This window comes from Petromyzon marinus, chromosome 2 (genome assembly GCF_048934315.1).
Source record: "Petromyzon marinus isolate PM22_M1 ecotype Great Lakes invasive population chromosome 2, UKy_Petmar_22M1.pri1.0, whole genome shotgun sequence".
Taxonomy (NCBI): domain Eukaryota; kingdom Metazoa; phylum Chordata; class Hyperoartia; order Petromyzontiformes; family Petromyzontidae; genus Petromyzon; species Petromyzon marinus.
This window is the reverse complement of record NC_133668.1, coordinates 5,924,491-6,057,740: the sequence shown is the minus strand read 5'-3', so window position 1 is coordinate 6,057,740 and position 133,250 is coordinate 5,924,491. Positions and strand designations below refer to the sequence as shown.

At 44.8% G+C, this 133,250-nt stretch overlaps 2 protein-coding genes across 8 annotated transcripts; both read right to left on the bottom strand.

The window, feature by feature from the left end:
• Positions 1-17,364: 17,364 nt before the first annotated feature.
• Positions 17,365-77,861, bottom strand: LOC116948895 (sodium channel protein type 2 subunit alpha). Of its 4 annotated transcripts, none has more exons than XM_032966144.2 (27): positions 77,595-77,860; positions 71,701-72,926; positions 63,597-63,715; positions 61,311-61,391; positions 60,228-60,356; positions 59,396-59,487; positions 59,059-59,259; positions 56,901-56,958; positions 54,496-54,637; positions 53,183-53,395; positions 51,779-52,027; positions 49,854-50,135; positions 48,892-49,003; positions 45,434-45,672; positions 43,396-43,569; positions 40,971-41,330; positions 37,562-37,957; positions 36,341-36,488; positions 35,098-35,252; positions 34,549-34,722; positions 32,255-32,377; positions 31,193-31,462; positions 28,786-28,842; positions 27,024-27,162; positions 26,472-26,572; positions 25,713-25,983; positions 17,365-23,809 (listed from the first exon to the last, which is right to left on the bottom strand). In XM_032966144.2, the coding sequence occupies exons 2-27, from the start codon at positions 71,968-71,970 to the stop codon at positions 22,626-22,628; spliced, it is 5,739 nt and encodes a 1,912-aa protein (XP_032822035.2). In that variant the 5' UTR covers positions 71,971-72,926; positions 77,595-77,860; the 3' UTR covers positions 17,365-22,625. The 4 variants fall into 4 exon arrangements, with proteins under 4 accessions (XP_032822035.2, XP_032822016.2, XP_032822024.2 ...); XM_032966125.2 differs by having other exon boundaries at positions 77,605-77,860; XM_032966133.2 differs by lacking the exon at positions 77,595-77,860 and adding an exon at positions 77,448-77,572.
• A 14,517-nt stretch (positions 77,862-92,378) lies between these two features.
• LOC116948914 (uncharacterized) lies at positions 92,379-132,974 on the bottom strand. Of its 4 annotated transcripts, none has more exons than XM_032966182.2 (18): positions 132,587-132,974; positions 124,585-124,662; positions 122,341-122,477; positions 120,921-120,983; positions 120,295-120,382; positions 116,023-116,158; positions 114,064-114,438; positions 113,025-113,336; positions 111,859-111,993; positions 110,027-110,156; positions 109,219-109,347; positions 106,689-106,942; positions 105,636-105,786; positions 105,002-105,204; positions 102,544-102,696; positions 101,615-101,672; positions 98,400-98,509; positions 92,379-96,465 (listed from the first exon to the last, which is right to left on the bottom strand). In XM_032966182.2, the coding sequence occupies exons 2-18, from the start codon at positions 124,659-124,661 to the stop codon at positions 96,367-96,369; spliced, it is 2,610 nt and encodes an 869-aa protein (XP_032822073.2). In that variant the 5' UTR covers position 124,662; positions 132,587-132,974; the 3' UTR covers positions 92,379-96,366. The 4 variants fall into 4 exon arrangements, with proteins under 4 accessions (XP_032822073.2, XP_032822090.2, XP_032822080.2 ...); XM_032966199.2 differs by having other exon boundaries at positions 116,023-116,155; positions 132,587-132,972; XM_032966189.2 differs by lacking the exon at positions 132,587-132,974 and adding an exon at positions 130,450-132,553.
• Positions 132,975-133,250: the final 276 nt, after the last annotated feature.

The following is a 133,250-nucleotide window of genomic DNA, read 5'->3' as shown; positions in this document are numbered from 1 at the left end:
TTCTTAAGCTTACAATGCATTTGTCGAATCACGTAAGAATGCGGGGTTTTTTTCGATTCAGAAAGGTGTATAATGGGTTCGTATGATCCCCTGCAGCTGCTCGTGGCTCTGACATTCATTACATTGTAATAGAGGTAAGGTGTGAACCGTTACACCTCTGGAATTTGATGCATTGCCATTGTGGGTAACAACTAGGCTGACACAGGGGGCAATTTAATACACATGGGACAATTGACTATTATAGTACCAAGAAAATGTGAAGATTAAAATAAAAATGTGTTTCGCGCCGGTTAACAATTTGTTTTTAAAACAGCTTTCGAGTCGAGGTATGTAATTTGAACATGGATGATACATTTTTTTTTTAAAACCCAGCTTTTCCAAAATGCCGTGGTCATGTTAAATTTCATGCAGCAATATACGCAGAAACCATTGTCATTCATCTCGGAAAAAAAATTGCTTTACAATATGCAGTGAATTACAATTCAATTATATATCAATTATGTAAAAAGGCGTCTTTTAAAAAAAAGTTGATATAGTTAATAAAATCCAGGTGGTCACGCACCAAGACAACATTTAGCGAGGAAGGCATTGGACGTGAACAGTGGCTGTGAGGTGGCCATGAGATTTCAGAGCCAACGCCTCGTATACGTGATGGGTTTTCTCTCGGTGCTCTGGTTTCCACACGAAGCCAAACGCTCATGCATTGAATTGGCTAAAAATCCCAATGCAGGACTCCCAGAAAATGTGCTTCGAGTCTCAAGCTTTCCTGGGTAAATAATTGGCAATGATAAAGAATATTTCTGCAGTGCCTTTTATAAAAAAAATGCAGTTCACTTCATGGAATACACACACATTGGACATATATGAGAACATACATTATTTGCATGTGTTTACAAATACATGTACTATATCAAATACAGTGAGCACAAGCAGTTTGGTTGCACACGTGTTCTCATATGAGCATAGCCAGTAGCTAAGAGCATACTCCTGATTCGTGCTGAGCTGCCACCAGACTTTGTGAGGTATCTATGTTGAACTTGCTTCGCACCGTACGCAGCCAACCGTGCTAATCGGAGGCGCTGGGGAAGGACAACAAACTAAACACAAAAAGCAGTTCTAAAGAAATGAGTTTTAAAATCTAGATGATTTAAAAGTGCATAGCTCCAGTTGCTTCCTAATATCGGAAGAGCGTTCCAGACGGTCGCAAAAGCCTATCTGAGAGCGCGCGAGATAAAGTAACCATCTTTGTTCGATGGCAAAGCCAGAATCTGCCGCGAGGACGACCGGAGATCGGTGGTGATGGTTTTATGCTCCTTGACGAGATCAGCAAGGTATCGTGCTTCATTTGTGGCAATACCGTTGTGTGTAACGAGTGCGACCTTGTAAATTCATTCGGCAACCGGAAGCCAATGCAGCTCGGCGAGCACTGGACGGGCACGGTCGGATCTTGCAGTAGCCGTCACGGCTCGTGCCAAAGAATGTTGTACACACCTGCAGCTTGGTGATGGCTTCTGCCAGACGTTCCGTAGAGAAGTGAGTTGCAATGATCGAGCCGCGTCGATACTATGCAACACGCCGCCGTGTTTGGCTACGTCACGCCTCGAAAGTGGTCGAATGTGTCGTACAGCCCTGATGTGAAAATGGCAGAACGTGAATGTGCGAACTGCAGGCCCTGTGATAACGGCAAGCAATTGTGACCTGGTCATGTCAGTGACAATGACTCGCCCTACCGACTGATCACACGAGTACTAGTCTGCCATCAATTGCTCGCCACTGTCACAGGACACGTGGACACTGGGGTGTGTATATGGCAAGTGGGTTTTTGCGCATGCGGTGAGAATACCGATACATTCATAAGCAGATGTTTCTGCAAACACATTGACATCTTTCTGGCAACAATGTCACCGTAAAAAAAAAAGAATAATCATCACGTAACCCGCGGACACATGTGTTCATTGATGGGTTTTCTTGAGCCGCTTATTCGGTTGTGTGGCGTGGCTAAAATGGTCCCCGGGTGCAAGGGATGAAATTGTCCCCTCGGTTAGATTTGCCCCCCCCCCCTAAATCTGTGCCCCGTCGTCCGGGCCCCCCTCCAGCCTGCGCCATCGCACCACCGCCTGCACGCTCGACGAGCTCTCCCATCGTTCACTGGTGCCGAATTCCCCCCTCGGCGGTGTCCTCCCAACGTGACTTGTGTCAGCTGGGCCAGCTCCTCTTGAAAACCACCACGAGGGGGCACACGCGGCACAGACCGACCTCCGACGACACCACCATCCGCCCCTCGCTCAGCTCTTCTTCTTCTTATTGTCCTTCCCCCGCACCTCCAATTGGCACGGTTGGCTACGCACGGCACCGAAGCCCTGACATGAGAACGGAATCTGCAAAATAGTTCTGGCATATGACACAAGTGCAGTAGACGCTGGATTTAAGCACACCTCATTAAAGCACATCTCTGACATGAGCAACACGTGTTTACATTGCACCGGTGGGGGAGTTTCAAAGGGCAACTTCTTGTGCAAGCACACTTCTTCAGATACAAACGCACTTGGCCTCGCTCCCAATAAGTGCGCTTACGTGCAGACTCTTGCTGTGTATCACTTGTCTAGAGCGGACATTGGTGATCGCTTTGCTTTCTTTTCGCTAGTCCCTTCACGTGGCGTGCGTTTGGGCAGCTCCAGTGCCGGGATTAAGCTAGTGCGTGGCCTGCAACATTTACGACTATAATGAGCCTATACAGCCAGATAATACGACAAATCGCTAACCTTAAACGCCCAGTCGCTCATCAAAGTTGAAGGCAGTATGTAGTACTATAGTAATAGAGCAAGTGCAGAATCACTGAACCGGAATTGATAGCTTGAACGCATATGAGCGCGGGGCCCTTGAAAGTGCGGGGCCCGTATCCACAAATGTAGCCACTTTTGCTGCAAGGATAATCCGGCACTGGGGAGTTCACCACTGGTGCGGTATTACGGAAGCTCAGAGTGGGTACCACATGCCCCGGACATATCTTCTCACCCTGAAGCACGCGGTAGACGGCCCCTTAAGTCAGTACACTGCTGGATGAGGGCCTCTGCTGCAACATGCGGGTTGCGGGGGAATATTTGACCATACTTCACCACGCTGGTCAGCGTGGGTTGGTGAAGGCGAGAGCATGGAAGCTCAGGAAAAAAACAAAAGGATGTTGTTGATGCACTGGCTTAAAGTCATCATTATCAGCAGCAGCAGCAGCCTAGGTCGCGACCTATCATTTGTGGCCAGGTCGCATCCTGAAAAAGAGCTATAGAGCTCAGTGCGCCTTACCTGGTCAAATACAATTTAAAAAATCCAATGCCGGATGAAACCCTGCCCAAGTCACTGGCGTCTCGACTTCCAACCCTGCGCTAGAACTTAAACGTTACACGCTTACGTGTGTGTGAGTCTATATGTTGAAATTATTTCGCACCCTACGCAGCCAACCGTGCTCATCGGAGGTGCGGGGGAAGGACAACACAAGGACATTGGCGGTACAGTTCACGTGCGGTGCATAGAGAGCCAGAACTAAACAAATACCCAACAAGAATGCGCAGTCAGCGTGTCCGCTCGCAACCATAATATTGACCAATGCGATTATTTTCTGTTTGTGTTTGTAAGTGCATACAACATTTGGTTTAATGCAGAAAAACTATACATATATGTTAGGCTCTCTCTCTCTCTCTTGCTTTCAACCACTTTGGTGCATAGTTATCGGGTTACAAACACCACAACTGCATGCGTTTATGGCTAAAATCCCTGTACGCTGCAGTTTGCCCAGCTAATGTGTCACACCGGAGGATATGTGCACTAAACGCAGCCTCCCCTTCCCCCCGAGCGCTAATTCACCATTTCCACCCGGTACCACGGGGTGTGCCCTCCGCTGCCGTCTTATCAATCACTGTTTTGATGATACGGCGTGGGAGGGAGATGTGGGATTGTGTGTGGCGACGAGAGGAAGGAGGGAAGCTACAGTGAAGGTTAAACTCTCGATCATACATGGGCAGATTATCCCGATTGCGCACTGTATGTGTATCTATTTTGAACGTCTTTCGCACCGTACGTAGCCAACCGTGTTAATCGGAGGTGCGGGGGAAGGACAACAAACTAGACACAAGAAATGTTTCGTAGAAATTTGTTTTCAATCTATATGGTTTAAAAGTGCATAGCTCCAGTCGCTTCCTAATATCAGAACGAAGAGCGTTCCAGATGCAGTGGCCATGTTTTTTCGATGGCGAGCCAAAAGCATCTCCGATCATGAACACCTAACCAGTGAACTCAAACACGTACACCAAGCCCTCAAGGCGAATGGATATTCAGACTACACAATCCGCAAAGCCATCACCCCAACCGTGAGGAAGGAGCCATCTGAGGATCCAATAAAAACCATCACCCTGCCATACATAGCAGGGGTCACCAAAAAGATCTCCAATATCATGAACAAACACAAGATGCAGGTCCGATTTAACACAGTACATAAAATTCGTGATCTGATCCCATATGTGAAGGACAAAATTCCTGACATGCAATATCCCGGCGTCTACAAACTAAGCTGTAGCTGCGACAGCAGTTACATTGGAGAAACTAAGCGACATGTCTCGGACCGTGTTCGTGAACATAAGGCAGATTTGAAACACAGTAGGACCAATACTTTGCCAAGGCTGATCATTATTTTAATGCAGCTAGCTCACAAGAATTTGATTTCTCTAAGACGATGGTACTTTGCAAGCCTACTGGCTATCAACAAAGATTCGTTCATGAAGCCATCCAAATATACAGACACAGACAATTTCAACCGAGAAGAAGGTTATAGACTCAACAATCATTGGAAAGATGTTATCAACCACTTTGGGTCATGACTTGACTTGTGTTTTCTTGTCAATCAACCTCCACCGTCAGCAGTGTGGTGTGTGGAGCGGGGTGCAGTGACTTCCTAGCGGCCCTTTGCTGCATTGGCATTGCTGCTGCATTGACATTGTTGCTGCATTGACATTGCTGCTGCATTGGCATTGTTCCTGCATTGACATTGCTGCCCTGCCCATGCTGCTGGTGCTGCTACGCCCATCTCCAAACCTTTATAAACAGTTTGCCTTTAAAGGTTAACTCCTTTTCCTGATGACGACCGCTTGTGTTGCGATCGAAACGTCGTGATATTTGTATTCACTTTATTATTGTTTTCTATCTATCTGACTTTACCGATATAACCAAAGAATATAGCATTAACTGTGCTTTCAAAAAATATATGTGGGCACTCTAGTTAAACATTTATCTGCTCCTCACTCGTCGTCGGTCAGTGATTCTGTGCTCAAATGTCTGAAAACACCAACCGATTTTACTTTATATGAAGCAATACACATAATTTCACAGCCTACATCATGACTTGCATTGTAGGGAGGTCAACAATACATACATTTGTATAGCCTCATTTACATTTTCGGTATTATGTGTTTCCGTTTTGTCCAGGTCGCCCCTCTGCCCTATTACCCTGGGTAGATAATCAAGAGTCAAACTGTGATTGAGACCGCAGCGGGTGTCACGGTGAATGGCAGCCACCGTGAATTACACAGATGTATGTCTGCTCAATTATTTACTTGACATAACTATTGTGGAAGAAACCTTGCTTCGCCAATTTCTTAGTTAGCATGACATGGAATTCTCTTGCCGCATACGCGGTGGAGGTGTCTTGGGAGCACCCAACCACAGAAATGGATGTGAGGGTTCGGCAAAAGTGCGAATTGAGAGTCGCAATGTTGTGAGTTTAAATCACAGTCTGGGTCTTGAGCCCTTTAGTTTGTCCTTGCAAAAGGGGCAATGTGTCACGAGTCTCAATGGGTTTACAGTTATTCATCTCCTGGTAGAATAAAGGACACGGATTATAGGGTGACCGAAAAGATGACATCGCGTGTACAAGGGGCTGAAATGAGGTTTCTCCGCAGGGTTGCCGGGCTCACTGTCTGTGATCGGGTGAGGAGCTCGGTAATTCGGGAGAGCCTCAGAGTCCAGCCGCTGCTCTTCCGGATCGAGAGGAAGCAGTTGAGTTGTTTCGGGCACCTGGTGAGGATGCCCACCGGTAGACACCCCCTGGAACTCTACCGGGAAGCAACGTCCCACTTGGCGAAGACCCCGGGGCCGGCCCAGGACACACTGGTGGGAATATGGCGCTCAGCTGGCCTTGGAACACCTGGGAATTCCCCAGGAAGAGCTAGAGTCAGTGTATAATAGTGTATAGTGTATAGTAATGTAGAGCTAGAGTTTGTCGCCAGAGAAGGGGAGGTCTGGACCGCCCTACTGAACACGCTGCCGCTCAGACTATCATCAGGACTATAGCGCCAATACTGATTTGTAACAGTGGGTGCCGGGGTGGCGAGATGTTAACTCCCTCGCCTGTATATTTGGAGTTTGAATGTTCTCCTCGTGGTCGCATGGATTTTTACTGGTAAAATCTTTTTTTAATAATATATATCTTAATAACTGACCCCTGCCATAAGAATGTGAAATTTCCACCATATGTTTTTAAACAAATGGTGTTATGAATGTCACCTTCACGATTAAAGGAAAATATTAATATATGAAAAGTTAAGCGTTTGATGTTTCGTGCACTTTTTGTCCATGTTTATTTCTTTATTTATACCAATTAGTCTACGTAATGTTGCTGCAATATTTGCGATACCTAAGCTGCACATTATGCGCGCAAAAATTGCTGAAAATTCAGGCAATTCGTTTTCAGCAGCAAAGTGATTAAATGCAGTACGGTGGCTTGACTTTTGTTTTATTTTTTTCATTAGACCACATATCATCATTGTCACATGAACATGTGCACATTCAGCAAGTACAGCATTCGTGAACCCGGGATAAGTGCAGTTAAAGGAAGACTAACTTCTCACCATAATTACTGCCCCGTAGCCTGTAGCGTGACTTCGTATTAAAGAGGACATACATAAACTCAGGGAGGGGCACGGCACAGTCAATGCTAAACAAACTTGAAACGAATGTAAAACTCCAAACAGCCTGAGTAATCATATCATCTATAATAATAGAGGTTGTTTTGGGTTAACACTCTTAATAATTAGTCCATCTATTTTCAGCGACGCTACTCAGTCAGGACATTTGGTAGGCTGCCTGACTGGTGGCGCCCCGAGATGGTGAAGACACAGACGACGACGAGAAGGATGGTGAAGACGACGAGAAGAATGACGACAAAGACTTCAGCAGCACGACGAGGATCCCACTCCAACAACAGCCCCGAGGTCCCCTACAGGGGTCCCTCTTACATTGTCAGCGTGGCATCGCTCCGCCCCCGGCCACGCCCCCTTTCTGGAACCTACTAGCGGGTTCCCGGTGTGCCCCTTCTGTGACCTTTCCCCTAGATCCCCGTCTGGTGTATCACGTGGCCTGCTGACGTCAGGGCTGCCGTACGCCGCAGATCCCCTTCCGTGCCAGAAGCGCTATGCTACACGATGCCACTACACAGGTCACCATACATCGCTGGGAATTACCTGTAGGCAAACAGTAACAGGTACTGCAATTTTATTGCAAGCAAACGACAGGAGGTACAAGAACAACGTGCGTGCATAATGTGCGTTGATTGCCATATGAATAACCCAACCGGCAATGGATGTTAATTGTAATTTATATGCATTCATTAACCCCCCCCCTCGCACGTGAAGGGCTCACAAGTGACGTCATCACATCTATCTCTCTATTTAAGGAATTAATTAGGAGGATTTCTCCACAAATCTGGCTGACGCCTGATGAAGCTAGTTGTAATTACTGGCGAAACGTCGTTGCTCTCCAACCACCGGTTAGTGCTGTAATAGTGACAAATTGGCATGTTCTGTTTACGTGACAAACCTTACTAATTGGCTGTGTCGGGTGGTGGCGGGTTTAACGACACATTTATATTTATTCAATCTAACCCCCAAGAAAACCCGATATTATGGATATTGGTCACGAAAGCTTGCTACGTGTTAAACTGATGGAGTGGTAGCCAAAGGGGGTTGTTGCATATCTTGTGATACGTTCATCGTGACGGTGGAGCGATGAGGTCAGCTCAATGGGAAGAGCTGGATAGATTGTTGCATCACGAGACCGTGATGGGATGGCGACAACAGTGGATATATATCATGGATGATGATGATGATATGTAATTGGGCGGAATGGCTACGCAGTGCTTAGGGCACTGCTGCTTATGAAGGCGGCGCTGAGTTAAATTCCTGGCCAAACAGAGCAGCGCGGTGAAGGATGGTCAAACAACCTGCATGGCTGGACGGCGTGTGGAGGCCTTCACAAAGGGCTGCAAATTAATCGATTGTGAACATTTAAATAGGTCATGCATGTTTTCTTACGAAATAGAACGTTAATAACAATGGGCTCTCTCACCTGGTTAAATAGCAAATCAAAAATAGCCATGTCCCCTTGCCTCGTGGTGTTCATAAGCATTCCGTACTTACTTAATTCCCCCTTAACTCTTAAGCTTCACAAACCTTGTACGAGCATTACAAACACAAGACACTCTCACGGAAACTCTAAGCGAACTTATCCTCCTCCCAATGATGGCGAAGATGTGTCTTAACACCATACTTCACAGTCACTTCCGATTATACTGCAATGGCATACTTTGTATGGGTTATACAGTGCCCTTGGGTTGTGCCCATCTCAAACCTATATAACCTTTGGCTGCGGCGCCTGCTATGTTTTTTCGCCTGAAGACGATTGCTTGTGTTGCGATCGAAACGTCGTGATTTGATTTGATTTTATTATTTTTCTATCTACGTGACTTTACCGACAGACCCAAAGAGTATGAATTCCTGCAGTCACGAAAGCTTTAAGTCAAGATTTAGAAGTGTAATAACTTGTATTAATGTGTCCCCTTGTCCTCTTCACGATGCTATTAATTGTTAGGATTAAGAGTCACAATTTCGTTCAACAATTAACCATTCCCCGGATTCTAAGATATGCATTTTTCATTCTATTCAAAATAAAAACTTGTAAGTACGTTTAATAATCTGGTGATTATCTGGTAGGTGTGGGTGCCAGCAGATTTTTTTTATATATGGAAACTTTATTGACACCAGCCACACATTTTGGGTGCATTTTACTTTCTAGAGCATCTTATCATCTGGAGAGTACAGAATTCTGCATGCAACGAGTTCGTCCCTGAACGCCAAAGGAGTCGCTATCATATACAAAAGTGTTGTAAATACGCAATCGTTTTTTTATGGAATCGAGACAAATCACCGAAGGGTGAATCATTCTACCCATGTCGACAATGCATAATGTATTAAATATCAGGTGTTTTATTTATTTATCATATATTGACGTCAAGGTTATAAATGGTTCAGGTAATTTGTCCCGGGAAAGGTCGCATACGGCAGGAGTGAATAATGAAGTACGTATTAATTATGGTGTGGGCATAATTGTACATTGTGGAGTGTGTCCAACGCTGGTACTCTTTATAATACTGGGAGGAACCCCTCGAATATGCAACACCTCCCCCCACTGCCCTCCCTCCCACATAATTGGGTTCCCGGAATTTCATGTGACCTAATAACTAGGTGGCATTTTTATTGTTACGACGGTAATGTATTCCGCGAAAATGTGTACGGTCCATTTTATTAGGCTGAGTGGACTTAGAAGATGTCTAGGACCGGTTCAAATATTCACCACTGATGTTGGCCATTAGTAGCCAATCCCCCGCTCGTCGAACGCACTTTAAAACAAAACCTTACTTTTCATTGGCAAAACCAAATTGTCACTCGATGGCACTATGCCAATTCCTTACCAAGCTACTCACTGCAAACATGTTGCCCGTGACAACTGCCGGTGGCATGCATCTGTAGTGTCATAACGCTGGCTGCTGACGGAAAAGTGGTACTGACAGCAAAGGGTGGTACACACGTCAGCAGAGGGGATATATACGGGGGTGAGGAGATCTAAGCAGAATCTCAGGATGGGCTCTATCTGGATGCCCGGGAGCCTACTAGTAGGTTCCAGAAAGGGGGCGAGGCCACGCCGGGAGGATAAAAGGGGGCCCGGGGCGAGAGCTCGTGGCCGTTGCTGGAAGTGGATCCCCTCGCTGTGTCACTGTGCGTCACCTTCATCACCGCCGTCTCGACCACCCTTAGACACCGCTATCTAGACAGCCTGCCAACTTTACTGGGACGGTAGTGCCATCAAAAGAGACGGATGTGTGACTACTGTGTAAGCAAATAGGGCGTCTGTAGTCCTCTGACGTGTAGAATAAAGAAGGCGCCTTAAGAACCCTGTCTCCGAGTGAATCACTACACATGTACAGGCCTTCGTCAATCCACTGCGGGATGAGGACTTCACTGTCCACAAAAGTGACATCGCCTTCAGTGAGCTGCAATACGAGCTACTCTTTCTGTGACTGGTGTTCGACACAAATAAGTTCAGCATACATACGTATGTTTAACTTCTCTCGCACCGTACGTAGCCAACCGTACTAATCGGAGGTGAGCGGGGGAAAGACAACAAATTACACACATATGGCACATACATACCAATGGCAGTTACCATCTGAACCTTAAATTAATACCAATCATGTGCGTTGTGTGAGCGTGGCTGGTTGTGGTTGATGCAACATGCCGACCTTACACGTGCTTACTAATCCTAGGAACAAATTTGAATCGGTCATTCCCCTTGTGTAATGTATTCCCTTTCCGACCCTGCCATTCACAACTCTTCATAGAACGTGGTGAGGTATGGTCCTGCTCACAATCCCCGTGGCCCTACTCAACAACACGTCGATTACGCACCTCTGCTTAGCACGGTTGGCTAGGTATGGTGCGAAAGACGTTCAACATACATACAACACATGGCCATGGGGAATTGTGAGTAACGATTATCTGAACCGGTCCGGGGCCTATCCTAGGTCGACTCAGCCTCCAATGAGTACCCGGTGTGGTTTGTAAAACTCGCCACCAGGGAGACAAAGGCGGCCGGGAGTGGTGCTGGCCACCCACCCCCTTAATGTGCCGTGCCGGCCTTCATATATGCTCGCAAACGATACTTGCCCCAAAAAAAGTTTATTGAGGCTATACAGGGGATCTTTGTCTTTGTCTCTCTCCCTATTCTCGACTCGTCGCTCGGGTGAGTCCAACGGCAATGCCTGAAACCCAAGCAGCCGGTGGGAGTCGTTGGCTCTCAGTGTCGACTGTCGCTCCTCCTGTGTTTAAATCACTTTGCAGATAAGCGATGACACAACTCGCTCGCCCCTGTAATCTATCCGCAGGCAGTTACTACCTCCATTTTGATAATTAGACCAATTATAAACCATTTCCTCTCTGGAAAGAGACCAGACACAGCAGCTCTGCAACTGTATTGATCAATGTCTTTCTGCTCGCAAACGATTGAGAGTGGCAGGCATGATGCTCCCATTGAAAGACATAACGAATACAAATGATTACACTTTTTGTCGTCAAACTATGATGAGTGTAATCATTGCACCCCCGCTCTCAATTCAATGAATTCTCACAATTTTTTTTTAAATCATCAGCCACGGTCAATCCACTGCTGGATGAAGTCCCTCCTCTCCCAAAGCTGCCACCGCCGCCTCCCACGATCCTGCATCCAGTTTCCTGAACATAAACTGATTTCCATCTCCCGTCACTTGTGAATGTAGTCACCCCTCGTGGTTGGAAGTGCCACGTGAACCCACGAAATACAATACGAATACTGTACCGTATAGAGTTTTCATTCAAAATCAATGCATGCATCGTGAACGTGGGGGACGTGTTAATTAATCCGTGCATCATTTGTTTTAAAATCCATTAATGGTGAATGGTATTGCCATTATATTATGTTACATGTTAGTATTTTTTAACTAAGGTTGAGTTGGTGGGTGGGTGTCAGTGAGTTAATGAGTGCACGGTAGTGTGCCTTTGCACGAATGAGTTAATGTTTATCAGTGAGTGGATGTCAAAACTAATTAGTGTCATCGTGTTATTGTTCACGAATGAGTAACTGATTGTTAATAAATGAGTAAGTGAGCAGACATCTCTTTCATGAATGGAAATGTAAAGACATGCCACAGTAGTGCGATCGTGGCCATGGAACCCACGCTACGGACCGTATGGTAAACCACTGTGGTCTGTGCTCATTCAACGGAGGAGAAACAGCAAAACCACGCGAACTCTCTCTCTCCTTAAGCCCTCTCGTTCGTGACCAGAAGCAGACCTCGACATTGTCATTTAGCTCCTGAACGCATTGCCAAACGCAATGAAAAGTAACATTTCTGTTGGCATGAATATTATTGTATTCTTGGGTCTTTTGGTTAAGTCACGTAGATAGGTTCAAAGAAAATAACAAAAAAATAACAAAAAACTACGACGTTTCGATCGCAACGCAAGCAATCGTCATCAGCAGAAAAACATAGCGGGAGAGCTGCTGAGGCAGGATGTTTTATAGGTTTGCAATGGCTGTGTTAGTGAGACATTTAACGTGTTAATGTAAAGACATTCAACCTGTTAATGTAAAACCAGAGTCGAAAATAACTACAGTACTAACATCGGAAGGTAAGATGGAAACATCACAGCCAGTTATGACTTAAACTGGTTAATAACGTTCTTCCAATTATTGCTCAGTTTGTACCCATCTTCTCGGTTGAAATTGTATCTGTGTCTATACAGTATATATGGATGGCTTCATGAACGAATCTTTGTTGATAGCCAGTGGGCTTGCAAAGTACCTTCATCTTAGAGAAATGTATTTCGTGTGAGCACACCGCATTAAAATAATGATCAGCCACGGCTGAGGTATTGGTCCTACCGTGTTTCAGATCTGCCTTATGTTCACGAACACGGTCCGAGACATGTCGCTTAGATTATCCAATGTAACTACTGCCGCAGACACAGCTTATTTTGTAGACGCTGGGTTATTGCATGTCAGGGATCACATCCTTCACAGATGGGATCGATCACGAATTTTATGTACTGTGTTAAATCGAACCTGGATTTTGTGTTTGCTCATGATTTTGGAGATCTCTACACCATAGAGTTCTATGTGTTTCCGGCCATCATCACCTAGCCAATGAACTGGAACACGTACACCAAGCTCTCAAGATGAATGGATATTCAGACCACACAATCCGTAAAACTATCACACCAACCGTTAGGAAACAACCATCTGAGGACCCAATCAAAACCATCACCTTCCCACACATAGCAGGGGTCACTAAAAAGATGTTAACTACCTCGCTATGTATACAGAAGGTCGTGGGTTCGATCTCTCCACATTTAGAATCAACATGCGTTTAGAGTATTTGGCGGCTATAAATTTCCAAATGATACGCCACTTCATTCAGCTATTATTTGTGTTAGCCTGGTCGCTTCGGAAAAATAATTGTAAGATATAAAAGCGCGAGGAGGGGAGTTGAAGAGAAGGGTCAGGATGTCGGTGTGCGAGGTGACCCCGTGTCGTGGATGCGTCCAAACATACGACCAGCTCACGGCCACGAACGCTACTGCTGTTATTTTATTATTATTATTTCATCATCATCTCGTCTGGTACACTCGAAGTTATAATAAGGGTTTCCATTGACGACAGTGCCGACTTACTGTTCACGACGACGGCCACGCGCACACAAAAAAGCAATTGCTTCACTGTAAAAGCCACCATTACTGGGGCCGTTGGCTGCCATTTATTCGATTTTTTTCTACAATAATCTGATTATGACTGTCATTGGATGGGATAATATTACGTGGAGTTTATTTTGAAGCATTTATCTAATACAATACTGTACGGAGAACATTTTATCCTGTTCACGAATAGGATACGTGGTGTGTAGGGAAATGCAGTGGTGTACATTATACACAACATTTTTGTATCCATTTTTGCCTATCGAGTAGCCAGTGTGGTGAAGTATGGTCAAACAACCCTCATGACTGGACACGAAACAACTTGCATACAGTAATACGTCTCAACTAAACAAGAACGATGCCTAAGGGAGAGGGGGAAAAAAACGTGCAGTTTAAAGAGCTTATGAGCCATTACTGACACTACATGTGTCACGTGATTTATAGGAAATTGCTGATAACATGAAACACGTTTTTAAAGTGCAACAAAAAGTTTTTGTTTTATTCCATATAGAATTATTCATGCACAATAGCATCGATCCAACATCTAGTAAAGATGCATCACTGAAAGCGGGGGGGGGGGGGAGGTAAAAGTGCTCCTGGTCCTTTGTTAATGCAGAACAAGACAGTTAAAAGGTGCCTGGCCAGTATAGAGATGGGGGGGGGTAAAATATCCTTGAATAACTCGTTCGATTGTTCCTCTGAACCTCCGTAAGGACCTGATGCCCTCTGCTCACTTGCCACAAAACCTAAAACGATCCGAATCGTAAAGTTTCTGTGTCACTGTCTGACAAACACAAACCACCAATGTTGGGCAAAAAAACAACTAAACGGACACGGAAAGACCTCCCCAAGTGGCAATGTGGGTAGCTAAGTAAATACATAGATATTTTTTTTGTACTTACGGAAGCATTGGCATCGACGCACTGGTACGTATTAATAATAACTTTGTAAACGCGACAATCTTGTCTGGTGGTGGGGGGTTCATAACAAGAGTGTTGGCATAAAATGATTTCGTGACCTCGCCCCCCAAAAAATATATAATCGCTCTTCACATTGCAATCAAACACAGATCCACACATTTTAAATAATGTACATTTCCAACCACATCAAGGATGTCAATCAAAAATGTTTAAGCCAGAAAAGTAAATAATTTCAAGAATAAATATATTCTTCCAATTAAATTGACGAAGGAAGCTTGTCGGCAAAACAAACCGGGCATCTCAAACACGCACGCGTACCCAGGTAAGTAATTTGAGGTTGTGCATGTCGTATTAGAGGTTTTTATTTTATACTTGAGTTGTGGTCTTTCCAACCAGTCATGCCAATTGTGCTGTTAGTGTGCGTGTGTGTTGAACTTCTTTCACACCGCACGTAACCAACCGTGCTAATCAGAGGTGCGGAGCGCGGCAACAAACTGAATTGTGTCCTGTCATGAGACTTGCCATCCCAGCACTGTTGCAGACAGCAGTTTATACCCCATTTGTTAGATGACCTGTGGAAGAAATAATATGTGCAGTTGCTTCTAAAATTCATTGGGGGGGGTGGGGGGGGGGTGCACTTTCACACATGTTCCGTATGGCAATCAAAGCCATGCTCTGTCGTTTTTTTTAAGTGAGTTTAAACAATCGTCAGAAAAAAAAAGTTATTTCATATACATACAGTAATGAGTTTTCTTGTGGGCTGTCATTGGTGAACGGGCTGATAACATCATCTCTTGGATATCCGAAACTCAGATTTGAACCCATAATCTCGGCAGTTGCGGGCTGCCGTCTCCGTGCCCTCATCCCTGAGCCACCCGGTGATGACAAAACGATGGATTTCTGTGCAAAATTCGATTTTCATCAGGCGGCTCACTGCCACCCTACTTTACGCACCGTCAGGATGCTGGATGTCCTGGCAAGCACACCGCTAACCAGTAGAGCGTGGTGCAAAGATTGTAGTCCTGTGATTTTTTTTGGGGGGGGGGGATATTGGAGAATCCTCAGCACATCATCAGCTGTGTTCGCTTACAATTATAGAAACAGCTCAGGCAGTGCTTTTGTATTTGTTTTCTTCAACACATACACAGCACATGACATGTTGATGCATTTTACCAAAATGCTTTTAGTTGGGAAATTACTTGATTGTTAACCCGTTGTGTAAACAACCCGCACAAAAATATATATTTTTTAAACAGGTGGCCGTTTAGTAATTAAATACTGCATATTACAAATCACCTGGGAATGTGTCAATGATCTCTTCAGGTCTCGGTCGGAATCCTGGATGGTTGCCGGTATCATAAGCAGCTGCGGAACTACTTTGTCAGCCGAGGACAGTACAGCAAAATGCCCAGACACGCTATGCTCCCTGCTTTCACCAACCCGCACTGACCAGCGTGGTGAAGTATGATGAAATAACCCCCAAATCCAGCACCGCATGGGGAGGCCCTCATCCAGCAGTTAACGGTTGCCAGTCTGAATTTCTGCACATCCTTATTTAATGCCAACTTCATTCACCACTAAATGACAGTGAGTACCATGGCACCATCCTTAGTGGACAAGTTTGATATAAATTTTGATTTAAAGCTTTCGTGACTGCAAGGATTCATCTTCTTTGTTTATTTCGGTAAAGTCACATAGAATGAGAATAAAACAATAAAATAATAAAATAAAATAACACAATAAAATTCTCACGACGTTTCGGCCACAACACAAGCAGCCTTCTTCATGTGAAAGAACAGAACTGTCGGGACGACAGAGCTTCAAATTGATATCATTGATATCAACTGATATCAACTGATATCAATGATATCATTCATCAAATACATTCAACCATTTGGCCTTGCAGCTCAACACAGACGCACACGGTGTGGTTTACTTGCGGTCAGCCAGTGGAAGCTCTTCATAAAATCAACAGGCAATGTCATCTTCTTACAGCAACAACTCGCTTACATGATTAAAAGATAATGGTGCAGCCCTGATATTTCTTGTTCACACCACTCCTGGCGAAAGTAGCTGCACGAGTGGGACCTCTATAGAGAGCCACTGTCGAGGCAATTTGTTCCTTCTCTTCCACAGAGATCTTGGAACAATTGGAAGTGCCAACAATTTTCTCTGTCACACTTGATCTGTCGATTGACTTTGGTCTACTCATTTGGTCCTGGGTGGACAGGTGGAGAAGATTGAAGGATATACGTTCTTCAATGTTTCAACTGCCATGCCAGGGCATGAAATCGAACCAATGACCTCTGAATTGCAAGTACAGCGTGATAACCATTACACCATGGCAACATTCCAAGATAATGTAAATTGATGAGAAATTCAGCTGCCAAATTCACCACGAGGCATCTGCTGGGCTTAAGTGAACGGATTAACACTGCTTCACCGTACATATTCTAAGACAAGCACTAGGCATGTAAGAATGTATCCATTCATTGATTAAAATGTATCATTAACGTTCCAGATACGTGCGTCAAATTGCACGTGTGGGAATCGATTATATACAATTCCTGTAAATTATACGCAAATTTTATTTCAATGTTCAATTTTGGATTATGGAGCAAACAAAACTGTGCAAATGAGACAGAAATAAATAGGAATACAAACGAGATGACAATAATAAAACGCAAATTCCACCCCATGAATTAAATGACCCAAACTTCTGAAAAAGACTCAAATAGGCTAGGGGGATGGGGGGAGAGAATTGCATTTGCCTGGGCAAACAATCTTTATGGAAGACATTTGAAGAAAATAACCGTCAGAATGCAAGCAAGTAAAAACCATTTTCAAATGAAGTGCAATTTTATTCAACAAAAACGCACCATTCTGACAGAAGATAATATGGCGGTAATAATAATAGTGTAACATTCTATGCAGTGCTTGCAACACAGTACGCAATACAATGTGTTAACACATCCAAAGCATTACCATCCAACAGACTTGTCATTAGATGGCGTTGCTGCATGCTTCGCATTAAATGTGTTTGACAACCATTAGGGGCATTAATGATTTAAGTGAATTTTAAATGCACATAAAAAGCCCATATCACACATGACCTTTGTCTGCACGAAAACAACATGGAAGGTGGCTTGTAATGTAAATAAATTAATTTATTCCAGCGTTCAAGAACAGTATTGTCCCATGCCAGCCTGTAGAATTGCTAACTGCCATTTTTATCTCGCTACATATTCGAGGATGCCAACATTCTCAGCGCGCAAATTCCACATTTTGTGGATAAATCCGATGAACCTTTTTTTCCCTCAAATTGGTTTACCAGTGTAGTTTTAAACCCGGGTTTTTTGGAACAAAATAACATGACAAAAGGTATATCGTATCTGCGAAGTATTGTCAAAAATGAACGTGAACTGAAAATCACATTACAGGGTTGTAATGATGCATCGACTTGAGAATCGAGTTCTAAAGCTATGAATGCCTGCATCGAATCGCGTGTGTAAATATCAATATTTCACGACTGCACTAGCGTGTGTGTGTGTGGTATGTAATTGGATTCCCGTGACCTCTGCAGCTGCTACACTCACCATAACGTTAAACTCAAATGTGATTTTTAAATTCAATCACAACCCTGAACCATGACAATTCTCAAGACTGTTTAGTAGGAGGCTGCTGCCAAGTGTATGTAGTAGGGGGTGTTGTTGCGGTCATGCCAAATGATTAATTTGCAATAAAAGAAAGTTGCATTGTGATGGGTTTTTTTTAGCTATGTGAGGAAACCAGAGAACCTAGAGGAAAAGCATACAGAACAGGGGAGGAACAAATTTTGATTTAAAGCTTTCGTGACTGCAGAGATTCACATTATCGGTTCTTTCGGTAAAGTCACGTAGAAGGGAAACAATAAAATAATAAAAAGATAAAACAATAAAATTGTATTTTGTATTTTTATTATTTTACCGAAAGAACCAAGAATATGAACAGGGAAAAGAACATACAAACTCGACGCAAAAAGGGACCCGAGTCAGAGATTGAACCCAGGCCCTTTTTGCTGCGAGGTGTCAGTGTTACCACTGCGCCACCCTGCTGCATGTGTTACACAGTGTGGAGTGGGAGTGTAGCGGTTAGCGCGCTGCGCAATGAACCCCGCGACCCAGTTTCGTAACCAACTCACGGCCAACACCAGTGATGAATAGCTGAACTGGTACTGGGCCTCCGCTAGGTCGACTCGACCTCCAATGAGTACCTGGTGCGGTGTGTAAACATCGCCACTGGGGAGACAAAGGTGGTCGGGCATGATGCTGGCCACCTACCCCTTCGTGTACCGTGCCGGTCTTCATAGATGCTTGCTGACAACACTTGCCCCAACAGTCTCTTAAGTTTATACGGAGGATCTTTGTATTTGTCTGTGTTTATTGTACGTAAATACATGTACAAACATTCAGTGCTATGAACATGTGGCACGTAAATGCACAGATATGAAGGATCATCAGGAAAAGTAGTTGCAAATTCCCTGTGCCAGGTGTTTGTGGATTGTAGGGTTACTGTGAATAAGCTGACGATATAAGTACTCATTAATTATGTATCTCTCTTGGCCTGTGTCTCTAGTGAAACCAGGAGCACGCAGCTCCACCTCAAACTGCTGGAGTCCAGCCACTGACCCCAATTAATTATATGCCAGGAGCTGTCATGCAATGGCACTTTAAGCACATTATTTTTTGGAAAATGAGGCCAAACATTTTTGTTGTTTCAGATTTATCCAAAAGTAAAACGTCATGAAAAACGTCACGTTGCATCACATCAGTGATTTTTCTCACCAAAAGTGGTTGCCACGGTGTAACTTTTGTCAGCATGAAGACACGTTAAATTATTAAATTATTAACGTGTCGAAAACAATCTCAATCGGAAACATCCCTTCCACAGATATCTATCCATCACTGCAAGCATCTTACCCGCACCAATCGGGTACACAGAGGGGATTTGTATTTATTCATTTATTTGAAACACTGTGCCCTGCGTTGCAACTTTTGGCATACGGGAGGAAGCTGAAGTATCGGACAAAAACTCACGCATACAAAGGGATACAACTAACATATCCACACTGTTTAAGAACCGAATGCTGTACTGCCATCATTTGGCGACCTCGCAACGCAAGCTTACAACACCTGATCATTTGCTGGTAGCCTCCCATCCAATGACTAATCAGGCTCAACGGTGCTTAGCTTGTGTAACACACTGTTCTCACACAGGACATGGAAGCATTTTACATCGAGTAGGCAGAGAAGGCAACGACAACAGGCATTTACATGAAAATAAAACAATTATTTTCCACTAACTTGGTTGTTTATATTACCAAATTATGTCAAGTATGCTATTTGGCTATATTAACCACTAGCAATAAATAAGTGGTGTCACCAAAGGAGAGAACAGGTTTTTTGTAAAGTCACTGCGTTCAGTGTGAGTTATCTACTCTGTATTAAGACTTGAGAAACTATATTGGCTACTTACGTATCGAAAGAAGTTCAACATACATACATACAAATATACCCCACAAGATCCATCAGGCCATTGTATAACTGCATCACTCATCTAAGATCTGTTGCACAGGGTGGCTGAGTTTAACACGTAGGCTTTCGCGACCAATATTATGCATAATAAAGGTTTTTGGGTTAGATCGCGTTATTTATAAGTGCGTCGCAACCCTTCACCACCCGACATGGCCAGAAATTAGAAGTGGCGGAGAGGGGGAGTTATTGTATTTATATAATAGATATAATCTACATATGATTGGGTATAGTGTTTGGGTTCAGTTATTAAATAATACACATTACTATTACTAATCTACAACTGATTTCTGATCACAACAATTAACTGACTACTAATCTATTATATAATTACAATAACCCCCCTCTCCGCCTCTGATTGGGTTAAATGATGACGTCACCGTGCTGCTCTATTTAAGACCGGGAGCAAGTGGAGGGCTTCACCATTCTGGCGAATTGCCCGATGATGCTGGATGTACTTACCAGCGAAACGTCGTACTCAAAAATTGTAAATGTTGTGGATTCACTCTTCAACACACCGATGGGCTAAAATAGTAAACTATTTGTCTTTTGTCAACGTGACACTTTTTTTTTACTGATTGGCCGTGTAGGGTGGCTTAGTTGTGTAGTGTTGTGTTCGCTTTCAATGCCCTGGTTAAGGTAACAAGCAAAAGAGACATACAAAAACAAGTAAATAGCTAAAAAGCTTAAGACAATTTGTTAAAAAAACACAATTGGCTAGAGATGTGAAACAACAATATAATTGATTTAATTCCCTGTATATAATTTAAATCTGTTCAATATTTTTGGAGCCTCGATAGCACCGTGTTCAGCATCACACCCATGTTACTTGCGAATGACGCTCTCCTGGTCTCTTGAGCTCTCACCTGGTTAAATAACCATGAACTCGCCTAATAGACAGTGCCGTATTGTTTGGTTGCAAGAAAAAAAAACTCCACAAAAAACATTTACCGCAGGTTTGTGAAGCAGCGATCCAAAGTACAAACTATGAAGATAACCACCGCCTGATGGAATGCAGCAAAGTTGGCAGTCGCGCTAAGACTCAATAGCCTGGCTCTTTGGTTTTGACTTTGGCAAGCAACAACAGAAAATGCAGACGTTGTGAAACGGGCACCCCATCAGCCCATGGGGCCACTCCCGTGCACGCTCAAATGCGATGATTGCAGCAAAACGGTCCTCGCAATTTTTTCCGGAACGTAAAATGTGGAATACATTTAAAAACATAGGCACTCAAAGAGAGTAGATACAGATCCGAGTACAAAAAAAAAATCCCAGAATCCAAATAATTATTTAAGGACATTCAGATATATATTTTTGTAAAAAAAAGAGGAGACCTTTATATATTCCTATAGAAAGAAAAAAATATTCCAACAGTCATGTGTCGTGGAACTCCGTTAGACAATGCCGAGCCACACTGACGCGACCGTCGGATGGATAACAACATCAAAACGTGTAAAGTTACAGTCTTGTCTCTCACCACCCCATTCAGCCATAGGACGTGAACCCATTCGGCCTCGTGATGAAAATCTTCGCTCGTGAAGCCAACGTAGAGCTCTTCTGGTGAATTACAGTGCGAGAGCCGTTTTATCATTCGGCAAAATAAAATATCTGGCTGCGTGCTGCTCTTCTTCATACGCTAAAGAATGTTCGGCATCTGTGCTGCAAAAGGCTTGGTCATGCAACAACAGTCGCGTTGCTCCTTTATGAGTTCCATTCACTTTGATGCAAAAAAAAAGTTATCATATCACTTAAAGCAAACAGCAATAGAGTTTGGGAAGGGTTATCAGACTGTCGTTAACCAAGCAGACACATAGCAGCTCCAGTTTAGCGACACATTTTCCCAAATATTAATGATAAATGTTTTATCCGCTTTACGGCGCTGTATATTGTGTTTAGGAACTTAGAAAATTACCGAAGGAACCTTTTTCGTGTGTTATTTATTGTATACTGTTTATAGCTTATATACAAATAACATGCATAACACACCTTTGAAAAGTATGCCCTTTGCATATATATACCATGCATATTTACTGGAAGTATGCAATTTGTCTTGACATGCCATGCTCATGGCTGTGCTTTTATCTGAATTATGTAACTGGATACACAAGTGCATCAAATAAATATTTCACTGGTTAATGTATTATTTGGCAAGTGTCTATTATTTGGGAATTACCAAACAGAATATGAATTTAAGTTAGACACTTTTAGAGGTGAAGGATTTCAGGAAAGGTTTCATACACGTAAAAAAAAAACGTCTCCGGTAATATTTAGATAATTTTAAAAGTTTCTCGCAATTGGACGATATTTACTTTGTAATCTTCTCTGCAATGCCGCTAATGTTTATTTTGAGCTTTGTAATAATATGGTCGATTTGCTTCTCGTTTGCTGTATCCCCAGTTAATATTTACTTAAAACCTTTAAAGCAAACGTGTCATTCAATCACACTTCGTCATTGAGAGCCCTTTTCTGAGGTCCCACTAACGGAACAAGGAGACCCAGCCTCAACGAGTGACGCAAAAAAGAAAATCCCTTCACGAAAGTTTCCCACCATTGTCGGCACAATTCACATCCGCACATACAATGTTATCTCCTGACGAGAAAGAAGGCAGTGTAACGATAATCTTCACCTTCTCGTTGCCCGTATTGCCGACGTAATCTTGCGGGGCGTTGATGATTGGGGCGACGGCGGCGGCGCCGGCGGCGGCGGGCACCATCATCCCGTCGGAACCCCTGGCCCTGGCCAAGCTGGAACCTCTCTGCAGCGTGGGCGAGGGCTTTCTGTTGGTGAGCCGGTTCCTGAACGCGCGCTGGATCTTGATGGCCGCCAGCTCCTCCTGCCAGCGCCTCAGCGTGCTCGTGATGGGTGTGAGCGTGCCGTTACCGGAGCCGCTGTCCATGAAGCGCTCCTCCATCTGCAGGCGCATCGCGTCCATGCCTTCGCCCTCCCCCAGCACGCGCTTGGTGAGAGAAAACAGAACCTCCAGGCAGTGGATGCGGTCACCGGCCACGATGGGCAGGTCGAGGGCGGCGATCGCCAGATGGTTGGGTTTGGGCACGCGTAGCGGATCATCCAGAGAGTCCAGAAAGACAGAGAGATCTTTGTAGGCTATGAACTGCGTCACCGTGGGGTCGAACTTGCCCCACACCTCATAGAAGGCCTCGAAGTCGTCCTCGCTCAGGGGCTCGGTGCTCTCCTGCGTGGCGATGGCGAAGTTCTCGAGGATGACGGCGATGTACATGTTGACGACGATGAGGAAGGAGATGATGATGTAGCTGACGTAGAACGCCACGCCGAAGGAGGTGTTGCCGCAGTTGCTCTCGACTGACGTGCCCGGGTGCTTGAAGGTGCGGTCGCAGTTGAGCGGGAACGTCGGCGCCAGCAGCCCGTCCCAGCCGGCCGACGTCGTGATCTGGAAGAGGCAAAGCATGGCCCCGCCGAACGTCTCGAAGTTGAACATGTCGTTGATGCCGGCCTTGTGCTGCAGGTATCCGAAGTTGGACATGCCGAAGATGGAGAAGATGTACATGACGAGGAAGAGGAGCAGGCCGATGTTGAAGAGCGCCGGCAGCGACATGAGCAGCGCCAGCAGGAGGGTGCGGATCCCCTGTGCGCCGCGGACCAGACGGAGCACGCGCCCAATCCGGGCGAGCCGAACCACGCGGATGAGCGTGGGCTCAAAGAAAAAATTCTTCATGGTCTCGGCAAGCCCCATTCCTGAAAGGGTGACCCCCAACACAAAACACATCGCAGCTGTGTATACGAGATGGCTGGTCGGGAGGCATTCACTCGCTTGCTGTCAGCTTCGGTGTGAAACCGGTCAAAACAAAGGGGGCTGGAGAAGTGAGTTATTAAACGTGTCATGCTTCTAGATAAAAAAAAAACCCGTTTAATTGGTGCACGTTTAAAAAAATAAAGTTCAACAATTTAACCCCCATGTTTACCTTGGGGGGGAGTTGATGGTCTAAGCAGACTTTCAACCAAGATTAAAGAGTACAAACTTCCAGATTCTCATTCAGGTACTGTGCTGTTGCCAGAATTTGTACTCCGTGTTGAAGTGAAATGTTGCTTCATTGGCGCAATTGATACATGATGCAGGGTAAAATATTTTAATCACATTTGATAGTATTATCATCCAAGCCGTTGAGCAGTTTATTCCAACTGAATCACATTGTAGGACTTGTTTTGATTTTGTGCCAAAGCACGACCAATTCAGGTTTCCAACTCCCTTCCTGCCCTCCCCCAAGAAATTAATGGCACCTCATACTTAATTTACATCATCACATTGCTCAGAATGCAAAATGATACGAGGAAAATGTGAACTACTTTCAAAGAGTCGATGAGCAGGGCACATTACAACCACAGTGATTCCTCTTTGGTTCTTTCGGTAAAGTCACGTAGAAAGAAAACAAATTAAATAATGGAAAACGTTTCGATTGCAACACAAGCAATCGTCATCAGGTAGAACTAAATGTGAGAGAGAGACAAAACACAGACACGGAGACGCACGGACAGACACACAAGCAGAGAGACTTTACAAGAACCAAAGAGTAATTCCTGCAGTCAAGAAAGCATCAAATCACAGTGATTTCATTACGGAAACGTTGGGAAGTGGCAGATTACTAAATTGCAAGACGCGTTCTCCACTTGGTGTGGAGTGCATGGTGGTCGGTCGGTACATTTGCACTGACTGGTGATTTACGAGGACGATTAGATTATCCCCAAAGCACAAAAGAGACGATGTCAAACACCCAAGGGCTCTTTGAGCCACGCAAAAAACTCAAGACATTTTACTGCCATTTCTGTTGCATTGGCATGTTAAAGTGATAACAGCAATAATGTATAGCCTTTTTGTCAATACACTGCTGGACGATGGCCTCCCCAAGATGTGTTTGCAGTGCGAGTTATTTTGACATCTTCACAACGCTAGTCAGTGAAGGTCCGGTAAGACGGCGAGTTTGGGTGGGGTGGCCAGGACCGGTGAACAGGAAATTTGCGCTCAGGCTTTGTAGCAGCGATACAGAACTGCATTACAGATAGTGTTACGAAACGGTGACAATTGGAGTCTGCATAACCAAATCGTAATCCATTTCCTAAATTGGAAAACATATAAGAAAACCGTTTTAACCACAATCGAATCAATTGCCTTAAATGTAAAGTGCAGTTGTGACGTGTAAAGGAATGCAACAGATGTTTTTGGGGCCTCTTTATGATTGCTCATCACAATTTACAACTGGATGACGTTCCAAAAAAAAAAACTAACGTGAATAGCTATCAAAAACACTTGATAGCGTGCGAACATTGAGGTCAACCGTTGCCAATTGTGCATCCTTATAATCTTCCAAATTAATTGGTACACGTCGAGCAATTAAAGAGGAAAGGGTATATCATATAAACTGGTTTAATTCACAGCTACTGCTGTGCAAATCAATCCCGTTCTCGTGGTCTACATTTCAGTCTTCACCCAAGGCCGACCAAATCAATTTCTCCATCTGAAGGTTTTTTTTCTTTCTCTTGGCAGTGCATTGCAGCGTCTCACAGCATTAGCGTCCGATTGTCGTAAATAATACATCGTACACGGGAAAAAAAAACACTCAAAAGAGGCCAACCATCTCCTCACCCACAAAGGACATGACGATGACGACAATGTCGAAAATGTTCCACGCAAACTTGAAGTAGTAATGTCGCAGGGCAAAGAGCTTGAGCAGGCACTCGGCGCTGAACATCGCGATGAAGATGATGTTGATGTAGTGGAGGGCGTTCTCCATGTCCTCGCTCTGGCTGTCGGTCTCGATCATCATGACCAGCATATTAAGGCAAATGAGCGCCATGATGGTCACGTCAAAGGCCTGGGTGCCCACCAGGTCGTAGGCAAGATTTTGTAGCTTATTCTGCGCGCCGAATGGACACCACACGAGACGGGAGCATTGATATTTCAGGATTTGTCCCCGCTGTTCTGTTTTTTTTAAATATTATCTCTGTTACAATAAGGTATAGTCCTGGTCAATGACCAGATCGGGTGTCACCAATCCAAGTGTAGTTTGAACCCAATGCTGGCGAATACACTAGAAAATAATAATTTTACTTTCCAATGCTGAAATAACCCAGAGCATGTTGTCATGTTTAAATTATAACCTCTTTTTTGGGAAGAAAAAATAACACAGCTGTCATTACAAATATGTTGACGCATTGAGCGAGTATATCTTTAAAAAATAATAAGTGTATGCAGAAAGGTGTCGTCGATGCATCCTTGCGAGCGACTGAAGTTCAGTAAATACATCTGCATTCAATACCTTTCGCAATACTGGAATGTTACCATAAATGAGCCTCACATTTAGCAGTGGCGCCTACTAATGAAAAGGAGGAGACTGGTACTTACATGCGGCCTAGGCACAGGCTTTTGTGGTTTCTTTGAGCGGAGTTTCTTCATTGCACTGTGGAATTTCCTTTGTTCTTCTGTCAAGAATATATCTTCCCCTCCTATGTAATGCACCAAAACATGTGGCATTCATGTTGTACATTTATCTCCTCTCACTGCAATTGACAAAAATGTGTATCTGCCTACCGTGATGTTAGGCCAATAAATAACATAACAGAAATATGAACTAATGACTTGTGAAAATAAAATACTGTGTCATTATGTAAATAAAGTTGTAAATTGGTCCACTTAAAACTGAAAGTGTGAATGTAATATGGCGGGTTTTAAATAACAAACATGTATTATATGTAATGTTCTCAATTAATGGTGGATTTAATGCTTGGAGTCGTAAATACAGCTTTTCACATTACATTATTTCCAGTAACCATGAACATCCACAAAATCGACCACACGTCTGGTGAGTCTAGCATGCACGCAAAGCAAAACATTAATGTTCAACATATGGAAATGTGAATGTTGATGCTTGTGGAATAAAACAAGATGTGAAGATACCTATCTTTTTCTTTTGCTGGTTGAAGTTATCAATGATGACACCAATGAAAAGGTTGAGGATGAAAAATGCTCCAAAAGTAATGAAGAAGACAAAGAAACCGTAACTGTATTTGTTTTCCTCAAACTTAGGCTGTTCATCGTACTGTGCGGAACGAGACATTGAGATCAAGGTTATGAAATGTTGCACTGACAGTTACCACATATCAACACATATGTAAATTAACCTTATGGTATGGGACCCCGGGGTACCATAAGCCCCGGCTCTCGCATAAACATATTATTATGTAAATAAACACTTTGCTCTTTTTTCACCAATGGGTTTGAAGGATGGTGGCAAGTGTTGTCTTGTTAAACTATGCCTTTAAAACTGAAAACTACTTAAATTTCGATTTAAAGCTTTCGTGACTGCAAGGATTCATCTTCTTTGGTTCTTTCGGTAAAGTCACGTAGAACTGTCGTCCCGACAGTTCTGTTCTTTCACCTGATGAAGGTTACTTGTGTTGTGGCTGAAACGTCGTGAGAATTTTATTGTCTTATTTTATTTTATTATTTTATTCTCATTCTACGTGACTTTACCGTAAGAACCAAAGATGAAAACTACTTTCCTGCAGTAGCTCTATTTAAATACAGTATCGAAAAAATAATTTACACCCCTCTGTCAATCATCGTGTTTCTCAGTGTGGATTTGTGAACACACTTTGTAAACAGTACATAAAATAGTACACGTTTTAAATGCGCTGTTCATATTGTAACAAGCGTTTATACCAATGTTACTCTACAGAATCGTGGGTTATCGCTCCTCTTATCCGCATTGATACAAGCGGTATGTGGGGACTATGGCTTAACCGCAAAAAAAACTATCTGCACAAATGCATACGGACAAGAGAAGTATTATAATCAAACAGGAGAAATTAACGGCGAAACGCATCTCATCAGTTAAATATCTGCAGGTAATAGGATTGTCATCAATTGATCCTGCCTGCAGACATCGGTAGGTGACAAATAATAATGAAGAGCAGTTTCACTGTGTTATTATGCATACCGTTATGACAAATAAAGGACTTAAGTCGTGTAGGCAGTTTGAGCAGCTTTGGATAAGACTTGTTATGATCCTGCCCATACCCGAGCATGGAGTGAGTGCATTCGCTTGTTCAGCTCTTCTGCGCATTCGTCCTCGCTGCGCTTGGACACGACACGACAACAGAACGATCCACGCCGGGTGGGTCGCGGCGTTTACGTGCGCGGTGGGACGGAGTCGCCAAAAATAAATAAATAAATTTGTACTTTGCCTTTCGTTTATTCGGGACCCCGGGGTCCTGTCATAAGGTTCAAATACTGAACTACGGATAAAAACGTTCGCATCGTCAAGGGCTGTTAAGCATCTCCATGAGAAATGTAACGCATGCGTATCAACACGGCCTTTAATATCTCGTGAAATATTTCCCAGGTTGCTGTTCGAATTTGGAAGGAACGTGACGAAGAAGCACAGCCATAACGTCAGGTCTGCCAAAAGTCGTGTGCCGGGTGAGGAAACATTGTCCAGGCCACCGACACGGGCAGACCCAGTGAAATTAAGCCCTGAAATTAACATATACCGTAATTTAAACATACGTAGTTTAAGCATCATCCAGTGATTGGTAAGTGGCTCTGTAGTGAATCGAAATGTATCACGACTGGTCATAGAGGCTGCTTCAGGTGCAAACATTGGGGTCAAAAGTCATTTTATGCACAACAGACACAAGATTTATAGAAAATGACTTATCTTCTTGGTGGCATCAACTGCAGCAGACATGATGTCTATCCACCCCTTGAAAGTAGCCTACGTATGCAAGAGCAAACGCAGAAAGAAACACGCGCACGCATAGGTAAGTTGATCAGTCGCTCCCACGCCACGTACGTGGGGCATTTCTCTTCTGTCAGCGCTGCTGTCAATGTCCTCAGAAGGTTGGGGAAATTGTATCAAGAGAGAATTAACATTTTAAAGGATGAAAAATGAGGCGTTCTTTTTTTTTCTTCTTCCGTACTGTAAGTCGTGCTAATTCACGGGGCTCTCTCTCTACGTGGAGGGAGATTTGAAAAAATGCGAGTAGCATCGAATGTTCCGGATTATCTGAGAAAATTTACTTGATTTCAATACCACCGCCAGAGCGAGACTTAAATAAACAACTGCAGTGGATGTTAGGGTTATGATTTAGTGTAGAGCGATGGAGAGGGGAGTGTGTACATATGCTATCGAACCCTAGGCATGACTGTGGGTGAGGACATTAACACAGAGATGTTTAAGTTGCATGCGTTTCAGCCCCGACCAATGCTAACCCGCCAATGCAGGAACATTGTACGTCGCTTTGCCAATCTCCAACCCCCACCATTAGGCAGACACATTAACAGACGCGAAGCAAACGATAGAAAATGCACGCTATCCACAGCAAACACTCCTCATCCAGGTGCAAACACTCCTCACCCACATGCAAACACTCCTCACCCATGTGCAAACACTCCTCACCCACGTGCAAACACTCCTCACCTACGTGCAAACACTCCTCACCCACGTGCAAACACTCCTCACCCACGTGGAAACACACCTCACCCACGTAAAACCACTCCTCACCCACGTGCAAGCACTCCTCACCCACGTGTAAACACTCTTCACCCACGTGCAAACACTCCTCACCCACGTGCAAACACTCCTCACCCACGTGCAAACACTCCTCATCCACGTGGAAACACTCCTCACCCACGTGCAAACACTCCTCACCCACGTGCAAACACTCCTCATCCACGTGCAACCACTCCTCATCCACGTGCAACCACTCCTCACCCACGTGTAAACACTCCTCACTCACGTGCAAACACTCCTCATTCACGTGCAAACACTCCTCACCCACGTGCAAACACTCCTCACCCACGTGCAAACACTCCTCACCCACGTGCAAACACTCCTCACCCACGTGCAAACACTCCTCACCCACGTGTAAACACTCCTCACTCACGTGCAAACACTCCTCATCCACGTGGAAACACTCCTCACCCACGTGCAAACACTCCTCATCCACGTGGAAACACTCCTCACTCACGTGCAAACGCTCCTCACCCACATGCAAATGCACCCTATGACCCCCCCCCCCCCCCAATCGCTTTGCTATAGCTGGGCATAAACGAGCAATCATGCCTCCCATTGTAAACACATTGATTTGGTGATTGTACTGCATTGGCAGTCGAGCACAAGCACAAATAACAAAACATTTTTCAATAACACTGCATTAAATGTAAAAAAGACATGTAATTAGGTGACATTTGGGACAATGGTCCTGCAAAATACTTAAAGAGAAGCCAGAGCGAGAGAGCGAGAGCGAGTAAGAGCAGGAGAATGCAACTGTCAAGCCCCCAGAGTGTAAAGTGCACTTCATATCTCTTGTCAGCTCTCTGGCCTCGCCATAGCTCAGGAATCGAACTCTACAGTCACCTGGCCATAGGGCATTGCGCAAACCACTGCTGCATCTAATTGGACAATGAGAACGCACACATTCTCACGGGGTGACGTGTGCCATGTGCCAACGACCTCTTAAAAGCGAGCCGCCAATACAAGCCGGCCCACACTGAGCGGTGCAAGCCTGCTTCAAAGTGGGCTGCATGGGGGGGGACACCGCACACGTTGTGGCCCACGCCAGACGTTGGCCCACGACAGACGTTGGGCCACGCCAGACGTTGGCCCACGACAGACGTTGGCCCACGCCAGACTCGCCACAACAGCCGTGCTGCCTCATGGGGGTCAATTAGAAAAGGGAGGCGCGTGGGCAGCTGCATTTATCTGAGGTCAATTTGAGCGCCGAGTGCTGTTTAAAATATAAATATTTGCCGAGGATAGCACAACCTAACCACAGGAATACGTTAACCCCTTGTTTTGTTAAAAAAAAAATAAACAGTGCGATCACTTCCTTCCAGCTGCAAAGGGAGGGTGAGGGGCAGAGGGAGGGAAGGGCAGAGCTCTTTAAGCATTTGGATAAGGGACGACCAAATGCTGGACCGTTCCTGAAACAGCGTGGCACACCTCAGGGTCTGCTTTTCCAATGGTTGTGGAAATGCTGAACAAGGCATGCACGGATAGAAAAAAGTGATCATATATGTACACATGAATGAAGAAACATTTTGTGCATAATGCATCAACTTACAACTTGCAGCAAAGCCAGGTACCCCGTGGCCACGTTGTCGAAATTAACGGGCATGTTAACCCAATCCTGCGAGGCATTCACGTCGCATTCATTCTTGTTTCTGACGACCGAGCTGTTACAAATCTTCATGTCGGTCTTGTTGACGCACTTGTAGAATTTCCCCTTGAAGAGGTCGACGCCCATGATGCTGAAGATGAGCCAGAAGATGAGGCACACGAGGAGGACGTTGACGATGGACGGGAATGCCCCGATCAGCGCGTTCACCACGACCTGGATGCGCGCGCGCCCAGCGGCAACGCCAGGAGGGAAGAGGAGCAAGCCGAGTGGCAGGTGGCAGGTTAGAAGGCTCCATTATCTCTCTCTAGCCCCTCCAGGGAAATGGTTAACTTTTCTCTGCACAATAAACCCCGCCACCCACACCTGGGCCTGCCACGGCAGAATGCGTCAAACAGCGGCGCAGGTGCGGGTGTTAATTGTGGAGCGCACAGCACTCTTTTCGGTCGGCGGTATAAACTTGGGCGATATTTTTTTTTGCGAATGGCTTCGAATGTAAATATTAATGGGAACTTTCATGAGCAAATTTCACCGCTGAGCTGTTAGTTGTTGGCATAAAAATGTCAAGTTATTTTTTTTTCTTTTTTAACCCAGGTGGGAACTCAAGAGATAAGCTCACCAAGAAGCAAAATAAAAGTTGCAACAATGAAACGAAACAATACGAATGCAAAATCAACACAATAGAAATAAAAAATACCATACAAAGCATCAATATTATTTTCCTGTAACAAATGGTGGCTATGATACATTACTTGTAAACACCGTTAAAATTGTATTATTAGGTCAAATGAACATTTGGGTGATTATGACACTAGTATGTAAATAGTACCACCTGGTTTAGCTACAGCACCATTTTCTGCATCTCCAGCAGCACGTGGCATGCATTCATCAGGGAACTGTCAGCACTAACCCAGGTAAAATGTAAAATGTAAGGGACTTTAATACATAAAGATAAAAAATACGCTATCCAGTGATGCAAATCTGACGTTTTGTGCGCACACAGCATACCCTCATGCCCTCAAATCTTGATAAGGCTCTGAGTGGTCTGAGAGCCCGGACGGTCCTCAGAGCTTTGATGGCACTGAGCTGATCGTACTTGAGCAACGTGGCAACGAGCGATGTCACGGACACCTGCGCACGACGGGAAAGTGTGTTCAGACGAGAAGGGACACCACCGACGGGTCGAGTGCCCGTATTCTATGGCTGCGGCAACAATTGCGCGGGCATAAATTGTCCGCAAACATCGGCTCCGCCGCAGAGAAAAAAAATGAATTAGGTCATGGGATGTACATGTCCGGTAAATGCATCCTGCATATTTTCACTCGCTTCCACTGTGCCTTCAGGGTGGCATACCGAGCACAGTGGTGCCTTCACAGCAAGAAGGACCCTCGTTCGAATCCTGACTTGGGTACCTCTCTGTGTAAAGTTTGTATATGTTCTCCCCTTGTTCTGCATGGGTTTTCTCTGGGTTCTCTGGTTTCCTCCCATAGCTAAAGACATGCGATGTAATTGGTGTTGGCCAAACATCCCCAATGCTGTACCATCTTAAGAATATTTGGATTCGGTGTGGATTTCTTGGGTAAATAAGTAATAATTTAACGAAATTGGCAAGCACATTCAAATAGCCATATAGGTACTTAGTGTTTGAAAGAACTCCGTGCAAATACAAAGGAAATCAAGAGAAGAATTACTGTTCCATACACAAATTCAATTTACACACAGGTGAACTGACTGATTTCGCAACGTTCAATTTTCCCTTTTCAGCTCGCCGCATCAGTCGCTGGGTTGCCATTGGGGTAGTCGCAGGATCATCTCAACTTATTTTCGTGAAAATGTCTTGCTTTTATGCCGATACATTGTGTAAGTTATCAATTTTCGACGTGGAATTGTTTCCCTCCTGGCCCCCCTGGGCATCGTGTATGCTCCTTCAACGGAGGACAAAAAGCAAAGCGACGCAAACTCTCTCCTGAAGCCCTCTCACCGCGAGCAGACCCCGGCACTGGCGTCTAACCCCTGAACGTATCGTCGTGCGCGTGAAACAGAATCTCACCTTAATAGTACCGCGTGCTCTCTGTGCAACATCCTGATACAAGTGTGCATTCAGAATATGTACTCTTTGGTTCTTCTGGTAAAGTCACGTAGGTAGAAAATATAATAGATCACGACGTTTCGATCGCCACACAAGCAATCGTCCTCGGGTGGGATACTCTTTTCATTGAATTAGTGTAACAGGAGTGTGCCGAGTGTAAACCTTCTGTATTTTAATGAAATTGATAACTTGTTTTAACTTAAAAAAAACTCATTGTGTGCATCCTGGATGCCCTTATTCCACGTACTTTAAAGGACACGTACATTTGTATCCGTCCGTTGCAAACATTTGAATTGTACAAACCTTTATCAGTCCATTGCTGGATGAAGGCATATTTTGCCAGGGGGGGGGGGGGTTTGTTTGACTATATAATAGAACCTCGGAGATCGAACGCCCCAGAACTCGAACAATTCAGTGATCGAACAAAATTTTCGACCATTTTTTGGCCCCGGACATCGAACAAAAATTCGGAGGTCGAACAACTTGAAAGAACCTGTATGGGCCGAGACGCGTAGCCATGGCGACCGAGACGCGTAGCCATGGCGACCGAGACGCGTAGCCATGGCGACCGAGACGCGTAACCAGGGCGACCGAGACGCGTAGCCGGGGCAACCGAGACAAAGGCGAATGACGCGTAGCTCTCGCCCAGTGCAGACCCGCAAAACACCTTCTACTCAAGCCACCCACTCTCCTTACTACAGGTAAAGTGAAGTTCAATGTTCATTTATTCTATTAATTATAACTGTGTTTCTTGTTTTTTGTACGCTTTTATGTACTGTACTGTATTTTAATATTGTAAAATTTGTGTAAAAATGGGCCATGATAGGAGCATCCTTGGGGTGGGGAACCAATTAATGCTATTGCCATTCATTCTTATGGGGAAAATTGATTCGGTGTTCGAACACGGTTTTGGAACGAATAAAGTTCGATCTCCGAGGTACCACTGTACTTTACTACGCTGGCCAGAGAAAGGCTGGTGAACGGTGGGATGAGGGGAGGGGTCCTGTGAATTCTCGTCACTGACGCTCGCCGCGGCTGAAAATCAAACTCAGGTGGCCGAGTTGATTTGAGCAGCGCGTGACCAACTGCACCACTTTATTTAAGAAATACAGCAATTGGAAAGCTGGTGAGCAGCAAGAAGATAAAAACACAGTGCTAGGAGGGGGGGGCGGGGGGTTGGGGTTGGGGGGCTGGTGGGGATAGCAGCACGTACCCCTACGATTAAGAAGTCGAGCCAGCACCACATGTTGGTGAAGTATTTCTGCAATCCGTACGCCAGCCACTTGAGCAGCATCTCCAGGATGAACACGTAGGTGAACACCTTGTCGGCATATTCGAGCACTATCTTTATCGTCTTCCTCTTATCGATGTAGACGTCTTCAAACGCCTACACGGGTCACAAACACACATGCACAAATATATCGCATATAGCCTTCAACAGACTGTTCTGGCAAGTGTTGTTACCTACGAAGGCTGATACGGCCTAATTCATGTCAAATATTATTTAACCCTTTCCACACAAAGGCCTGCAGACACCAGGAGATAAAGGCTCTGCCAAAAGTGTAAAAATCACAGCCAAAATAGCTACACAAGTCAGGTCACAAATGCTGTACTCTTCAACCAGCTTTCCCCATCTTCCAAATACCACAAGCCACCTAATTCAACACAAGCAGGGGAGAGACCAGCCGAAAGGATTGGTACCCGCATGAACATCAATCGGCATGAATCTTGGAGTGTGCTTCCAACTGGCCTGGATACTCACCAAGACACCGCTGCTTAGCAAGATCATGAAGATGATGAACGTCTCAAACCAGTTATGCTCCACGATGATGAAGCAGGCCTTGCGTAGGGTGGACCAGAACATGCCCACTTCACTCGCCTCGCCAGAGGCACAGCAGGGAGAGCGAGCTACGCACCCTGAGCAGAACAGGCCCGTGGCAAAAAGTCACTCACGTACAAAAAGGAGGGAGGTGACTGAGAGTTCAGGGCACTTAGATCCTGGGTTCTAATTCAGGTTTCAAGTTGAAATTTAGCCTAATTAGTGAGAAACCCCAAAAAATGACGGTGTTTTTTTTGGCACAGTCTTCAGTTCTGACCTCAGCCCTCCGCACCTGAGGATCTGGTTTTAATCATGGGTGGCTGCCTGGATTCAAACCCAGGACCACAGCGATACCACCTCAGTGCTCTGACCCTCAATCCACCAAACCACCTCCCACCAAACCACTTGTATATAATGCTTTGCATTATTTCTTTGCTTTGTATTATATCCATAAAAAAACTCATTTAACAGCTCTTGAGGAGCATTTACAGGTAATAAAACATATAATCGATTTCCATTCATCTCTTATACTTTAATAATAAAATGGTTTGCCTTATTGGCCTTCTGCACTTACACAGCATCATTTATTTAAGCACGCAAACTGTGGAATGGTTTCAACCTTCTGGGTTTCATGAGAAGAGGCAGGCTTGTTGAGGAAATACTTCAATTTTGCCAACCCTACCTATTTTAATGGCAGGCTGCCAAGTTTTAAACCCTTTTCATCATAAACCGATTGCATATTATTTTCTTTTCTCAAGATATTTCTATCGCGGTTTAATTGGCTTTGAAAATCAATAAGCATTAGAAGGGGGTAATAAACTATAAAATATTTTTTTATTTGATTTGAGCTATGAAACCTGGCCACAAATGATAGCCTAATAAAGTGGCTTATCACATGGAAATTTATAGCAGCCATCTTAACGTGGAGGAAAACAACCAGAGTACCCAGAGAAGAATCCACGCGACCATGGGGAGAACATGCAAAACTCAAAATATAGACATCAGGGTGGTGGGGATCGAACCCATGACCTCCTATATACTAGGCGAGGTAGTTAACATCTCGCCACCGCGGCGTCCTAAACATCGGCAAGCCTGCCGCTTGCATCGCTGCAGTTGGAAAAGTTGCTACTGCTGTCATTCCACCACTTCCGGTGTCCCCCAGACCGAAGGGAATCATGATCCTTACACTGTGGGAAGCAATCATCCAGTCTGTCCTTTTCCTTCTCTTGCTGCTGCTGCTGCTGCTGTTCGGATGGCTCCTTCTCAACTTTATCATGATTCCTATCACAGTCCGCAAAGTCAGGCTCTTCGTAATCATACTTCCACTCCTGAATCTGCACGTATGGATAAGACACATATTGTATGATTATTATGGCCCTCTCTGTGGAAGATAATATGCTGATGATGGTGGAAGTGTTTTCCAAGGGTAAACAACATATATTATTTCTTCACGTTCTAACAGCAACAGGAGGAAGTAAAGGAAAAAGCAGATAAGCAGAAAGAAGAGAAGAACAGAAATCCATGCAGAAGTAGTGGAAGATGCAAACCAAGATCAGTAAGAAGAACTGAAAGGTGATGAAGTCGTAACTAAACTATAAAGTAGTTTTTATTTTACCAGGTAACACCCACTGAACTGTATAGCTTTATTTCAGAAGCGACAATGGCCACAAATGATAGCTAACCGAAGTGGCTTATCGTGTGGAAATGTACAGCAGCCAAAGACTCTGAACGCGTGACGTTGATTCTAAATGTGGAGGGAAAAACCGGAGGACCTGGAGGAAAATCCCAGCGACCTCGGGGAGAACATGCAAACTCCTAATATGCAGGCGTCAAGGTTGGGATCGAACCCACAGCCTCCTGCATACCAGGTGAGGCAGTTAACATCTCGCCGTCGTGCACCGACGTCACGGTCCATATTTGCGAAATTTTAAAATTGCAGCACAAACTACTCAACTGGGGTTAACACACGTAGCAACTGCGGTTAACGCATGTAGCAAACCACCGACCGTGGAACTATCCGCAGGCTGCTGTCTTGATCACAAACGCCAAATGTGCTGGATCATTGACGTGAGTAGTACAGAAAGAAGAACATGAAGAAGTGTCAGAAGAAGCAAAAAATAAGATTCCGAAAACTTTATGAAGAACTGCAAGGATAATAAGAAGCTAAAACATTATCCCAGTCCCACACCCGGTTCCTCCCTTCCCCTCCTCTCCCCTGTCCCTTTCATTTTCCCAGTATGTTAGTTATCTTTCGCCTTACCCTTTTCCCCTCCCCATATAAGCTTTACATGTCCCCCGCTAGTGGTCCCCACCTGGGTGAGGCAATGAGCCGAGATTTTTGCCGAACTCGGGCTGCTGTTCGCGGAAACTTTGTTACAGAAGAAGAAGAAGAAGAAGATAGCCGTACCTCAATCATCTCGTGCTCCGTCTCGGGCATGGCCAGCGTCACGTGCTCGGCTGAGCAGCGCACTCTGCAGTTGCCGCCACCGCTGCTATGGGCTGGGCGCATGCACGAGCGTCGGGCCACCGCCACCGTGCAGGGCTTTCCCACGCGCCGTACTGGAGTCGCGCCGGCGCCCGCCCTGCACCCGTTGGCGACGCCGTCCGGGCCGCCGGCGTCCTCCCTCGTCGTCTTGGCCAGCTTGCAGAAGAAGGCGGTGAGCGTGGCCCTCGTGAAGGCTGCGGCCCTCCGGATGCGGTCGATGGCCAGGTGCATGTTGGATGCATCGGGCTCATCCTCCGATGCCGCGAACTTATCCGCGCTGAAGGAGCTCAACAACAGGGCCAGGAAGAGGTTGAGCACCTGAAAGTAATAAAAAATTTACTTAACAATGAGTACATTTTAAGAGTGAAGTTGAACCAATGGCAAGCACACGTTTACACCTGAATGGGAAAAAAAACACCTTTCGCATTATTGTTATGTAACTGTCGTTGTTGCATCACAGGACGTTGAAAGATGGTGACGCATTGGAGTGGCCTTCATATGGTAGTGGATTGACTATGACTGATCATAGTAGCTTTAATATTAGCACAGCACAGCTTAAGTTACAAATGCGTCACAGGCATAATGCTCGGAACAAATATACCGATCGAAGATGAGAATGGCCCAGCAAGTTGCCTTCACCACCTCATCATAGAAGCTGATTTCCAGCGTCAACAGAAAACTGGCACAGCAATGATTGATCTCTCCGCTGCCTATGGCACTGATTGGCGTCATGGCCTGCTTTTGAAGTTGGCCAAAATCACGTGATGCCATTCCACTGTATACCTCATCAGCCAACGTGTAGTGTTCGATTTCACTCGGACAACTTCTGTCTTTCTCCGAACACCGCTTTATTTACAACTCTCAGCATGTCCTCCACAGTCCACAGTATCCTGGTCGCCACGGCTCGCTCGCCGTGCTTCACTCAACTCGCTCGCCACCTTTGTCTCTCCACTCCCCACGATTACTTCGCTTACTCCGCTGCTAACTTCTTCGTCTCCGCTCTCCGCTATCATCGTCACTATGCTCACTCCACTGCTAACTACTTCGTCTCTGTTCACCGCCATCACCGTCACTATGCTCACTCCACTGCTAACTGCTTCGTCTCTGTTCACCGCTATCACCGTCACTATGCTCACTCCACTGCTAACTGCTTCGTCTCTGTTCACCGCTATCACCGTCACTATGCTCACTCCACTGCTAACTGCTTCATATCTGTTCACCGCCATCACCGTCACTATGCTCACTCCACTGCTGGCTGTTCTCGTCTTCAGCTCCGCTATCGCTACGCTCTCTCCACTGCTGGCTATTCTCGTCTTCAGCTCCGCTATTGACTCCAACTTCAATTCCCCCGCTGTTCACTCCAAGCTCCCCAACTTCCACCACCTCCGTCTCCAAGCTCTCCAAACTCCAACTCTCCCACTCCAATTGCCGACCCCCCAATTTATCCCCGCTCTCATTACGCCCCAATTAATTAGTCCGCGTCCCAACGGCACTCCGCGTGACCGTACACCTGTTTCTCCTCCAGACCTTTAGGCGCCACTCTAGCCTTGGCAACAGCTCCAACCAATCACAGCCGTCCACGGCTCTCCCAGCTTAATTGCCTTAACATAACCTTCACTGTATTCGCCTTCACGACAGGCTGACCCAAGATAACCCGTACTGTCTGTGTGATCATGTAATCACGCTGTTTGTACTACGCACCTTCCTACTCCACTACAAACGTACTGTCAGGGTACATCTCGCTGGTAAACACAGTCACAAGATAATTACAAAATTGGTTCAGTACTATCACTGTCACTATTAAACATGTATATTAGTGACCTGGCATGTATATCATCTTGCAAGTTCATACATCCAGATGACATAGCCCTTGTTGCAAAGTGCACAAATCTCGAGAACATTACCACTATTCTAAGAGTTGATCTCATTTTGATGGAGGCATATTTCCGTCACGAGAGACTCCCAACAACATTCTTACAAAACGACCACAAGTGCTTTCCACTTGAACAATCATGCAGCAGATGCCACCCTTGATGTGTCCTTCTGTGGTAGCACAGTACACTGTGACCCCACTCCAATATATCTAGGGATTATAATGGATGGAAGCCAGACCTTCAAGCCCGACGATTTGTGAAAATACCAAATCAACAATAGCGTTGCCGCAGACACTGTAACAGTTCGTGAATCAGCCTCGCAGTAGCGACCTGCGGAGTCCCAGCTGTTGTGCTGTGAGCATGCTGCCCTCTCACTGATCTACTCAATGGCAGGGTCACTGTGCTCAAGCCTGGTCCGGGAACTCGTACACAAAACTGGTACGCCCACAATGAAATAACGCGATGCGCATCACAACCAGAACGCTGTACTGACGAACATTCTGCCACCAAATATCCGCGGAGACATCGTGCAAACTGCAAGGGAGTTTACACGTTTAAATGCTATCGATTACCACACACCCATCATCAACCAAGACCTCAACAGTGTTCCTCGCTGCCAACTCAAGTCCCGATCCACCTTCTGGGATCGTGCAGCAGTCACCATCCTAGAATCTCTCCCATATCTGGAAGAATGCTGGCGAACAGAGTGGACCAATGCGGACGTGCAGCATAAACGCCTCATTCGAGATCCAAACATCATCGCACCTCCTGGCTTTGACATTCCTCCTCATTGACAATGCTGTGACCATCAACCGCATCAGAACACCAACAGTTAGCTGTGCACCACGTCTCCTTCATGAATGGCAAATTAAAGACAAGTCACAGTCGTGTAATTGTAGCCATGCAACCCAAACTATGGACCACGGAGTAAACCACTGTGGTCTGTGCTCCTTAAAAAGAGGAAGAAGAGTGAAACTACAGAAACTCCTCAACCATATTGCCACACCATTAATATAATTCGTTCATCGAATCACCAGGGTCGGGTGGCAGAGGTGTTGGTTTTGAGGTGAGTTATTCCACAACTACAGTAGTTAACACAGCAACACGGACGTGTGACGTTTTTGGGGATGCTGCTGCATTTGCAGTGGTGCACACGCACAAATCACAACAAAAAAATCAGCACATTTGGCAATAACACTGTGGCCTAGAAAGAAAAGATGTACACAGGGTGATGCTTTAGGCAATGGCAATTCTTCATAGCACATTGATGAGCTATGTCAGTCCGTTTATTTCTGGTAAGGCCCATCTAAGCCAAAAAGCAATTTCTCAACGGCAATCCGGGCAAAAGGCTGAGTACGTTACATAGAAGGACCATGGTCTGAAACGTCACCTATTATATATTTTCCCTTTTTAGGCCACGAACACGTAGGTCAGGGCACACAGGTCTGCTCGCTCACCACCAGGTTGCCGATGATGAGCACCGCCATGAAGATGATGATGCAGCGAGGCTTTCCGTCCAGCTGCATGCATATCCACATGTTCTCAATCCATTCTCCGCACAGGATGCGGAAGACGATCATGAAGGAGTGTAAGAAATCGCACATGTGCCACCGCAGTGGCAACATATCATCGGGCAGCATACTCCAATTTTCTTTGGCGTAGCTATTTTTAAAGAGCTGCATGCCCACCACTGCGAAGATGAAAATGATGACCACGAGGATGAACGTCAGGTTGGCAAGGGCTCCCACCGAGTTCCCGATTATCTTAAGCAGCGAGTACATGGTGCCCCAGGACTTGGCCAGTTTAATCACTCGCAGCTGCAACACAAAAACAAATAATTTCTACAATAATAACAACAACAACAATGGCAATGGTTGAAACTGAGTATGGGTGTGTCACAAATCTCCTGTTTAGAGGCTTCAGCCATTGGTGGAAATGCCACATTCCTTTGGTGGGGTTGAGTTTTTCCATAAGGGAAATGTAGTTGACTTTCATGCAAAATGTACATATTTTATCCACCACAAAGAGATAAGACTACGTCTACCCCCCCTGCCCCCCCGAAAAACCCCAGCCAGGAATTGAACTCACAGACATGCAGTCTATTCTATCTCTGAGCCTTCTGCTGACGGCTGAACCACCCAGTCAAATAATCACAACGACATAATACAACAATATCAATAACATAGACTCGACGCAACTGAAATTCAATGTGGACAGAATGGCCATTGCCTACAACGTATCCTATTGCATAACGTTTCCTCTTTTAGGGCAGCACTATTGTCAAATATGTTGAGTTTTTTTGTCATTTGCGGTTGCGTGCAGCCCTGCCAAATGCAGTATCACGATTTTTGTTGCTCAATGACAACAGACATTCAGCATAAGGAGAAGACGGATGATGGGAGATTGATTGAAAAAGTTAATTTCAACCTGTAGACAGGGTCCGCCCAACCAATTCTCGTAAATCAGTTGGGGGGCAGACAATGTTGGGCGTTCTAATGCAGAGAATGCTTTTAGGCGCAGTCACACGAGAGCAGTTATGATAACTTCCATTTGTGGCTTTGCCGCTTGCGATTACAAATCCTTTTGCTGAACAATTTGCAGCACCGAGTACAAAATTCCATCAGTTGACAGAATATTACAGCGAAACACTTACATACATTTTAAGTTGAATCAACGGGTTAATAAATAAGCATTTATTGAAATTTGCGTTTCTTTGTAAAGGAAAAAAACGCACGACGGGTGAATGTTTATACTCATACCGCACTTGCGCAGTAAACCTGAGTTGTAAAAAAAAAGTAGAGTGGAAATCGACATTGAAAACCCAATGCTGACAATGAATAAGGGGACTGGGATGAGCAGACAATGATTGATGTGCATTTCAAGTCCTGTTCGGCCGCTGAACATGATTATGTTTTTGCTTGAGGGCAATATAAAACAAACATTCTAAGTGTTTCCAACCCAATTCTCATCGCTGCATGTCCGTTGGCAGCAATGAACAAGTGGTGGAAATTCCACATTCCCATGTTTAAGAGCGGTCTCTCTGAGGGACAACCACTGGAATCGTCTTAACATGTGGTGCCTCCGTTTTATTTTACCTTGGAGAAATTGTGGGCTGAGTCGATCCCCCTAACCCCGAATATTTACTTTATTTTACCAAGTATATTTCGCTCGCGCTTTCGGCTTCATGTGATGAGATGAAGACATTTCCGTTAATAACGCTGCAGTGAGCAGTGCACCACTCCGTGTAAGATAATGTGAACTACTGCCAAAGTCTATTAAATATATCTCTAATAGCTACACCTGGGGTACACCTTTTAATGCCCTGCAAACATTGTTCATTGCATCGCAATCAATTCAAAATGTATTATATCTCAGAACTTGAATTAACCATCTTCTTTGGTTCTTTCGGTAAAGTAACGTAGAATGAGAATAAAATAATAAAATAACACAATAACATTCTCACAGTATAACACAATAAAATTCTCACAGTGAGAATTTTATTGTGTTATTTTATTATTTTATTCTCATTATACGTGACTTTACCGAAAGAACCAAAGAAGATGAATCCTTGCAGTCACGAAAGCTTTAAATCGAAAATTGAATTAACCAAATAAAGTGATAAACTACATCATCATTTTTATTCAGTCATTGGTCAAATGTCTGAGACCTTCAGTTCAATACAATTGAGAAGCTAGGTTAATCACAGGTGGCTCAAAACCACATTTAAATCAAGGATTTGAAGGTTGCCAGCTCAGATCTCTGACCCCTGAACCAACCTGGCCATTTCATGATCAGGATTTTGCTCTCGTTATTTTGATTACTATTGCCTCAGTGTGACCCGGCTGAATATTCAATAATTGCCACGTGCATATTTTCATTTACCAGCCGGAAGGAGCGCAGCACAGACAGATTATCAAAATCTGGCAACCACATCTCCACCAGGCTGACGGTGACGACAACAGAGTCAAACTGGTTCCATTTCTCCTGGAAGTAATAGTAAGGGTCCATGGCGATAATCTTCAGCACCATCTCTGCTGTGAAAGTCCCTGTGAAGAACTGGTGGTAATTGGAAAAAAGTCACACGCATCAGTAAGGTTTGCCTTCGGACGCTCGCTTTCTAACAACTCATTATTCACCAAAATGCAGTCACAACCACGGTTAATATGATTGCATTTTCAGTTAAGTATTTTACCAGAATTTTATCAAAAGGTAAAGGTACATCGCTGAAACTCCTTGCTCGCGCTCCTGTCGGCGGAAGATCATCCAGAGCTTTAGAGCCCCTCCTGATAGTATTTTGCTTACTCTTTCCCGCTGGCCGGGCATCTTAAAAGAGGTTCAATGGAGTACCCACACTTTAGGCCACCATACACGACCTGCCCATCGGCGAGCTGTTGTGTACCCATTGTATACTCCTGGGTGGATGGAGAGGGAGGATAAAAAAAATGCTCTCACGACCTGTCGTTCGCTAGTCCAGTGAACCAACCGTTGCACCGCAGCAGCATTACTTTTCTAACACTGCCGTATTTTGTGCTTGGATATTTCCCGTCATGTTTCAGGCATCAGAAATATTACGTCTCAAGGGGTCTCATTTGCTTCTAAAAAACGTAGGCTATCGGTGTGTTGATTTTTTTTTTTCCCCAAGTGAAAGGCGAAGAGCATAAAACGGAATTGTCCCGCATTCACTGCAGCAGCGCTTCAACAACCAAGATCAAGCACTAATCAAACCGATCGTAGGGGCTCTACACTCCCCAAATATTAATTGCAAACAGCTTGTTGAAGGCAAAAACCACAAAACCAGGCTACACAAAGGTTTTAGACAATTTCGAGAAGATGTTTCAATTAGTAAACAAACATTTATTTTCTGGAGAACATTTGTTCACAACATTGCTTGCAATGTCACACTTCCAAAATGCACGTGTCCCAGGAGCCCGCAAATGTTATGCCAAACTTGTTTTTTGGTTGAAGTTGAAGCATTAACTGCGTTGCCACCTGCATGACATTCACAAACATGGTCACGTCCTCATTTACAATTTCGATGCATTGTCGCAATTCAGGAACACAATTAAATTCACGAATTGATTGTATATCTTAACAAGGGCGGAAAGGCCGAGAAGGGAATGGGTGTTAAAAGGGGGGGGGGGAGACGGGCTATATAAGGGAGATGATTTGGAGGGTTCGGGGTTGGTTTCCGATGGTGAGTGGAAGTACGGTGCGAGTTCCCTTGGAAATAGAGATCCTGCTTAACCAACTCAAGTATCCTCTGCACACGTATACGTGATAGGTGTACTTTAATTCCGCAGCCACTAGAGGCGCTACAGTGCACCATAGTGTTACCCTCTCGGAGTTTTCTCCCCCTTGCCAAACCTTCTCGGGTTTTTCCCACTGCTAATCCTCCTGGGGCCAATCCGAGCACAGTGTCCTCCACTCAATAATCTGATTGCGTGTCGTACACGGCAGCGCTTCCGTGACCCTTAACCCGCGTTCCCATGACCCTTAACCCGTGGTTGTGTGGCGTTTGTGTGCGAGGATGTCCCGAACATCCTCTACACGTGTATGTATGTTGAAACCGTTTCGCACAGGAAGTAACCAACCGTGCTAATCGGAAGTGCAAATAACATACATAATATACAAGTTGAAAATAATGTACACAATTCGACGCATTTATCGTGAGCTTAGAAAAAGTTATCGCAAATTCCCTAATAAAAAAATCTGTAAATCACAAAAAACCCATCATAATCGAAAAATAAATGCAGGCCAGAAAAGCAGACATTTCGAACCACACACAGAAACATGTGCAATGTATTTCCTCAGTAAATTTGGACAATACAGTTCTTCAGAAACTGTTAATCCTTTTTTTTGCATAATTCACATAGGCTGAATGCTGCTGATTCTTTTTTTTTTACGCAAATCCCCTACTCACGACATTTCCATTCCGGAGCACTTTCTTGAAGTCCTCGCTCATGGAGTCGTGCTCCAGACTCATGAAGACCGTGTTGAGCACGATGCACAGGGTGATGGCGAGGTCCATGAAGGGGTCAGAGGCCACGAGCTTGGCGAGCCGTTTGATGCGAATCCACACGGGACACCACTCCCAGATGAGGGCAGCGTTGGCAAACGCGTGCCAGCACGGAGGGCATTTCTGCTTGGACTCGTGAGCCTCTGCAGCAGTCCAGGGAGTAATATTTTAGTCATTCAGCTTTGCTTTCCACTGCACCTGTTATTATTACGTGCGTATCCCAAGAAAGACTTTAATTTCAATACTCTTTTTTTCAGAATTGGCTTCAGAAATACATTTTTGGGTCTTTAGATTTGGAAGCTAAGCAGGTTGTCAGCCTGGTTAGCGCTTGGATGGGACAAGTGTGCGCCTGGAAATACCAAGTGTTGTAGGCATTGGGCTGCGAGTTAACCAAGAGAGGGCAGTACAGCAATGGAATCTTAAATAAATCTGCGTGGAGCTTTAAGTGTCTTCCATCATAGGCACACATCTTCGTTGGGTGTTCATGTTTCTTCTTATGTCTGGCCAAACATCCCAATGCAAGACCATCTTAAGAGCCTAAAGACTCAATGAGACTCTCCGTAATATGTAAAGGGGATTTAAATATATATATAAAATTGAGTGGTTTCCCCATTCGTAGCGTTATATCAAAGTTGGAGTGGTTCGGAAATACAAAATTAATAATTTAGAAATGTAACAGAATTATTTGATCAGGTCTGAAATCCAAAATCTCTCCAAGCATTGATTTTGTTTGGAGTGCAATTCCCCTGTAAATGGTCGCAATATTGTTGTTGTTACTATAACTCGTTTTATTATGAACGTATCTGTTAATGGTGTAAGTGCCCACGTAATAATTGTATTCTTTTTTTATAATTCACTACATACCCATTTTTTTTGGACCTAATTCGTGTGTTGGCAGGAAAGCAGTTTATGATAATAATTTGTAGAAAGCGATCAAATCTGTGGGTTATTTTTCGACTGATTTCGTTGTTTTCTGACAATGGCAGAAAACAAGTTTCTTCCAACAGGCAGATGTAAGCCGCAGTGTGTACAGTATGATCATGAGACAACAACACCTGGAAAGTCCCCAATCACGTGAGAACATAAGCTCAGCAGAGTTGAGAGCCTGGATAGTGCTTGCATGAGTGACCACCGTGCACCACAGGTTGTTCGAGGCTATGGGGCTATGTGTTTGGGGCTGCAGAGAGCAATGCAGAAAAATCCATTGTTGTTCTGTACGCTGCCACGTCTCTGCTCCCCCACCTTTACCGACCTGAACTAACAAGTGTGGTGAATTATGGCCAATTCACCCCCATGACCCGCAATGCATTGGGAGGCCAACATCTAACGCTGGCTTGATATACACCGTGACACACATTTGCAAAATTTATGACAATATTGTGGATTTTTTTTAAATGTGCTGTAAATTAATTAATTTCATTCCCAAATGTTTTACACATGCAAAAGAAGTTATAGCAAACAAGTCACACAAATATTTGAACGCTGAAATAAAACGTATTTATAATACAAAGTGTGAAAGTTGTTCAAATGCTACTTAAAATGTCTATTCATGACAAATATTGAAGTGGGAAGGATCCATGACCAGTTAAGATATCACTCCCCATTGATTCATAATAGAGGTTTTTGGGTTAGATCGCGTAAATATATACATGTGTCATTGAAACCCGCCACCACCGGACACAGCCAACTAGTAAGGGTTGTCACGTAAACAAAACATGCCAATTCGTCACTAGTACAGCCACACCGGTGTGTTGGAGAGCCAAGCCACAACATTTACAAACTGAGTACGACGTTCCACCAGTAATTACAACTAGCTTCATCAATTACTGGCGAAACGTCATACTCAGTTTGTAAAAAGATTTCCAAAATCATGAGCAAACACAAAATCCAGGTTCGATTTAACACAGTACATAATATTCGTGATCTGATCCCATCTGGAAGGATGTGTTCCCTGACATGTAATACCCCGGCGTCTACAAACTAAGCTGTGTCTGTGACAGTAGTTACATTGGATAATCTAAGCGACATGTCTCGGACCGTGTTCATGAACATAAGGCAGATCTGAAACACGGCAGGACCAATACCTCAGCCGTGGCTGATCATTATTTTAATGCGGCGGGCTCATATGAAATTGATTTCTCTAAGATGAAGGTACTTTGCAAGCCCACTGGCTATCAACAAAGATTCGTTCATAAAGCCATACATATATATAGACACAGACACAATTTCAACCGAGAAGATGGGTACAAACTTAGCAATCATTGGAAGGACGTTATTAACCAGTTTAAGTCATAACTGGCTGTGATGTTTCCATCCTGCCTTCCCATGTTAGTAGTTATTTTCGACTCTCTGGTTTTACATTAACAGGTTAAATGTCTTTACATTAACAGGTTAAATGTCTCACTAACACAGCCACTGTTTCTCGTTTTCCTCGATGTGGCGGTGGCTCTGTGATCTTACATTGACATACAAATTTCTCACTTTAACATCACTAGCCCCACCTACATCGCTTATGACCCTTGGGCTACACACATGTCAAACTTTTAAATCAGCCTGCCTCAGCAGCTTTCCCGCAATTTTTTCTTTCCTGATGACGATTGCTTGTGTTGCGATTGAAACATCGTAGTTTTTTGTTATTTTCTTTGAACCTATCTACGTGACTCTACCGAAAGACCCAAGAATGTGAATTCAGTTTGTAAATGTTGTCGCTCGGCTCTCCAACCCACCGGTGTGCTCTACTAGTGACGAATTGGCGTGTTCTGTTTACGTGACAACCCTTTCTAGTCGGCTGTGTCGGGTAGTGGCGGGTTAAATGACACATTTATATTTTTTAAGTCATTTAACCCAAAAATCTCTATTATGGATGATAATGGTCGCGAAAGCCTACGTGTTAAACTGACTCACCACTGACGTTTGCCGTGGCTGGGAATCAAACTTTGGTGACCAGTGGTCATAGCGCAGTGCGCAAACCAGTGCTCACTCACAGTTGTGGTATACGTGAGTGCGTGCCGATGCCATATATACATGTATACATTGTATATTAGGGATGGAACGATACATTTATTAATCGATTAATATTTATTCTTAATGCGACGCGCGCATTTAATCACACGTGCAAAAATCAACGTTTACTGATATCTATACATTGGATGTGATGAGTTTCTTGTGACCCTTGCAGCTAATAGAGGACCTACTAATGCATGCCGATGTAAAAAAACAATAATCAGCTTCTTTAATCGGATCGTGACTTTGAACCGTGAAAAGTCATCAAGTTTCTGGAGGTGAAAGAGGAAAGTGGGGAGTGTGGATGCATCATTATGCCCCGAACATATATATTCTTACATCAGCATTCCGTATTTTACCTGTCATTGCGCTTATTGTGCTGACTGCCCTCTTCCTATTTACCGGGTCATCAAATATCTCTGACGGCACTTGGATGGAGTTGGACCTCATTCGCAAAGGAATCCCGTGGTCCTATTAGAAACATCGGACACATGCAAGGCCCACACGCTCACATTTAGTGGTCAAAAAAGCCAGCCCCTGTTGCGATTTAATGGCACTAACCCAATTTTCAAGCCTCTCGCAACACCCACAGGGGAAGGCACTGGAAGCTCATAAGTGGCCCCTACGTCCACAAGTAAACCCGTTACAGGCAGAAAACGTAATTTTGTTCTTGTGCCTGGGGTATGCTCCACAGTTGCAGCGTGTGTGTTTCACCACTCACGGCTCATAAATTAGGGGAATGACCTTGTCGGCATATTGCGAGAGAATTTGAAATCGGCTCTGGCACGATGGCGCATCAGGAGAGTGCACGGCTCGAAATTGGAAATTTGCGAGTTTTTAATGTCCCAGTTGGGGGGGGGGGGGTGATTCAGCGTTTCATCCCTCCTGGGTTGATAAAATGATTATCGTTTGCGAGGGAGTCAATAACGTTCGGATGGAGAGACTTGCCCCCCACCGCAAGGATGTGGAATTTCAACTGGAGGATGAGGACTCTAAAGGAGAGATAAGCGCTGCACGAGCACTCAAATGGTTGTCAGTCTTAGGAAGTGAAGAGGAAAGCCGTGGACCTGGATTCGAATAGAGAAATTGTTTCGGCATTTGAGAGAGGGAATTCCAGGATATGGCGGCAGCAGCAGCGACTTCCCAGGTGAGCGGAAGGTTACCTGAGGGTTTTGACAGGAGAGCCCGGGTCCGTTTGAGCAGTGGACATGAGAAGGAGGGAGAAGCGGGGTGACACGAGGTGCGCAGAGACATACGAGTGCGGGTCCACGGGCGAGAAGACAATGTCGTCGCTGACCGCGCGTCTCTGACGGGCGCTCACCGGTGAAAGTACGTCACCATCCTCGAACGCAACGCATGGCCGGCCTGGCGCTCCCCTGGGAGGCATCCCGACGGAGTCGCCGCTGCCGCACTGGCTATGGAAGCTGCCGAGCCGGTTGCGCTCCAGCCAGATGTGGAACGCCATGTCCTGCATGGACTTCTTCTCCTCCTCCGTCAGGCTGGTCTTCTTCGATCCTCGTTTGCTGCCGGGCGAGCCGCTACCATCGGGGTAGTTGAAGACATTGCAGTGGCCCATCTGTATTGGCGTCGGTGGGAACAGGGGCTGTCAAGAACAAAGGAGGTCACGGTGCGATGTAGGGCTGGGACCATTGGTCAGGGTAGTAGATTAAACGACTATGGATTACCCTCTCTTTGTGGCCGATTACTTGGGGCTCCTTTTACAAATGACGGCCATCCCTACATCTTGCCTCCCGAAAGCAGGAACCCCCTGCATGCCACACATAGCGTGACACAGCCGGCGATGCCAATTACTTCACCAAGCTCCGCAATCACCTCCCGTCCAGCAGCACACTTGGGAACTTCCATAAGTCGACCACTCGAACTGACAAACGGATGAGTAATCGATCACTTATATAATTGGAAAGCCCAGCTGTAGATCAGTGCTACAGAGGCAGAACTGGGCTGACAGGCTGTGTGATATCAGACACATACATATAACTGCGCGCGAGCACAGATGAGTACAACGCGCGACCATCACCAATGCCATTCACCCTGCTTTTCTGCAGGGCAAAGTCTCGTAGGCTAATGTGCCTGCATTTGAAAGCAGGATCATAATGGCACAAGCTCGATGCTCAGGTGGTGGAATGAAATAATTGTATTGGGATGGGCAAGTGAGTGGAAGTGGGTGATATAGAGACACAAAGAGAGAAAAGAAGACATGGAGACAAATCTATATTGAAAACGAATTTCTTTAGAACTGATATTTGTGTTTAGTGTATTGTCTTTCCCCCACACCTCCAATTAGCATGGTTGGCTATGTAGACACTCAAGATACACAGAAGTGTGTATCTCTCTCGTTGGCATGCTGGTCTCTCCTCGTAGTTGCTCTTTCGGGTTGTTTGTTCTTGTTGCCCGGTTCTCTGACATTGACATCCTAATCTTCTCATTGGCACAGCCCCTGGTTGCTGGAGCCGTCTCACATTGACATGCTAATCTCTCACATTTACGTACAAATTCCATCTCTAGCTCCGCCCACTTACCCTGGGATTGAGCCCACCTAAAGCCTATCTAACCTCGTCTTGCAGCAGCTCTTTCTCCTGTGTCAGCAGTTCTCCTGCTGTGTTTGTCTCACCTGATGACGGTCGCTTGTGTTGCGATCGAAACGTCGTTATCTATTCATCTTCTACCTACGTGACTTTACCGAAAGAACCAAAGAAGTATGGATTCCTGCAGTCACGAAAGCTTCAAATCAAGACAGAATAAAATTAGTAATAAAAAATTGACAAAAAAATAAACACATAAAAAAACAGCAGTGAATTGAAGCTAGAATACTGCATCTAAGCTGGACCGAAAAATTAACCAACGTATAAGTAAGAAAAACGTTGCACATAGAAGACATGATGATGCTGGCAATGATGAGAAGGAAACTGGCACTATTTGGACACAAATGCAGGATGGACAACAGCAGGATAATTAAAAGTGCGTTGTTCTGAAAAATGAAAGAAGAAACCGGAAAGAGAGACCTAACAGAGAATGCCCAACGAGGACATCAGAGATCGGTGCCAGAAAGATGTGGCCACTACGTGAGCACACTGGCACAAGACAGAGGGAAAGTGTAAACCAATGATGAAATGTGCGGTGGCACGTCTATGGGATATCTGCCAACACGCATCGTGATGACGACGACGGATTTGAGACTTAACGGCCCGCGTCTGTCCCCCGAGTGGCGTGCTCGCCGAGACTCACGTCGACCACCTCGTCCTCGGTGTAGTCGGGGTGCAGCATGTACACCTTCCGCGAGGGGGGCGCAACGGGGGCTGGGGGGGACTCCACTTTGTCGTCCGCCGTGCTCGCCGCCGCCGCCGCCGCCGCCGCCGTCTGCGCCGTCCCACCGCGCGTGCTCCGCCTCCCCTTGGTGCTCCCCGAGCTGCTACGCGACCATTCGGACGGCGTGCAGGGGCGGAACCGACTCTTTCTCCTGGAGAGCCCCGCAGCCTGCACCGCCGCGTCGGCAAGATGTCAATTACCTCGCCTGGTGCGCGGGACGTCGTGGGTTCGATTCCCACTGGGAAGCGGGCCGAGCTTATTGATACTCGCACAGCAATAACCAGCGCGACCTTGCCAGACCAGCGGATGCATGACCAGCGGCCTGTGTCACCACCGCAGTGAACATCTCGCCGTGGTGGCGAGATGTTCACTGCCTCAACGCCACAAGCTCAGTGGGCCTTACCTGGTAAAAAAATAATAATTAAATAATGAATCAATTGTTTTAGTTTAACATGGGCGCCACAGACTTTGTAGGGTGCGGGGTAAAAATAAAATGGGCAGGGAAAAATCACACGCGTGCATTCAAACAATGCTTTCCAACGTGCGTTTCTCATTATTTTCGTGGGCGATAGCAACGTTAATTTCCAAGGTTAGGGCGTGCCTAGCGACGTATTTGGTGTGTCACGTGGGCGGCATGTGAGATCATCACATTGGCCGAAGGGGATGATATATTTTAGTGCTCTATTTTATCACGAAATATTGGACAACCCTTTGATTAATTTGGAACAGTTTTTTTCATGCTTAGTCCCGAGAAGAAACACAACTTTAACCTATTGTCTTTTTTTGGGATCCTCTTTACGAGCATTATCGTAACTCCATGTTACAGATGGACGGACAGATGGAGGGATTTCATGCATTCGTGCTTTGAGCCTCAGTTGGTAAGCAAACTCAAATGTCTTCCAACTCAAACAAGTGTGGTACTCATCAGCAGTGATGCCAAATTATGGGAATTCAGTGGGAGATCTCAAGAATAACGATGAAGCCGAATGGTGCAACTTCCCTGCTTGAAACTTGCAGATGTTGCACATCACCTTACGTTAAACAATGCAATACAGCTGTGTTTGTTTTGGGACGGAGTTGCACATTACTAGATCAATTAAAAGTCAGTGAGGGCTCATTGCGAATGCACGATAAAATATAAGCAGGTAGGCCCGACCTCTGCCCACCACCGCTCCCCCCACTACCATTTTGCCTGGATAGTCCAGCCCAGGGTACCTGGTGGGGAATACCAATTATATATTTATATATTTGTGAGTGTCCGGTCACCCACGACGTCCACAGTGGCTGTGTCCGAGTGTGAGCAGAGGGCGACTGTGGACACACCAGGGCTTCCTGCTCCTCCTGCTGCAGCCGGAGCTGCTGGAGCATCTCCTCAAACTCGGCCTCCTTCGCCTTGTCCTTGTTCTGCATTGCCCTGTTCTGGTCCTCGTAGGACTTGGCCACCACAGCCAGGATGAGATTGATGAGGTAGAAAGAACCCAGGAAGATGACCATGACGAAGAAGATCATGTACACCTTGCCCGACGATCTCAGGGTCTGGGTGGAACAAAACGATGCAGTGAAGGTTTTTTTTTTTGGAGGAGTAATTATGGGTGTAATGATTCCCCACCTTGGCGATTCAATGAATTGGGGTGATCCACTGACCGCTCACCAATGACAACATACATAATTTACAACAGTGCAGCTATGAAGCTCTTTTCCACAGATGTACAGGAGACAAGGTGGTTACAAGGTCACCCCGTGGGAGCAAGGCCAGCAGCTGTACTCATATCCACAGAAGTGTGCTTGTATCAGAAGTTGTCCATTGCCTTCCCCCACCAGCGTAATGTAAGGATGTGTTGCTTACATCACAGCTTGACTTACATATGGTGTGCTTATATCGAATTTTTTTCTGTGCTGTGTGTGTACTACCACGATTTAACAAACATAATGGTGATGATTACAGCTTTTGGAACTAGATTAAAAACTAATCGAATTAGAGAGATCGGGAGAAAGCAAAATACAGTCAAGAGAAAAACCAAAGGGACAAATATTTGATAGCAAATGTAAATGGTAGCAGATGTTACACCAAAGACGCATTCCGGCTTTGTGCAAATCCATTCCAGGAATCTCAGTGGAATAGCTGTGATACGGCTGGGAATGCTGGCCGGCAAGTTCGCCACGGTGGGCAACATGTTAAACGCCACGGTGACGAGATGTTAACTACCTCACGTGGTATACAGGAGGTCGTGGGTTTGATCGCGACCCTGACACCTGTATATTTAAAGTTTTTGCATATTCTCCCCATGGTCGCGTGGATTTTTCTCCGGTTTTTCCCCTCCACACTTAGAAACGTGCTTTTAGAGTATTTGGCAGCTATACATTTCCACGTGATAAGCCACTTAGTTGAGCTATCACTTGTGGTCAGGTCGCCTCTGAAAACGAGCTATATAGCTCAGTGGGCCTTACCTGGTAAAATAAAAAAATAGTTTCATTTTAGCTAAGTAGTTAAATAGTTTAAATACAGTAATTGAACATCTTGAGTCATCGTCTTTGACCTTTGCGTCCTTTCGTGTAACAGGGAGCCAAGCGGACCGCGAAGACGAGCCCAATAACAACAGAAAAATTTAAGACATGAAATGAGTCCATCGACTCACCTGCTGGTAAAGATACTCCCAGGAGTCTTGAGTCATGAGGCGGAAGAGAGACAGGAACGCCCACCCAAAGTGGTCATAGTTGGTGAAACCAAAGTTGGGATTTTCTCCAATCTTCAAGCACAAGTATCCCTCTGGACACTCCCTGTAAGGGACGGCGTAGCCACGGGTTAGCCCACACTGGGGCATGCAGGGGCACGCTATGGCAAGCTTAGGGTTGCCACCTGTGCTGGTTTTCCCAGAATATCCCCTTTTTGAAACGTGTAGTCTTTCTGCACCGTTAGAATCCAAGATTTGTGTTAGTTGCGCAATAACAAACCGACTCAAGACAATGCACTTCTTACAGCACTTTCTCTCCTCTCCTGGCATTGGGAGATATTTTTCTTACTTTAAAATGTTCCGGTTGTTTGTAACTCAGAGAGGGCAACCTTCGGCAAGCATCCCACCATCGCACGTGTCGGGCTGTACATGTACAGCTCAGCCTTTTTTTTGTTAGTCCACTGCTGGATGAGGGGGTCTCGCCGCACCGTGCGGTTCACGGAGGCTACGTGACCATACTTCACGGCGGAGGCGAGTGTGGTTTGTGAACGCAGGGGGCACAGACATCGGAGCATAGTACAGGACAATAATTGATTTTTGCTGCGCCGCCCTTTTGCTGATAGTGCAGTCTCCACAGCGGCCTACAGCACCTGTGTGATGCATCTCTGTTTCCCATTCAAGTACGGTCCAAGCCTAAACTCCCGCTGATCTCCTGAGACCTGTACCCGTTTGCCGCGTGGCCAACGTGCGCATGTAATCTGATCCCCTCGCCTGTTTATCCATCTGTCAAAATGTTTGTCCTTTGTCTCCTTATTCCTTTTTCCACTGCTATCTTACAAGGACATAATTGCAATATATAAGTATATGAACTACATCAACGATAAGCCCAACGGTGTTCGAGTCCAGTTTGCGATGGACATTGCGTGCAATCCTCCCTGACCCTTTGGGCAAAAGCCAAGCGATCGGCAGAGATAAGCAGATGGCCTTTTACTTCGTCCCGTGTGCCGTGTGGTACCACACTGCTCGGTAAGGTGACGCTCTGTAAGTCCATGAGCCCTGCGCAGTTTTAAATATGATTCGCACTTACAACCTTCAGCGCTGCACGGAAAACCGATGTTCCGAAGCACTCTTTCGCTTTCACTCTAGAGATGCAGGATCATCCATTAATGTAGGTACTCCACCGATTTCTAATTCCCCGCTTACTTTCTTCTCGACGGTCGGCTAAAGATTGCGAGAGCGATGGCTCCGCACCTTTGCAGGGGTGGAGGTTTGCACCCGACATGCAGGAAACATTCGGGAGTGTGCATGCTCAAAGGAAAACGATTTACAACTCGCATCACAAATTCTGTTATACAGGTGTGGTTTTTAAGAATACATTAAAGCAGAGCTAACACTGCAATGGCTGAGAATAATGTATTGCATGCACACGATTCCTTGCTTGACAGCCCTCAACCACAATCTGTGATTGTATCAGTTCTCTCTGTTGTTTTAAAGGGGCATCTTTAAATGGATCACCCTGTACAATTGCAGTCTGCCGCAGAAATTCCGTGTTCTCTGTCCGCACACGTGGGCATTCTATTTTCCTCCTGTTGTTCAAACGTGAAACTGGCTAGGCATGCTATGCCAAGTTCTTGTGACATTCGGCGGGGTTATTTTTGGGATAAAATAAATAATGTGCATTTTACATAACGCATAATATATTTCATATTTATATTGAGGAGGGTTCTGTCTTGAAACTCCATTTTTAGAATGCTGAACGTGCGGTGGACAACAGGAAAACAGTGAGAGCAGCGTGCCGGTAAAAACTCAATCACTCTCGTGAGAAGCACTTACAATTGCCGCACAGGTAGATTAAAAAATCCACTGCCTTACTTGCATCTCTCGGCCTATCCCACATCCCGAGCCTAGTTTGTAGTCCTTCCGCCGCACCTCCCATTAGCACAGTTGGCTATGAGCGGCGCGAAAGGAGTTCACAACACACACGTGCATACACCTGATGTCTTTCAGGCCAGTCTCCCACCCATGTATAAACAGAGGCTGAAAAAGCCCCGGCTTAGCTCCACGAAACTGGCAAGACCGGGCACAGTCAGGTCGATTTGGTCGTGTCGCATTTCACCACAGCCGCATTACTGTCTGGGTGATGTAGGGCATCTGCTAGGCTCAGAACGCGAGAAGCGAAAGCGCAGCGGGGGCCCACCAGATTAACGAGAGGAGGAACGTCCCCCCGGGGTGGGGAGGGGGTGGAACAAGGAGTGGCTCAGAATCGGAACAAAAATATGGATTTATACTGGAGGAACCCGATGAGCTATGAAGCTCTTTTTCAGTAGGGGCTACAGGGTTTGAAAGTTAAAACAGACATGCACACTCACCCGGCCCCTGAGCTGTTTCCGCAGAGTATTGGCTGATTGTCGGACTTGTAATAGTTATCTGTAAAAGTGCAGCGGCAACAGTTTGATGTTTTAGAACACCGTTTGAATTACGGCAGATGCAATAATCCATGCAGCATGCACATTGTACATTAGGAGGCTGATCGATGCATGTGTGAGCATTAAGGGATGGCTCCCGATTGATCAACCATATTACGTATGCTGATGATCTAGTAATTGCTGCTTACTCTGGGAAGAGGTTGGAGGATCTGCTGCTGAACCTGGAGCATATCACGAAAAAGTGGGGCCTTACCTTCAGCCCCACCAGAATTAAGCATCTGCCTGGGTAGTATTGTGTCATCAAACACTCTAACCACTCAACTCCCCATGAGTGATGGGACAGTTGTGGAGAGAGTGGAGAAGTTTCCGTGCCTGGGTAGTGTGCTTATGACAAGCTCCAGTTTGGCAGCAGAGATCTCGCTCCGAAATAGTCGAGTGGAATTATCTTTCCATTAGCTTCGTAACGCTGTGTGAAAGCTACGTGGTCTGTCTCTCCAGATAAAGCATCTGGTCTTCTCAGTCATAGTTATGCACTCCCTTCTCAATGTTTGCAAAACGTGGACCCTTCTGAATGAACATCTGTGCTGGTTTGAAACATTCAGGTTGGCCTGCCTAAGATCCGTCCTGGGTTTTACCAGGCTGGATTGTGTGAGCTCACAAATCCTTGAAATATTGTGGGCACATTCCCATCGGTGAACTCCTCTGGCAGGCAAGGCTGCGTTGGCAGAGGGATGTAGCCCACATGACCCAGCCATCGCATGCCCAAGCAGCTTTTGTTTGGTCGGATAGAGGGGGATAAATGGACGCGGCCCGGGCTAGAGACGGGATGGACTGATGTGATACAGGAGGATGTGGAGCTGAGCGTATTTTCCGAAGACTGGTATCAACGGTATCAAGATTGTCCTCCAACAACAGCAGAGGGTAGAGGAATGATGCTCATAACTACCAGTGGCAAACTGAGCAGCTAAAATGCATCAATTTGGCATAGTGGGAAGAACAGTTGGTGTATCTGCTGATCATCTCAGTCAACCAACCCATGACACCTGGGTAAGTCCCATGACCTCGTGCCAGCGAGCCTTCGACACTTCACATGGCCTCAAAGTGCACCTATCCTGGCACAAGCGCCATGGTGATATCATCGACACTTAGTGGCGATTGTCAGCTGTTGTTGTTGCTGTTGTGTGTGCACCTGTATGCACATTGGTAGTGGTGGCTCAGCTCAAGAGCAGACATCATCTCTCGTCAAGGAGCATTAACCATCACACAAACCCCGATGATCCTCGCAGCAGCTTGTGGCTAACCATCGAACAAAGACGGTCACCGCATCGCGCACCTTCGGACGTGCTCTGCGGACGTCTGGAACGCTCTTCCTTCTGATATTAAGAAGCCACTGGAGCTATGCACTTTTAAATCTAGATCGAAAATTAATTTATTTAGAACTGCTTTTAATGTTTAGTTTGCTGTCCTTCCCCCGAACCTCTGATTAACACGGTTGGTTACGTACGGTGCAAAAGAAGACAACATACAGTGGTCCCTCGGTTAATTATATTAATTTGTTCCACAAAAAACACCGTTAATTGAATATAAGAAATACATGTTAAAGGCTTAATTTGTTCGAAGAGGATCGGAAATTTACCTTTTTCACCATAAAAAACATAGTTTATCATATTTAAACACGCTATTTTAATAAATACAGTTATTACAACATATTAAAGCATTCATATCAATAGAAACATTGATAAATAATGAATAAATAGGGCATAAATAAGTGCATAATTAGAACACTTAATACAAATTCTTACCTTAGGCTAAGAAGATGGATGGCTTAACAGGATGATGGAGAAGTTGGAGTTGGAGAAAATTGCTCTCAAAATTCTCAAAAAAGGGCATCACTGATTGGCTGAGGTCTGCCAAGCCCACTTAGGAGCGATCCGTTTGTTACGAAATTGACAGGTCCACGTGATTATCGTAAACACATCGTTCATCGAAAATGTGGCGTAAATTGAAACAATGGGGTTCCCTATGGGAGGCGGATCGTTAATTAAAATATCGTTAATCGATAGCATCATAAACCGAGGGACCACCGTACAAGCGTACATACTTGTGTCTTTGAGGTATGCGAGGGTTTCGTTGTCCCACGTTCTGTTTCCGTTTGGCCACAGCACGCACTTGTTCTTCAGGTTGCCCATGAAGAGCTGTTGCCCAATCAGAGCGAAGATGCTCAGGCAGAATATCGTGAGGATGATGACATCGAAGAGCTTTTTCACCGACTGGATGAGAGCCTTCACGATGGTTTTGAGACCTGTAAAGAAGACGTGACAACAAAAAATAACAAAGGGCCAAAAGTTAAAACGTTTTGAGCGCGGCGATTTACATTCGTGAGTATTCTCATATGTGAGTAGTAGTTTTTCAGATACTTAGCTTTTAAATTGACACACCAGGAAAAACGGAGATGGTTTTGAGGACACGAAGCACTCGGAACGTTTTAAGGGAAGACATTTTTTGTTTCGGATTCACATACGTCACAATCCTAAACAGATGACAAGAAAATAATATATATTAGAACAAACAATAACATATTTTTTTGTAAATTACAAAGCGCTTAATCCTGAAGACGCCAAAATAGGCCAATACATTTAACCAATTGTACACGTACATTTAAGCCTATAAACCTCACGACGTAACTCTTTCCTCTTAGTGACAGTTAAACCTTGTTGTCATGTTTAACTAACGTCTTCTTCACCATACAGGTTTACTGAAGCAACACCTTTATACTGGACGAGTAACCAGTGGCAGACTCTGCCCACTATTCAACTCCAGTACCACATTCCAAAGGAGGCACATCACTTGGTTGGCTGGTGATGAGGATCACATTTTTGTAAAGTGTTTAGCACAAGAACGATATCATCAAACTTTGGGCTGAACCTGCTCTAGAAGTGCAACTTATTAACCTCAGGACTGTAATATTTTGTGGTCCAAAGTCAATTATTTCAGTTGTTTTGTTCAAATACAAGTACAGTATAGCCTGGACAACTTATACTAATGTTATACTTTAACGCCTTTCAGGAGCAGTGTGGTTCGTAGAGTGTGAAGGCAGAGCCCCTGGGCCATTCTACTGGACGTGGAATGGCCCAGGACAATTCCTTGGCTGGGAAGAAAACTTGTCAGCAGTCGTGAATATAGCACAGTTCACGAACCACTGTAACAGCGCAGCTTCCATCTCCCTCAAAGCCCACACATAGAGAAGCAAATATAATAAATAGTCCGTACGTAAAGATCACCACAAGTAAGTCCAACCAGTTCCAAGGGTCACGAAGGAAAGTGAACTGCCCCATGAAAAATCCTCGGGCCAGGACCTTGATCACCACCTCCATCATGTATATGGTGTTCATGGTGTACCTGGAATTGTAAGAAAATACATCACATTTGTCAAGGACATCTGGAGTGGGGGATGTTAGACAGTTATCTAAAAGAACACTCAAGTTTCAAGTTAATTAAATACATATTTAAGAGGAGATAATGTTCCACCCGAGATTAAAGGGCATAATGGCTAATTCCATTAATCTCACTACCACCTTGCAATTGCTTACTTTCTTCAGATAAATCAAGTAGTAAAGTATTTAAAGTTTTCTCTTTAAATATTCCGCAATATGGCTATACATATACGTATACTCCTAGTTGAAATATTGACACGTCCTTCAAGGACCACTCACGCGTCTGACCATCACTAGGTTTTCCCCTTGGTCACTGATGTCTCGATGTCACTCAATGCCTGTCTCGGTAACTTCCCCTCCCCCACCAGATCCACATGTCCCACCCAACACAACCTCCTTTATTTCATTACATCTACGGCACTTTGCTGCGATGTTCTATTCGAAAACTTCCACATTGTTATCTCTATCCTGCCTTGGCATTTCTGATATTCCCCACCGTGCATCTCGATTTCAGAGGCTAAGAGGTTATGTTCTAGTTGCTTTGTTAAAGTACAATTATCTCACCCAAACGGTAACAAACATTACTTTTAACTCAAACACCCATCTAATAACCCTAAAGTTGACATCTCCTTTATTCCAAAGTGGCATATTCAGTCGATGATAAAAACCCACCTTGTGAACGCAGCATATAAGTACAGTCTTAACTTAATGTTGCTTTGTTGCATTTGCAATCATTATCATTCATTCTGGGTTAATTATATTAACTTCAAGATATATGAATGTTTCGTGCACTTTACCAAATGCACAAACACTTACACTAAAATATCCAACTTCTAACAACCAATGTGTGAAACAGGATTACTTTATCAGGGTTATCTGTACCATCGTGTAGAGACAGTGCAGCAATGGTAAAACTCACTCCACTGGAACGTAATCTTTGTCCATCGCCATGAACACGCAGTTCGTTAAAATAGTCCCAACGATGACCATGGTGAAGGCTGTGCGACGGCAGTCAAGGAAAGGGGTTACGCTTCATGGAGGAGATGGTGGTAGGTGACACCTGTGAAACTTTGGGATTATTACTGTAGTTTGCCGGCCCTAATCCCATGGTCGAAATGCCATAACCCCATGGTGGAGGGCAGCGTCTCTATAGGGCAGCCACTGCCGGCTCGTCAAGGTCGTGCTAATTTTATTGGCCTGCCCCCGCCCTGAAATATGTTGAGCTGAGTAGACCTCGGCAGGTATTTTCAACCTTAAAAATATGAAAGGAGTCCTGTGACCAAGCGCTATGTAGCCTCCAATAGGTTCTGTATGATCAGGGATTTGCAAACTCCAGTCCTCGGGATCCACTGCGTCAAATCTGTGCATGTTTACCAGTCTTCTACGCTTAAATAAATAAGTTGTCACATACTCTTTGGTTCTATTCGGTAAAGTCACGTAGGTAAAAAGTAAAACAACAAAAAATCACGACGTTTCGGCCACAACACAAGCGGCCTTCATCAGGTGAAGGGACCAGACTGTCTCGAGGACAGCGCTGGAGTGAACACAGCCAAGCTCAGACCGCGACCTTTAAGCTGTGTGAGAGGAATTAAGGTGCCTTGACAAAGGAATTAGCATAAAAATTAGCATTTAATTGGCGGACTTAGCATGAGCGGTGTAGAGGGGGTGAACATGTGCAGGTTCACCCCCTCTACACCGTTCATCATGCTAAGTCCGCCAATTAAATGCTAATTTTTATGCTAATTCCTTTGTCAAGGCACCTTAATTCCTCTCACACAGCTTAAAGGTCGCGGTCTGAGCTTAGCTGTGTTCACTCCAGCGCTGTCCTCGAGACAGTCTGGTCCCTTCACCTGATGAAGGCCGCTTGTGTTGTGGCCGAAACGTCGTGATTTTTTGTTGTTTTACTTTTTACCTACGTGACTTTACCGAATGGAACCAAAGAGTATGGATCCTTGCAGTCACGAAAGCTTCAAATCTAGAAGTTGTCACGTGCTTGATCATATCTAAACACATTCCATGTGGTCTAACTAGGTACGCCCACTATAACAGTGGAAGTATGGCAGACGCATCTTATAGATGACAAGCCAATGTTCAGTGGGCAGATCAGTTCTATGGTAGGTCCTGGTCTTAAGGACATGGGCCTGCATTTGCTGTTCCGTCACTATATAGTCGATGTTCTTACTTGGACCCAGCGTGCATTCATGATATGTGCATGTTCTGATGCTGAAAAAGTTTGTTGGTGACTACAATCCCATGGGCTGCAGAGAAGTTTAGCAACATCCTATCATTATTGAGCTGATCAGCCCATATTTTACAATCACTCTGGGCCGTATCATCACCCACTTAGGCATTAAAGTCACCCAACAGGATGACTAATCCCTAGAGGCTACTTTAGCTAGCATCCGTGACAAGTCATAGAAGTCATCCGACTGATCAGCCTTGCCTGCATCCTTCCACTGATGTTCATTTTTGGTGGGGGTGTAAGCCACGACCACCCCATTCCTCACTTATAGTTGATGGGGAGGTGAGCCCACAACATCTTCCCATACCTCGCCTCTATGCTCCCATTCCCCATGCATTATTTTGTTCATAATAGCCACTCCCTGTTGTTTAGCAGTCTCCTGCCCCGAATGGAGGACTGTCCATCCCCCAGGTGTAAATGGTACCGGTCCAGCTTCTAAGAGGAATGGTAGCCTCTCCTCCACAGTGAGTGTTTTGGTTATTAGCAAAGGAGATTCAAGTGGAGGGGTTACCAAGCCCTCACACAAACTAATATAAGCATATAGCAACAAAATCACGCAGACTAAAACACGCAAAAAACAAAGTTCACCCGTATAACTTTCAGCAGACTGCAGAGGCAAGAAATGTTTGCGGACACTTATGAAGACTGGCATGACACATGAGGAGATGGGTGGCCAGCACCACGCCCGGTCACCTTTGTCTCCTCAGTGGCGATGTTTACACACCGCACCAGGTACTCATTTGAGGCTGAGTCGACCTAGGGGAGGCCCAGGACCGGTTCAGATAATCGTCAATGATGTTGGCCGTGAGCGGGTATCATAGCGCAGCGCGCTAACCGCTACACTACCGCTCCCCACAATATACACACATACAATCACATGTACTCTACCACACACACACCACGAAACATACGCATACAGGGACACACTGACACACAGATACACATGCACACATAAAAGGATATATGTGTATTAGGATCTTGATGGCAATGCGCCGCACGGGGTTAAATGGACTGAACAAATAAAGGGAGTTTGTCGCATTAAATCTGTAGATCCTCTTTTTTCTGTTCACCGCAATGAATGTCTGCAACACAGGCACACACGCACAAAGCTTTAACAGGGAGAGGCAATCATTTAAACATTGTGGTGAATGTGGCTGCTTTTTGAGAAAAAAACATGACGTGCAACATGTACGAATTGAAAACAAAAGACAGATTTTCTTACGCAGTATACAGGGATACCTCCTACAACACTCAATATGCGTTCTTCGTAAATGGAGCGCTGTATGAAACAGTGCTATAGGAGGTCATTATAACATGGTTCCAATGGAGATGCGTTTCCAACCACTATTTTTTTTTTACCTATGAGCGAAATGAGGGCTTCATTGTGGTATCGGTAATAGCCTTAATAATCATACTTGTACACAAGATAAATGTATTAAAGCATTTCAGAAAAAAATACTCATAATGCTTACATAAATAAATACAATCAGTTATTTACTCACCAGTGCATTCTGTCGGAGCTTGCGTAAGATTAACCACCGTCTGCCGTGAACACACGCTCCGCGGGTAGCTACACTAACCAATGGGATTACTCGATCTGTGGATTGCCGATGAATTGACGCAGCGATTAACCCTCTGTGAACCGATAATCTAACGTGGCTGTCAGATTGACTGTGAGCAGATCGATACAACAGACACCTCGATTCGGCTTCAACAAGACCATATGTGGGCAAAGACAGGCGCCCAATGGGTAACGCGGCGTCTATTCTCTTTCATGTGTGTGCTGATCCACGCAGGAATCGTCCTCCAGGACAAGGGGAAGTTTAAGGAAACAGCGCTATAGAAGGCAGCGCTATAAGAGATAAGCCCGTAACATTGCAAGCTATGTACAACCAGCCACTCGTATTTGCCCACCCACTGATCCTACCTAACGCTACCTCGAAACCCCACTTCGGGCATTCAAACAGGGCAACTCTTTCACTGTTCAGTTTTCAGTGTTGGTGCTGATAAGAGCCATTATCGGGTTTACAAGTAGTTTGAACTCATACGAATGGCACACCAGCTAATCACGGTATTATATTGATATTCGTCTCAGTGTGCCCATGTTAAAATGCAGCAAAAAAAACAAGAAAAAAACTGTAAATGGATATTACGGGAAAAAAACCTAGTTTTTTTCTCCGTAATATCCATTTACACGGGCTAAGATGTCATTGTTTTTTTTTAAAAGAGCTTGCATTTGACAATATTATGTTTCTTGTATTAAATATCGGACATAGTACATGCAATGTAATTCATTGAACGGGCCTATGCCAACCACGCTACTCCGTTATGTTGATGATTAACTACGAGAGCAGTCACTGGTGTAAAGGAAAGCCGCAAGATAAAAGGGACTAATCAATTTAAAATAAACACAACAAAGGTTGGAGATCAAAAGGATTTTTTTAAAAAAACGTGCAATATACAGGGCAGACTTATGCCAGTTTGGACAGGGAGTTCTGACTACACACGCAAGGGGTCCCGGGGAGTTTTTCACATGGAGTCGAAGATGCGAGGGTTTGTTATCCAAAGTTAATTCTGATACGTGTGTAATGAGCGACTTCCGAGGCACACTTGGGCACAAACACTGGGCGATACGTAGAAACGTATCTACGTAGGTACCCACAGCCGACCTTTCTACACAGCCCCATCGTTGGCGTCTAACTATATAGCTGGCTGACTAATGATGACGATGGGAGCCATGCAGAGGATCGGCCATGCGGCCGGATGATGAAGAGAGATGACGGCGAGCAGCGACGCAGCCAGGACCCCACGACAGCCCCGAACCTGCGGTTACGTCTCCCCTATATACTTCCTTCTAAAGCCTTCCAGCAGGTTCCCGGAGCTTCGCGAATGACCCCGCCTTTTACCTTTAACCCAGACACGCACCCCCCCCCCCCCCCCTTCTAGTTGGTTATTATATAACGCGCCCATACCCGTGATTACCCCTCCTGGCCGACAAGTGGCACCCTGTCATTACACATGTAAGAGTTGGTTTAGGTAGATTACAAGTGGGAACTTGAGTGAAGGAAGGTGACTGACGAAGAGGCTACGCAGCTGAACTAGAGTTGACACTGCATGATTCTACTCTTCATTCAAACGAGCAAATACACTTTTCATTACCAGAATTTCGACCCCACTGATGTCCTCTTCTCCCCCTCCCCCCCTTCCCCCATGAGTGCAGATACTACTGACTCTATAGTATGTAGGGTGTGGAGGCATTAGATCTACTGACACTATTGTTGGTAGGGTGTAGAGGTAGTAGATACTACTCACTCTGTTGTATGTATGGTGTGTAGGGAAATATGCCTACAAAATACGATTCTTTTTTGGGGGGGTGGGGGGGGGTCGACAATTGTTGTAAACCTGTTGGATCAACTTTTTACTCCCACATCTGGGCGGGGGGGGGGGTCCACTTTCCATAACTTTTTGATTCAGGCCTCCTGAAAGGCTCATCATTTAGCTGACGGACTCACGGACAAACGGAATGCGTAGGGATTTTATTATAATAGATTGAAGGGTTTGTTTGTCCGTTACTCAATATCTCCTAGTATGTAACGATGAAAATGCAAACTTAAAACAAATATTAATTCTAAAACTTTTAAATTTGTATCAGGTCCCATGGTGTATAAGGGCTTTATAGCTCATGCAGTATATATTCTGATTCTGTAAAGTACAGTCTCCAACTCATATCCACTACATCTCTCTCGCCTCTCTTCATCATCTTGGTCAGTGTGGGTTGGTGAATGGTTCAGGTACTAATACTTGCCAATGATTGGAAGCAATATACGAGAATCGAACTCCGGAACCGGATTCAAATGGAAGGGTGCTAATCACTGCGCCACCGCTCCACCCCATTGCTCTTTATAATTCACGTGAAATGTACTAAACTTTACACAGTAGATAAATATTACATAAAACACTACGGCAGCACTAAAGATATTTGATAATTTTGAAATATAACTTTCCTTATGTATGTACTTAGAAAACTTCCAAAAGTTGACATTATTTTTCATACACGAGATCAACGGGCCTAAAGACAGAGTCAGCTGTCTGTTGTTTGGTAGCTGCGAGTATGTTTGCAGTGTACACTTGTTTTCAAACGAAAAGAAGTGCAGCAATATTATGAGCACGTTATGAACGTTACAGGCAATCGATATGGTCGTGCACGGGTTTATCAAGCCAGCACCACGAGTTTGATTCCCGGCCACTGCTAACGTCAGTGTCGAGAGATATCTGAACAAGTCCTATAACAACCAGGCCACACCGCCTGCGTGCTGACGTCTGGTCTTGCACCTAGGATTAACAAAGGGCTGTAAAGTGCAGAATGTTATTTTTGTTCATCACAAGTGATGCATGCACGTTGAACTTCTTTCGCACCGTACGCAGCCAACCGCATTGATATGACCATCACTAGAAACCTGGATAAATGTTGTGTATCGAAGGTATTGGTCAACCGTTCCTGTAATATTGTTGGTCAGTCAACATTTCAATTGGTTAAATACAACGTTGACTGTACAGATTGACTCCACCAAACACATTCGCTCAATTCATGTTGAGTGTTGTCATCCTTCCCCCGCACACTCCCGATTAGCACGGTTAGCTACGTACGGTGCGAAAGAAGTTCATAATCCAAACGTATGACAACAGCAATTATTCACAACTGGCCGGTGGCCTCATCCTTGGCACTAAAACCTCTCTGCACTTGATTTGATTTCACACTAAAACTCAACAGCGAAGTTCAACCTCTGTAGGCCACCACCTCCTTCCTCTACATACCCCTCCCCAATACTCCTTAGGCTCCACCCCTTCCTGAATAATCCCATCTCTTACTATTCTGGCTCTGCGCCTTTCCTTTTTATGCCCCGCCCATTCTTGTTTAGGTGCCACCTCCTTCTGTTTAGACTCTGCCCATTACCCCCCTGCCCCTCCCATGGGACACTCGGGAGAGGGTCCGTGCACGTGCAACAGGGGTAGGGGGAAAGGTCGGGATCGATTCCAGCTCACGGCCAACACCAAGTGGCGATTATCTGAGCCGGTCCTCGGCCTCCCCTAGGTCGACTCAATCTCAAATGAGTACTTGGTGCGGTGCGTAAACAACATCACCACTGGGCGGGGAGGTCTTTTGGCCACCCACCCTGTCGTGTGTCGTGCCGAACTTCATAGGTGCTCGCGAACAGCACTTGCCCCCAACAATCTGTTCAGGCTATACGGGGGAATCTCTAGGGCAGGATCACCAGGGGTAGGGGTGGGGCGGCTTCTCGACGATCAAAATCCCTCTTAGAGCAAGACAAGAATAGACGAGGAATGCTCGTGCATTTTCTCAGGATACTCGGCCGGGAAGGATAGTGCATTTGGGGGAGGCGTGTCGTCAGCATGCACAAACCTTACTCAACGCTGTGGGATGTAATTGATGTGTGCATGTATGCAGAACTTCTTTCGCATCCCGCGTAACCAACCACGCTAATTGGAGGTGTGTAATCCCGCAGATGTGCTAGGCAATGCCACCGCCACGCACTTTCCCGTCTGAGCGTCATCCAGCCAAGAAGCTAGCCAGTCAGAAAACCAGCCAGCCAGCAAAACTTTTTTTTTCATAATATAGTATTATATGATTGTTTAGTCCTGTATATGCCACCTATAGTGGATAGTGTTTGCCCCCTCTCACATGTGGGTTTTTGTCGGGCGCTCTGGTTTCCTCCCACATGCGTAAATCACTCATTGCTTTTCTGAAAACATCTTAACATGAAATCCCGATGCAGGACCCTCCTTAAAAAAAAAACAGTCCTTGGACGTAGTGTGGCTCACAATAATGCGCAAGTCGATATACGTCCATTCGAACACAGCGTAGCTCAGTGTTCTTTACACATTTTCATCATTGGTGAGGGCTGCAGACCGATGATGATGGGGTGTGTTTGCACATGTTGTGTAGTATCGGGGGCCGCACTAAAGGCCACCAATGGCCACCAGTGGCCCGCAGGCCTTGCATTGAAGAACACTGGCGTAGCCAATTTAAGCTTCAATGGGGTTGATGCGTATCGTCTCTTAACGAGAGCAACAAAGACAACAATGTATGTTCATTGCGTGCTGCGTGTATGAAAATCAAGACTTTTAGGATACAAAAGGTGAGCTTAATGTATTGTGAAAATCACGTGCAGTGTTGACATTCGGTCATGGCGAATGTTTGACCATACTGGGCCTCGCTGGTTAGTATGGGTTAGTGAACATAGGGAGGCCTTGAAACGGTTCAGATGGTGGCCGGTGACGTCGAACTCATATTTTACTGAGTTTATTGCCAAGTTATCTAACCACTGCGCCACCGAGCCCCGAGTTTCATTGTAGATGGAAAACGTCAAGCAACCCACGACTGTAATTGCCGCACAAATTCAACAAGAGCTGGCGAAGTGCTTTTGTTGGAATTTATTAAGTTGGATACTGGCGTCTTTTATGTTTAAAGCCACGTATCCTCAAAGCTCCTAAGGTCAACCATCCACATGAAGCATTGTCCTGCAACCTTAATATGGTCCCTCGGGTTCCAGTAGGACCACATTTGTCAATTTCCCCTCATCGGTACAACATTTGCTGTATTCTCTGCACAACAAGACGCACGTATTTACCCTGTATCGTACTACATTAGAAAATATCAAGTTTTGCTGGCTTGCTCGCTCGCTCCCTCGCATGCGGGCGGGGGCAATGCGCGTTGGTGACGTCGAGGTGCACGCTTACGTGATGACGTCACCTGCGTCCCAAAGCGTTGAGCCGAGGGCTCGTGCGCCTCCACCCACCCATCCACCCACCCATCCACCCACGCCACACCCTGACCGTGTTTCCCAGTGCCAGTTTCTCAGATCACATTTGGAGTGCGTTCTATAAACTTAATAGGCAGTTTAACACGTCGGCTTTCGCGACCAATATCATCCACGATAGAGGTTTTCTGGGTTAGATCGCGTAAATATACAAATGTGTCGCCACCACCCGACACGGCCAACTAGTGAGGGTTGTCACGTAAACAGAACGTGAGCAATTCGTCACGAGTACAGCCACACCGGTGTGCTGGAGAGCTCGAGTGACGAATTGGCCACGTTCTGTTTCCGTGACAACCCTTACTAGTTGTCTGTGTCGGGTGGTGGCGGGTTTTAGCGACACATTTATATATTTACGCGATCTAACCCAAAAAACCTCTATTATGGACTTAAAGGGCATGTGACAATATATTAAACAAACTTAGTTACTACGCTTGGGGGTGAGTCTTACTTTCCAGAGCGTCTTGTAATTCCGCCCCCTGTAATGATTCGTCATGATTTGGAGTCAGGATTCTATCCAGGGCATTTTTTTATTTTCTCATTTATGTGTGGTGTCCGTTTGGTCCATTATCCTAACCGCCATATATGTAACAAAGACAAAGATCCCCCGTATAGCCTTAACAGACTGTAAGGGCAAGTGCTGTTAGCGAGCACCTACAAAGGCCAACACGGCACAACGAGGGGGTGGGTGGCCAACACCACGCCCGGCCGCCTTTGTCTCCCTAGCGGCGATGTTTACACATCGCACCAGGTACTCATTTGAGGCTGAGTCGACCTAGGGGAGGCCCAGGACCGGTTCAGATAATCGTCACTGGTGTTCACCGTGAGCAGGGAGTCGAACCCGGGTCGCCAGTTTCGTAGCACAGCACGCTAACCGCTACACCACCCCTCCCCATCATACCAACACCCACAGCCTCACAAATAGAGACCCATAGAGTCGCATAGACACGCAGAGACTGGGAATGTGGAATGCGTTGGCAGTGGCTTTATCATCAGCACGTACTGCATCAGACAGGTGCTCACGCAGCCTACCCAGCCTCCCAAGAGGAGTGATCTTGTGGAGCCCAACGCTGGTGCATTATCCCCCACACGTTGCCTCTGCATTCCAATTATCAATTAGCCCAGCTGCGCGCATTATCACCTGAATCTGGACACCCTGGGGAGGACTCAGTTGGCCCTCCTCAACCAGGTGCCTCGAACCTCAGAGTCCTTCTCGATAAAAATAATAGTCAACACATTCGTCAATAACACTGTGACCTCAAAAGGGAAAATATAAATATACATAACATGTTTCCGTCAATGGCGCCTCTTCATAGAACATCAAAAGATATACATCTGACCTTCCAATCAGTGTTGCTCACTCTTCCTCCCCATGCAGATGTTAAAACTATCTCGCCTGGTACACAGGAGGACGTGGGTTCGATCCCGACCCTGACGCCTGTATATTTGGAGTTTGCATGTTCATAATAAAGGTTTTTGGGTTAGATCGCGTTATTTATAAATGTGTCGTAACCCTCCCCCACCCGACATGGCCAAGCAGCAAAAAAAGTGTCACGTTGACAAAAGACAAATAGTTCACTACTTTAGCCCACCGGTGTGTTAAAGAGTGAATCCACAACATTTACAGTTTGAGTACGACGTTTCGCTGTTAATTACATCCATCATCATCGGGCAATTCGCCAGAATTGGCGAATTGCCCGATTCGCCAGGATTGACGAATTGCCCGATGAAGCTGGATGTAATTACCAGTGAAACGTCGTACTCAAACTGTAAATGTTGTGGATTCACCCTTCAACACACCGGTGGGCTAAAGTAGTGAACTATTTGTCTTTTGTCAACGTGACACTTTTTTGCTGATTGGCCGTGTCGGGTGGTGGAGGGTTACAACACATTTATAAATAATGCGATCTAACCCAAAAACCTTTATAATGAATAATATTGGTCGCGAAAGCCTACGTGTTAAAGTTTGCATCTTCTCTGTCTCTCCCTGCGGTCACGTGGATTTTTGTCTGGGTCCTCCGGGTTTTCCCTCTAAATTTAGAATCTACGAGCGTTTACGGTATTTGGCCGCGATAAATTCCACGCGACAAGCCACTCCGTTAAGCTCGCATTTGTAGTGGCCAAGTCGCTTCTGAAAAAGAGCTATAGAGCTCAGTGGGCCGTACCTGGTAAAATAAAATAAAAAAATAGCTTTGTTTATAGTTGTAGTAACGACCCCGCACCCATCTCACCATCTGGTTCCTGTAGAAGGGATCCAGGTCTTCTAGGGGCTCCGAGATGAGCTCCTTGGGCACGTCCCCGTAGACGAACGGCAGCTTCCTCTCGGCCTCCAGAAAGCTGAGAGGCTTGAGTTCCTCCTCGCCAAAATCGAGGAGGCTCTTGTCTCCCGCCTCCTTGTTGGCCTTCTCCTCGGCGATCTGATCGGCGATTTCTTTGAGCGACTCCTTGCTGAGACGACGGAAAAAGCCGTCGGACAGAGGCAGCGCCAGTGACGATGCCATTGTCTTAAATGTACCTCGTGTCGACGTCCTTGCAGTGCACGCGTCTTAGCCCAGCACGGGATAACAGCAGCAGATCGCCGGTCTATCCCGCGGACAAAGGCAGCCCTTGCGATGACGAAGGGCACTCATTTGAGTCTCACCTCAACCACAGACTAACGATAGCTCCTCGTCTGTCAGACCGAGTGGGCGCTGGGTACTCATCTGCGCGACCTTGCTGCGCGCAAAATGTTTATGTGCGCTACGGTTTGGTTTCGGGCCGTTGTCGTTGTTGTGGCTGCGCTAGGAGCTGGTACTGGTATAGCGTGCTTCGTTTTTCCAACGGCGGTCACAGCACCACGGGAGGCGAGCTACTTGGTTCATCGATAATGGGTGTCGCGTATTTGTAGGTGGTAATAGCGAGAACAACGTTGAACTTCAGGGTGCCGCTCGCTGCCTTACGAGTGAAACCAATTACTGTCAGGGCCGTAATTTCCGAGGGGGAAAAAATCGCAACAATTTAAATTTCGGGATTTCTTCGAATTATTTGCGCCCAAAGAAATGTGTTTTTTCTGACCTTTCTCGAGCATAATTAAGATGTGCGCCACTCAGTCACGATCGTCTATGTACGTTTGTATATTGCATGCGAATATAATATGTGTGTGTGTAAAGTCCTTGATGATTGTACCCGCGCCAATACCGAGGAGGAAATGTATTTGTGGAAAATGTTTCGTCTCAGTTTTCGGATGTATGCATTGCAGTTTTGGTGTGGAAACGGCTGTGTGTGTGTGTGTGTGGCGTGTGTGATGTGTGCGAGGTGCGTGCGTTTAATATTTTAAGTGTCCAAATCATGCGATGCACCAGCGTGCTCGTTCACGCGAGAGTAATGTCACATCGATGCCTTTGCTTTGTAAGAGACGGAGAGGGATCAATAAACCATGGGTGAATGCCACCTGCCGTTGCCTGCGCTCTTTTTATTTCTAGAAGAAGGGGACGAGAGGAAGGGGGAGGGACAGGAAAAAAGAAATAACCAACATTAAGAGTCATATAACAACACCTGTTTATGTCTGTTGAACTTGTTTCGCGCCGTACGCAGCCAACCGTGCTAAAACACAAAGAGCAACTCTGTATGTGTGTGTTGTGATTTGTATTTATCACGAACAGCCATGATCAATCCACCGATGGATGATGAGCCATAGCCGTCTCTCACAATCTTCCCGTTTAATAATCCATGTAATCGAGCACCTGCACACGAGTTTATTTCATCGCTCCATCTTCTCGGTGGTCTTACCTTCGGAAGCGTTCCATAATTTTTTATAATTATTTTGGCTGATAGACATTTTTTGCGTGATAGGCCACTTAGCTGAGCTATCATTTGTGGTCAGGTCGCTTCTGAAAAGAAGCTAATACCTCAGTGGGCTTTCCCTGATAAAATAAAGCTTAGTTTCGTTTTGCTTGTGTATTTTTTTGCCATTTCCTTACCATTCCTATACTTTGCACCAAGGCCGTAGCAATGGAGTCAATATTGGGGGGGACCAAATCTTCCAGGGGGTCTGGGGGTCCCCCCCCCCCCAGAAAAAATCTAAATTTGAAAATGAATTTCCTGCATTAAATATGAAAAAATTCACTAACACATAGGATGGAGTTATTTATTTATTTTTTGGAACAATGCCTAATCGTGTATTGTGTTACATTGCTGTTTTTTTCTTTTTTACTTCTTCTTGTTTCATTGAATGTAATGGCAGAGATTAGGGATTAATAAAGTACAACCGTAACCACAATCATAATAACAGAAATCTATTTTATAGCAATATATTGGGGGGGGGACATTTTGAGCATATTTGAGCATATTTTAATATATTGGGGGGGGATGTGTGTCCCCCCCCAATATATTATAATATATTATAATTACGGCCTTGCTTTGCACTCCTATCGTGTTTTTTAACGTTCTGACCCGCCCCTTCTGGACATTTGTGAAAATTAGCTTTAAAGCTCATTGGAGTCCTCCAGTGTATAAATACACATTCTGATTCTCCTGATTCTGACTCCGTCACTATTTGTTGACCATCGGCCATCGTCCCTTCTGGCGACAATTCCTACGAAAGCCCAAGCCAAGCCAAGTACGTGTATTAACCATTTTAATAATGGCATAGACCTCTTGACTTTTCCCTCATCCATGCTTTCCTGAACGGGCCCTGCCGTACTTCACCAGGTCGGTCAGTGCGGGTTTGAAGACAGCGAGCATAGACATCGTTGCATAGTACAGCACAACAATTAGCCCCGCAGTAACCCTGTTCTTACTGACGGCGGTCACATATTCAAGCGATATCCAGGCTCAAAGCCTGCTTAGCTTCCGAGATCTGACGGACGATTTAGTAAGTAGGCTAAAGCGTTAAATAAGGGCGTATTTTATTCATGAAAGCAACTGTTAACATTAACGTCGATGCCGTTTAAACCCTAATGGGGATAATTAAGCACGGAGCTAAAACCATCGACATCTGTTAAACATCCGTGGTTGTCCGCTGGGATGTGTTTGTTGTACCTTTCTATATGTTTGCTTTGTGCTGAAATATATTGATGTACGCTGTGCAGTTTTTTGCTTAGCCCCCCCCCCTCGTCACACAGCGTCACAAAAAGTCAGCCCCCCCTCAAATATGACGTCACAAAGCCCTGCCCCCCCCCCCCAAAAAACATGCTTCAAATCGCTTTAAACTATTGTCATTGTAGTGCGTATTTAATGTGGCGCTGCACTCTGATGTTGTAGGAGAAAACATTTATTAAAAAGTCAATTTAATTAAGCAGAACGTTTTGTCTATATTTATATAATTTGCGCATTTTTTATGTGACGTCACATTTCTCAACGCCCCCCCCACCTCGTTACACATCGTCACAAATGTCTGACCCCTCCCTCCCAGGTACGTGACGTCATTTATGGACGGCCCCTTACTGTCCAAGCCCTCCGTTGCAAGGAGTGGTTTTGTGACTAGGTACCGCTTCGCCTGATGACAACGTTGAGGATGGTGATGATGACAGCGTTAAATAAGAGGCCCGTTGTAACAACAAAAAAAACGAAGTTTGGGAATAGCGTCTGTGCGTGCGTGCGTGTTTTGTCTTAACGTGCACCTAGCCTGGCACAAGTGCCGTGGTGTCGTCACCACCACTTGGTGGCGAACGACGGTTGTTGTTGTTGTTGCCCGAGTGTGTAAATGTAACCATTTGGAGAGACAAAGTCGCCCTGGCGTTATTCTGGCCCACATCAACCCCCGTCCGTGCGCCGTTTCCGCTTTCATAGGTGCTCGTTGGCAGCACTTTCCACTAAGTCTGTATAAGGCTGAACGAACAAGGCGATGTAAAACCCGGCAATCTCAGTCGATATCTGGCCACGGCCAACATCAGTGGCGAGTGATGTCCGAGCCAGTCCTGGTCCAGTCGTGGTTCACGTTTCAGTGCTGGTCACCCAAATCCCCTTCACAAACTCGCGCTGGTCAAACAACAACACGCGTGACCTATACGACGTGGGGAGGCCTCCATCCAGCAGCTGATTTGCAAAACGTTTGCCATTTTTTTCGTGATAATATTTCGATTGTGTATTTATTGCGAAACGTCGTGAGCGATTAAATCAACTCGTGTACAGGTGCGAGGCAGATAGATTGTTGCTTCACAGGTTGGCGAGGTTGGGCGAGGATAATATTACGAATGATGATAAAAGGTTTTCTCCTTTTATCTGGCAACAAAACAGGTGTTGAGATATAAAAACATGATAATTTATCGTAAAATATCACAAGGTTTTATATATATATCCCACAGACGAGATTACGCTGATAATTTCATCCAGATTTGCAAGTGAAATCTCTGTGCCCGTTAGAGGGCATGAAAGGGCACACTTGCTATTAATGTGGGAATTTGTAACTAATGGAAAATAAATAATAATATGAAGAGAGAAGAAAAGAGCGCCGTGCCCCGTTGCCAGATTGAACACGAGACAAAGATCCCCCGTATAGCCTTCAGCATACTGTAGAGGCAAGTGCTGTTAGAGAGCACGTTTTGGACACGAAGACAAAAAAAGACAGATCTCCCGTACAGCTTTAACAGACTGTCGGGGCAAGTGCTGTTAGCGAGTAGCAGCACCTATGAAAGCCGGCACTGTGGTACACGAGGGGGTGGGTGGCCAGCACCACGCCCGACCGCCTTTGTCTCCCCAGTTGGCGATGTCTACTCACCGCACCAGGTACTCATTTGAGGCTGAGTCTACCTAGGGGAGGCCCAGGACCGGTTCAGATAATCGTCACTGGTGGTGGTGGCCGTGAGCGGGAATGGAACTCGGGTGGCCGGGTTCGTAGCGCACCGAGCTAAGTGCTGCAATTACCGCTCCCCACGGACACAAAGGTACACGCGCACACGCACGCGTTCAACTCTGATTTGCCGAAAAATTGCGGGTAATTTTCTAACAGTGGCAAATTGGCCCGTACGACTCGGGGACTCGGGCGACGGCACACTTTCTCTTTGCGAACCCAAGATTGACGGCTTCCCTTCCTCGCGTCCCCCCTTCCGATTAGTGGCACGCACATGCGTGCGAAGCGTTACGCAAAGGCCCGCTTGCATCATCCCAGTGGGTTGTCTGTTTTTCAGAAGCATAACGCCTGCTCAGATGGCGCTGGCAGGAACAGGTTGGGGTTACGCGCCGTTAGGGGGGGGGGGGGGCTCATTTGAAGGGTTCATATTGGGAAGAACTCCCCATAGTTGCTGGTTTAAAAAAAAAAAAGCTATAAGCTTGCGTGCGCCAATTCTAGATTTGAAATTTTCGTGACTGCAAGGATCCATACTCTTTGGTTCTTTCGGTAAAGTCTCGTAGGTAAAAATTTAATAAAATAAAAAATCACGACGTTTCGGAGGCAACACAAGCTTCCTTCATCAGGTGTAAAAAAAATTATGTGCTTTTTTACACCCGATGAAGGAAGCTTGTTTTGCCTCCGAAACGTCGTGATTTAATTTAGTTGTTTTCATTTTTTGTTTCGTTTTATCTAAATTTTTACCTACGTGACTTTACCGAAAGAACGAAAGAGCTTGCGTGCGCCAGTAAATATTCATCACGATCGGCCTTTGTCAATCAACTGCTCCCCGTAGATGCGAACGAGTCGTAGCTCGTAGAAATAGAGGTGTATAATTACGGAACTGAAGTCCCTTTACAAAATCACTACGGCTACGAAAATCCCAATGGTATTGTTCCTAATTATGCTGCCAATTATGCACACTCAAGGAACAGGGTCATTTGTATTAGGCGTATGTGGATTCATACGCCGTTATGTAAGTCAAGCTATACATATTTCATCGGCGGTGCGGTTTGAAGGGCCGAAAGCATTCACAGTAAACTAAATAAAACGAAGACATGCGGTGACACATTTGAGAATTACCCCTCTTTTTTATAAACCAACATATGCGCAGTACGTATACGGCTATACGTACGTAATCGCGTATATAAAAAGTGCATCGCGAAGACTCACCAAATCGTCGGCAGAATCCCAGAAACTGTTCGACACCTCGGATTCTCCGTGTCGAACATCCCATGCGACTGGGTGGAGACGAGACTAATGCACAACGCGCACACACACACGCGCGCGCGCGCACGTGTACAACGGACGTGTACGTACGTGTACTCACCCCGCGTTCCGCATACTCCAGTGGCCGTGTGAAATCCCAGTCACTGTGAACACCAAACATCCAAGCTGGCGGGCGCCAGCAAGCCGTCGAGACAACGGCTTATATCGGCGCAAGAGGCTCAGGGCCGACACATTATAGCGGCAACTAATGGAAGAGGTTGGGGTTCGGGTGGGGTGGTGGTGGAGGTGGGCGGCTATAGTAGATGGAAATTCGAGGAAGAGCTCAGCTCATTCGCAAGGGGGTGGGCTCTGCTGCCTGCGATGGGAGCTCGTAGACTTTGCTTGCCTCGCGCCCGTTAGCGAGAGCGAGTTTGTGATTGGCGGCAGTCCCTGGATGCGCGCAGATGAACCGGGGTGGGGGGAGCGCGTCTGGGGCGGGGGGTGACTAGGGGATGCTTAAGCTGCGTGGGGATGGAGTGATGGGAGGTTGAGTGAACCAAGATGTTTAATGGTGGTGTTGGTGGTGGGAAGAGCTGGGTAGACTGGGTGGTTACTTCGCAATCGGATCAACTCTGAACGCGCGCGAGCGTCGTCGCATGATGGGAGCTCAGCGAAACTGAGCCATTTTTTTTACATTTCTGTTTGGATGGATGACTGCCTAAGAATGTCAGGTGTGGGGTATGCTTGGGCTGCAAGGTGTTTGCCAGTGGATGCAATCGAGCGATGTGTGAATGAGACTCGAGTGGTATCTCACTCAAAACGCGTGGTGGGATTTTCTCCGGATACTCCGGTTCCATCCCACATTCCAAAAACACTCCTGAACGGGATTGGCCAAGCATCCCAATGCAGGAGCCGATTGAGCAAGGACTCTCGACACTCTTTGAGGTCTGTCCCGGGATAAATTAAGTGTCGTATTACTACTGCAGTGACGCATGTGCGGGTTAAGGCCAGAAGTCACGTGCTTTTTAATACAATATCGTATTTAAAAACTGCACTCGACTACAAACCATTTCGGATCATGAACATATATACATAGTACGTACACGTATATGACAGTTTGGTGCATTAGTAGTTGGCACAGATGCTATCTGTGAGTCAATACACTAATCAATAATGATGCTTTCTTCATACGGATAAAATAACGTTACGTGGAAAGGTTTATGAAGATTAGGCGCATGTAATTACATTTATGCACATGTACTGCCCCATATACCAATACACTGCGGGATGGGTCGTGGGGGGAGTGTTATGTGACCATACATCACCACGCTCGTCAGTACGGGTTGATGAAGGTGCCTCGACACGGCGTATAGAAGTACAGTACAACAATGGATTTTACTGTGCGATGCTGTGCCGACGACCAAATAGCGCAGCATGCAGCCAGCCAGCCAGCCACGGCAATCACGTTGGATACTCATCCAAGCTCTTTCCAGGCTCAACTCTGTTAAGCTTCCGAGATCTGATGAGATCGGATGGAATGCCGGGGCGCCACGGTGGCGAGATGTTACCTACCTCGCCTGGTGTACAGGAGGTCGTGGGTTCCATCCCGACCCTGACGCCTGTTGCATATTTGGAGTTTGCGGTGTCTCTCTCCCCGTGGTTGCATGGAAATTTCTCCGGGTCCTCCGGTTTTTCCCTCCATATTTAGAATCATGCGTTTAGAGTATTTGGCTGCTATAAATTCCCACATGATAACAAGCCACTTCGTTGCGCTATCATTTGTGGCCAGGCCACTTCTGAAAAATAGCTATTTGGCTCAGTGGGCCTTAACTGGTAAAATATAAAATAGTTTCGTTTTTATAGATCTGGTCATTTGAATATGACTTCAAGAAAATCTTGACTTCCGCCGATTTCCATGGGCCGCTGAAATGCTGAACGTAAATAATTTCGCACGTCTGTTATTTTTTTCAATTTCACTATCTCCGGCTCGAATATGCGGCAATCATTTAGTTTCTCTGCGCAGAGAAAGAATCAGTGGCAAGGAGCATTTATCCACTCCAAACAATCCAGAATTCACCACAGGGTTGGGGCTAAATGTAAATACATTACGGGGTGGGAGAAAAAATAAATGATAATGGTTATCTCTCGCTGGCGAGTCAAATACAAACATCGTTAAAAAAAATACATGCGTTTATCATGATCAGCCATGGTCAATCCACTGCTGGATAATGCCCCCGGCTCCTCAAGCTGACAGCTGTTTGTTTCTCTTCATCTGACAAAGTCAAATGCAGACATAATTTGAAGTGCATACATTCATAATGAATTATTAATAAAGAATTGCCCATTCACTGCTAGATGAAGGCCACCACGGCGCCGTGACGGTCATGAAGGTTTCTTGACCATACTTCATCGCGATAGGTCAGTGCACGTAGGTAACAAGGCGGTGGGGGGGGCGCCCCTGATCTTAGACGTGGACCGATATCGAACCCAGGTTGCCGATTTGGTAAGAAAAGTGAATAAGGGCCCCGGCGAAGTGCTGTAGGTGGGATAATGTTGAGTACCAGTAGCTGGTACTAGTGGCTGGTTCACTAGACGGGTACGCTTTGGGGTAGACCGAGCATGCGATTGGCTCGAGTCCGCTCCAATGTTATCGCCTCGTCAATTTCTGGCTGCTTCTCGTTCCCGTTGTTCATGGCGGCCACACAAAGCCAACACACTCACCCCTTCCGTTCACATGATTATCTCTCAGTCAAACGCATGCGAGTTTACACTGCAAATCGGGCAAACTGTTCCATCCTATTAACATCCGCGCTCGTATAGTTACCCGGCGATGACGCAGAGTGCGCACGAGAGAGCCCCTTGTTGAATTTCCACGCAGGGTATAATGGCCCGATAACAATTCGGCCACGCAAATTACACGCCAGTTTTGTTCTGACCGATGCAATTGACCCCCGCGCGAGGCTGACATTGGGCCCTTTTTTGTTGGTGTGCTCTCGTCAACCAAGTTGCAACAAAGGCCACTCACGTCCACACGCATCGTGTAGACCCCCCCGCCACACACACACACACAACGCCGCTCGGCCATCGCGTGACTGCCGTGGAGATCAACAATTGATAAGCGCACTCGGCGCAGCGACCGTTGTAATAGCCACCCCGCCTAGTTGGGATTGAACGCTTTTTTTCCTCCAAATTCAGGCTCTCTCGGTTCTTCTCTTCCTCCGCACGCGAGGGCAGACAAGCACCGTGCGCCCTCCTGATTCTTCGCTTCGACTTCATCCTCCCCCCACCCCACCCCCTGCTACTCCTCCGACCCCATCCTGTTCACTTCGTGAAATCAGAACGTTTGTTTTTCTGTCCGCGCGGCGGTGATGGTGGTGGGTGGGTAGGCTGTTAACCCTCGCACACCTGGCCAGCCACCCCACCCAAAGGCGCACGCGGGTCATGCGGCACATTGCGTGGGTGCGGTGGGGTCTCAGCAAGTGCACGCAATACAAACGTTTACCATTGCTATAAGGTTGCAAGTCATTTCGTAATCGGAGACTGTGCATTAATTTTAAGTGGATGAGAGCCCCCCCCCCCCTACACACACACACACACGCCTCCCACCCACCAACCCATTTCAGTTTTGATTAATTCCCATCCGTTCTTAAGCGACGTCACAACGAAAACCGGCCGTGCTTATTGAGTTGCATTCGCCGTTGTACAAACGTCTCGATATTAATATATATACAGTACGTTATTAAAGACGGCTCTTATAGCTCGAGTAACTTAACGTTCGTCATTTGCACTGCCTCATGACGGACAATGTCGAGTAGACTAACGTTTCAGGCAATGGTCCTTCGGCAGAAAAGACCGAGGGGGACGAAAAGACTGACTTTGTCAGTCTTGGCTTTGTCAGTCTGATGTCATTTTGTACACACGTTCTAGGTTCTTGCCGTGGCTTATAAAAAGACGTTCAACATCGTATTACATAAAAGGGATCACCAGTAAGTCACCCTCTGTGAGTAAATCTACATCGTTGCTTTGACCCCGGTCTTCCAGACACGACCCCGAGAGGAGTGTACGGAGTATCACGGTGTTTGCATGGCAGGGTTAAAAGGCGGCCGTAATGTGAACGTGTTCTAACATTAGCTCGCGTCAATGATACCGTCAGCAGTGCTGTTCGATGCTGGCCGCTTGGCGTGTTGACCTTTGGGCCTGTGCACAGCAACCGACAGGAGAACTAAATATTTAAATAACTAGGCGGACAGAAAACGCTCACCCGATAGGCAAAGGCGGATCGATTTACGTCAGCAATGTTGTCTCTCGCCTCTTTAACCAGGTTTGTTTAACGTGCGATCATTGTGTTTTAATGGAATGGAGAGATTTCCCCCCCCACCCCACCGCAGTGTTTGCATGCATCGTGTCTGTGTCCACCTATCTATCTATAGGCACCGGGCAGGTGTGTTTGGGAATATGGGCATCTGTGTTTTGTTAACAAACTCGCGCTGCTTTCTGGACCGAGTTTGACAGCTCCCCGAGGCGTCATCTCGGTGCTCGGGGACAAAACAGGAGGTGGGGGGGGACATTGGCCCCAAACTCCATAAAGGGCACCCACGAACAGACACTAAAGGGTAAGTAACATTCTGTATTCAGAAAAGTATGTATGTTGAACTTCTTTCGCACCGTACGTAGCCAACCGTGCTCATCGAAGGTGCGGGTGACCGCTTCATTGTATTGTCGTTTAAATATGAGCAATACACGCCGAACCAATACTGTCGATGAGCGTGGTTGGCTACGTACGGTTGCGAAAGACGTTCGACATACAGAGCTAGATACGTAATACTTTTACCTAAAGTGGAACTGATAAAGGTGCAATCCTGAAATTGCTTGCTTATACCACTGCTTGCAGAAGGGCCTCAACTCGAGGGAGCTCTAGAGAGCCGCTCTACGCGGGAACCTTTGGCCTACTCTTCCACGCTGGTCAGACATTTTACCAATGGACGAATTGTGCTCCCTTCACTGCTCATGATAACGGGTTTTTTTGGGGGGGGGTGGGGGGTTGGAGGGGCTATATTGATTGTTACATAACCCCCCCAAAAAAATAACTTTCTCGTGAATAATATTGGTCGCAAAAGCCTACGTGTTAAATTACCTTCACTCCCTTAATGTGTTGTCTAACGAGGGGGGGGGGGGGATAGAGGTGTTCAGATGGGCGAAGGGGGTGGCGGGGTTGGTGGTATTTTCTGTTTTGATATCCCGAGAGGGGGCAAAGACACTTCCTACATCTGGCCCTGCGCGCAAGCGAGTGACACTGAAGCTGGAACCGCCTCGTGGCATCGGAACCCCCCCCACCCCCCCCCCCCCCAGGGACCTACGGTGTGAAATTCAAGCTCAGAATAATCACAGGGGGACCAATTTACACCTGCTGCTCCGCTCACTTCATTAAGAGGCGCTGCTGCTGCTGCTTCTGCTTCGGCCACCGTTGTTGTTGTTTTTGTCGTTGCGCATCACAACCAGCAAGTGGGCTCGTGGTGATCACATTTCGGCCAATAATCACCGATTAGTACTTCAACGGGGAAAACGACAACCCAATTATGCTACACTCAGACACTGTGGGTCTTAATTAAAAAAAAACCCCGTCGCTAAATATATATCGCGTTGAAACGTACATGACCACGCGCTGGTCAATGCGAGTTAATCAAGGGTGGGGAGGTGGGGGACGCGAGTGACCAGAACACTGTTAGTGTAATTATCTGCGCAACGGAAGGGATGGAGGTTTCATTGTTAAGTGCATGTACAGTACATTATATGTATACGTACAGCATACATGTCAATTGTGCAACAAGAATATGGCTAAACGCCCATTAATGTAATTAGCCAATCAATCCTACTCCAGAACGTCCGTGAAGAATTCTCAAGACAATTTTGAGGACTGTTCTGCGTAAAAAGGCCACTGTTGTTATAATCGCCGGGTTAAAAAAAGACCGTGAGTAAACCACTCCAACACATTTCCATTCAACCTCTTGAGGCGCTTCGGTTCTCATGACGTGACGGCCAAATAGCACGATTGTAATTGGGTTAGGTAACGCTCAACAACTCCCTGTGATTATTGCAGTTGAGCGAAGGTCGTCGCGTCTCTGATTGCTTCGTGTTGACCAAACGTGCGTATAGGCGGACACGGGGCAATTCATAACGGTTCACCAGGTGAGGCCCACTGAGCTACTATATAGCTCTCTTTCAGTCGCGACCTGGCCGCCACAAATGACAGCTAACCGAAGTGGCTTATCATCGTGTAGGAAATGTATCGCAGCCCAACTACTCTCAACGCATGTTGATTCTAAATGTAGAGACAAACACCAGAGCATCCGGAACATGAAAAATCCACGCGACCACGGCGAGAGAGAACACGCAAACTCCAAAAATGCAGCAGGCGGCAGGGTCGGGATCGAATCCACGACCTCCTGCATACCAGGCGAGGGAGTTAACATCTGGCCACCGCGGCATCCCTGATTACGGGAGCAACGGTTCACGGCTCACGTCTACCGCGCCCTCTGCAACGATTCAACGAATCTTCTTGCTTGAGCAATGTGGTGAATGACAGCATCTCATGCGGACGAGCGGAATGCCGGTACACGTAAACCGTTACGTACGGCCTCTTACGAATGGAAATGGTGGAGCGGTGCCAAAGTAGTTAATGCAACTGCGATGTGAACCCGGCTGCGCTCGCATGGCGAGCGCACGGCTAACAGGAGTGGTGGATGATGTCTGAACTGGTCCAGACGCCTGTCCCACTCAACCCCGAAAGTCACCAACTCGCATTGAGCAGCGAGGTGAATTATGGTCATCATCCAGCCGTCGTTTAACAAAGGGGGCTGAACATGACTTCGTACAAACCGAAACGGATCTAGAATTATTATTATTAGACGCACGATTCGATTAAATAACATAACCTGAGCGTATTAAACATCGATACTCTTCGATGAATCGATGCATCCATCGTTCGTTCCGCTCTCGACACTCAAGGCAGAAGGGACACGACACGCGATGCGGGCCAGACCGCGATTGTTAGCGCGTTTATTGGACTATAGGCGATCAAATAGAGAACTACAGCACGGCTCGTAAACGACTTCACGCGTCACGCCTTCGAAATCTTAAGCGCAATTTGCGGTGACAATAAAAGCCCTCGCCGTGTATGGCCCCGTGGCGCCAATTAAGCAGGCGAGGAGGCAATTTCAGGCCCGAACGTAGCCGATCACGTCGATTCTTCGTCAGCTATTGAGACTTGAGCCTGGTTCGCATTTGGATGGGTGACCGCGACGGGGAGGGAGGTGGAAAGCTTGCCTGGTGTTGTCGGTGTGGACCGGAGTTGGTAGTGCCCAGCGCCACGCCCTTGGACGACGTGGTGGGGTTTATCAAGCTGCTCCGGTTTTCTCTCACTTGGAAGCAACTTATTCATAGAATTGTCCAAACAATGACACCGCTGTTGCGGGGCCCTCCTGAAAATAGGTCTTGAAAACGGAGCGAGGCTTTTATGGGTAACTGACAGGTACTGTGTCGTAAAATGCCGTTATTACGTAAGTCAAACGTTGTCTATTTTTAGCCTCCAGACGGATGGTTTAGTTAAACCAAGAGAGGTTGCGTGGAGAATGCAATGGGGTTTTTTTTATATCAAACGAGACTTGGGGCTGTGGCTGTCTGAAAGCTGTCACTGACCTTCTTCTTGAGATTATTCGACACAGGTAAACCGCGTTATAGACGGGATGGAAACACGTGAACTGTCTGGTATCACAAATCTTTTGTATGCGTGTGAAATCGGTACTTTTTTTAAATTAACACTGAAAAATATTAAAAGCTATCCTAAGCTAAACTATTTACCAGGTAAAGCCCACTGAGCTTTTTGCTATTTTCCAGAGGCGACCTGGCCACACATAATAGCTCATCGAAGTGTCTCATATCATCATATGTGCGACTTTATAGTAGCAGCAGCCAATTCATATAAACGCATGCTTTTAAATGTGGAGGGCAAAACCGGAGGTACCCGGAGAAAAATCCACGCGACCACCACTATGGGGAGAAAGGACACGCGACCTCCAAATACACAACAGGTATCGCCAGGGTCCGAAAGCGAACCCACGACCTCCTCCTCACCAGGCGAGAGCGATGAAGTCTCCTCGCTGCCGCGGCGCTCCAATATTTTGTGATATATATTCGCCGCGAGTGGGACGGTGGCACAACGGTCAGCGCACGGCGTTATGTTACCCGGCTACCCTATTTCCACACCCGACCACGGCGAACATCAGTGGCAGGTGAATCTGAACTAATCCGGCTTCCCCGCCACCTCCCCACCCCCTGGGCACGACCCACTCATTCACCAAGCCGCATGGACGAGCGTGGTGAAGTATGGTGAAACAACAACAAAACATGGCGTGGACGGCTTTCACCCATTGGTGGATTGAGAAAGGCTGGATTTTTTTAAAAATATATATATACATACGCAGGGCCGTCCATGAGGGTTGCGGGACCCAGCACAAATTAAAATATCAGAATATTTACTGATGCTGGAGGAATAAATACAGAGATGTTGACTACTTCGCCTGATGTACCAGAGGGCGTGGGTTCAATCCCGAGCCTGACGCCGGTATATTTGGCGTTTGCGTGTTTTCTCCGTGGTCGCGTGGATATTTCTCCGGGTCCTCCGGTTTTTCCCTCCGTATTTAGAAACATGCGTTTAGAGCATTTTGCTGCTGTACATTTCCATACGATGGTAAGACACTTCGTTGAGCTATCATTTGTGACCAGGTCGCTTCTGAAAACGAACTACATAGCTCAGTGGGCCTGACCTGGTACAATAAAAAAAAACATAGTTGCGTTTTTATTTTAGTATAGAGCACAGCAAGACCGCCCAATTTCATCCATCAAGCCAAGACGTGCGCTCCACATAAGGGGGTCCATGACTTGGGCACACACAGAAAAGATAAATCTATTTCCATATCCACCCCATATCTAACCCTCTGGCAAGCCACCAGCCACAAGCACTCGCCCTCTGGAGTCTCCACTGAATTCCAACGTTACCTCAACCCAAGGCCGTAGCCATGGAGTCAACATTGTGGGGGGGGGGGGACCAAATCTTCCTGGGTGTCTGGGGGTCCCAACCCAGAAAAATATATAAATTTGAAAACTCATTTCCTGCCTAAAATATTTAAAAATTCACTAACACATGGGATGGACTTTTGATTTATTTTTTTACAATAATGTCTAATAGTGTATTGTATTACATTGCTCTGTTTTTACTTTTTTTACCATTTCTTGTTTCATTATATGTAATGGCAGAGATTAGGGATTAATAAAGTACAACCATAACCACAGTCATATAAACATAAATCTATGCATTGATTTATACGAAGACAAGTCCAGATATTGTGGCCAAGGTTTAGCATTTCCATAGCGTACGATTTTTTTTAAATATCAATATATCGGGGGAGGGGGGACATTTTGAGCATATTTTAATATTGGGGGGAGTTGTGTGGCGTGATGTCTCGCAGCACACGCTGGAAGCTTCTACAGCAACTGAATTCAGCAGACGCTGTGTGGCTTTTCTTTAATTTACGAAATGAGTTCAGCTCCTTAAGAGGCTCGCGACACGTGCGGCGAAACGTCGGAATATCGCGTCGAACGAAGACATAGGAGAGATTGTAACGTTTCTGTTGGGGTTTGTTCGTTGTTGTTGTTGTCAGTTTTGGCGTTGACAGCGCGGCCTGCTGGTTTCGCGTGGAGGAAGAGCGCCGCCCACCACCAGTTCCGTGGAACTGCACACCGCTTGCCTCGCCCGCGCAACCCCAATGTGCGGGACATACACACACACAAGACTGCGCGGGTTTGATGGTCGTGCCGCTCTATAGCCGCTCCGCCGTGGCGTTGTAATCGACATTATCAGCTCAAGGGGGTGCGGCAATCGGTCAGGTTCCCCCCACCCACCCACCCGCCCCCCCCCCCACCCACCCGCCCCCCCCCCCAATATTATTTGATCTGTCTCGCAAGGTCACCAAACGTTACCGGCTCTAATTAAGTTAAAATAAAACGTGGAACGTACATTAAAGAGTTTTCATTAAAAAAACAATTTTAAACCGCTTTTAACATAGATTTGTTGTTCTTTGACACTGTTGTTGAAAACATATTTCAGAGTGGTTGTCAAGGGGGCCCTAACTCGTAGCTTTGTCCACCGGGGGTGGAGGGGGTGGGGGCATCCCCTGCCCCCAAGCTCATTACACGACTGCCTCTCATCTGTGTTTTCGAATTGTGTATCGCGTGTTGTTCGGTGCGATGTCCCACGCGTCGCTCCACGTGCTGCAAACGCTCAGTCGCTGAAGAAGCTCCCAGCACGTGGAGCGAAACTTCGGGCAACAATGCCGAACAACACGCGGTACGAGTCTAAAACTCGTCTGACAGCAACATCAACGTCCGTTGCGTGCGACCCTCCACGGCCCGTCTTTCCAGAGTTGATCAATCTACCTCGTCCACAAATGTAAATTACGTTGTGACACACTGCACGCGTCTGATTGCGAAGCAACGTGTGCATGCGTCCCATGACGCATAATTCAGCACTGATTCAAATTAAGATCCGGGTATTGGGGATTGCGTGTACGTGTTTCTCACGTGATTGCACAGCGCAGATTTTAATAACTAAAATTGCGTGTGTACGTTGAGTGTGTGTAGCAATCATCAGGCGCGTGCAGAGTGTAACGGGCCTTTACAAAGTGTGATCTGCTAGGACGCATTTTAAACGAGCCACATTGAAAGCATCTGCTGGAACGAATTACATGAAAGCGTAGCGCTCATCTTCATTGGCCGATCTTCGCTGATGGGGACCAGCATGTCCATTGGATGACCACGAAAACAAAACAGCCGCTTACAAAACAGTTCAATTCAGTCAACACAAATGTCAGAAGGCATGGTTATGAATGCGTGCCGTATTAACATTAACAGAAGGCACCATCAGGACAACGTTGTGTTAGAGTAAGATGCAATCTTTTTAAGCAAAAAGTTCAAATATATTTTTCTACAAAGCAACCACAAATGACAAATGTGTATGAGGTTATTCCGCGAGCTGACACGAATACGGGAGCTTTCATGTTCGCCGGAGACCAAGTTGGTTCACCTTAAAGTTGGTTCATCTTAAATAATATTCTCAAAGCTATTTGACCATCCATCGTATTGCACGTGTATTAAGATAAAAACAAGTGATAGGCAGGTAAGGAGTCACTCCCTCATTAACTCGATCATTCATATTCGGGGTTACGATCCACGAGTCGCCTCCATCATTTTTCAAGTGTCGTTTGTACTGCGTCACTTTTTTCAATTACGTGTCCGCTTTAACTCACTTAATTGACCTAAACGCAGCGTTCCATCTGCATGCAATTTACATAAATCTTACATCGCCGATGCTGACGTGCACGATTCCACGGAACGTGGAATAAACGTTACCTGGCAAATGTACGCATCGCTCCGGGCCTAATAAACAAGCCCGCATTATTGTCGGTTAAATAACAAAGACCAAACATTATGATAACCAACCCTCGTAATTTGACAACAAGGGACAGAAAGAAATATAGTAATTTGCAAGATTGTAAAGTTAAATCAGTTACTATTCAATATAAACAAAGCGCTTTTATAATGCATCCTGCCGGAAAGGGGAATGCACTCACTTGAGAGTGTAAACTTTGTGCATTTGACACGTGGAGGCTTCACTTAATAAAAACGCAAGTGGCTACTGCTCAGAGAAACAGCAGAACCAAAGCGGATCCTGCTTCACTTTACACGTTTTATGAACCCCGTGCTTTTGATGTCACCAATTTGTTTGAAGTCCACCATGGTTTCATGTATTCCATTTTTATAAGCATGTTTGCTATTAACCCAGGAGGGACCGTTGTTCCTTGGATGACCTAGCCAGAGCAACAGGGGCGGCGCATCTCATCACGTGCCCGATACTGGAATAAACATGCGACCGTGGTGGCAGGAGACAAGATGAAGATATTAACCCAGAGCACAAGCAGGGCCGATTTTTCCAGTCATCACGCTTGCCATCTTTTGGTCCTTGTGGGACATGAAACTGTATGTACGTTAAATCTTGACTTAAAAGTTTTCGTGACTGCAGGAATTCATAATCGTTGGGTCTTTCGGTAAAGTCACGTAGATATGTTCAAAGCAAATAAAAAAAAATTACTACGACCTTTCGACCGCTTGTGTTGCGATCGAAACGTCGAATTTTTTTTATTTGAACCTATCTACGTGACTTTACCGAAAGACCCCAAGAATATGCAGCATGTACGTTGAAATTCTTTCGCACGGTACGTATAGCCCACCGTGCTAATCGGAGGTGTAAGGACAACAAACTGAACACAAAAAGCCGTTCTAAAGAAAAGAGTTTTCAAACTACATTGAGAAGTGCACAGAGCCCCAGTGGCTTTCTTCATATCGGGAGGAAGAGCGTTCCAGACGGCCGCAGAAACGCGCGTGAGCGATGCGGTTGGCCGTCTTTTGTTGCGATGGTTAAACCCCCCCCCCCAAAAAAAGCCTCCGATGCGTTGATGACCGGAGTTGAGGGCACGCTTCATGACGGCGGGGGTGGTGGTAAATGATGGCAAGGCAGCAGCAGCAGCTGCAGCCCACCACTACCATCACATCATCAAAAATGTTATCGTCGTTAAACCCCCCCCCCCCCCCCGGAGCTCGGAGCGGCCCTCCTGCGGTTTGGCAGCCAGCGAAGGCGCCTCGCCCCCCCCTCCACGCACGGGAGGGCCTTGGAGGGGCAATCGCCCCGAGGCTCAACGACGGAGGGCCCTGAAGCGGCCACCCGCGTGTGGCTTGAAGGGGCGAAACGTTTGATGGAACCTCTCTCTGTACAAGCTCGCTGTTGTGCCTCCGCGTCACCCGTTGGTGCCGATTCCATCCGATGCAGCGTCAACCATTGGATTGTCGGTGATCCAGGACGGAGATTCACGTCGGGCATGTTTGTTTTTGTAATGAGAGAGCGCCATCTGCTGTATTATTGTTGGGGGTTAAATTACCTTATACAGTCCACGGTTTAGCTATAGTAGGATTTATATCTGGGGTAAGGGTGATTGGGCGGATCCACCAGGGAAGCCTCTGGAACGTTCCCGAAGGTTCCAGGAGGGGCGTGGCCAGAGGCGGGGCTTAGGCGCCGGGGAGCGAATATAAGTCGGGGGCACAGCAACGTGAGGGGTCGGTGTCTGAAGGCCACGTGGCGGCCTGACCTCCAGCCGCTCAGCCGCTCAGCTGCTCCCTGGCGCGCCGCCAGCCAGCGGCGTGTTGGGTGAGCGGAGTGAGCGCCACGTGGCGCGGAGGCAGCGCAGCCACCCGAGCGGGTGGACATCCACGGACATAAAGAGAACCGAAGCTGTACCGAAGATGTATTAATAAACAACTTAAAGTCAATTACCATGCCGGAGGCCACTCATTACATTTCTAACGATGAAGCGAGACTACGAATTGAATTGAAATGACGTCGAAGTGTGACCACATCTCAATGTGATGAGCAAAAACAGTGGACAAATGTCACAAAGATAAGGGAAACAATAAAATTAATGGTAGCGCATGGATTGTGGAATGCTTTAAAACGTGCACTTTTGGTCATAAACCATATCGTTTGAATGAATGCGTATTTTCTGCTGACGAACCAAAAACGTGGACATTGAGGAAAATGTAACACAAACTGAAACATTTTGATTTATAGCTTTCGTGACTGCAGTAATTCATATTCTTAGCTCTTTCGGCAAAGTCACGTTGAAGGGAAACAATAAAATATAAAACAAACCGACACACCTGATGACGACCGTTTGTGTTATGGTCGAAACGTCGTGAGAATGTTTTATATATATTTTATTATTTTATTGTTTCCCTTCAACGTGAGTTTACCGAAAGAGGTAAGAATATAAACTGAAACATGTAACGATGCATGCTTGGAACACACTGATAGAAAGTGCAACATAGGGTTTAGGGGACATACGCAGAGAAATTGCCAAGTGGATTAATGTCGCAGCAGTGGCTTGCAGAGGTCTTAATTCAAAAGTGGATTTGTTTTTATATTTAGCTCAGCATCGCCAAGCTTTGGTGAACCTATTTATACATTTGGCCAGTTTTCTATTAGTCACCGTGACCTGCCACAGACAGATAAGGCAGGGCCGATGCATCCTCACTTTCAATCATAAAAAAACTTTCAAAGGGATTTCAGCCTCGACTTGAAGGGAAGAGGGTCGACAGCATAGGTGGCTGGGGGGCATCCCAGACTCGTAGGGACGAGCAGAGGAAGAGTCACTTACCACTCAGTCGATGTTTGCCGTGGGCTTTGACAGAGAGCCTCGGTTTCTGGAGAAGTTGTGTATGAAGAATGTGGTTAAAGGCATGTGTGGATAAACGTCACTGAACGTTGTCCAGAGATTTAGTTTCAGTAATCAAGACCTCTTCTTTCAAATGCACAGCTTTCACCAGCAGGATTCAGGTGAACCTATTCAGGTGCGACCAGGGCAGTGTGTGTACTGCTCATGAAGATTGATGGGGAGGGGGGGGGGCGCATACTACGGCGACAGCCCCGCTGTGTGAATGCGGGGAGCAGGAGACCGTGGCGCGGATCGGCGTGGACAGGGCTGACTGGTTGTTGTGGTTGCCCTGCACGTGCTGGAGGCTGTCACGTGGTTCTGTGGCTACGTGGGCTGACGTGCACTCACAAATAACATCGACATAACGTGTGTTTAATCATTGTTTCTTGTCTATCTGGCGCTCTGTGCAAAAGCCACGTGTTAAAGCATTCGTTAAATACAAAACCCAGCAGGAAACATACTCAAAGCTGAGTTAAAGAGTACATGGACTGAAAATTCGCAGTCAGGAATGCAGAGTGTGTCAAATCTAATTCGTTTATTAAAAGGAAAACATTAAACCGTACAGTTCGTTCTGCTATAACGTGTTTTCATAACGCGAAATTAATATATCACGATTAATGTATTGGGGAACGCATTTTTATGACGCGGATCGGAATTGGCAGTAACGCGATTGGGTGAACAGAACTACGTCGTGCGAGTAGTGAATAAGCGGTTGTACGGCTGCCTCGGTGTGGCATCATCACACAAGCGCGGGATGCTGCTGGATGCTTTTAGATGCCACCCTTTCGCCTCAGTCTTTGTTCAGCCTGCGTACACATCTCACGTGTTATCACGGTCTGTACTTTACAAATTATAATGCAATGACCCTTCTAACCCCTTCATTGAATCGATGGTCATTATAACACGATTTATCCATAACGTGGCGTTCTTCAGAATCGTAATTACCAAGTTATAGGAGAACAGACTGTACATTATTTCACGATTTTGCATTATCAGTAATAACAATAAGACCCAACACATATGTCTAATACATTGAAGAGGCAAGGTTGACGTTTCGGTCAGTGGGAAACAAGGGTCTTTGCCCCAAACGTCAACTTGCTTTTGAAAAACGTGGTGGGTTTTCAGAAATAAAAACGAACACGACAAACCCGACCAAAATATAAAACGAAGGCGCACAAGCAGAGGTTAATGCTAGTGTTCACTTGAAATGTTTTCTTTTAAAAGGCGTCAGCATATACGCTTCAATTGCCATGACACACGTTTACCAAGTCTCGAGTTTGGTGGCAGCGATGGTCGTGGCAATAATCGTTGTGGTAATCGTTATGGTGATGGTAGAGGCAGTAATCGTTGTGGTAGTAATGCTAGTGGTCGTAAGTAGTGTGGTACTGATGGTAGTAATCATTGTGGAGAAAGTGGTCAAGATAGTGGTGGTGGTTTGAACCCCAATGGAACTGGAGGAGGACTTTAGATTCAGTGTAAACCTCCAAGTTTGAAAGTTGTTCTGTATATATAAACACGATTGGCTTTAAGTGAGATGATATATTTAATAGTTGACAGCCATGGCTTTGAGCTTATTAGGTGTCATGAGCTATTCAGATGACATTAGCGGAGTGCAGTTAGTTCATAGATTCCTCATCGATAATACCAATTGCAAACTTTGTGCAGCTGCGGTCGCGACCTCACCCTGCAAATCTCTTCCTGATTAAAAAAAAAGTGCATCCTGAGCAAAGCGTTTTTCTCTTTTGGAGTCTTTGCTCGCATCCCCAAAAGTGCTGCACCGAAAATCCCAGATAACACGGTTCACCGTCTCTGATGGGACAGCTGGTCGCATCGTCTCCCGAGTCACAGATGCTCACCACTGTTGTTCACTGTGTCTCGCAAAATACGATGTCCTCGTTCTATTCACACCTCCTTGGATGCCAGTTGTGTGAATATGCCCTCTGGCGATAACATCACTGTCACCTCTGATTAAGTTTATTGAACACAAGTCAGTTGCGAGTTTGGTTGTAAGTGAAAAGTATTGTACAGCTGCTCTGCGAAAAGGCAGTTTGTGGTGTATTTGGTCCAAAAAGACTGCAAATAGTGAGGAATGTCCAAATAATAATGCAGAGTAATAAGCAATGGATCTCATAAATTCATAAACAACCCGGTACCTAAAACAAGGAAACATGCCCCATGAACCATACTATTCAAGCAAATTATAAGGGAACGATTTTGGCATGGAGCTCATGGATATCATGTAATTGGAAAAAGTCCATAAAATATTGTAAATGGCTGTAGAAACTTATTAGATAAGGTGCTTTCTTCATTCAACAGCCTACATTTATAGTCAAAGAAGAGCAATTACCGAAAAAAAATAACTAAATATTAAACCCCCTCAGGTAATGAAATGAACATTACCTTAACACAACTAAATTACTCGTGTGCCTCTCAACTGCAGTATTTAATATTATGTAAATATTAACTTCTCCATTGTGTTCTAAATTTCTATGGTTCCCTCCTTGAAGCTTAATAAACAGAAGAACAGATGGCACTAACTTTATGACATTGTTTTAAAACACACCAGTCTGGAAAGAACAACACTCGGTTCACGAACCGGGAGGGTTGTTGTCGACACGTTAACTCGTGGAGATTCGAATGACTCAGAGGCGCGAGGAACCATAGCCTAGCGGGAAAAGCAGCCAGCTGGTTAGCCGGCACCAAACAAGGTGTTATCGGCGAAAAATACGGTGTATTCAGCCAATTAATGTTTACATGTGTAAAGACAGTACAGGGGACTAGCGGTCACAGAGGGTAATGACAGGGGAATTAGCAAAGGAAGAGACTAGGGGCCACAAGGGGTAATTACAGGTTAATGGATAGACAGGGGAACGAAATGGGGCCTACGAGAAGGATCGAGAATAGGGGCTGCGGCCAAGTGATAGAAGGGAGCAGGTGCGGATCAGGGACCGAGAGCCATCGAGAAGGTTCTAGAGAAGGGGCGTGGACACGGGTCAAGGGATGGCCACACTGAAGGTTAAAGGAGTCGAGAGGAGAGGCTCGAAGCCACTGTTGGAGTCTGGGTCTTCGCCTGTCACGTGAACATGTCTTCACTAAAGAGCATCGCAAGAACCGTGTCTCCTGGGGTCGTTATACATGTGGGAGAAAATCAGAGCATCTAGATTGAGCAATGCTATCCCATACAGTTGATCGATATCTCCTGCACACCCCTCTCCTGGCTCCAGTCCTATCTCTCTTCATGTACGTCCTGTTTCTTTCAACTACTCTACCTCCCCTTCCTCCACCATCACTGTTGGAATCCCCCAACGGTCTGTTCTAGGACACTTGCTATTCTCCTTTTATATCTAAGCCTCTGGAAGCCGTCATTTCTTCATTTAACTTTCCGCATCAATTCTTCGCCAACGACACCCAGATTTTATTTTCCTCTCCCTCCTTACCTCTGACCTTGCCTCACATTTCAGACTCTTTGGTCATGTTCCAATCCTGGATGTCACGCTACTGCCTCTCCATCGATCCTTCCAAAACTGAAATCCGTTTCTTCCCTTTTCCACGCTCCCTTCATCACTGTGAAACTATCATGTGCAAAGATCAGAGGGGGGTTAATATAATCGTATACATTATAATGGATTATGTTAATCTAAGAATATGTAGTCCATATTCCCGGTTGGCTTAGTCACAGTTAATCCGTGCACCCTGCTCTGATATTTTCTACCTTAAACACTGCTACATTCTTCGCCATCCTCAACTGCGATTTCTTCTGCTGCCCCATCCCCTGTAGTCCTCTCCAACTATTTCTTGAAGATTGCACAAATTCGTTCAACCCTCCTCACTACCTTCCTTCCCGGCAGCATCATACCTACTTGCCCCTCTCCTCCCTCCCACAATTCTGCATCTACTTTTAATTCCTTTTCCCCTGCTTTCCTCTTGGAGCTGTCCAACATCATCTCCAAATGTCACCCAACCTATTCCTCCCTTGATGTCATTCTTGGCAAGCATGTTCTGCAACTGCCAAAAGGTGTGTTTGTGAGTATTTAATATTTATTTGGTGTTATTTTAGTCTTCTGTTAATATTTCATCCCTTCTGACCAACACAGCATTGGCCATGCTCCCCTTCACTGGAACAAACTCCCACTGCACATGAAACAATAATCTTCAGTAACCTGCTTCTGTTCCTCCCTTAAAACCCATATCTTCCCCCGAGCCCATCCGACTGCTACTCCCTACGCCCCTACCCCCAGCTACGACCAGGCACTACCCCAACCCGTCAATACCCCTACCACTATCACTACCCCAATCCCTCCTTAACCTCTTCCGCCTGTTCTTCAAACTTTCGCCATAACTCCACCACAACTTTTCAGAACCCCGCTCTTTTTCACAACCACATCTAGATAAGATGGAACAGGTGGAGTCCACATGCTGATGAGAAGAACAACATTTCTGTAATCCACCAACTCTCGCCTTTATAGTGATGGATTACAGGTGTGTGCCACCACCGCCAAACAGCTCTGCTACAAGGGAATTCGCAGAAGATTCACCATGTCGCCCATCAGTTTCTCAGATCCAAGGAGGGGTTCACCACTGAAGGCCACCAGCCGGAATCCTTCAAGCTGAAACAAACCAACAATCAGAATCAGAATATTTATTTATATTGCAGGAGGAATCAGATGAGCTATGAAGCTCTTTTTCACGGATGTCCAGTAGGGGCGGGTAATACTTGGTTGATAACGCATTACAGTATAGGTTTCTCTCGCTTTATGCGGGTTCGGTTTGTCCGATGTCGCGCTGTATATGCAGCTAACCTATTTCTACCCAAAATTCACTATATGCAGTTTGAATTCACTCAGATGTGGCTATGTGTTAGGACGTGAGACAACATTGTGTGTGCATACTGTGTGTGTACTGTAGGGAGCGGTACTGCAGTGGTTAGCGCGCTGCGCTACAAATCCGGCAACCCGAGTTCGGTTCACGCTCACGGCCAACACCAGCGACGATTATCTGAACCGGTATTGAGCCTCCCCTACGTTGACTCAGCTTCAAATGAGTACCTGGTGCGGTGTGTAAACATCGCCACTGGGGAGACAAAGGCGGCCGGGCGTGGTACTGCCCATCCACCCCCTTGTGTGCCGTGCTGGCCTTCGTACGTGCTCACTACCAACACTTGCACCAACAGTATGTTAAGGCTATATGGGGGATCCTTTTAATTTGTGTACTGTGTGTACTGTATGCGCTACTCAGCAGGGAGCTGTCTCCTCGTGCGGTTTCGCTTCATGCACCCTTTTCTTCGAACATATCTACTACTACTGCTACCGCATGGAGCGAGGGAAACCTGTACTCACTAGCTTCAGTGGCACCTTTGGTATCATCTCACCACCAACATAACCACCACCACCACCACCACAAAGACAAAGATCCCTCGTATAGCGTTACAGACTGTTGGGGCAAGTGCTGCTAGCGAGCACCTTATGAAGGCCGGCACGGCACACGAGGGGGTGGGTGGCCAACACCACGCCTTTGGCTCCCTAGTGACGATGTTTACAAACAGCACCAGGTACTCAATTGAGATTGAGTCGACCTAAGGGAGGCCCAGAACCGGTTGAGATAATTGTCACCGGTGTTGGCCATGAGCAGGAATCGAACACGGGTCGCCAGGTTCGTAGCACAGCACGCTAATCGCGATACTACCACTCCCTCCGCACCACCACAACATCTATGTACACACTCATTCTGGTAGAACTGTTGGCTCTCCAGGTAAAATTGGAATGAAAGCCCCTCCCACCACCTGTTATCACGCTAGCAATTTTTGATGCAGATTGATGCCCCAAGTGTAAAAAATAGGAAGTCTCATTTGCTTTACTCAATGCCAATGCGTGGAAACACTTTTAATTTTTTCTCCATGTTAGGTCACGCCCTCTCAAAACAAACACATTTTCATTGACTTACTCGTCCTTGTACTAATGTTGGTTCTCAAGTTATCATCAGATTCACACACATACAACAATAAACGGAATGCATTATATTACATTGATTGGTCAATGTCAATTCGACAAACCAAAAGAAAACACAACGCCATTTGTATCTTCGAGGAAATACATCAACTGTTCTCCCATGTGTGACCAGAGGTGAGAATAGTTACATGCAAAAGAAGTTCAACATACACACAAAATCAGCACGTATGTGGGCCATTCAATGGTAACAGGCATATTACACGTGGTGATGTGATGGTCTCATTTACGTATCACACACAGACCTGCTGTGTGATGATATTTAGGTTCTATAAGAGCCCTAATGATGCTAATGTATGTTGAACTTCTTTTGCACCGTACTTAGGCAACTTTCCTAATTGGAGGTGCGGGAGGACAAACATACTAAAACACACGCAAAAGCAGTTCTAAAGAAATTAGTTTTCAAGTGTAAAAATGTGTAATTCAGCGTATGTGTCAATGCTGTATGTAATTCCGTCGCCGGAGAAATCACCGCACGTAAACACGTTTGGATGCGGCTGAGAACAGGCCTTCTTAGGCGTAACCTGTACTCAAAATACCTTGTGTCTCAGCTTATCACACACTTCATCCACGGTGACACGCTGACGCTCGTTGATTTTGTACAGAAGAGTGCGATCTTCAGAGATGATGTTGATCGTCAATCCTTGCTCTGCCATCATTCATATGAGAACAATAAACACGAGTGAAACATGTAAAATGTGTATTATATAACTAGAGCAATCCCACAAACATCTTGTATGTACGTTCGAACTTCTTTCGCACCGTACGTAGCCAACCGTGCTAATCGGAGGAAGGACAACAAACTAAACACAATCAGCAGTTAAAAAGAAATTAGTTTTCGAACATGTTATATCAGCATAAACAAGTAAAGAGATTACCACTGATAAGATTCAAAATGACAAAAGAGTATATACCCTTGCCGTGAACACAAATACCATGAACACTTTTAGAAGATGAGCGATTATTTCTTCTTGAAAAGACATAACATTTTTTTTATGGAATTGTCTATTAGTAACATAATAGTGTTATTTCACAGTAACAAACACTGAAGTTTGTAAATTATAAAAAATATTCAACACATTTCAAAACATCAAATGACATTCATAGCTTAAAGGTTACACAAGTAAACCTTTCAAATGCATTATTTATATGCCACTGCCTTAAATGCAAAGAGTTTGGCACTGTGCGAGTCACATGAGCCAAAAAGCATTTATTTACAGCTCTCTTGGACTATGCATTGCAATATGCCTCACCTTGCAAAAAAAATGCACTCCTCGGGTCAAACTTAGTTTCAAAATATAATTGCTACCATCGCAATATATTAAGTCCGGCCTATAAATTGTTTCCCGTAAAACTTAAAATTACTCGGCTTTATTTTTAGAGTGGCTTTTCTCACCGTTATTGCAATCGCGTACGCATTTAAACACGTGCGTATTTAAACACAAATAAAAAATTGAAGGTACACACAGAAACATGCAGAGATGCATGCTTGGAGTGGCATTGAGTGACAGTAAGAGAAGCACATGGATTAGTAGCAGTGGATTGATCATGGCTGATGTATTTGGCACTTGATATATTCAGAGCATTGTGGATCATGCATACGCGATGATAATTTAAACGTAAGCTTGATGTGATCACATTCAATATAAATTCTGTAGCTCATGATGCATACATCAAATTGCATGATTTGTTGGCATTCGTGTATACGTTGTTTGTAATGAGTTCACAACTCTTGTGCTGCACATAGAGGCAATACCATTCAACGTGATTTAAACAAAGTAATCGAATCACAATAATGTTTTGAACTGCCAGGTACATATATCGATCCAATCCAAGTATATATCCTGTTTTTATAAACATTTGTGCAAAATAGAAGTCTATCATTAATTAGTTCTGCTTCATTCAAAATGAAAATGCATTTAACTATGGACTGCTGCTGTTCAATCGGTGATCGTCTTTTTGCTTCAGTAACATGTAAGCCTGCGTGGTAAGTGCAGACAGACCCTTAAAACGTACGTGAGCTTGACCACATGGGATTTCATGCACGTGATCAGTTTCTACGAAACATATGCCCCTGCCAGTTTAGACTCTGCAAAATGATTCACTGCTGGCACTTTGAAGGCTCACCTATAAGCCAAAAATATAAAAGCATTTTTGTAGGGCCATCATGAAAGAACACTTTACATCTGCCACACAAAAGAACATTTCCTCAGACCAAATCTCTATAAATGTCCGATCATGGGAGACTGCTTGGTAATACATTAAAGTAGCCAAAAGATGAAAGCACGGAAATTGATTATCTATAAGTGCAAAACTTTTGGGTGTTTCCTCCTCGCATGTGTGGGTTTTCTCCCCACGTGCCTAACAATCATGACTAGAGTTGTCTAAACATCCCAATGCAGGGCCCTCCTGAAAAATAGTATTGAGACTCAGTAAGGTTTTCCTGTATTCCTCGTATTATCATTAAACAGTATTACAAGCCAGTAGTAGGTTATTAGCCTCAAACCCAATTGCTTTTGAATACTGTCACTAGCCGTGAGCATGGCTCCACCCTCACTCTGGTATGAGCCATCGTATGATAAGCACAGTTGGCTATGTACGGTGCGAAAGAAGTTCAACATTTATACATACTGCAATTCACGCTTGGTGACACACTCATTACAAAGTTGACCCGTTGAGTAATCTACGCTGCATTCTATTCCTTTTATTTCATTTACGCTCCCAATCTTGACTCTCTCTTTCTGTACCTCCCTCGCCCTGTGCCCAGTCTCGCTCTCGTTCATTATTCCTTCTTGCACCCCTTCATTTGAACGAACTCCCACTGCACATAAAACAGTGACCTTCACTAACCTGCTTCGACTCCTCCCTTAAAACCACCTCCATCTTTTCTCCCCTAACCCATCTTGCTCCTGCTTCTCCCCGCCCCTGCCCCTCATATACGACCAGCCCTACCCCAACCCCTATCACTACCCCTATAGCTACCCCTTATGACTACGCCAACCCCTCCTTAACCACTCCCACCTCTTCTGCTGTCACCGTAACTACACCACCACTTTTAATAACAATTCCACTCTTCGTGTCAACCACTTTAATCTTGTGTTATATAAATGTGTATAAGATTTAGTTATGTTGTTTTCAATACTACCCACTGTATTTTTTGAGTCGCTACATAAAGTTTTCTTCATATTTTTTCTTTCAATACCCTTCTCAAAAGTTGTGTCAACGTATACACTCACAATTTATTTCAGCTCTCTGAACTGCTGTTAACACATTGCTTTTCAATAAACTTTGTTGTTCAACACCTTTTCAATTAAATCGGAGGATGAGCAGGAAAACATGATTCCTAATAAGGTTTAGGGCTCCGACAAGTCATTTACCATCAGTAAAGTCACGTAGGTAAAAAATAAAACAACAAAAAACGCTGCTAAGATTCAGAGCGTATTTTAGCTTAAAAGACGCTACGAATCTTAGCAGCGTTCATTGAAGCTCTGTCGTCCTGACAGTTCTGTTCCTTCACCTGAAGAAGGCCGCTTGTGTTGTGGCCCGAAACGTCGTGATTTTTGTCGTTTTATTTTTTACCTACGTGACTTTACGGAATAGAACCAAAGAGTATGGATCCTTGCAGTCACGAAAGCTTCAAATCTAGAATTTACCATCAGTTTGCTACAATCTAAATATTTGCCAATGGGCATGGCCTGGAGAGATCTGCAGGAATTAGCTCAAGGGGTGAGCTTCGCCTCAGTGTGTTTGTTACCTAGCGAGTGTCGAGGGCACGCTTCAGCAGGAGCGCATGCTTCGTCTTGCAGCAGCGTCTGGGAAAGTAATGGCAAAGTTAGGGCCGTAACGGTTCAGGCAATCGCTCTGTTCCACCAACGTCCAGTTGCCGTGACTTCTTGCGGCGATTTGTCCATATATTCAATAAATAAACTGAGAACGGGGAGTAGCGATAACGGGGTTCATGGGAACAATCTTGACATTTTCACTCAATAAGCGCATGGCGTATGGTTCAAGTCATGCAGCCTCACTGCGAAATAGTCACCTCTCTGTGGAAAAAATGCAATTGAGCTCAATTAGAGCTTAATTGTACCTGCAATATTAAAAATAATAATCCAGTGGTGGCTAAGACTCAAGACATCAGAGCCCCGCTGAGAATACTAATCTGAATACAGGTATCAACCACCTGTAATTGAACCAGGTTATCAAAAAGTGGGTTTATGGTCACAGCCTGGTCACTAATGACGGTAAAAAAATCCACCCCATTTCATTTGTATTTCACTTCACGTGGCAAAAAGGCATGTCTGAGAATAAGAACAATGGTTGTTAATCTGTGTCCATGGGCCATTATGAAACCTGGAGTCATGCAACTGTCCTGAAAGATGTCCGAATGGACACTTCGATTCTACAACACCGAAAGTGCAATTGGATTAAAACTGGGACAAAAACTATACAGCTGTGGTTACAATGCTTCAAAGAATCATCGAACATTTAAAAGTCAAATTCGGGGGTTGATTGATCCTTTTGTGGGATGTAATCAGCGGTTGTCCTTTGAAGGGGGAATGGCCCTCTCTTTGGACGTATGGACTTTTTAGCACTTGTTCACAGTAGTCAACAGATATCCTGCCTGAGCAGGGAAACAACGATGTTTGACGAGGATGTGACGCTGCATTTTACGTGGGCCCTTACTTTTTCATGGGGAACCGTGGCAAAATCCCAATAGTGCCTTCTGATGCAGGCAGGATATGCCATTCCACAGATCATCTGTCCAGGTGGCTGTGTTTCCATGATGGGAAATCCACCGGCTACACAAGTGCGGTCCCGTTGCTGTATCCCGGGTTGCTGAAAAGAAACGGTGTTGGTTGGTTATAGATGCGCTCCTAAACTTTGTTTAGTAAAGAGTCTCTCTCTGCGCTACTGCTCCACGTTTCTTGAATACCCTTGCCGCTCATCTACACCTTAGTTGCCTCCCTTCACTCCCGCCTCTTTGCTTCCCTGTTAAACCAAGAGCTTACTTGCACCTGTGCCTAATATTCCTTAACCCTTTCCTGTTCCAATGACGTACAAGTATGTCGTTAATTTTTCTTCTGATTCCGGAAGAAAAACTGGAATAAAATAACTAGAGCCCAATGCATTTCTGACCAGGAACACATTACCAGTGAACTCAAGCACGTACACCAGGCTCTCAGGGCTAATGGCTACTCCGACTACACAATTCACAAAGCCATCACTCCAGTCATGAAGAAGGATCCTCTTGTGGAGCCACTCAAAACCATCACCTTACCCTACATTGCAGGGGTCACTAAAAAGATCTCCAAAATCCTGAATAAACACAAGATCCAGGTCCGATTCAACACAGTACATAAAATCCGTGATTTAGTTCCATCTGTAAAAGATGCTGTTCCAGACATACAGTACCCGGGCATTTACAAACTAAAGTGCCTCTGTGGTAGTAGCTACATTGGAGAAACCAAAAGACATATCTCGGACCGCATCCGCGAACATAAAGCAGACTTGAAACACGGTAGGACGAACTCCTCTGCCGTGGCAGATCACTGTTATAATTCAGTGGGCTCACATGACATTGACTTCTCCAAGACGGAGGTTCTTTGCAAACCAACCGGCTACCATGAGAGATTCGTTCATGAGGCCATTCACATATACAAGCACAGAGACAATTTCAACCGAGAAGATGGATTCTGGCTTAGTAACCACTGGAAAGATGTTTTAAATCATTTCTGTTCTTAATTAATTGTATTTTTACGATGACCTTCAGACCGCAGCTCTTTCGCCAGCATTGCCTCTTAATACCTCTCACACCACGGTTAACGGTATGGTTTTACAACATGGAGTATACTAGGGCCTCGCAGCTGTCTCTCTCCCCCTCCTCTGTTCCGACCATGGACGAACTCGTCCGTCTGAACGGGGCCCGTAGCTATCCGTGGTGCTAAAGTTGAGGGTAAGAATCCACCCATTTTTTGGCCATATAGCATTGTGATATATAACGACTTATTGTTGGTAGCTTAGCTGATTGGAGAATATAGAGTTTATTGATAACATTAAGGTAATTTATATTTTAGTTTTTATTGGTTCACTATATAGTACTGTGAATAGCTCAGATGTGTAGGCCTTGACTTCAACATAGTCATTTCTGTGACCAGTCACTAGCTAATCACTCAGTTATTTCAATGCTAAATTCGCCTAGTTATTTCAATGCTAAATTCTCCTGTTTGATTTGTACTAAGTGCCTCGGTGAATGTGTATGGTCTGACTTTAACGTAGCTATTTCTGTGAGCAGTTACAAGCTAATCACTCAGCTATTTCAATGCTAAATTCTATGCTAATTCCATTGTCAAGGGGTGCCTCTGCAGATGTGTATGCTTTAACTTTTAACATAACTATTTCTGTGACCAGTCACAAGCTAATCATTCAGCCATTTCAATGCTAAATTATATGCTAATTCCTTTGTCAAGGCGCTTTGTTCCTCTCACACAGCTTAAAGGCCGTGATCTGAACGTGGCTCTTTCACTCCAGCGCTGTCCTACCAGACAGTCTCGTCCCTTCACCTGATGAAGGCCGCTTGTGTTGTGGCCGAAACGTCGTGAGAATATTATTGTGTTATTTTATTTTATCAATTTATTATTTTATTCTTATTCTACGTGACTTTACCGAAAGAACCAAAGAAGATGAACTTTATCGGTACCGAGGCTCCCACGAGGCCACGCGGGAGGGCGTCCGGCAGAGTTTGGCACCAGCTATCGTAGAATGCGGTCGCGTCGCTACGGTTCTTTGCAGTGGGTACAGTACAATGCCTATAAAAAACAACGGCGGTATGCCTCGCAAAATAAAATTCACGCTAAACCGTTTGCGGGGTTCCAAGATTCAGCGGTGAACGGGGCACCCATCATGCAACTTGCAGTTGTCTCGAAACGGGAAAGGGTTCAGGACCCCGTTCTCGTTCTCTGCAATATTGATATTTTTTGCGTGATCCCCGAATGCATTCCTCGTGTCATGACGAGATGCCGATAGGACAGATCGGGATAACATTTAGGGTAAAGATAATGAGGGCATTTGCTCCGTTATGGCAATATTTATTTGATGATGTAGAGCTCTACTCGAGTTTACGAGCAGGAAGATGCTGAAATACCTGTGGTGGGTTGTTAAATTTGCATGCAGGCTTCAGTTTAGTTCTTTTTGCACGTGCGGGTCCCTGTACCATCTGCACGTTCTCCTGGGACGCATCTACTCTGCCCGGTGGAGGTGCAAGAAGTTGCTGTCCTTGGGCTTCAGGCTCAGATGCATTGTTTGAGAACCCACCCTCCAATTCAGACAGGCTTGTTGGTAGTCTGCCTAGGAAACACAAGATGGGTGATATTTGTTTAGATAGGTATAGAGAACGACAATTATCATGATAATAGTAGTTAGATAAACCTTTTGGTGCAAGCAGCATTCACGGCGGCAACTTTGTTTCCAGAGTAACAATTTCCAGCATATGAATCAATGATCAGCTGCTATTCTTTTCTTTTAGTGTTTAATTATGTACAGTATATGTATTTACTATTTGCAGTACAATATTACAATTATCAAATAAACTCAGAATGGAATTGGCTAATCATCAAAAGCAAGACTTCCCTGGAAATGACATTTGAAGATTCTCCAAAGCTTTCAAGGGTAAATAATTCAATTATAATTTGTTTATAAAAATATTCAGTGACTTATAAAAAAAGCCTGATATTTCATTATGCTACGAATGCTTTCAATGCATTTAACACAACACTTACTGTTTTTGAGCCATCTCTGAGTTTGAGCTTTCAAGTAGCCAGCAGTTTGGCGATGTAAGGGATCTGGAGCCAGGCCCTGTGTGAGAATATTCATAACTTCTGGGCTGAATTTCTCCTGTATCTCATCGAGAGGAGATTTCTTTGCCAGGAGCTGCAACAAGGCACACAACCAACCGTTAGAAAGAACAGCCATTATAAAAGGCAGGCACAGACTATAACAATCACTCTAGGGTATAGAGAGATAGATTCCCTTTATTTCAGAACCAAGTAATGGCCATTTGACTCCCAGAAGTTTATTTTTCAAGGGAGGCCTGAGTAAAAATAATTATATAAAATAATGATAGTATTCAGAGTCCTAATGGTTTAAATACAGAATATTGAATAACATGTTAGAGGAATAAATAAGATAAAAAAAACCCACATCCGAGCGTAATATAAAAAGGCAAATTAAATATAGCTAAAACATAAATGTTTTTACTGTTTACATTATTGAAACTATTTAAGATGAAATACAATTACAACGTTGAAATACAAATCAATATTTTAAGCTAGAATGTTAAGATGTAAGGTCCCAATTTTACATATTACAATTTTTAAGATATATTAGATTGCTACCTGAAATCGCAATTGCATCCTTTAATTGCACTTCATTTGATACATGTGGAGGTAGGTGTAAGTTTAAGTCTGTTTGATTTGTTACACGGATGGTCCCATTTAGCCAGTTCCCCAGCTATTTTACGAGGGAGATCCGTGGTGCGTGAAACATAGTCCCAACAAAACAAAGACAAAAACGTCAATATAAACGTGCCGTTTTAAAAATAAATTTATGCAAACCGACACACCTGATGATGACCGTTTGAGTTATGGTAGAAACGTCGTGAGAATTTTTTATTGTTTTATATATATTTTGTTATTTTGTTGTTTCTCTTCAACGTGACTTTACCGAAAAAACTAAGAATATGAATAAGTACGGACGCCCTTAAGGAATATTGTAATAAGAAAGTGAAATGTGAAGTGAAATACGATTTTGGAATTTACCCGAACCCCGCTTACCTGCTTCCTTATTTCCTCTTTATTATTGCCATGCTTGGCCACCCAGGGCGGCCCGCCGGTGAGCATGTGAAGTAAGGTGCAACAGGCGCTCCACACGTCCACCTTGTACGAGTACACCTTAGTGAGCACCTCGGGCGCCATGTGGGTGATGGTGCCGGCGACCTCCTGCTTGTCCCCGTGCCCGATTATCTTCACGAAGCCCATGTCGCAGAGGACCAGCTCCCGCTTGTCCAGTGACAGCAGCATGTTCTCGGCTGGACATTAGATCACAGAGGGCAGTTGCACGATGAGTGTGAGAGTTGAAAATTAGCAGGGGACAAGGATAAGTTTACTACCGAGCGTACGTTTTCGTGGTTGCCCCGCGCAGCTCTCCGATATATTTTAGCGGTCGTAAATGCACCTTTGTTCAGCTATGTTGTCCGGCGTTTCGCTGCAAGTGCTGGCGGCATCATCAGGATCTCGCAGCACGTGGAGTCAAACGTTGGACATGCCGAACGGCGCACCGGTATCCGAACACACATTGGAGAGCGATAACAGGAGACGAAACAAAAGTTTTGCTGGCTGGCTGGCACGCGTGCGAGCGAGCGGGCAAGATCGCGGCGGTGGTGATGTCACCGTGCACATCTGCGTGATAACGTCACCTGCAGCGGGGTTGGTGCATTGCGCAAACGTCATCACGCCTCCCTTCCCACCCACCCTCTGTTCCAGCTGTGTATCCCGCGCAAATGATACAAAGCTGATACAACAAAAAGGGTAATTAATTTTTCTCATTCTACATCCCATTACAACCGTGCTGCATCAGGCCACTGAAAACTCTCGCAGAGCACTGCATTGGCCAGTAAAGAGACATGAGAAAAAAACATGACAGAGACCCGTCAAGTGACCTTAATCTACAAAGCAGGGGTTACACTTAACCCATGCATCCTGCCACAGAAAAAAAAATTCCTCGCATGGTAAATTAAACAAATATTATTAACCCTGAGAGCTGGAAATAGGCAAATTTACGTAGTTTTGAATTCTAAAAAAAATCTAAATTACTCTCGGGAAATACAATTCAGAAACCATTCCATATGTGACAAAACAATAGAGGAAAAGTAATCTGCTGCTCTATACGAATTGAGTGCTGCTTTTGGAATGTAATTGTTTTTGAGCCACAATGAATGTGCAGCACTGGTTGGCAAATGCTAACACATGCACTACGATTATATTTTTGCGTATAGGGCATCACCTTCCATCGTCTAGGTGAAACGAACGTCGTTAATTCGTTTGCACTACAATGCTTAATCCTAACATGTGCCGTAACACATGTGCTTTGCCCCGACAGCAGCCAAAACTTTCTTTCAAACGGAAAATGTTGCTCATAGCATAAACAAATATACATCTTAAAAACCATGAGATCGATTTTGTTACGAGTGTAGTGACATAGAATGGATCACTACGGCGCGTAGCGCTAGGTCCAGTAGAATGAGGGAATGTGGGTGTAGCAGCCAGCACAGCATGTAATGCCACGCAGCGGGTCACTAGGGTGCGCGGTGCTGGCTGCTGGCAGAGAGGGGCATAAGAGTCCTAGCGACAGAGCAGGGTATAGCAGCTATACCGCCAGCACAGCAGGTAATGCCACGCAGTGGGTCACTAGGGGGCGTGGTACTGGCTGCTGGCGGAGAGGGGCATGTGGGGACACGTGACCCCGGCCGGCTGGCAAAGCACGTGATGGGCCGGGGCGAGGGATGTAAGGCAAAGGTGACCGGGGGGACACGGGGAGCATGGCCCAGGACCTTATGGAGGTTCCAGATGGGGGCGTGGTTAAGGGCGGAGCTGGGCAGGTGGCACGTAGAAGGTGGCACGTGGAAGGTGGCCCAGAACCTCCTGGAAGGTTCCAGAAGGGGGCGTGGCCGAGGGCGGAGCCAGGCCACGCTAAGGGGCATAAAAGGGAAGCCCCGAGGCTGAATCTGGGCTGTCTACAGGTGGAATGGAACCCGAGGTGCTACGTCTCCGTCTTCATCTCCGGCGTCGTGGGTCAGACAGCATATTGGCTGCTCTGACCCGTAAATAGTTATCCCGCATGTGAAGAGTGTGTAAGATATATAGTGTAGAATAAGTAAACGTTGCTGCCTCCTAAAATAGTGTCTCAGAAGTGAGGAAAAAGAAAACAACAAATACCATAACAAGATCAATGCAAAACAACAGAAAAAATATGCAATAACATTATGTCAATGGCTCTTCCGTAGAGTAAGAAAGAAGAGCCATTACTGAAACATCAGCCTATAATTAGTGCTGTTGCAACAATGCCAACGCATATTCTTAGTTCTTTCGGTAAAGTCACGTTGTTTCCCTTCAACGTGACTTTACCGAAAGAACTAAGAATATGAATTACTGCAGTCACGAAAGCTTTAAATCAAAATTTAATGCCAACGCAGTCTCAATTTTGTTTTTACGAACCAGAGACAACACAGCCAATTAGATTAATCTTGTGTTCGAGGTACAATGTGATCTTTGTGATGTCAGACTGTTTTGGATGAGTAAGACCTGCCTTTTATGTCTCGATGAATGCATTTCTTATTGTGCATGTATTCCAGGACAATCAGTATCTTCTCCAGGTAGTGAAGGGCCATTTGCTCACCGAGTGAACCCTTGTTGATCAGCTCAGCAAGCGTGCCACCTGTACATCAGGGGTGCAGACGGAAGAAATATAACGAGCGGAACTCCCATTTACGGTGGATGTATGGAAAGTGTTTCGAACGCAGAATTACATTAACCCAATGCTGAAACGCGACCTTTGTATCCATTGCATATTTTTAAATGTATTGAGGAACACAAAGGAGATTTTCATTAAATAAATTGAGTTATTGACTATTTTTCTGATTTTCAGAGCCACATTTTGTGCACCACATTTTTTATAACAGGTGGACGTTTTGGGCTAATGCCCTTGTTTCAGAGCAGAAGAGTGAAGGGAAATGGCCTGACATGTCAGCCTATTGATTAGAACCCTTTGTACATCCACTGCTGGATGAAGGCTTCTCCATGAGGTGTCAGGTTACGGGGAATATTTGATCCATACCTCACTGTGCCAACTAGTGCAGATTGGTGATGGGGGAGGAGGGGGCAAGCCTGGTTCAAACATCACTCGCCACTGATTTACTGTTGGTCAAGAATTTTACTCGGTTTGTCGTGCGTTCAAATTTGCAGTGCCATAACCACTGTCCCTCACCTATTACTTACGCATTTTCCCATTATAGAAACAGATATGTATTTAATGAATCATTGAAAACTTGTATAAATCTAAGTTACTGAAAATAGTCACGTGTGTAATTGTAATTGCATCTGCACGCAATGTATACCTTCAATGTATTCCATGAACATGAACACTTTGTTCCATTCTATGACAACTCCCAGGAGCGGCACAATGGATTGGTGGTTCAAGCCAACCCAGATCTCGAGTTCATCCTTCCGGAAGTCCTTCAGATGCATCTGAAAAGCACAGTAATAGAAACCGCTCGATCAGTAAAACGTAACCAAACGTGGAAAGGAAAAAGTAAATATATTGCATCATGCCCTGAGAACTACATTCCCTTTGAATGTTCGCAAATCAGTTGTGGAGTATGTAATGAATGTCTAAATAAAATGCAGCCCTTGCTGAATGACGGCCTTACCACACTACATCGTTCATCGGATGTTTTTAGTTTTGTGTGGCCACTAAGGTTACAGTGGCAGCCAACAAAGCCATGACAGGGTATTCAAGTTTGAATCTCACGTGGAGTTTGGGGAATTTACTCGGGTTTTGTTAATAGTCCATATATTTTTTTTAACAATAACATGCTAGAGGAATGCCTCCCCCACGTGGGTTGACCACGAAACTAATTGGCCTACACCAGAGACAGCCTTCTTTAGGGCCTAGTCTCAACCAGTGTTAGACCAGAGAATGCCAAAAGGTGAACAGTTCAAAGGCAATGCCACTATGAGAGCACTTACAGCTCGGGGTGAGCATCGTATGAAAAAAATAAGAAGAGGTTTTACCCTTTCTGGCAATAAAACAGGTGTTAAGATGTTCAAACACCAAATTAAAAAAAAACTTTGTATATATTATAAGAGCATGTGTTTTGTTTGCATGTTCACCACAAGTACTGTGAGTGGTGAATGCAGCACTTGATTCCTTGAAAAAGGTTTATGTTTGGTGTTTGAACATCTTGACACCTGTTTTATTATACATTGATACTGGTAAAAAAAAGGTCCCATTAACCAAGCTGGTCATTACATGTTAGTAAAGGAGGGGACCCAGAACTGCATCAGAAATCACTCGCTACTTGCATTACCCCTGGCCTGGAATAAAACACAGGTCCATTAAGACTAGTGTGGTACACAAGGAAGTGCATCACATTGGTCACCTTCATTTGTCCAAGGCAAATATTTACGTGCACATTAGGTGCTAAGAGCCAACCTCGGGGAGATACCAGTGCCACAAATGTTACCCATGGCCAGAAATTTTATTCAGTTTTCCAGTCTGCTAGTCACCGTGCCACTGCTCCATCACACACCATCCTTATGCGTTAATTAGGAAATTGCACGAGTTTGTTTTAAGGACAAGAATAGTTTTACGACAGATCCCATGTGTATGAGCACTGCTCATTTTATATATACACTAGTTGTACTACGCGGTTTCGCCCGGAACTTGGATCCACCACGCCCGGCCGCCTTTGCCTCCCCAGTGGTGATGTTCACACACCACAGCAGTTACTCGTTTAAGGCTGAGTCGACCTAGGGGAGGCCCAGGAGCGGTTGAAATAATCGTCACTGGTGGTGGCCGTGAGTGGGAATCGAACTCGGGTCGTTGGGTTCGTAGCGCAGCACGCTAACCACTGCACTACAATGCGTTACGCTTCCACGTGCGCGGGTCACGTGACAGATTTGACGTCACAGCTCACTTGCCGTGCAAAAATATTTATGCATTATTGAGCTCCCCCCCCCTCTAAAAAAACCAAAAGTGTATTTTTATAATTATTGCATGGTGTACAGTCTGGAAAATACCCACATGGCAAATTTCAAGTTTGTTGCATGTCGGGAAGTACGCTAAACATTTTGAACAGACACACATAATCACAACTTGGCCTTTAATATATATGGAGATAACCGGTGTCAATGTGCACACACGGGTGTACGACTGTGCTGCAAATACCTCTTTCATGGCAAATGTGTTTCTGGTTTCAGCATCTTTTCCCACGTGGACGGTCCCAAATTTTCCTCTTCCCAACAGGTTACCTCTATACCATTCCTTTCCTTCACGGTAATTTCCATCTTTAGCTTTGAGCAACTAAGGAGACAACATTCGTGCCATTAACACAGGCATGTCCAGCAAAGCGGGGCCGGGGGGTGGGGGGGAGCTGCAGTGCGATACACCCACAAGTGGAAAGATGAGAGTTCATATCTCGGCTGGAGATCAACTAAGCATTTTATCATCCCCTCCAGGGTCAATTGCATAAGAACCACTGCTTAGCAAGGCCAAAATTGTATTGCTATAGAGTGATATGTTATCACAATAAGAACATGGCATTTTTACAATTGCCTCAGGATGACTGATAAGAGTACGGCCCAATGGTCATTTGAACACGAAGACACTTTTTTAGTGTCAACATTTTTTCTCACATTTTTGTCACAATATTTTCTCAAAGGAGCAGTACTCTCCTGTCAGGAGCCCTGAGCCAGTGGTGGAAAGTCCACATTCCTATGGCAGGGGCCCATCTCTCCAACTCCAGAGGGACTTTGAAGTCAAATGTGAATTCGGATTTGAATTGATAAAAAAAAAAACTTTTTGGAATGTGCAATCTTCCAAAACTCTTCCCGGATGATAAAAGCATGCAACCCTCATATATAAAATAATCGTCACAGGTGGTGGCCGTGAGCGGGAATCGAACTCGGGTGGCCGGGTTCGTAGCGCAGTGCGCTAACCACTACACTACAATGCGTTACGCTTCCACACACACACAGACACACACACAGACACATACACAGACACACACACAGACACATACACAGCGCGCTAACCACTACACTACAATGCGTTACGCTTCCACATGCGCGGGACACATGACAGATTTGACGTCACAGCTCACTTGCTGTCCAAAAAATATTGGGCTCCCCCCCCCCCCCAAAAAAAGTGTATTTTTATAATTTTTGCATGGTGTACAGTCTGGAAAGTACCCACATGGCCAATTTCAAGTTTGTTGCATGTCGGGAAGTACGCTAAACATTTTGAACAGACACACATAATCACAACTTTGCCTTTTATATATATGGAGATATTGAACAAAAAAATAGTTTTTAAAAATCATAACGGCTCCAAACCTGATTAAGAACACCACAGTAAACATTGTAGTTATCTTGAAACTTGCGATCGGCGATTTGGCGTCCCAGCTTCCTCACGTGTTGCGCTGTCCCGTCGATCACGCCAACGATTAGGTTGGTTTTCATCGACTGCTCAGGTGCCAGAAAAGCGGCCTTTGGCTTGAGGGCGTTCTCATGCGTCGGTTTTACACCTCGCCCCTGGTAATTTAAGCTGGTCAAGCAGGGAGTGCTGTCACGTGGTGCATCTGTTGGAGGTTCGTCGAGGGATTCCAGTCGTTTTCCAGTATCTGCTCCACAGCTTTCTAGAGGTGCCTGGGTTGGGAAAAGATGTGAAGCAATAGTGGTCAGGCATTAACAGTAATGATGCAATATTTACACACAGTACAGTAATTATAAATATTTGTTGCAAATGTAAAGACATCTTCGACGCACTTTGTCTTGAGATGGTTTCTTTATTGAGGAACCACGTGCTCACACTCTGAGAGGCGGAGACCCTGCTGCAACAGCCCCGAGTCTCTTGCGCATCTCCCTTATATACGGTCCGAGGCGACGCCCCCATTGCCGAACCTTCTTGCTGGTTCTAGACCACTCGCTCTACCAGCTGACTCCCCTGTCATTATCTCCCTTGGCCACTAGTCCACTCACACCATTGGTTGACTACTGTCATTACACTAATTTAGAATAGAAATTAAGTGTTTTTATGGAGCATTGAATGTTATTATAAGGCGCCCGTCTCTCCACTTAAATATTTATATTTTTAGTCCATCTGCCTATGTGCCTTATTATCCAGTAACCTTTTTAAACAAGTAATCTCAAGGCTGCTTTTGTCCTTCTGGATCTAAAAATTATGGGCATCAGTCTGGCCCCATCTCATGAAACCAAAAAAAAAGATCAGATGGTCAAACTAATTACTTAGTTTTCCTGCTCAACCGTTGCTCAATGATATTCATCTGGATGGACTAAAACATTTAAATAATGCATTGCTCATGTAATTATATACACATCGATTAACTGCACGTAAAATAAAAGATGCACTCACCGTATCGTTGCTACGGTGCTGTTGGGATAACTCTGCATTGGCGAGTGAAAAACTCCGATGATCCCAGGGGGTATGAGATGCAACGGGTACGTCTTTCTCTGGGATCCCAATAGGAATGTTATCATCTCCATCCTGAGATCTACTGCCAAAGTTAGGACGTTGGCTGCTTCGATCGCTTGCCGGAGATGGGCATCTGCCTCTGCCTTTGGAGTTTTCCGAAGGTATTCCAATATCGTGATCACCAGAAGCCTCACACGCCTGCTTAAGTTTAGGCACGAAAGGTCGCTTGGGGTCATCACCATCTCCTCGGCCATTGCCTAATGGCCCGGAGGCTCCAACAACTGCGTCGTGCGTGGTTCCATTGGATCTCGAAGTCTGTGTCAAACAGCACAAAAAATATGAATTGACTGCTTTGATGACATGTACAAAGCTACTACAAAAGCTACGCTATTGCCTGTAGCATATAAAAGGTATGTGGAGCCCTCTTACCCATGAGATCCAACCACAAAAAAACTGACACGTGGCTTTTGTGACCAATATTATTCGTAATAAAAGCTTTTGGGTTCAATTGCGTAAATGTGTGTCGTTAACCCACCACCACCCGACACAGCGAATTAGTAAGGTTTGTGATTTTGATTTAAAGCTTTCGTGACTGCAGTAATTCATATCCTTAGCTCTTTCGGTAAAGTCCCTTCAATGTGACTTTACCGAAAGAGCTAAGAATATAAGGTTTGTGATGTGAACAAAATGTGCCAATTAGTTACTAGTTCAGAACTACCGATCTGATGGCGAGTAAACCTACAACATTTACAATCGAGTACGTTTCGCTGGTAATTACAACCAGCTTCACCAGGCGATTTGCCAGAATTGTGAAGAAGCCGTCCTGCTTTTGGTCTTAAACATAGCAAGATTATGTCATCACTGAGAGCCTTAACATAATTCAAGGTAATTTATAAGACTACAATCAACCCCCCTGTGATCTTTTTACCTGAAAGGCTCACAGTCATGACGTCATCTTGCTCTATTTAAGATCAGATGCAGGAAGACTTCTTCACAATTCTGGCAAATCGCCTGATGAAGCTGGTTGCAATTACCAGCGAAACTTCGTGCTCAATTGAAACATTTTGTGGGTTTACTCGCCATCACAGTGCTGCAATAATAGCTAATTGGCATGTTTTGGCCAAGTGATAAACCTTACTAATAGGCTGTGTCAGGTGGTGGTGTGTGACCGACACATTTATATTTACGCGATTTAACTCAAAACAAAAAAAATAGGAATCTTATTCGTTGTAGTAGCGCCCTTTTTTGTCAATCCACTGCTGGATAAAGGCCTCCCCAAGCCGTGCAGGTCATGAGGGGTTATCTGACTATACTTAACCGTGCTGTTCTGCGTGGGTTGGTGAAATCTGGGAGCACAAATTTATCAGTCAGAACTCAAGAGGCCAGGGTTGTCTCATTTGCAAGATAAAACCTGGGTCACCAAAATAGCAATAGCTAACAACATCAAATAGTGTACAATAATGAAGACATTATAAATCAGAGCAAAACATCGGAAATATATAACAAATGATCAACTCCAGCCTGGACACAAAATGCATGGTAACTATGCAAATATATTACTACTCACATATTTTAAAAAAATGTACCTAAAATAATTTAGGTTCACCTGACAAGCCTTAAGCCACAGGGTTAGGTACTCTTTTCAAATCGTAGGTAACGATGTGTGCTTGGGCATCCACCGAGGAGACGTAGCGATGACGCTGGTCCGTGCACAGGTAACAGGTGGAATCATGGGACCATGAGGGATGGTGATGGCTTGGGAAGGCCTTCATGCAAACAGTCGGACAATTACGGCTGATGATGACGATGATGGCCTGTGCTTGAGTGCCAAGAAAGTCTGACTGCTAAATTAATTAAATGTCAGCAGAAATTGACTTAAAAAATAAGACACTTATTTACCTGTGCATCACCAGTCTTCTGTGACGCTGGCAAATGATCACCTCCAGCCGCTTGATTTCCATCAGAGCAGGATCTTCCTGTCTTGTTTTTCCTTTTTTTCTTCCTCTTCTTTTTCTTGCTACCTTCATTAAATCTGCTTTCATGACATTTATCCACGGATGAAAACAAATATAATAAAAAAAACACTCTTAAACCGCCTTATCTGCTATTATAGAATCACGATGTTCATCGCTCAAACCCTCCCGTAAATCACGTGACTCCTGCATGGCCACTCCGAACCCTTTGCTCGCCGCCCCCTGTGAAAACAGACGCTGCTCCATCATGCACCTTACTTCTGCGTAAGTTCAGAATCAGAATCTTTACTTTAGACTGGAGGAATCTGACGAGCTATGAAGCTCATTTTTACTCACGGACGACTATTGGTCAGTCTGCCCTAGGTGACTTCTCTTCACAATCCCTGCAATGCCCATACACACCTATCCCCCGTAGTTATTTCCAACACCGTATACAGTATATATACACGAGGCTCTTATGTAGCCTCTAGCTCCCTATCCTCATCTTTCGTGATGCTTTGGCCCCGTTCCTCCGTTCCCTTTCCATCATTTCCCTCTCATTCCCCATTCTTTCCCCTCTCTGTTCACTTTTCTGCCCCTTTTTACATAACATGTATTACATCCTTGATTTTACTCCCCTCCCCGTGGTGTGCCACAGGGAAAATGTTGTAATTATTATAACAATAAACAATTTAACTTTGCGTATTTGTGCATGTGTTGGTTGCATATTGTTAAAATTGTTCACGATTGTGAGCTTCGTCAGGTAACAGAAGGTGTGTGAAGGGTCACATTTTGCCTTCCACAACAATCTCGTTAATTATTCAAAGCAGGGGGCACAATTTAATTTTAAAACATGTTATGTTTGGTCTCCTTCGCATTATTTTTCTTTAGTTTCCCGAGTAAAGTTTGTTTACTTCTTTAACCTAAATATAACATTGGCATGTAATCAATATAACTAGCATGTCATTTGCATACATCATAAATAGGAGATTCTCACACACAAAGCATGTGTCATGAGCATAACGCTCAAATTGAAATTATTAAGCGATGCATTGCATGCCTCGTTAGTGGAATGATGTGTGGGTTGTCAGAGTGGTAAGACTTATGCTTGTAATGATCAATGAAAATCGATTCTTATCGTGAAAGGATCAATTGTTTACAGTTCATGAAAAGAATGCAAATGGGATGCTCATGTTACATTTAGGCGAACTGCATAAACAAAACTACAAATGAGATTACAACTTTAATGAGACACAAAAGCGACGACAGACATGAAACCAAATAAGAATCAATTTTGGAATTTAATTGCAACTCCGAATTGGTGGGGTGATTTGCTAGACTCCTAGTAATGGTGCAAGACCCTGTGTGCCTGGACGGTGTGTGGGGTGGGTGGGGTGGCGATTTCGAAGGGGGAAGAATCAAAAGGATATTTTACAATTTTAATCAAACCGTGAATTCTTGAAAGATACACACATCATGTGTTGATTTGAAGCCTTCGTGACTGCAGGAATTACTCTTTGTTTTTTTTCGGTAAAGTCACGTATAAATAAGAAATAATAAAATAGCATTTATTATATTATGCTATTTTATGATTCCTTATTTATATGTGACTTTACCGAAAAAAACAAAGAGTACATCATGTGTTCTTTATCAAAGGATGTATATTTGGTTAAATGGAATTTGCTGCAAGAGGTATGTATGCACTACGTTCGGTTCCACAATTTTGTATCCTGTCACTTAATTGTCAACAAATTCAAATTATTTTACAGTCAGATACATAAATAATGTAGCCACATGGGATGAAATCTTAACATTTTTTGCTCCATTAAATTGTAATTTCATAAATATTTCAGCCATTAAGTGTTTCCCTACATGCAAGTACTTCCACCATAACAGGCAGTGGTGGTTTGGGGGGTGGTTATCCAAATTTTTTCACGATGGCCACATGGCTGGGAAAACTTGTGGGCACTCAGACGTTACACCCCTATCTAGGTCACCACCAGTCAATAACAATAACACCGGATGCAGTCTAAGCCAGAAAGGAAATTATATATGGACATGTGAAGGTGCAAATCACCATTGTTTCCTCCAAAGTATCACCAACTATTTATTTTATGACGTGTTTTTGCTTTTCTCTCCAATTAAATTATGTTTATTATTGCATGCGATTAATAAAAATGCTATTTGAAACTCTACATATAGTTGTGCATCACCCTTTGTCAGAACGACTTAAGTCTGCAATATATCTTAAACCATATGAGAAACACACTAGTGTGGATAATCAATCACACACCAAACAGAATGGTTTAAGCCAGAGAGTAAAAATAATCCAAATTAAGTGAACAATCTAATTAAAGACGATGTTTTTGTTGTTGCAGTCAATTGGCGACAGCTGAGAGCTGAAACGTGCTTACACTTCAGAATCTGGTATGATCACGGGTGTCCGAGACCCAGATTCCAACCCAGCATCTCAGTGGTGCCGGTTCATTGCTCACTTGTCTAATTTTGTTGGAGAAATATTTCAGTCACTGGAGACTCGGACTAAATATTTACAAAACGAGCACAATCAGTTTCCTTCTGTGACAGCCCAGTCAGTGCACAATGACCCCTCACCAACATATCTAAGGGGTTATCATGAATAGAGGCCTGACCTTTAAGCGCCACATAAAACATTTATATTACAAGACCGAATCAAGAATTTCCTTGAGAAACTTAAAGGAATGACCTGGGGTGCCTCTGGCTGGAGAGCAACACACTTCCCTCCAACCTGGTCTCGGAGCCAGTACGCAAAATTGCCAGATGCACAATTAAATAACCCAATGCACATCATTACTGAAACACTGCAACCGATACCAATGCCCTGGCTCCCTGTTCTCATGAACATTCTGCCACCAAATTTTCGCAGAGGCATGCAAACTGCAAGGCAGTTTACACTTTTATTGCCAACGACAACGATGCACCCATCATCAACCAAGACCTGAACAATGTTCCCCCTTCTGGGATCATGCTGCTGTCAACATCCTAGAATGTCACCCAGATCCAAATGAATGATGGCGAATTCAGTGGAACAATGCAGACCTCCAGAATAAATGGCTCATTCGAGACTACAATATCGCACCTCCAGTCCTTTGACATTCCTCGAAGACACTGGTGTGACCGTCAAATGCATCAAAACATCAACAGGGCGATGCGCACATCTCCTTCATCAATTTAAAATCAAAGACAAGCCACAGTTTGATTGTGGTCATGCAATCCAAACTATGGACATATAGTAAACCACTGTGGGCTCGACATTGGCATTTAGCTCTTGAACATATTGCCATACCAAGAACAGAAATTGAACATATTGCCATACCAAGAACAGAAATTGAACATATTGCCATACCAAGAACAGAAATTGAACATATTGCCATACCAAGAACAGAAATTGAACATATTGCAATACCAAGAAAAGAAATTTAACATATTGCCATACCAAGAACAGAAATTGAACATATTGCCATACCAAGAACAGAAATTGAACATATTGCCATATCAAGAACAGAAATTGAACATATTGCCATACCAAGAACAGAAATTGCTCAGACTTCTGGGCCACGCAGCCACCTCTCACCAACAAATTTTACCCTTAGACTAGCGTGACTATGTTCTGTATAATATATATTTTCACGAACATTTGCTGACATAACATCGAGACCTCATTTGAACCTAACCACCATCAGCAATTGAGACCTCAGAGTGAAACGTTGTTGAGATAAATAAAAAAAACACCCTGCAAATTGTAATCGGATAGAGCGGCGGTGCAGTAGTTAGTACATTTTGCCTTCAACCCGGTGACCTCAGTTTGATTCCTGACCTCATCAACACGCACAGGGCAGTGTAGTGAAGTATGGTCAAACAACCTGAAACAGTAATATGTACGTGGGTAGGCATTCATCGAGCAGTGGATTAAATGATGAACACAAGTCGATCATTGATTTCGTTATTATAGATGAGGCAAACTACTTTGTCTAGCAGTCTTAGAGCCGGACACGTATTTCTTGTCAAACAGTTTCCTTCGTTCACAATAATTATTGCATCCTATGAGTTACCAAAGGATGTAAGGAAAGTGATTGTCGATCATGAGCTCCAGTAGCGCTCAGTGTGCATGGCAATAAATATGATGCATCGCATGGCCAGAATGCAAGTGGCATGCAGTCTCTCCTGTTATTCCAATCACCTCTGTGGTAGAACGTCAGGAAAATCTGTCTGTGTACACTTATTCGAAGACACCGCTTGTTCTTCTGTGTTGGCCATCTTGCTTGTTTCTGAATAATTACAGTTGCAGTGCATTAATTCAAAGACCATATCCAGGATGTACACAATACATATTGTTCCTTAAAAGGGCGAGCAATAATGAATATTTAATTATTAAACCATCTGCAGCAACAATGCTTGACATTTTAAAGAAATAACAAAGGCCACATTTTGGAATGCGCTAGAAATATACTAGTCAGAGTTATATTTTTAAATGAAGGAAAACATAATTATAATAATAATAATTTATAGCCATTTGTCAATCCACTGCTTCAGAAAATCATCCCTATGCCATGGTAGTCATGGGGGTGTGAAGCAAACTGGTTCAGATATCACTCGTCACTGGGGTTTGCCATAAATTGAACTCAGGTTGCCAGGTTCAAAGAGCAATTACAACTTACATTTTCAATAAATGGAACTTACATTTTTCATAAGTCGAAAAAATGTACAAGTATATTATTACAATTTCCAATGCTTAAAGGCATTAAAATAGCACACCTTTATAAAGCAAGATACAACGACCTATGTGTAAGCTTACTGCATACGTACCAGTAACTTTCATAGACTCCTTGAAAAAGGGAAATGTTGCGAAACATTTTGAGGCCATAAATTCTGTGAGTAGAAACGAGAAACGTTATCATAACACTGAAGTGACTGGTTTTTTTTCCAGCGTGTTAAATATACGGGTTGAAAAACAAGTATCACAAATGTTTTGGCAAGACTTTCATTCCATTCATAATGCAATTGGAGTCGCCATTTATCCATGTAACGGTATTTTTTTTAAAATCTCTTTATTGTTTCTACTGTTAACAAATGTTCGTACTTAAAGAGACAAAATGGTGTAGGCCAGGCCCAAGCGCAAAATAAAAAACCCCACTTACGTTCTTTCGAGATGACGCACATGTGTACGCACAGCGCGAAGCAACGCAATAGGTAACATACGCGAGTGACTGGGAAGCGTACGAGTTCGAATGCCGCTTGGAGAATGATTCTACCATTCATCCACGCAGCGTCAATACGCTGAGCACCGATTTGTGAAAAGACTATCTTTGCTGTACAATGGAATGATTCATCCTACCGTAGGAATATGAAGTTTCCACCACCGAAGAGGCATTTAAACACAAGATGTGTGTCCCTCAAGGCTCGTTTGAACAGGACTTTACTTTAACTCTTTTTGTAAAAATAAAGTGAGAAATGTATTTGGACTAGAATTCCGACAACCTACGGCCGCCTTATTCAAGCTCCTGCGGAGAGCTTCTCGGCCCGCCCGCCGCCCCCACATATGTCCCCCCCCTCCCCATGTGTGCAGATACTACTGACTCTATTGTAAGAATGGTGTGCAGGCATATATGGTGGGCGATTTGTGCATTTTGCAATCACCTGTTAAACTGTACTTGGCCTTGTGTTATTAGTAACTGTTATTAACCTCTGTGAAGGCAGTTACAAATTATTGAACTAGCTCACACCATTTCCAAACAATTCCATTAAATTCAGCCAATCAAATCAAGTTGTCACGTGGGAAATATGCCAGTTGAGTTTATTTTAAGAGAAAACCGAAATGTAGCAAAATTTAGATGTTTGATTGGCTCTCTTGGGTGGTGGAGGGTTACAGTTTAAACACTGTCATACCTACACAATCTAATCCAAAATAAACTAATGATGAGTCCTGTATTAAATTGTACTGCCTGGAGGACAAGGTACATGCTGTTATTTAAAAGGGTTGTTGTGCTTCGTGGTAATTGTATTCTAATTGTACTATCGGTGTCAAGTCATGGAGCGAAGCATCCATCCAGAGAACAGCCTGCATGGGGACAGTTGGGATCCTGGACTCAATCACAGGATCTCAGCTGTGCCACCTCACTGCTGTGACCCCTGAGCAGCACCATACTTCTCATAATTATCATGAAACATCAATACATTTGAAAGGATCATTTATGTTCTATTGGTGTTACCAGAAAATATCACTCACCCATCACCTCTTCAAGCAACCTTTCAACATTGTGGTAGTTCTGATCTTCTTTGCACAAGTGATGATGGTTCCCGTGAAACAGGAAGGCAACGATTTTGATCATTTTCAAAATCCAGTTCACGTCAAGGCTGCTGTATCTGTGCATTCGAAGAAAAGATGTGGACTTTTTACTGCAAGTTTAACCTTCATAAACACAGGTAACACACGACGCATTGTGTGTGTTTTAAACAAGCTTATCAAGCCCTTATAAGCTACTTTGTTAAGTAGGAGAATCAATTACCAATTAGGTGAAACGTCACCAGTGAAGGGGTGATTAACAACACACAAATATCATCCAGTGCTAAATTCCACCCTTCACAAATATTAACATGAAAAATATATATTCCATACTCTTTGGTCCTTTCGGTAAAGTCACGTAGGTAAAACATAAAATAAATCACCTGATGATGGACGCTTGTGTTGCGCCCGAAACGTCGTGATTTATATTATTTTATACCTACGTGACTTCACCGAAAGAACCAAAGAGTATGGATTCCTGCAGTCACGGAAGCTTCAAATCAAAATATATTATATTGTTCACGAACTTTCATGTGGAACTTTTAATTGAATGTTAAGATTATATTAAGGTTCATTTTGTACATGTATTAAAAAAACACATAAATACTTCACTGCAATGTCTCTATCACCTGTTCTAGATGATTGCTGCCCATGCTGTCACTATCCAGGCTCAACTCCGCATGCCAGGTGACTGGGTCAAGGTGGGTAGCAGAGGGACGTGCGGTAAAACATATTGCTGTAGTGTACTGCCATACTCCAAAGTTTACCAACCCACACTGACCATCGTGGTGAAATGTGGTCAAATAACTCCCACTACCTGCACAGCATGGGGAGGCCGCCAAATCCAGCAGTGGCTGGAGAAAGGCCTGGGAGTATCGTGTACATGCTATATCTATATATAAAAAGGAAAGTTGTGAATATGTGTGTCTGTTCGAAATGTTTAGCATACTTCCTGACATGCAACAAAACTTGACATTTGGCATGTGGGTAGCTTCCAGACTGTACACAATGCAAAAAGTATAAAAATAGACTTTTGTATTTTGGGGGGAGCGCAATAATGCATGTAATATTTTTCACGGCAAGTGAGCGGTGATGTCACATCTGTGATGTCACCAGCATGCGGCAACGTCACGCAGTGTGCCTGCTGACGTCACGCAGTGTGCCTGCTGACGTCACGCATCCCCCCCACCCAACCCTCCGCGTAGGCCGTGCAATAATACAAGACAAGAACCAAGTCTCGGGCGAATTTGGGTTTACTACCCTAACTTTACTAGTTAGTGAAATCATAAAATAATAGCTAAGCAGACTATTTTAGCACGTAAAAAAGTACACCCAAGTAAATCGTCCAGGGGCTTTCCAGACCAATGTTTACCAGTGGCATTTGGTTGGACCAATCCAGTGTTTGGTGTTCGTGAAGTACATTGAATAAAATGTCAGTCAGCCCAACAGCATTTGCTAAACAGATCCCAATTGGTATTGAAATCGCAGAACAGTCTTAAGCCACCGGTAGCTTTATTGGTCACAATTTGATCGATACATTGGCACATGTAAAATAATCTTTGTAAACAGGACAATCTTGTTGGGTGGTCCAGGGCTGATTAAGAGAATTTTGGAATAAAACTACCATGGGGCCAAACGTAAAAACAAATAGATATCAGAATTGTAAACCAGTACAGTATAGAGTTTGCCAACATAAATGCTGAAAAAAAATCATTTTAAGGCACATAGGCTGATTTGTACAGTAGTGAAATGGACCCCGTGTCTTTTTTTTATCTGAAACTAGTGGGAAGCTTGTTTGGCTTAAACAGCAATAAATTACTGTCAGGATCCACAGGAGGCCCATTATGGGGCAGCTTTCCTTGCTTTGGAACAATCAAGCATCCAGGAAACACGCTTACTTTGTTTGAGTCAATTATACTCACTTAAAATTCGAGTAACTCTGCCTGTGATCAAAAAACAAACAAAAAAGACATTGCCAATGTAAAGTGTAGCATCTGCAACCACATTCACTCATCCATCCGTTGGACTGCAGTCACACATTCCATTTTAACCAAAGGTTGACATGTGTCCTCATACCTTACAACCGAAAGACGTGGTCGTTTTGTCCAATTGCTGCAACTGTAATTCTCAAATTGGGACACTTTAAAATGAAATAATAGACAGAGGAAGCTTCAGAGAGTCCATTACCTGTTCTCACCCCGCCACTTGCATCTCTTCGACATGTTTGACGTCTCCTCTTGGTGAACAGAAAACCCAATCGCCATGCTGCGAAGTAACAAGAGGGCCGTTAATATTGTTTGTCTGCAAAAAACGCATAATTAATTTGCGAATGCTTTTTTATTGGAAATTGATCTGTAAAAAAATATTCCCAAAAGGTAACATTATTAAGAGGTTTCTTCTATGTAATAATGATAGCAAGTCAAAGGGTAAGATTGTCTCCCTGACAATATGATTATTTAATGGCATTCGACTCAGCTAATTGACTTGAGCCAGTGATGGAAATTCCACATTCTAATAGTGGGGGGCCAGCTACTCTACAGGGCTGTCCTTGTTGACTTCCCACAAAGTGGTAGTCGTTTTATTGACCTTCGAGAGGTAATGTTTTTTCAACCTCAACTGGCATTTCAACTTAAACCTTTCCTATTGTGAGTTAAGCGGTGTGTGTAAAACTTAGGTTTTCAAACAATAACCGAAAAACTTACAATCGTTTTCAAAACTGATTACTGGTTCCAAAAGTCAAAATCTGGTCATCGTTTTCAGCTTAACTTTAGGAATGAATTCAAAATGCACTGTCACGCGCGAAAATTCACACAGCAGGGAAACCCGAGTTAACGCGTGGTAAATTGACCCTGGTCATTCTCAGTGAAAGGTTATAGGTGCAATCCTGCAATGTCTTGCTTATGCCACTGCTGGCCAAAGAGTCTCAACTCGAGGGAGCTCTAGAGAGTGCAAACCCTACGGGGAACGTTTTGCCTACTCTTCCATGCTGGTCTTTGGAAGAGTTGGGAGTATCCACACGTCACTCCACCACACGCGAAAAATACTCAACTTTAGTGTGAATAGTATTGTTCGCGAAAGCCTACGTGTTAGATTACCTGCACTACCTTTATGTATTAGGTGGATGTAACCCAACTTTATCCACCGCACGTGACCTGCTGACTAACTGCGGTGATCCCATGTATACTTGTGGGTGGATTTAGGAAGATTGCTCACTTTGTGGCAACTGCCGTACCGGGAGATTGAATTGGACTGGCAACCCTTCTGGATGGCAAGCCCAGTGTTGAGGTAAAATGGACAAAAAAATTAAGATTAAATTGTGTGCAGTGAAATAAAGTAAGCAGTAACTGCTGCTATAAATAATGTTAATGTTTATGTGTGTGGTCGAGCCACGATAAAATGGAGGCGTCAACCATTTTATGAATGTCTTCAATGTCTATGCAGTCGTCTGCTAACAGGAAGTCTTGGGAATAACTGCAAACAATGTGAGATAAATATAGCTAACCTGCTCTCAAGTAAAGTCTAACACACGAGAAGATGTTGGTTATATACCATTTTGTTGGTCTTTTTTCCTGTGGTAATTTTTTCATTATGTGCCAAGTCGCCTTTTAAAAGGGCTCGATAGCTTAATGGGTTTTACATTGGGAAATGCACTTTGGACATTTAACACTGACCGATGCCATGAAATAAGTTGGTGTAAACGATTTAGAACTTATTATAAATGTGGGCCATTTTAACTTGCTTCAAATAATTACTGACCCACTTTGGGTATTATAAACCGTGAACATATATTTTAATTTTCATTCAATTTCACACCTCATATGGTTATTATATAAGGACCACTGCTATTATAAGCGCCACTATTATTTTTGAATTAAGATTAAACTTTTGATATGATACTGGGAGTACAGTAAATCAGGTTCAACAGGACAGGCACTTATTGTTGCTGCTCCTATGAGTTTGTATCTTTTATTAGTGTTTATTAAAGATGTAAACGGTTTTATACATGTTTTTTACATTCATAATCACTTAAAATTACTGGTATTCCAACACTATTATTTAACTTGACCTGTTGTCTGTTTATATTCTTTCAAATATTTCATGCTTAATATCTTCGGATATACGCGTGACAATTCAAGAGTTAATTTAAAGAACCAGTCCAGGACCCACCGATCCTGGGCCTCTTCGTGTTTTTTTTTTAAATTTAATTTGTATTACACTATTTGAAATATATTAGAAGTATCCCGCCAATATTGAACTATTTTTATTGTCTGGATTGAGATCTTTGAATGAACATGTACATAGACAAATATTTTTTACAATAACTTTTTTTTATTTGTTAGAAAAAGTTATTTTTTATTCAGTACATCGAATGTTATTAATTCTGTATTTTCTACTTTTGAGTACAAATACAATTGTATGCATTGAAAAACTTGTTTTTGAACCAATTTTTTCTTTTATATTAATAGATTTAGCTAAAACGGCTGTTTTTGTGCGGCCTTCCTGTGCTTCTGCAAAACGCAGCCTGGACTTGCCTTGTGGCACAGCCACAGCAGCGACAACAGCAACAACATAAATGGCAGAAACAACACCAGCAACAGCAGCAATAACATCAACAATAGCAACTAAAAACTAAAAAGATCTTACATTTGACCAGTTTTGGCCCACTGAGCTATATAGCTATTTTCCAGAAGCATCCTGGCCACAAATGATAGCTCAACAAAGTGGCTTATCAATGTGGGAATTGATCTCAGCAGCCAAATACTCTAAACGCACGTTGATTCTAAATGTGTAGGGAAAATCTGGAGGAAAAATCCACGCGACCACGGGGAGAAAGAACATGCAGACTCCAAATACATAGGAGAGGTCAGGCTCGGGATCGAACCCACGATCTCCTGTATACCAGGCGAGGGACATCTGTGAAAAAAGAGCTTCATAGCTCATCGGATTCCTCCAGTATAAATAAAGAGTGATTATATACTTACTGTACAGCATATTCATTCACTTCGTTTTTTGGGATGACCGCTAAAAAGCTCAGATGGTCGATTTCAGGTTGCTTAGCCACTATATTGGGTCACCCGTTGGATTGTGGGCTACACAAATACGTTCTTTATGAAAGTTGTCCATGAAGCGGCATTCCAAACATGTCGAGTAGCCCGTATAACGTGTCGTGACTTGTGTTCAAAGCAATACGTCGTCAATTGTTCCATCAATAATAATGCTTTCATTTTATATAGCGTCATTCATGTTAATAGCATCCCACAAACGCAAAACATTTATTATATAGAAGGACCAAATTCCATAGACAGCCACTACCAAGCGAATAAAAACCCCATACTTTCAACCAAAACAAATAACAAATTAATACATGTCACCAAAACAAAATGCACAAACACGTTATCACAACAATCCCAGCTTCCCAAACCAAGCCAAGAAACCTTCACAGGAGGGGCAGAGTGGTGGAGTGCCTAAAGGCTACGACGAATTAATATCAATCGATATGGTCGATTGATATTGGGTGCCATTGTGGGTTGGCAATGGAGCAGTGCGCTAACTACTGCGCCACCGCTCTTCCCATATGTAATACAGTACTGGATCTTAGATAAAAACGACACGGGGTGAAATTGGCACAGTAAAACAATTACACAAGTTATAACGAGGGTAAACACATGGCACATGGAAACGGGACTGTATTAACAGTTAAAAGTCCTGTACTATCAGTTATAGCTAATGTGGTAACCGAAGTACTGTGCTAACAATTACATACAGATCTGAATGGAATAAGCTGATTAAGCCTAACCCTCTGATTATTATTGTGCCATTTTTTTCTCCTAGTTATCACTTGTGCCATATTTACCGGCGTCCTGTAATACTGTACTGTAAAACATGTACGTTGTACTGTCATATAATCGGTATGGATATCTGATTTAACACGGCAAATTGCCAAACACATTGTCTCATGTAAACGCACCCATTCCACGACCTCTGTGAACTTAAGAAATGTCCCTTGTCCCATAACAAAAACTATGCAACTGCAATATTCCTCTACAAGGGATATAACTGCCGTGATGTTATCATGGTTAGCAGCAGCAGCGACACCGTGACCTTGCTGACCCACAGGGTCACCGGTTGGATTCGATTCCCCGGCGTGGCAGCTGAAACAATGCGGAAAGCTTGATTGTATAGAAACATTTCCTCTGTCCACGCAGCGGTTATAAATGGGTAACAACCACAGCGAACAACATGGGTCCTTTCTTGGGAGTATCAAAGTCTAAGAATAGGTTTTACCCTTTCTGGCAAAAATAATACGGGAGGTGCTAAGATGTTCAAACACCAAAACGGAAACCTTTTTTTTAAGGAATCCCGTCTCCATTAACCACACGTACTTGTGGTGAACATGCAATGTGGTTTTTTTCTATCAGAAAGGGTAAAACCTACTGTTATATTTTGATACTTGCAAGAAAGGTCACATATTGTAGCTGCTCACCTCGAGCTAGAAATGTCCTGATAAGTGGCATTGTCTTTGTGCTGGTCGTCTTTTGGCGTTCTCTGGTCCAAACACTTTGAGACTAGGCCCTAGAGAAAGATGTCTCTGGTGTGGACCAATCAGTTTCAAAGACAATGCATCATATTATTAGGGCAAGTATGCTCCAATAATATATATGCATTGTCTTTGAAAGCTTTCGTTACTGCAGGAATTCATACTCTTTGGGTCACGTAGATACAAAAGTAAAATTATTTTTCTACCTACGTGACTTTACAAAGAGTATGAATTCCTGCAGTCACGAAAGCTTTAAATCATTTTTAGAGCATGTTTTTTGCTTGTTCGCCACAAGTACGTGTGCTTAATGCACAGAGGATTACTTGTAAAAATTGTTTCTATTTGGTGTTTGAACATAATTAACACCTGTTTCATTGCCAGAAGGGGTCAAACCAATTATTCCAAAGCGCAGTTAAGCCAAATCGGCCTTATATTCTTGGTTTCTTTCGGTAAAGTCACGTAGAAGGGAAACAATAAAATAATAAAAATATAAAACAATAACAATATATGTTTTAATTAATTTATTGTTTCCCTTCTACGTGGTGACTTTACCGAAAGAACCAAGAATATGAATCCCTGCAGTCACGAAAGCTTTCAATCAAAATTCAAATCGGCCTTGTTCACGCGTGGTGGGCTAAAGTGTGGGTACCGCAAACCTCTCCCAACGAAGAGAGAAAGTCGGCCAAGTGACATTTCAGGCCTCCTCGCCCTTGCTACAGCAGTGGTCAGCAAGCACGAAGAAGGGCCTTCTCCATTGTCTCACACAACCCACACCACCCCCCCACACACACCGCCCTCCATGGCATTTCATACATTTCCCAAAACGGCGAAGTTTATCAGCTTTAAAATGTGTTTTTTTATAATAATCAATTAATCTCGGCCCATAATATAACCGATGGTGGCCCACGGCCTTCCGCGATCAAATGGACAAACGAATCGTTACGCATTCTGCGTGTCAACGTGCAAGTGAGTGGTTAAAGCTCGTGCAATGTCGCATTGACGCCTCCAGCGTTTGTATTAATGTTGCAATCCCCACCACCCTCTTGCGTCTGTTAACAAGGGCAAAAGCTATTACAAAGCCATGGTGGTGGTGGTGGGATATTAAAAGACTTTGTCTTCCCAAGGGGCGATGTTTTACACACCAGGACCGGTTCAGATAATCGTCGCCGGTGTTGGTGGCCTTGAGCCTCTAGGGGCAAGTGCTGTTAGCGAGTAACATTGCCACACTCTCCAGTGTGGAAATGTTTACACACCGCACCGAGTACTCATTTGAGGCTGAGTCGACCTAGGGGAGGCCTAGGACCAGATAATCGTCACCGGTGTTGGCCGTGAGCGGGAGTCGAACCCGGGTCGCCAGGTTCGTAGCGCAGCGCGCTAACCGCTACACCACCGCTCCCCACTGACGTTACAAAACGTGTAGAGAGATAAGGATTCGATGTAATGAATGTACAAGGTAGGCAATTGCAAGCAGATTCATAATATTATGTTTCACAACTTTGAAGAGTTCTACTTACCCGCAGGAGCCGGCAAAATTGGCGTAAAAGCGGAATGTGAATTTTAGACTGGAGGAATCCGATAAGCTACGAAGCTCTTATCTCTTCGTCACTGCTCACACCACACGCTCGTCCCGCTCTCAATGCGTGAAAGTGCAACGTGCAAGTTGTACACCGTGAACTACGACTTAAGGTCCGCCCACCGTTGTAATCACGCCACTTCAACGGACCAGTAACAGATGATGAATAATTCATTAAATGGGATGGCTTTGCTGACGGCCCACCAAACATGAGCGAAACTGCTGCGAATATGAACTTCCGTGCCCTGGAAACTTCCTCAACCCTCGAAGTAGGAAGGAAAGTCGCTTTGATCGGACCTTTGTTATTCGTTTGGACATTCGCAGCAACAACAACAGTGCACGTTGAGACCCAAATTCTGCTTGACTTCAAAATATTTCATATTCTTAGTTCTTTCGGTAAAGTCACGTTGAAGGGAAACAATAAAATATATATAAAACAATAAAAATTCTCACGACGTTTCGACCATAACACAAACGGTCGTCTTCAGGTGTTCTATATATATATTATTATTTTATTGTTTCCCTTCAACGTGACTTTACCGAAAGAACTAAGAATATGAATTACTGCAGGCACGAAAGCTTTAAATCAAAATTCAAAATATTTATTTAGACTGTAGGGTGAATCCGATGAGCTATGAAGCTATTCCTCCCCCCCCACAAATGTCCCAGTATGGGCACGGGGTCACCAAAGTTACAGCAGCAAACAACACCCAAAAAAAACCCCGATAGGAGTACAAAATCGAGAAAATGGTAAGCAAGTCACTAAATATAAATCAACGATCTCAGTTTGAATGTATCAAGCTTGGGCAAGGCAGAAAAAAAGTCCCAGACCAGACCAAGATACCACACTGCAGTAATCCCCCAATAAAATTCGCAAATGCGACCGCTGCATCCAGCACTAATCTCTGTGCTTTCTGTATTATTTTAAAGGTAGATTCACGATGTTAAGGGGGTGGGGGGGGGGGGGCTTCTTCACCTATTCCTAAGCTTTGTTTCTAGGGATATTCTCGGGATACCGGAGGGCACTGTGTAAACCACCTTCGCTGGTCAGTGGGTGTCGGTAGCAAGGGTGGAACTTGGCTGCCCTTGCTCCGACAGTCGTCTGTTGGGGCTACGCGGGTGGACCTTTTGTCTTTGGGTGATGGCATGACCGGGTCAGATATCACTCGCTTGCTGGAGCCACTTAGGTGGGCCGTGACCGGGACTCGAACTCGGGTCACCGGTTGTCAATAACGCAGTGCCGCTACCCAAGCCGCGCGCCACCGCTCCACCTAAACTTGTTTATATTTAATAATAGGGGGTTTTCCCCCTTTTTTTCTTGCAACAAAACTGAAACCTTTTTACGAGGATTCACGTCTGCATTAACCACAAATACCCGCAGTCAAAATGCAAACAAACAAACAACATACTATGATAATATATGACGCATTGTCCTTGAAACTGATCGGTCCACACCAAGGGACTGCTTTTCTTTTTGAGCCTCGACCCAATTGTTTATATTTGCAAAAAATAATAAAGTTCCTTGCCAATTGCAAGTACTGTATCTAAAACTGATGCGTGCACAAGCATTTCACGTGCCTTCAACTCGCAGCGACTACCTTGGTGAAGCATGGTCGAGAGATCCTGGAGAGGCCTCATCCAGCAGTGGATTGACACATAAAAGGCACGAGGTTGTGCAGTACTGTATACAATCAGGGCCGGATTAAGGTTTTGTAGGGCCACGGGCTACAGGTACCGTGAGCCCCCTCCCCAGTAATATTTCAAACAAAGTAAAACAAAAAATTAAAATGTATTTTTACAAGGCTAACAACAAATAAAATTCAGCATCCACAAATGAAATCACTTTTCGCTTAATCTCTGAAGGCCCCATTCCAGCGGGCGGAGGCCCTCTGGGCTACAGCCCCTAAAGCCCCACCCCACCATGCCTTAATGTATACAGTACGTACATCCCAGCAGTTCAAGTGGCTACACCCGCAAAAGCTCTCCGGACCTGATGGTGGTGGCGTTTGGCAGTGGTGAATACGCCGCAATGGACACAGGCAAATAAACTAAACAACAACAACAACAAAAACGCCTACCTCCTCTTAAGATGTCTTGCCAGCGTTGAGGAGTACAGACCGAGTTACCCTCCAGCTCCCACTTGTCAGCAGCCCTGCTGGTGTCAGAGTGTGTTGAGGAGGGGGGTGGGGTTGAAATCAGCAAAAGAAGTGTGCGGGGATCGCCTCTGCAGCGTCATACCCCTGTGACGTCACTGCCGAGAACACGTGCCGTTGGTGGTGAAAGGAGGGTGCCGCGCACGTGCTTTCATTATTTACTTGTTGTACAGTTTCCAAATTTGCCTGTCTGTCAACCAAAACAAAAAACCACCAAGTAAACCAACTGGAATTGCTTCACGCAAGGCTGGCACTGCCGACGAGACAAGACGAGCCCCAGAGTTTGCTTCATGCACAGTACACGGAACTCTTCATTTTAAAATAGCCACTCGCACGTCTGCAATAGGGTGTATCATATACAGTACACGAAGAGTACATCACGTGTGTCAATCCGCTGCTGGATGAGGGCCTGGCCGTGCCGTGTTGATCTTATTTGACCATACTTCACCAAGGCTGGCCAGTGTGGGTTGAAGGCAGCCAGCAGAGGGTTTGACATCTTTTTCAATGACCAAACCAGGAACATTTCTTGGTCAGTCTAGGTTTATTGCAACTGTGCTGTAATACATGTGCTGTAATACATCACACGACT

Coding starts and splice junctions, on each gene's coding strand:
- LOC116948914 (XM_032966182.2), bottom strand. CDS start 124,661: ATGGCGATTGGGTTTTCTGTTCACCAAGAGGAGACGTCAAACATGTCG. Junction 114,439..116,022: donor AGAAGACTGGTGATGCACAG/GTAAATAAGTGT, acceptor TGTTTGACACAG/ACTTCGAGATCCAATGGAAC. Junction 105,205..105,635: donor TCAGAGATGGCTCAAAAACA/GTAAGTGTTGTG, acceptor TGTGTTTCCTAG/GCAGACTACCAACAAGCCTG.
- LOC116948895 (XM_032966144.2), bottom strand. CDS start 71,970: ATGGCATCGTCACTGGCGCTGCCTCTGTCCGACGGCTTTTTCCGTCGT. Junction 53,396..54,495: donor GGGAGTATCTTTACCAGCAG/GTGAGTCGATGG, acceptor TGTTCCACCCAG/ACCCTGAGATCGTCGGGCAA. Junction 37,958..40,970: donor TCATCATCGGCAACCTGGTG/GTGAGCGAGCAG, acceptor TATTACTTTCAG/GTGCTCAACCTCTTCCTGGC.